At 44.3% G+C, this 144,179-nt stretch overlaps 1 protein-coding gene across 1 annotated transcript; it reads right to left on the reverse strand.

Annotated features, from left to right (window-relative positions):
- Positions 1-36,346: 36,346 nt before the first annotated feature.
- On the reverse strand, positions 36,347-85,901 carry LOC144482122 (NACHT, LRR and PYD domains-containing protein 3-like). The gene is made up of 8 exons (XM_078201352.1): positions 85,224-85,901; positions 79,093-79,179; positions 74,256-74,426; positions 72,445-72,615; positions 59,214-59,384; positions 53,926-54,096; positions 47,787-47,954; positions 36,347-38,319 (listed from the first exon to the last, which is right to left on the reverse strand). Exons 1-8 carry the CDS (start codon positions 85,799-85,801, stop codon positions 38,232-38,234), a joined length of 1,605 nt encoding a protein of 534 aa, XP_078057478.1. The 5' UTR covers positions 85,802-85,901; the 3' UTR covers positions 36,347-38,231.
- Between the last annotated feature and the right edge of the window lie 58,278 nt (positions 85,902-144,179).

A 144,179-nucleotide genomic window follows, 5' to 3' on the forward strand; every position in this document is an offset into this window, starting at 1 on the left:
ATTCCAAATGCGGCCGAACCAACGTTCTATACATCTGCAACATCAGACCCCAACTTTTATACTCTATGCCCCGTCCTATAAAGGCAAGCATGCCATATGCCTTCTTCACCACCTTCTCCACCTGTGACGTCACCTTCAAAGATCTGTGGACTTGCACACCCAGGTCCCTCTGCGTCTCTACACCCTTTATGGTTCTTCCATTTATCGTGTAGCTCCTCCCTACATTATTCCCACCAAAATGCATCACTTCGCATTAATCAGGATTGAACTCCATCTGCCATTTCCTTGCCCAAATTTCCAGCCTATCTATATCCTTCTGTAGCCTCTGACAATGTTCCTCACTATCTGCAAGTCCTGCCAGTTTTGTGTCGTCCGCAAACTTACTGATCACCCCAGTTACTCCTTCTTCCAGATCATTTATATAAATCACAAACAGCAGAGGTCCCAATACAGAGCCCTGCGGTACACCACTAGTCACAGGCCTCCAGCCGGAAAAAGACCCTTCCACTACCACCCTCTGTCTTCTATGACCAAGCCAGTTCTCCACCCATCTAGCCACCTCCCCCTTTATCCCATGGGATCCAACCTTTTTCACTAGCCTACCATGAGGGACTTTGTCAAATGCTTTACTAAAGTCCATATAGACAACATCCACGGCCCTTCCTTCGTCAACCATTTTGGTCACTTCTTCAAAAAACACCACCAGGTTCGTGAGCCATGACCTCCCTCTCACAAAACCATGTTGACTATCGTTAATGAGTTTATTCCTTTCTAAATGCGCATACATCCTATCTTTAAGAATCTTCTCCAACAACTTCCCCACCACGGACGTCAAGCTCACAACCCTCAACTGAAAGTTATTCTCAGTAATGTGGACCATGAACATATCATTGGAGTACAAAAAAACAACCCAGTTTATGAATGCATTTAATGGATTGACTCCTGTCCACTTTGCAAAGCAGGCTTTCATGCGATTCCGGACACTGATTAAACTGGTTGACTCTCAAACTCTCTCTGAAATGGCCAAGCCAGTGTTTCAGATCAGGGCCATTGTTAGGCACCAAATGCTGGCTCCTTCAGCCACGCACACGTCCGATGAAATAGTGAAAATGAAGTTGAAAGAGGGTGAAAATAATTCACAGGTAAACCAGCGGAGGAGATTTACCTTTAACACAGCGAGATATTGCGATCTGGACTTTCTGACTGCAAGGATAGGGGAAGATATCCAATAGTATATTTCTCAATGAGAATTCAACCAACAAATCACAGTGGCTGCAGTCACTTTTACACAGCAATCATCTCGCTGTTGCATGGGGCACCCCGGACCAAACCGAATGGGGAAAGACTTGCTCAAGCACATTCGGCTAAACTGGAAGTCTTCAGGTTAGGCGTGGAATATACTGTTTTCTGAACATACCCTGGAGTTAATTTCAGGAACATCGAGGTAATTATAAAAGGGGCCAAGGCCAAGATCAACGTGAACCCGAATGCTAAACATAGCTATTTCAGAGCCAAACATGGAGAAGGTGAAAACGGAACTACGAAATCTTGAAAAGTTGGTGCAGTCAGTCCTGTGCAATTTGCAGAATGGATTGTGCCCATTGTCTCTGTGCTTCGGCCTGAAAACTCAATCTGTCTGTGTGGTGACATAAACCGACAGTCAACTGGGTCTCCAAACACTATAAATACCCCAGGACCTGGATGAAATGTGTCAACAAGTTAACAGGTGGCAAGATGTTCTCCACATTTGACATGAGTCATGCCCAACTTCACTTGAATTGGACGAGTCCTCCTGGAATGTATGTGACATTCAACAAATATAATGGAGTATTTGAGCATACCTATTTGCACTTCGGGGTCACATCAGCATGGGCCATGGGTATCATCAGTGTATGTCGCCTTGAAAAGAGTTATATCGAACATCCTTCATGGGCTACTCAAGTTAACAGTATTTTTTGCTGACGTCTTGGCTACGGGCATTTTAGAACAGGAACAGCTGGCCAAAAAGGAAGATGCCTTGCAGAGATTTTCCAGAGCAACAGTTTGCTTGCAGAGAGAGGGAGATCCATTTTCCAAGCAGGTGAAGTAACCTAATTAGGCTTCCAAGTAGATGATGAGGGATTACTTGTGCTGTGCATAAAGAAAAGGTCATCAAGGAAGCGCGAACCCCAAGGAACGCATAGAGTTAAAATCCTTCTGGAGCTAATTAGTTATAACAGAAAATTTATTCCGAATGTAGCTTCCATGCTGCCACGTTATATAGTCCAATATGAAAAAGCCTCAGATTTTCCTAGGGAGCTACGCAGAAAGAGAATATTTCTAAAGAAAACCGTCAGTTACTGTCACCAACTTAGTGGCCCGTTTTGACTCTGAAAAATACCTGATTTTAACTGATGATTCTTCGTGCAGTGCTATCAGATTGCTGGCAAGACGGGAGAGAGAATCCGGCCATGTACACCTCCCAGACCCTTGAGGATGCAGAGCGATTATACTTTCAAATTCAGAAGGAAGGATTGGCGGTCACATTTGGTCTGGAGAAATTTCACCAATACATCTACTGTTAATGTTTTTTTTAATAGTTGCCGATCCAATACTGCTCTTCATCAAAGAGGACAAAGCAATCACCACCACTCGGATACAATGCTGCACATTGTTATTGACTGACTACGAATAGATTCTGGAACACCTCCATGGAATCAGGGTAGCTAATGTGGACAGACCGTGTCACAAGCCTGACTCCTTTATCAACACTCGAAGATGTTGTGATGACACTGAACAATATGGAGACCTTGCTAGTGTCAGCAAAGCAGATTAAAGCTCCGATTCAAAAGCACCCAGCCTTATCCAAAATAAGGCACACAATATTACACACTGAATTCTAGCTTGGAAACTCCGAAGAAATTAAACCCTAGCTCATTAAGGAAGCCAAACTTAGTGTTGAGAATGGGATCATTCGTTTGCGGTCCAAGGAAAATGTTCTGACCCGAGGTCAAAGCCAAATATTAATGGAACAACTTAATGGCCGCCCGGGAGTATATAAATGAAAATGCTGACTGGGAGATTCTTCTGGTGGCCCAGTGTCGATTCTGAAATCGCAGACTTCTGGCAGCAAAATCAAAACCTGCCACCTCAAGCCTCCTTAAACCCAAGGGACGCGCCTGGTATGTGCGCGGTTGCATGTGGACTTTGCTCGTCTCTTTGAGGCTTCTCTGCTTTTAATAATGATGGAAGCGCACTCCAAGTCGCAGGAGGTGCATCGGATGGGCTCCACGACATCTCAGGTGATGATCTTGGGCAGGACAAGCAAGACAAGGAACCTGTTAATGAAAGGCAGTGACTACCAAAGATCAGAGGGACCACGGTGTGCGTGTACACAGGTCATTTATGGCTGCAGGGCAGGTAGATGATGTGAATCAAACGGCATGTGTTTTTCTTTCATTAGCCGTTGCACAGAGTTTAAGACCAGGATTGTTATACTGGAACTGTATAAAACGTTGGCGTGGCCACAGCTAGAGTATTGTATGCAGTTCTGGAATCCACATTATAGATGGGATGTGATAACACTGGAAAGGGTTTAAAGGAAATTATCCCGATGTTCCTTTGCCTGAGAAGTATTATTCCTGAGAGATTTGGTAGAATGGTGTTGTTTCAGTTGAAGCAGAGGGTTGCATGGCTGAGATGTAAATAATTATGAGTGACATGGACAGATTAGACAGGAAGAAACTTTTCCCCTCGGTGGAGTGAATCAATGACCAGTGGCCATGGATTTAAGGTAAAGGACAGGAGGATTAGAGCGGACGTGAGGAAAGTCCATTTCACATAGCAGGAGCTGGAAGTCAGTACTCGCTGCCTGAAAGTGTGGTGGTGGCACAAAACCTCGCTACTTTTAAGAACTATTTATACGTAGCCTTGAAATGCCATTGCTTGTAAAACTGTGAGCCATTTGCTGGCGAATCGGTTTAGAATAGTTAGGTGGTTGTTTTTGACCAGCCTAGAAGAGATGGGCCGAAGGGCATTTCCTGTGATGTCGACCTCTATGACTCAATTACACTGATTTGATATCAAACCGAAAAGAGAAAATAATTTGGAAAACAGAAATGGAGTGGGAAAGAAGAAAGAGTAATTGGGAAATTGGGAGAAATCAAGATGAGAGAACTTTTAAGATGCATAAGCACTGAGAAAGGGAATTTGTAAGAGACGGGATGATGCGAGGGAATCCAAAGCAGCGTCCAGTTTACAAATGAAAAATCGGTGTTTTAAGGAAAGTTTTTGAAATGTCCAACATCCTATAGATAAATTAAAATCAGAATATTCGGGTTTCTAACCTAATCCGAAAAGTGTATCTGTTTTGCTACAACCCCGAATGAGATTTACAGTGAGAGAAAGCAGGTGTCAGCAGCTTGTTTCTTCACCAACCTGTGAGTAACATTATTAGGGGTGTAATTGTTTAACATCACTAAGCATCTACTTCAATATAAACAAACCGTTCATTTCTCTTTACTGCCTAAGTGTCCAGGAGGACATTTCTTCTCCAAAACCAGCACGGTTCCTTAAGGCACATCCAATGCGTTGGACAGCAATTTCCCAGACAACAGCTGTGTACTATCCGATACTCGCAGCAGCTGGAGGACCTGGTAAGTTACTTTGATATCTTGAACCTTTGAACTTTCTACTGTTTTGTGTTCTGTACCGGCTTAATGTATTGAACTTGCCTTCAACTCTGTGCGAATAGTGGCGTTCTTGAATTGAATGCAAGCGTATCCATCTGGTCTAGAATGTCTTATCCTTGGAGATTATTTCTTACTGCGACTGACTTTTGTCCTTCTGCTGTTGACTCCCACACTGTGTTACAATTCTGATGTATGTTCCTTCCTTGCAATTTAGTAATAGGGGTTTCTTCTGAATTTTCTATTTTTCGATCTGCTACAACATTTTCTTATCTATTGCCAATTTCTTATCTCAGCCCAGCTTGATTTTAATGATCTGTATTCTTTATGATGCAACGTAGTGTTATCGTTCTGCTCCTTTTACTTCAGTTTCGTACCGTCTTTCCTGGGACACTTACCCTGGTTGTTGCCTCCCTCCTGCTGCATACACCATTGTTGTTTTATTCTCTGGCGATTTGTTCATCATTGATACTGTCTGCTTGCTCAATCCGTTCATCCTGGACATTATCTCCTCTGCTGCACCGGCTTCGTGCTCAATTTAACATTACCAATGTACATAGATAAATAGCCGCATGTAATGGATCGCACATAGCTTTACACCAATAGATGAGACACCATAATGTATCCCAACACCATGCACTAGATATTCAGAAAATACATGTAGATAAGCGGGGATGGGGATTTTAGTTTAGGCAACATCAGATGATTCCAGAAGATGGAATTATGAAGTTGAAATCGCAGAAGGAGGAGTTTCAGAAGAGCAGATTAAGCTGACATGCTACTATTTGTGTGTGTTTATTTTATAGATGGGTGGAGGTGTTACATGGCGGACTAGGTCATTGAGACAGATTGAAAAGACTGAGGTCCATTTGGCTGGAAACATTGCCACAGACGAGAGCAAAATAAATTGACAATGGCTGGAGGATGAACGCATGAAGGAGTTGGAAATGGGGGACGGTGCTGCACTGTCACATTTCAAACTGTGGAGATAGAGCACATAAGTAATCACAAGGACAAAAAGGTGGTGGTGTGGAATGGTGGAAGTTTCCAATACGGGAAATAGATTGCTGAAGATATACACGACTGGCAGGTGGTGAACATCAGGCACGGGATGTTTGACGAGCTTGAAAAGGGGGATCACAGGCGAATGGAAGGGGGATGGAAGTTGGTTAATGAGTAGAATAATGGCAGTGAAGTTATGGAGGTGGCCACGTAGGTTGCAGAGTGAGAGACAGTGGATGATCAAGTCATTGTTTTGGCACCGACACAATGAAGGATGTCGGCGATTTGGTGTGGAATAGAGGGGTTCAAAGATGTGGTGGATTGTGGAGATGCAGCAATGGATGTGACCTGCGTGGCGAGGGGAGGGGTGATGCAAGATCTGATGTGCAGGAATTTTGCAGTTAAGGATATGGACAACAATGTATTCAAGACGTTTTGGAGTGGGATTGTGAACACATGGGATGATAGGTTGACTGCAGGACGTTTTAAATACGTGGGAGTGGGTTGATGTGCCGCTTGATGGAGGGCGATTGAAGTGTAGTTGTGGATCGGTAAGAGAGAAACAATGTGATTTAAGATGTCCTAAATTGACAGCGTTTTTGTAGGGAGGCATGCTTCGATTAAAGAGATTGCACTGGGAATATCTGCATGATAATGGGCTTATGAAGATTGGCAATAAGGTGACGGACTGAATAGGAGTATTGGAGGTGAAATTACAGAGATGGAAGGGAAGTGAGTGAAAATGTTTTGGACCATCAGGCTGCAGGTTGAGACAAGAGTGCTGGGGTGAATTAGATAGTCCTGAAGTTGGGATGGGAGTGGGTAGTGATGCCGGTCTGGAGTAGAGTAGGCTGTGGGCGAGTGAGGAGGCCACAAAGTGGGATGCCGCAGCTAAGGGGACAGGAGCAAAAGTATTTCAAATGCTTGGAAGAGATGCGCTGGACACATGGAGCCGGACAGAGACTGAGTCCAAATTGGGTGAAGTGTGAGGCACAGAAATGAAAGGTGAAGATGAAGAGGTGATGTGATGGGTGCGCGGAAATAGGGAATTGGTCACACAGGCGATTGAGACTTTGGTGCAGGGTGGGACGTTGGAAATGTTTCGGGAAAAGATGCCCTCTTCCAGATGTTTTAGTTGGTCAGTAATATGTGGTGGCGAGTGTCACAAACTGATGGAAAATGGAGAACAGTTCTGAAGGAATTGTTAACATAAATTGAGGATAAGTATTTAAATTGACTGACTGAGGTTTGATTAACTATGGAGTTAATGGTTCTGGGAAACAGGCTGGAAAGTGAAGCTAATGTTACAATCTGATCAGCCATGATGCGATGGAATGATTGAGCTGGTTGGAGCGGCAGGTTGACAGACTCATACTCATATTCCTTGTGACATTGTGACTAGTTGCAACAGCACTGCCTCACAGCACCAGGGACTAGGGTTCAATTGCAGCCTTGAATGACTGTGTGGAGTTTGCACATTCTCCCCGTGTCAGCGTGAGTTTCCTCCAAGTATTCCAGTTGCCTCCCTCAGCCCTAGATGTGCTGGCTAGGTTGATTGGCCATGCAAATGTTCCCCTTCGTGTCAGGGAAATTAGCAAGTTAAAAAGGTGCAATAACGGTGATAGTATATGAGTGGGGTTGCTGTCAGTGCAGGATTGATGAGCCGAGTGACCTCTTTCTGCACTGTCAGGATTCTATTCTATGTTTCTATGAACAAGTATATTGTTTGGCGAATTATACACCCTACGCACAGCAGCTGGTAATTAATATCTTGTTTTAATTACGAATTAATTACCACACATTACACTGGACCTGGTCATAGAGTCACATATCGATGCCAGACTGGGAAATCTGTACTTCAGCGGTGATACAATGCTCCCAATATTTCTACACTTCACACACATTCATTCCTAGGCAGATGACCGACTCGGTCCATTCAATTATCATCCAAAATAATTCACAAATCAAGATTGTGGAAAGGAAATGTTATTGAACAGGGTTACAAAAAATGGAAATCCTAAATATGAAAAATTCACAAGTCCAATGATCTTGTCAAAGCACGTTAAAATAGCTGATTATATTTTATCATTTTTCCTCTGTGCAGATGTTTATTCACAAAATAAACATGAAGCTCCAAGCATATATATCTTCCTGCATTCTCTCACGATATTTAATGCTTCGCATTTCTTCAATTGTTCGCTCTATGAATGCAATACATTATCAAAAATATATCTACATTGTCACGTTGGGTGCAGATTCTCAAGACCTCGCTGAAAGTTCACCTCTTGAAAAGACGTTCCTGAATATGTATTTTAACAGATTCATGTCAATAAATGAAATATGTGAAATGATTTTGCTGTTGAAAGGTTCTGCACGAACAGCTTCTTCCCTGCTGCCATCAGGCCTTTGAATACACCGACCTCGTATTAAGTTGATATTTCTCTACATCCTAGCTTTGACTGTAACACTTTATTCTGCACTCTCTCTTTTCCTTCTCTATGAACGGTATGCTTTGTCTTTATAGCGTGCAAGAAACAACAATTTGCGCTGTATGTTAATACATGTGACAATAATAAATTAAATCAAATCAAAAGATGAAATGTTAAATATACCCCAGCACCAATGACAACTTGACTTATTTTGCCACAGTTCTGCACAAACGAGCTAAGTCACTCTCGCGTTTTCCTCTATCTCGTTAACACGATTGACGACAGGATCATCCTGCAACACCTCCTATTATCATTCCCCTGGGCAGGACCTGTCCTGTCAGATCACATTCATCTTTGTCATTCATTGTTCTAAAGCCCCCATCAATGATTATTCATCCTATCCTGCACAGTTTAGTTTGGTGTGCCCCAGGATCTCCTTTCTGACACTTCTATTATATTTTTGTGCACGTCCTGTGGCGAACAGTGGGGAGAAAAGTGAAATTCTTTATCCTCAATACATCAGAAGCTGTGGGTTCGAGTCGCACCCCGGGGCCTGATGGTCAGTGAAGCTGCTTACATAATGCAGATTCAGTGTCAAGTTGGAAAATCTTTCAAAAAGGCCAGTGTGCGGAGGTAAGAGTGGCATTGGCTTCTGGACAGATAGACTTGATGTGCAGTGACGTTCCTCAATCTGTAACCCTCGGGAGGCAGACGACTGATCTGTGCTAGTAATAACCAGCTCTGGAAATAGGTGTAAGTCTGCCTATCACCGTTCATCACCGCGAAAGGGAAGGGAAAGAGCTTGGAATGCTGTAAGTCACACAGAGCGAACTCTCTTCATCATTTCCTGGAAAGACTAGTCTCTTTCGAAATCAGTCCTCGGGGGGTGGGGCTGCTTTTTTTCTTTACAACCTCACACATATTCACAATAAATGCGGAGGTATTACAACTAGAGATGACATCAATAAAAAGAAACATATGTAAATATTAGCTTGTGTCATTTCCAAAGTCTGAGAGCTCCAGTCCCAGGGAATCTGATGGTCTGGATAAGTTTCTGTCTCGAATCAGCAACTCCTAAATCCTTGAAACGAATGATGAGGCATGGGACTGATGTACTCAGACCGCTTGACAGGAACTGTCAGAGATTGTTAAAATTAAGCAGGATTTAAGGAGTTCACAGAGAGTGTTCGCCACCTTTGTCAGAACCGTGAATTGTTGAAGATCTTTCTAGTTTGTGTTAAATCAGCTCAACTGAGCTTTGGTTTGGAAAAGAAACAAATGGGATTTGTGGACTTTTTCACGCAACCTGTGGTTCAGTCTGGAATGTACTGCCTGGAAATATGTTGGAGGTTGTTTCAATCGAGGCATTCAAAGGAGCATCAGATGTTGATATGAAGAGAAACACCGTGCAGGCGTTCCGGAGAAAGGCAGGGGAATGGCACGAGGTTCTGATGCTCATTTCGAGAGTCGGTGCACCGAATGGTCTCCTTCTGCAGGGTAACAATTCTGTGATTCTGCGATTTAGTTATCCATTCTTACCTGAAAGCTGTTACCACTCAAACTAGTTTCCAACCAAACTATCGTCAAACTAAAGTGAACTTCTGTCGAAACTTCTCAGCACTGATTGCATTGGCATGGATGGTGATCATCTGTCACTTTGGCTCCATTCGAATCTGCAGTGATAACTACGTGCACAACATGGTCACTTCTGGTCAACCAGGTACTTGTATTTTTCTGATAAAAGTCACAATCTTTATGCCACTAATACCTCCTCCACAAGCTCAACTCAAAATCCATTTATTGCATTAACAATCTGATACGGACAGAAGCTGCCATCCTCCCACTCTGCCGTATGTCAAGGTCAAATATTGTTCCAGGAGATGGAAATTCTGTCTCAACATTCCACATCCTGCTCCTGTCAAACCTGGGCTGGAATTCTGCTGTGGCAAAGAAAAAATAAAAAGGGGGCAAAGGTGGAAGAGAAATGTCACATTGTGAAGTTATTGATACCAATGTTGAGTTAACAAGGATGTAACCTACTGAATCGGATGGTGAGATGCTGTTCCTCCAGTTTGCGTTGGACTTCACGGGGACACTGCAGCAGCCGAAGGACAAATATGTGGATGTGAGAGCAAAGTGCTGATTTGCAATGACAGCAACGGGAGGGTCACGGCTATGCTTGCCGACTGAACAAACGTCTGCCACAATGTGGGCACCTAATTTGTGTTTAGTCTCCCCCATGTGAGACCACACTGGGAGCAGCGAATATAGTTGCCTAAAGAGATCCATCCCGCCACAACCCTACAAACAACGCTCACACCCTCCACTGCCTCCGCCACAGGGCCATTGGTTTAAGGTGTGGTTTACACCAACCTTCTCAAGGATAGGGAGGGTTGAAAATAAGTTTCGGCCTCATGATTGGAGCTCACACTCAATAAGGAAAATTGGTCCAAAACTCAGGGAATGTTCCATGGACGCCATGATGCAGGGTCACATCCAAATTTACCTGACCTCATCATTTATACTGGCAGATACAAGAAGATCACTCGCTGCTTCAGTGAGATTAATATCAGTGTTTTCCAATTAAAGTGCAAGAGGAGCGGATAATTAATTGATTGAGAAAATGCTGTTTCAAACAGGATCAGGTAAATTGTTAATCATGCACTCTTATTTTTTTTTACTCAAATGCATTGAAAGTATCACAGTGCGGGGCAGTTTTTAATATGATATCTCACTCCAGTTGCATTCCAGGCTCTGGAGTTTTATCTCTTCATTCTCCCATTTCGACAAGTTGTCTATCTTTGAACAGTTCTGTGCCAAAAGCTGTCAATAACATTTGATCAAACCTACAAAGAACAAAGAACAAAGAAAATTACAACACAGGAAACAGGGCCCTCGGCCCTCCAAGCCTGCACCGATCATGTGTTCCTAACTCGACCTTTCGTTTGTATCCCTCGATTCCCTGTTTGTTCATGTGGCTACCTAGATAAGTCCTAAATGATCCTAGCGTGTCTGCCTCAACCACCTCGCTTGGTAGTGCATTCCAGACCCCCACCACCCTCTGTGTAAAATACATCCCCCGCATGTCTGTATTGAACCTTGCCCCCCTCACCTTGAACTTGTGGTCCCTTATGCTTGTCATTTCTGACTTGGGAAAAAACTTCCAACTGTTCACCCGATCTCTACCCTTCATAATTTTAAAAACTTCTATTAGGTCGCCCCTCAACCTCCGTCTTTCCAGGGAGAACAACCCTAGTTTTGTCAATCTCACCTTATAGCAAATACCCTCCATACCAGGCAACATCCTGGTAAACCTTTTCTGCCCTCTCCCCAAAGCCTCCACGTCCTTCTGGTAGTGTGGCGACCGGAACTGGACGCATTTTTCCAAATGTGGCCTAACCAACGTTCGATATAACTCTACCATCATATGCCAACTTTTATACACTATGCCCCTTCCAATAAAGGCAAGCATGCCATATGCTTTCTTCACCACCTTTTCCACCTGTGCTGCCACCTTTAAGGATCTGTGGACTTGCATACCCAGATCCATCTGTGTGTCTATACTCCTGATGTTTCTGCCATTTATTGTATAGCTTCCCCCTGCATTAGATCGACCAAAATGCATCATTTCGCATTTATCTGGATTAAATTCCATCTGCCATTTCTCTGCCCAATTTCCCAGCCTCTCTGTATCCTGCTGTATTCTCTGACAATGTTCATCACTATCCGCAACTCCAGCAATCTTTGTGTCGTCCGCAAGCTTACTAATCAGACCAGCTACATCTTCTTCCAAATCATTTATATATATCACATACAGCAGAAGTCCCAGTATAGAGCCCTGCGTAACAACACTTGTCACAGACCTCCAATCAGAAAAAGACTCCTCCACTTCTACCCTCTGTCTTCTGTGGGCAAGCCAGTTCTATACCCATCTAGCTAGTTCACCTTTGATCCCGTGAGATTTAACCTTTTGCACCAGCCTGCAATGAGGGACCTTGTCAAATGCTTTACTAAAATCCATGTCGACGACATCCAAGGCCCTTCCCTCGTCAATCATTTTTGTCACCTCCTCAAAAATCTCAACTAAATTTGTGAAGCATGACCTCTCTCGTACAAAACCACGCTGTTTATCGCGAATGAGATTATTCAGTTCTAAATGTGTATAGATCCTATCTCTAAGAATCTCCACCGCTCTACAGCGGTACACACATGGTAAGGGAGGTGGTGGAGCTCTGATATTTAAGGATGACATCAGGGAGGTAATGAGAGGTGATATAGGTTCTACGGAAAAAGGAATTGAATCCAATTGGGTGGAAATTAGAAATAATAAGGAGAAAACGTCACTGATAGGCCTAGTCCATAGGCCACCAAATAATTACATCATGTTGAGGCGAGAATTTTTTTTAAAACTAATGAATGTAAAAATGGTACAGCAGTTATCATGGGGTATTTCAATCTACATATCAATTGGTCAAACCAGGTCGGTCAAGGCAGCCTTGAGGAAGAGTTCATAGAATGTATCCATGTTAGCTTCCTTGAACAGCATGTAATGGAACCGAAAAGGGAGCAAGCTATCCTCGATCTGGTCCTGTGCAATGAGACGGGAATAATTAATGATGTTGCAGTTAGGGATCCTCTTGGATGAAGCTATCACAGTGTGGTTGAATTTAAAAAAGAGATGGAGCGTGAGAAGGTGAAATTCAATACCAGTGTCTTGTGCTTACAGAAAACAGACTACAAAGGGATGAGGGAGGAATTGGCTCAGGGAGACTGGGCGCAAAAACTTTACGGTGGGACAATTGAGGAAAGTGGAAAACTTTCAAAGCGATCTTTCACAGTGCTCAGCAAAAGTATATACCAGTGATAAGGAAGGACTATAGAAAACGAGATAATCAGCCATGGACAGCTAAGGAAATAAAAGAGGGTATCAAAATGAAAGTAAATGCATAGAAAGTGGCAAAGATTAGTGGGAACCTAGAGGATTGTGAAATCTTTAACAGTCACCAGAAAGCCAGGAAAAAAGCTATAAAGAAAAGTAAGATGGATTATGAGAATAAATTAGCTCAGAATATGAAAACGGATAGCAAAAGATTCTACAAATGTATAAAACGAAAAAGAGTGGTTCAAGTAAACATTGGTCCTTCAGAGGATGAGAAGGGTGATGTAATAACTGGAAATGAGAAAATGGCTGAGGCATAGAACAGGTATTTTGTATCGGTCTTCACCGTAGAAGACACGAATATCATGCCAAAAATTGATGTCAGGATGGCGATGGCAGGTGAGAACCGAGGAACTATCATTATCACGGAAGAGGTAGTGTTGGGCAAGTTAATGGGGCTAAAGTTAGACAGGTCTCCTGGTCCTGATGGAATGTATCCCAGCGTAATAAAATTCTTGGCGGGAGAAATAACAAATGCACTCGTGGTAATTTACCAAAATTCGCTGATCTCTGGGGTGGTTCCCAAAGATTGGAAAACAGCAAATGTGACGCCACTGTTTAAAAAAGGAGGTAGACAAAAGGCAGGTAACTTTGGACCTGTTAGCTTAACTTCTGTAGTAGGGAAAATGCCTGAATCTATCATCAAGGAAGAAATAGCGAGACATCTGGATATAAATTTTCCCATTGGTAAGTCGCAGCAAGGGTTAATGAAGGGAAGGACATGTTTGATTAATTTGGTGGTTGTCGTTGTGGAGGAATCTCAAGAAGTTGGTTTGCAGGTGCAGCAGATAATTGAGAAGGCAAATGAAATGTTGTCCTTCATTGCTGGAGGGATGGAGTTTAAAAACAGCGAGGTTATGTTGCAGCTGTATAAGGTACTGGTCAGGCCACACCTGGAGTACTGTGTACAGTTTTGGTCTCCTTACTTGAGAAAATATATACTGGCACTGAAGGGGGTGCAGAGGGGATTCACGAGGTTAATTCCAGAGTTGAGAGGGTTGGTTTATGAGGAGAGACTTTGTAGACTAGGGCAATACTCATTGGAATTCAGAAGAATGAGGGGAGATCTTATAGAAACCTATAAGATTAACAAGGGAATAGATAAGATAGAAGCAGAGAAGTTGTTTCCACTGGCGGGTGAAACTTGAACTAGGGAGCACAGCCTCAAAATAAGGGGGAGCAGATTTAGGACTGAGTTGAAGAGGAGCTTCTCCATACAAAGGGTTGTGAATCTGTGGAATTCCCTGCCAAGAGAAGAAGTTGAGGCGACCTCATTGAATGTTTTTAAGGCAAGGATAGATAACTTTTTGAACAGTAAAGGAATTAAGGGTTATGATGACAGGGCGGGTAAGTGAAGCTGATTCCACAAAAAGATCAGCCATGATCTTATTGAATGGTGGAGCAGGCTCGGGGGGCGAAATGTCCTACTCCTGCTCCTAGTTCTTATCTTCTTGTGTTCTTATACAGAGGAGCAGTCACCTCGATTTCAGCTGTCCCCATTCCTCTCTTTCATCTGCTTTCAGTCCATCAACAGCGCTCTGCACAAATTAATAACTGGTTTCGCAAACAATTGACGCAAATACTACACCTTTCAGGAAAATAGCTATTCATCAAGAAAATTCCAGAGTGGCAGGTAGCTGCTGGCCAGAAGAAACATAGTTGCTGCCGTAAATGTCCTTTAAAAATGTGGCCCAACGGTCTCTAATGTGTTGCTGATTACAGTGAAACACGCTTGGGAAGAAACACAAAACTCCTAAAGGAGGGACTGTCCTTCATTGAGTAGCTACTGAGAGGATAACTATGATGGCCGTGGCTGCAAAGACAAGACTTTCTCCGACAACGTTTGATCATTCCAAATCATTGGGAGAATGTTGTCACAAAATCTGCTTGCAGAGAGGAAACACAAGGTAAATACAACTGAGTTCACCCGAGTGTAACACGGGGCCTGTGAAATGGGGCTTCTCTGTGGCTGGTACAGAAGTAAATGCATCAATCACAAAGCGAGTTCCACTGTGATTTTTTCTTTCTTTCAATAATTTATGACTTGCTCTAACCGGTTAAACAGATCTAGGTTGATGGCCATTCAAGAATATATTTCAGTTCACTGAAGTTGCAACTCCCAGAACCATAGCCCCAAATTTAAAATTCAACAGGCTACAGGTAATTCTGCGCTGAAACACCGGCCATGAGTTTGGAAAACTGAGCGCCTGACCTGCAAATGGTGAAAATGTTCCTCAAAATCCAACACAATAAAGCTGGGAAAGAGTGACATTTTAAAATATTTTGACTGAAAGGTCTGAACAAATCTTGCTTTTTAAGCTGAAAAATAATTTCAAATGGAATTGGGGTGAGCATATCATACAGGTGATGGAAATGTACCCAAACCATATGACAGTAAGTGTTTTTACATGGAATTGCATCAGATTTCCAATGATGAGGAAACTTGCAGTTTGAGATTTGCTTTGTGCAGAACATATTGATCATTGCGACAAAGAGAAACACAGCTGTTGCTGAGCAGGTTTATGAAGATGGAAACATTGAGAACGCTGTGGAGAAAAACAATCCTTACAGCATGCTGAAAAGCTGAAGCTTTGAATTTGCAAATCCAAGAGGATCTGAAATTACCACAATTGTGCGATTCGTCAGCAATAAAGCTATCCACTTAGTGTTACACTGAATATGAAAATCTGCTGCTTGTCTCTTGAACTGCAGTCGTCGGTGGCCGCTTACCTCAGGTGATTAGAGTGTGGTCATAATGTGAGTAGAGATCTCCATGTACACTGTCCCTACCAAACATCCCCAATACTGGCACAGCTCGGGGTTACATAGAGGGTAAAGCTCACTCCCAGGACAGGTACAGAACGGCGTTGGTTACGGAGTAAATCTCCATCGACACTGTCCTCATCAATCATTCCCAGGGCAGGTACAGCACGGGGTTATACAGAATAAAGCTCTGGATCTTAGATGTGTAAGTTCTTTCTGGATATGTGATAAGAGATGCCATGATGAGAAAATCAGCCGACACAGCATTCCATATGAGTTACATTTGCTTATCAGACGCGGTTAGACTTTCATCTTCAGTGTACCTGAAGAGTCCACCTCGAAATAATCCACCAGGGATCACAGACCTAACCCTAAAAGTATAAATGATGAAAACATTATTGGCCTTGCTTCCAATCTAAATTTACTCATGGTGACACCAATCGACACTTACTACTTCAATATAACTGGCAATTGTTCCATACAACATGACTGGTCATTTCTCCATGTTGACAATACAGGTGGCAAAGTGTTGCTACCTTGTTCCCAGGGAAGTCACAATGGTAATGATCTCGACGATGCACATGATTTTGGCCTCCTAGACTATGAACTCCCTGATTGAGGTAATATATTGAGGAGTGTCAGGGCTACTGAGATGCTGTGAAAATTTATACCAAACCAGCAATCTAAAACCACCAATTAAAAAGGAGTCAAGCTTGGGAAGGATCACCCCGTCAGGACCTGGCTTTTAAAAAAATAAAGCAACAGGTGTCATCGTCGAGTGTCATGCAACACTCCAATCCTAGAAAAGAGTTTGGGCTAACCTGTGAAGCATCCCTGTATGGCTTTGGGGTGGTAATAGCACATAGATAGCTCAGTGGAAAGGAACATCCAATTAAAAATGCCTCCAGGACCTTCGCCAGAGCAGAAAGAGCGCACGCCCATATTGATAAAGAAGGGTTGGTGTTAATATTTGGAGCAAAATAAAATCCATCAATACATTTATTGGTGGACATTTGTGATTGTCAACAATCACGAGCCGATTTGCGACTATTCAGAGAGGACAAAGCAGTGCTACCGGTAGCATCAGCCCGTGTTCAGCCGAGGGATATATTATTCTCCCATTACAACTATCAGTTGGAACACCGGCTGGGAGGCCACGTAGCAAACGCATAGGCCATGAGTTGCCTGCTTTCGCAGACACGCCACTGATGGTACCACAAGTAGAAGATACGGTAATGGCCATAAATATTCTGGATGTCCGTCCTATGGCTGCACGTAACAGAACTTTGGATACAAATGCCTGGGTCCTCTCAAAAGGTAAACAGTTAGTGCTGATGGGAGAAATGGAAAGACCAGTACAACCCCAATTCCACCCTTATCAGAGCAGAAGAGAGCAGCTCACTGTAGAGGGTGGAATACTGCTCTGGGTGACACGATGGGTTTCTCCGTGTCAGGACCACTCTTCCATACTGGCTGAACTAAATCACAGGAGTGTCCAGAATGAAGATGCTGGCCAGGAGCTATGCTGAGTGGCTGGGAGTGGACATGGACATTGTGGCGCTTGTGTGTTGTTGCCAACAATGCCAGCTAGGGCAGTGTTGCCACCAGCAGCTCGCCTATACCCGTGCAAATGGTTTGGCTTTGGACTCTGCTCTGCATGGATCATGCAGCCCATTCATCGGTTCGATGTCTCCAGTTATATTGGCGACCGATCCCAAGTGGGTGGACATCCATAGGGTGCACCCGGCGACCACAGCGGTAACTGGAGAGAAACTTCACACCTCCTTTTCCAAGCATAGGATCCCGGAAGTGCTGATCTCTGACAACGGGATATCCTTTTTCCAGCCAGTGGTTCACCAGGTTTATGAAAATGAGTGAGATTCAACATATCAGAATGGCACCACACCATCCATTGTCGAACAGCCTAGTGGAGACAGAGGTCCAGACTTTAAAAGTTGCTGTAAAGAAAGCAGACCGCAGCCTTAATAGACAACAAACTCTCCCAGATGTTACTTGATATAGGGGAAAACCCTCATACCATGATGGGAATAGTGCCTGCGGAATTGCTCATGGGCAGACGACTCCACCTTTGATCTTCCTGAAACTGGTGGTAGAAGAATGGAAACGCAGCAAGAATCTCAAAGCGGAGGCCATGGCACCAGCAGCCATGAGAGGCAATTGGAGGCAGGTGAAAAAGTACTGGCTGATAAATTACGCCAAGGTTCCCGCAGGGCATAGTTGTGTCTAAGGGGGTCCGGCATCCAATAAAATATGCGTGGGTGAGGCCATCCAGTAAACAACGTCTGGACCAAGTGTAGGCCTCCAAAGCCCAGTTCATGCCGAAACCAACTATGCCCAGCCAGCCACCACCCCGGACCGGGCTCTCCATCATTTGTATTTAGGATTTTGCAGCCGGAAAATGAACACGCACATGAAGCCACGGATACTCCTTTGCCTCCTGAGGAATGGAGTGAACCAGCACTCTGGCACTCGCTTCATCAGAGAGGAGTGACTGTTCGATGTACGCCACCCATGTCAGACAGTGTCGGCGGAACCAGGCCGGCGCCGAAACACCACAAGGGAGGCATGCAGGGCGTGAAGCACTGAGGTTCTTTGGACTTAACGTGGGAGGGGTGTAACGACCTCAACGAGGCACATGAGGTTTGTCTCTTGGTGTCTCAGCTCCCTGATTGAGTTGATGATTGTCCGCTCAATCAGGGAGCCTTGTCTGTATATATGTTGAGATGGGGCAGGGCTACTGACGATCTGGATTCTGACTTTGTACCTGAAACACTTTTAAGAGTGGAACTAAGAATGTAAATAAAGGGAATCTGGTGAAGGGACAACAGCCTCTGAGTAATTATTTCAGCAATCTGACCTGACCCGTGTTCCTGAGCAATGTGAGGTTGCAATTTTGCAAAGTGATAGTAGGTGATTCACATGCGCAGGTAAAACATAAATCTGTTCCAGCAGAGAATCCGCCGAGGCCCTATCCCCTTTAGACTCACGTATTTACCCCGATATCTCTGTTTGTCACACCTTGGAACAGACACTAAGGGACAATGTAGAATGGCCAGTTCACCGAACCTGCTCATATTTGGACTCTGGGGGAAAGCTGCAGGAAACCCACACTTACAAATTCCACAGTCACCCAACCCCATATTCGAAACTGGGACCCTGATGCGGTAAGACCGACAATATTAGGGATGAGGTCTCACCAATCACTGTATAATTAAGGCATAACATCCTTATTCGATGTTAAGTTCCTCTGATAATTAAACATATCTCTCCATCAGCCCTTTTACCCACTTTCTGAGCCTGTGTGCTAACGTCTTGCAACTTATGCACTGGAAGACCCAAATCCCTCGACAACTTGGGATTCTGCAGCTGTTCTTCCTCTAAGTAATATTCCCTTTTTGATTTTTCCTTCCAGAGTGAAGAACTTCACACTTTCCTACCTCACTCGCCACCTCCAGATTGTGCACACACACAACTCTTCTAGATCTATATTCAATCTCCTCATGCCCCCCTCACGATATGTAATCTTCCATACCTTTGTGTTAAGTGCGAATCTCGACCTCCTATCTTCACTGACCTCAATTCAATCATCCATATAAGATGGAAAAATGTAACGTGCCAGCACAGACCTCTGACAGAATGCTGGAATCAATCATGCGATTGAAAAACTGAATATTTCTATTATAATATAAGGACGAACAAGAGGCTTACGAAAAAACATAACAGAGGCAGCATCAATTTGTGATGCGGAAATTAGGATTGAGAAATGTCTTGTTGCTCACAGAGGTTGTAAGAATCAACGTGGGCTAAAGGAGAATCACTCAATTATTGTACTTAGTTCATCAATACATGCCATTAAAAAACATGCCAGATAAAAGTTTGCTCACAAGACTGGTAGTAATACATTAGCAGCGAGAGAGGATAAAACATCTACCAGGAAATGGGAAATCTGGATAACTGCTCTCCAATTAGGACGATAAAACTATTATTTTGCCGCTGGGATCAAATAAAGGTTCCCTAAGTATTCAGAAGGTCGATATATGACCAATGTTTTAGATGATGAGGCCGTGTGCATTGCACATAGTTGTGTTCACACTCACAAAGCGAGTAAGGGAAATGTGAGGAGGGCAGATGGGATATTAAAAGTGTCAGGGAATGTGCAGGACATATCATATTGAGTACAATCTGGGACAATTGTTGTTCATACACTTTGTCAGAAGAACAGAAACACGGGCTGTTGTTTAAATGCAGAGGGACTACAGAAAATTACAGTGGAGAAAAGCTTGTTTTTTTCATACATGGATCAGGAAATGTCATCTTACATATACAGCAAAAAATTGAATGTTGACCTTTACTCAAATAGGACTGCAGCTCACATCGAGGGATCTCCTGCGACAACAGGCCAGTGCATTGGCGAGGCCACATCCAGAGTTGTTGCGGACAATTTCTTATATTTACATAGTAATAAACTAGCATTGCAGGCAGTTCACAGAATTTACTCGGCTATTTCCAGGAATGACGGAGTTGTCGTCTGAGAATAAACTGAATAATTTGCGCCCATACCAATGGGAGTTTAGAGGAAAGAGAGCGAATCTTACAGGCACATGTCATATTCTGACCCTTTCAATGTCATCGGATATTGTCATTCATGGGACAACCCAGAATTACGGGAAACCGTTCCAAAATAACATGAGAAAACTTCAGATTCTGTGTGGATAAAAGTATAGAGTCCGAATGTCAATTTACCAATGATGACGAATAACAAATGTTCTTCGAGGAAAGATCAGTAAGGGGGATAAACACACTCTTATGTGGTGCAGGCTGACCAGTGTGTGCTGAATTGGATATGGTGGCTGCGAGAATTCACCCCAAACAACGACAGATGTGCGTCATGTTGCTCATTGGAAAATGGCCATCTTTGAGTGAATGCAGCTTCAACTTAGCACTCATGAGAAATGACGTGGAACTTTATTTCCAACTTAAAAACAGAGCTAAAAATAGGTCAGAACAACAAGGACTTAACACAGGTGCCGTCATCTGTTTGTTCAAAATTTCAAAAAACACTTCTGGGTAATTTCTATACCCAGTGGACATTCCGCAGAGTATAAGTTAAAGACTTTCTGAAAACAACTCAAAGTTTATCTGAGGCAGATTTCCACCAGTATACAGAGAGATAGACCGCTACAGGGAATACAATGCATCGTCCAATGCAATGGGTCAAGAAAGTATTCTATATGGTCCTTGCTGTCGTTGGTGTTCCTGGTAAATCACAAATGCTTTAAAATTGTGTGAATCTATGTGTGAGTCTGTGCCTGCTTTTAATCTGTTCAATGTGCCATATGCTGTTTAATGTGTTCTACGCTGATCTGATGCTGACCATTGTGAAGATGTCTGTGCTACCAAATATGGTATTTGCTACCAAATAAACCTGTTGGACTTTAACATGGTGTTGTAAGGCTTCTTACCGGAAAGTTATAATGCAGGTATCTGTGATTGTATGTTAGATTAGCACTAACTGGAGGGGACACTGACCATGCAAGATTTGGGCTCTGAGTCACGGGGAAATTGTGCTGCTTTTGACTATCAGAACATGGAAGAATGGAACAAGAGTATTGCATTAGTACCTTCCCCACTATTCAATAAGATCACGAATGACATGACTTGTTCTCAATTCGAATTTCCTCCCGTCTGGCACTAACACTTTAGTCGTTTATTGATCAAATAAATCTACTAAAATCAGCATTGAATATATTGAATGTCACAACAGCTACGGCTTTCTGAGGAACAGAGTCGACAGACAACTCACTTTCTGTGATTGATAGAAATAATCTCTAAACATCCCAAAACCAAGAGAGATCTCTTCCATTTGTAGTCTCCCTTCCAAGAGGAGTCACCCACTTGGTACCCATCATTTCCAGAGCCCTCAAGATCTCAAAAACATTAAAGTAAAATACCGCTGATGCTGAAAAACAGGCATTGAAACAGTAAATGTGGAAACATCTCAACCAGTCTGGCAGCGATGGCACATTATCCCATTGTTTGTGGGAGTGTAATGAGATGAGTTTGCTGAGCACAACAGGAGACCTACCGGGGAGAAGAGAAAAGCAGATTCAAGAATGTGGTTTTCCACGACTTGTGGAGAGTGAGGAATGGAGGCGATAACAAGAGCCATGCAAGGATCTATCAGGGACAATATAGATCCAAACCGTGGTTCAGGGCCACTCGTTTACCAGGAAAGAGCAGGAAGAGGGATCCAGGGAAGTTTTGGGAAGTTTGAAATTAAAACAATTCCTGTCATCGCAGGAAAGTTCGCAGTTAAATGTTTGGTGATGGAGTTTACTTAGAGATGGGCCAGAACAGATGGTGAGACTTTCGTGTTATTTAAAGTTTTATTAATCCTACTGAAACTAATTAAAATAGGGAAGTCAATTATTCATATTTCTAACATTATTAATGCAAGACTTCAGGCTATTTATTTGGCAATATGTTTCAATGTTGATGAGGTTGATTAATATTTTTAGAATGTATCAATATTTGTAAGAGTTGTGGTTTATTCATGATGGTATGGTTTGTTGAAACAGTTGCTTTTATTAAAGTAGAAAGGAATAATGGCATTGAAAATTGTATATTGAGTCATTATGTTTACTCGCAGCAGTGTTCAAGTGATCAACTGCAATGAACAGTGAACAGCAGAAGCAGCACCTCTGGAATGGGCGATCATCATCTCAGGGATAATTCGGCCACATTCAACGTATATTCCCAGCAAAGGGAGAGGCAGAGAGAACAATTACAGAGCTCACTGTATACCGAAAAAGACAGGGATTTAATTCAATAATGAAACGTAAGAACAGATCGAGGATGTTAACATGACGAAGGACCAGATTAACTGTAGAAAGGGAAGAGAACTTACAAACAACTCAAATAAGAGAAGCAAAGAGAAAGCAGGATAAAATAATGGCTTCTTGCTGGAAGAGAATATCACAGTTTTAGTTTGAAGAACAGAAAAGTAAGAGGACGATTGGGACGAATGGTGGGGCGGGGGGGGGGGGGGGGGGCGGGGGGAGTGGATGATTTATGATTGGCAATATAGGTCATAGTTACCATCAAATGAAGAGTTAACATTCACTTTTAAGAGACTGCAAGTCTCAAGTACCCAATACCAACCAAGCAATCCACCTATGACACTCATGCGTCCTCAGTTTGAATTCTTATCTGTAACTCTTCCCCTCCTCCATCACCCACCTCACTGTCAGTTCAAGAAGGCCGATCACCTTCTCAAAGGCAACATGGGCTTTCACGAAAAGTGTTGGTCTTCTCAGAGGCGTGCCTACGCCATGAAATAATATGTTGATCAGAGTTGCTGTGTCATTTCCATGTTCTGTTCCCTTCTCTGTCTACAGTTAATTTAATGGCGATTCTGGTGCTGCTCCGGGGGAAGTGTGACCTCTCCAGCTGCACCACTCGCTACCTGGTCGCAATGGCAGCCGGGGATCTGATGGTTATTATCTTTGAGATCATACTGCGGCGGTTCTCTTTGTATTATTACCCATGGTGTTTCCTGGACTTGACCCCCGTGTGCAGCGTTGTCAGTGTCCTTCGCCGTGCGGCCATGGACTGTTCTGTCTGGTTCACCGTCATGTTCACCTTTGATCGATTTATCGCCATTTGTTCCCAGAAGCTGAAAGCTAAATATTGCACCGAAAAAACTGCGGCTGTGGTTCTTGCAACAACAACCATTCTACTCTGTCTAAAAAATGTGCCTCGTTACTTTAGATATGAACCCAAGAAAATAATCAACAATGTATCTTGGTTATGTAAAAATAAGAGAATCTTTTACACTGATCCTAGGTGGCAGGGGTTCACTAACTTTTCAACAGCATTAACTCCAATGATCCCATTCGCAGTAATTCTGATCCTTAACGCTCTGATTTTCCGACGCATTTTAATGGCCAGCCGAGCTCGCAAGTCACTGAAGGATCAGATCAATGGAGACAAACACAGTGACCCAGAGATGGAGAGTAGAAAGAAGTCTATTATTTTACTCTTTGCCATATCCAGCAACTTCATAATTCTGTGGTTATTCTATGTTTTATATATGCTGGATGTGCCAGGACTCTTTTTAGATGACAGTGGTTCTGATATCTTTGGGGACATCACCTATATGCTGCAGAGTTTAAGCTGCTGCACAAACACCTTTATTTATGTGGCCGCTCAGCCCAAATTCAGAACAGAGTTAAAGAAAATGCTGAAATATCCGTTTGTATCGATTGCTCAATACATTGATTGAAACAACAGTTTAAAAAAATCCATCGTGTGAGGGACAGGAACATGGTGGCCCTGTGAGCAGAGATATGACAGATATCCAGCTCAAGAAGAGCAAGATGTGACATGGGGGGAGGAGGTGAAGGGAAGAGTCTGCAGGAATGAACTGCATTGGAGGGATGTGCGTGGCGCAGGGAGAGAGAGAGTGGAAGAACCTGAGCTTGACTTCTCCAAGGAGGTCAGACAGGGCGAGGAAAGGCTGCGGAGGACAAGAGGTGAACGTGACATAACCCAGCATAAAGAGATCAGATACAAAGTATCGCCTGAATGTATTGATTTAAACAGTTCATAAACTTGAAAACAGCGGAAAGGGAGGTTGTTAATTGAACATTTCGGGGTATCTATTGGACCGAGGAGGGTTTTCATCTGTCAGCATGTTGCCGTTTCTGGGATCTTGCTGTGTGAAGAGGGCAAGTGTGTGGCTTTCTACATCATAGTAATGTTGCAGAAACAGATGAAGGGAGAGAGGGAAAGACAAAGAAAAAGAATCAAGGAGAGAGATAGAAGCGGCTGGATGTTGTGTGTTGGAGGCAGAGGGAGCGGTGACAGCTGCTATTGAGGTGCGGGGGTTCTAAATGGGGGAACAGGGTCTCCATTTAATTCTGAGGCTCCCGGGATGTGGATTTCACTGCCCCAGCCTCACTCTGCCTCACTCTGTACCTCTGTATAAAAACTGACCACATTTAAAACGCACTCCACACTGTTGACTGCATCTTGTGGGATCTTGCTGAGCACAAGGGACTTCGTTTTAAAAGCCGTCATGCTTTTCATGAGGGACGTTTATCCTTTCAGGGACAGAAGGGATATATCGAGACTTAAGAAAATGCCCACAGACACAGAGGTGTGTGTGTGCGTGTGTGTGTGTGTGTGTATATATATGTTTGTGCGTCTGTGTTTGTCTGGCCTTGTGTGTCTTGGTGTGTTTTTATGTATGTGTGTGTGTCTGCGTGTGAGAGTGTTTGTGTGTCTGTGTGTGTGCATATGTCTATGTTTGTGGGTGCTGCACGTTGCTGTGTGTTTGCCCCATTGTCAGTGTAAGCATCTGTGTGCGTTTGTGCCTGTGTGTGTGCGTGTGTGCCCGCCTACGTGTATGTCCCAGTATCTGTGTGTGTTCCTCAGTGTTGTGTGTCCATGTGTGTTTGTGTGTGCCTCAGTGCGTGTGTCTCAGTGTTTGTGTCTGTCTGTGTGCGTGTGTCTGTGTGTGTCTGTCTCTATGAGTGTATCTCTGTGCGTGTGCCTGTGTGTGTGTTTTTCTCGGTGTGTGTTTGTGTTTGTGTCTGTGTTCATGTGTTTGTGTGTGTGCATGCGTGTGTGTCTCTGTCTCAGTTTGCGTTTCTGTGTGTGCAGCGTTGTGTGTTCCTTGTGTTTGTGTGTATGTGTGTCTTCTTGTGTGTGCCTATATATATATGTGTGTGTGTATGTGTGCGAGCGTGAGTGTATGTGTGTTAGTTTGTCTCAGTGCGTTTGTGTGTGCATGCATGTGTGCATGTGGGTGTGACGGGAGACAGAGTGAGGGAAGACAGTGAGATGCGACTTTGAGGCATCGCACAGTGCGGGAATAATGCGAAGGGAAAAAGAGTGAGGGGGGAGAGAGTGAGATGGAGAGAGCAAGGCGGAATAGCGCAAGAGGAGGATAGGGCGACGGGTAAAGAGCGTAACGGGAAAAGAGTTCGGGAGAATGTGAGGGAAGAGAAAGTGAGGGGGAGAGTGAGTGAGTGGGAGAAGGGTTTTAGGGTGCGAAGGAATCGTGTGATAGGACAGAGTAAGAGGGGGAAGGAATAAAGGAGTTGAGGGAGTGAGATACTGGGTAAGGGACGAGCAGATGGGAGAGAGATTGTTGAGGTGAGAGGGGAGCTAACAGAAAGCAGAATATACTGGCCAGTTTGAATTTAATCTCAATTCATGAATTCTAACTTTCTATCTGAAGGAATTCACATCTGAGGAGTCCAGTTAAAAATCCCAGTGACTCTCTCACTGTGATGTTGCTGAAGATGCTGTATTTAGTAAGTGGAAATATTATATCTCACAATGAGAAAATTTAATTTAATGCAGATTTCTAGAGCAAGCAAATCCTAATTGAGTTAAGAAGAATAAAACTGTGCACAATGCTCCCGGTCTGGTCTGGCCAAGGTTCTGTGCAATTGCAGCAAGACATCTTTACTGCTTTACACAAATCCCCTTGCGATGAAGGCCAACGGACCATTAACCTTGCTAAGTGATTGCAGTCCCTGCATGCTGGCTTTTAGAGTCCCATGAACAAGGACACCCAGAACTTTCTGGACATCATCTATTTCCAATTTTGCACCATTGCATAATTACCTTGTTTCTCTGTATTTTCTACCAAAATTGGAGAACTAGACACTTATTCCCGTTATATTCCATCTGCCCTGTCCTTGCCCATTTATACAGCCTGTCCAAATCCCGCTGAAGAACCATCACAAGTGAGTGTGTGGGTGGGTGGGTGGGTGTGTGTTTGTGTGGCTTCAAGGTGATTTAAACAAGTTGATTAAGTGGGCAAATACATAGGAAATGCAATGTAACGTAGATAAAAATGGTATAATGTAATTAAATGTCAATTTATCCATTTTGGATGGAGAAACAGAATTGTGTAGTATTCTTTAAATGGTGACATAATAAATTTTAGAAAATTCAGAAATCAAATTCACAACAAAGTGTTGGATTGGACATGTTCAATTATAAACCCAGGATTAAAGTTCACACATACAATATGTTCACTCTTCATTAGTGTCCTCACAGTTAATTCCCTGCCGACCTTAATATCATAAGCAAATTTATAATTGATAGATATCGTTCCTTCATCCAACTTACAGATATAGGAACAGCAGCACAGATCATCGTTACGTATACCGTTAAAAAGTGGATGGAGAAAATCACAAGGAGCACCAATCAGAGCGAGAACAGGATAATAAAAGTACTGAATAACATAAAGTGCGTATTCGATCCGTGTATCCATCCATCTGGCTGTAGTGGCAAGGTGAAGCCACACTGATAAACCCCTTTCCAATGTTGTAACTTTCGAATCTATTGTTCTGAGATCCTGATCCATTGCTGTTTCATCCCAAACTATTGTTCTCAGATTCTCATCCATTGCTGAACCGTTCCAAATTATTGCTGTCAGAATTGGATCAATTGTTGTCATCTTTCAAACTACAGTTCCAATCCCTCCCATAACTCTCACTTGAGCCACCGTTTCCTGTTGCTGCTGTTACCAGTTCATAACTTATCGAGGTGACTCCCTTATTAATGAAACAATGACGCCCTCCCGTGAGGCATATTTGTCACGAATCCATGGAGAATGAAATTAATTTCTGTCACTAAACAAACAGGTTATGTTAACCCGTTTTGATTTTTGGATTCCGGAGCTTCAAAAACAACAATGGTCAGTTGACTGTCGGTGACTAGTTTAACATTATTTAATGTAGTTATTGATAACAAACAGTTTGGCTGCAGCAAATTATCTGCATTGCCGAGACAAATCGACAGTTGACAGCTGATCACTGATCCGAGAGGAGCACCGAGAGAGGAGCAAGGAATGCACTTTGTCTTTCCTGCATTCTCCAGGCACATTATGTGTCACCACTTTGATATTTGAAATCAAAACGGTGTATTCCCTGAGACAGATTGGACAGCCAACCGCATTCAGGATCAGCATATTTGAAACATCGACTCTACCCACCATCATGTGCCCCGCACCCCCCAACGTCCCCTCCCACTCCCCCCCCCACCCCGCCACCCACCCCCCCTCCCCCCCCCCCCCCCCCGAAGAAAAATTGCCATTCACGTTCCCCTTGCCCTATCGTAGTCGCCACTCAGGCTGAATCTGTGTGCCTGGTTTGTCGCAAACCTCAATCCAGACATCCATTCACAAAGGTCACCATAAAATGGGGTGTGGGGTTTCTTTTGGAGGGGGGTCCGAGTGTAAGTGAGTTTATAGAGTGGAAGTAAGATGACAGAGACTGAAAGTGCATGGGCATTAACACAAACTAGCGGAAATCTTCGACGTAGAGGAATATGAGAGGGGCGAGGTGAATTGAGACCAATTGAGACCAGGATCCTTCAGCAAGATAACTGATGAGAGTTCAAACAATTAACAAGAAAAGAAGTGAAATTCAATGATCTTCAATCCCACCAAGGCCCTCTCCCTGTAACCCCATATGTTTACCCTGCGAGTCCCTCTGATATTAAGTGGCAATTGAGCATGGCCAATCATCCTAACTCGCACATCTTTGGCACGTGGGAGGAAACCGGAGCACCCGGAGGTAACCCACGCAGACATGGGGAGAATGTACAGACTCCATACAGACAGTCACCCGAAGCCGATATTGAACACGGGCCCCCGGCGGTGTGAGGCAGCAGTGTTATCCACTCTGCCACCGTGCCGCCCCTGTGAGACTGCAAATCCCAAAATTAACCGGGTGAATGGCTTCCCAAAAGGAAAACCAAATGTGAAACTTCGATTCTGCAAGGACAGAAATATTTTTTTGCAATGTATGATCTGGGACATGTAAGGAATTTAGGGGATGGTTCCGATGAGTCCATGGCATTGTTATGAAAGAAAAAAAACATGACCAGATTCTTACAAGGCAAATTTCAGGCAAAAGTGCTAAACAGAGGAATATCGAAACCAAAAGTAGGAGTACGCCATTCGGCCCCTTGAGCCTGCTCCGCCATTCATTTCGATCATGGCTGATCATCAAATTCAATATCATGATCCCCTCCCCCGCCCTCCCCCCCCTCCCTCCTCCCCCCTCCCCACCTCCCTACTCCCCCCCTCCCTCCTCCCCCCCGCCCCATCAATATACCTTGTCCCCTTCAGCTGCAAGAGCTGCATCTATTTTCTTCTTGAAATCAAACAAAGTTTTGATCTCAATTACAATCGGTTGTACTGAATTCCACATGCTCACCAACTTCTGGGTGAAGAAAATCCTCCTCACCTTAGCTCTGAAAGGTTTAAGCCGTATCCACAAACTATGACCCTAGTTCTGGACTCCCCCCGCCATTACAGAGATTCTTTCGGAATCAACCCTGTCTAACGCTATTTGAATTTTACAAATGTCTCTGAGATCCCCTATCACTCGTTTAAATTCAAGGGAATCTAATCCTAACCGGCTTAATCTCTCGTCATATGGCACACCTGTCATAGAGCCATAGAGGTTTACAGAATCGAGACAGGCCCTTGGGCCCAAATTGTCCATGCCGCCATTTCTTAAACCGCTAAGCTTGTCCCAATTGCCCACATTTGGCCCATATCCCTCTGTACCCATCTTAGCCATGTAACTTCCTAAACGCTTTTTAAAAGACAAAGTTGTACCTGCCTCTACTACTAACTCGGGCAGCTTATTCCAGACACTCACCACCCTCTGTGTCAAAAAAATGTCCATCCGGGCCCTTTTTCATCTCTCCCCTCTCACCTTCAACCTATGCCCTCTAGTTTTAGACTCCCCTACCTTTGGGGAAAGGTATTGACTATCCAGCTGATCTATGCCCCTCATTATGTTATAGACTTCTATTAGATCTCCTCCAAGCCTCCTGCGCTCCAGAGAGAGAAGTCCCAGTCTATCCAGCCTTTTCTTATAACTGGAAACATCAAGTCCCGTCACATCCTAGTGAGGCTTTTCTGCACTCTTTCCAGTTTAATAACATACTTTCTAGATTTGGGTGACCAGACCTGTACACAGTGTTCCAAGTGTGGCCTCACCAATGTCTTGTCCAACTTCAACAATTCGCCCCAACTCCTGTATTCAATGTTCTGACTAATGCATACCCTGTGACTCCGCTGCTACACACACACTCACTCCCTCATTCCCACACACCGTAACGCTCACACACCCACTACAGTATAAACATACACTCTCCAACCACCCCCCCCCCCCACCAAATACAAACTTACCCGTTCACGCACTCTCTCCCTCACTCCCACACACAGCAACACTGACACCCTCACTACAGTATAAATTTACACTCTCCAACTCCCCCTCAAAATACTCACTCATCCGCTCACACATTCGCTCCCTCACTCCCACACACAGCAACACTCACACTCTCACTACAGTATAAATTTACACTCTCCAACTCCCCCATCAAATTCACACTCACCCGCTCACAAACCCAGTCGCTCTCTTACCCCACACGTAATCACTCACTGTCTGACTCAGACAGATGCACACGAACATTCTAGAGACTCACACTCTGTTCCAGTTACAGTCACACTCAAGCTTTCTCTGCAACACACTCACTTCCTCAATGCAACACAACCACAAACCGGATCTCTCATTCCCACACACAAATAGAGACTAACCACCTCACTCACTTACATAGATACACTCAAACAAGCACAGACAAAACACCAAGTCTATATCCCTCTCACATTCATGCATGCACTCCCAATTTCACATGCAAGCCAACATTCACAAACACACACAAACACTCTCTTTGTCTTTTCCCACGCTCACAGACACACACACACATTTGTCTCTTGCACACCTTTCTCTCACACGTACAATCACACTCATTTTCACATCCCCACAATCTCTCACCCACACTCGCACATGTCCTGTCTCTGGTCTTTCTGACAAAACACAGACACACACACATGCACGCACACGGCAGAGTTTATTTTATTTTGTTCAGGTGCAATATTCCCAGGCAACAGTGAATGGAGCAGTAAAGCTGAACATTAAAATAACTTTTTAATTAAAGTGTTTACTTTGTTCTATGTCCATTGTCTATGTGACTGTGTATTTCACTTTCTTGCAACTCACCTATTTACTGGTTTGATACTAACACGTGGAACATGTGGTCTCTCCAAATGTGTCACCTGCTAGTTAGTGGCCATGGCAACAGCAGAACTATTTGTAATTATTTTCGACGTGATAATGAAGCAGATTCCGCATGTTGACCTTTTACATTTTTTATTTTTTGCTGCACTCTCTCAAAGTGTGCAATATCCACAGTACAATTCTTCATACAGCCACGGACTGTTCTGTCTAGTTCACCGTGACTTTCACCTTTGATAGATTTGTGGCCAGATGTTGCGGAAAGCTGAGAGGTAAACACTGCACCGTGAAATCGGCAGCGGTGACTCTGGGAACAGTAACTGGGTTGAGCTGTTTAAAAAACATGTTCTGGTGTTTTACGTTCACAGGTTTAGATGCGTTTATAAAAAGACTATGGCTTTGTAGACTTACAGGCGGCTTTATAAGCTCCCCTATGTGGGCATCAATCGAATTGCTGCAATATATTTTAACACCTTGTATTCCATTTGTCCTGATTATAATGCTCAATCCCTTCACCGTCGGAAACATTTTAGTGACCAGCAGAACCCGCAGGAGACTCCGTGCTCAGAGCATTGAGAAGACTCACCTCGACCCAGAAATGGAGAATAGGAGGAAATCCATCATTTTACTGTTTGCTATATCAGCGAATTGTATTATGTTATGGGCATTGTTGGTCTTTTCTTCTATACAGACACGCATGACATTTCTCCCGATTACGGATATTGCTGTGGGCTATTTTATCATGCAATTGGGCACCATGCTTCAACTTCTTAGTTGCTGCTGAAACACTTGCATCTATGCAATAACACAGACAAAGTTCAGGCAGCAGGTGAAAACTATGCTAATATATCCCTTCAGTAGAATTGTGAAATCTATCCATTGATTCAAATAGATGAATAATTGAAATTTCCCATGAAGTCAAGATCTACTCTTACTTGTAAATGGACCAATTCTTTTAAGTTGTAGACAGCGGGTGGTTGGTTCATGTCACTGTCCATGTGCAGCAACTGTCCTGAACTAATAGAACATGTGGTGCATCTTAATCTAGGATAGGAAAGTTTGGCTGGGGGGCGGGGGGGGGGATGGTAGGGGAATGACAGAGCGGGGGGTGGGCGGTGGGGGAAGTGGGGTGCAGAGCCTGTCATTATGGCAACAGAACTGGCTGAAGAATATCTCTGTTGGAATAGGGATGGAATGCAGGCAAAATGATGGTAGCAGAGCAGGGCGGAGGATTGCCGCTAATCAAACAAAGCATGGAAGGTGCCAGCACTGTGCTGGCAGAGCATGGGTCAGAGCACTATGTGTTTTCACAGAGCAGGGATGGGACCTATAACTAGGGTAACATGTTGATGAGCATCTGTTTTGGGGCACAATTGTAATGATGTTAATCTCTTAGTAACACAATACAAATTGTGCTGCCATTGTGGTGAAACGTGCAGCCGTGGGATATCTCTTTAGTTGCAGCGATGTGGTGTGGCAGTTTTCAGCTGGAATTGGAGGATCTGTTTATGTTAGTATGCGTTAACAATATTTCAGTGTCTATGTTCGATTTTCTGCCCATTAGATTCAGGGCCCCCATTAGTTTCAGGGTCTTTGTCAGTATAAAGGTATCTTTCAGTTGCAGCAACCTTAATTGCAGTCTCACCGAAGAGCCCCCATTCCAGACCCCTCCCCCTTCAATCACTGCAAATCACAAACACTTTTAGAACAGTACAACTGCATCTAATGGGAACTCTCTGCTTGGACATTTTCATGTGAGTGTACATTAAAGCAATGTAAATGCCACCAGCTTACAGCTTCAGTGATGTCATTGGGGGGCTGCAGCTAAGCTGTGGCAGTCGGGTGATAGGGTTCTTTTCCTTTGGGCTTTCAGCTACGTTTTTGGAAGCAGTTTACCTGCAAGCTAAGAAGCAGACTGCTTTTCTCCCTGTTTTTTTTCTCTTTGTTTGGTTCTGCCTTAAAGGATCTGTGTTTTGGAAAAATCGATCCGACGACAACCTCTTCTGACTTTCTTCACAAGGAAAATGTGGCAAATAAGAACAGGAGGAGACCATTCAGCCCATCGAGCCTGCGCCGACAACAGTCCCACCCTATCCCATAACACCTCACACTCACCCTGCTGATCCCACTGAAACTAGGGTCAATTTGTCATGGCCAATTCACCTAACCCTCACATCTTTTGACTGTGGGAGGGAACCGGAGCACCCAGAGGAAACCATGACCAGCCATGATCACAATGGATGGCACAATGCATCACAATGGATCACAGGCTTTGAATTGAGGCCTAGTCACATAGGCCTTGAATTGAGGACTTGTCACATACAACTGGAATTGAGGCCTCGTCACACAGGCCTTGAATTGAGGCCTAGTAACACCCAACTTGAATTGAAGCCTAGTCATACAGGCCTTAAACTGAGGCCTAGTCTGCAGGTTTTGTATTGAGGTCTAGTCACAGAGAACTTGAATTGAGGCCTAGTCACACTGACCTTGAATTGAGAAGGAGACCAAAGAGGTGGATAAGGGTAAAGCAGTTGATGTGGTGTATATGGATTTCAGTAAAACATTTGATGAGGTTCTCCACAGTAAGCCATTGCAGAAGATACGGAGGCATGGGATTGAAGGTGATTTAGCGCTTTGGATCAGGAATTGGCAAGCTGTAAGAAGACAGAGGGTGGTGGTTGATGGGAAATGTTCATCTTGGAGTTCAGTTACTAGTGGTGTCCCGCAAGGATCTGTTTTGGGGTCACTGATGTTTGTCATTTTTAAAAATGACCTGGATGAGGGCGTAGAAGGATGGGTTAATAAATTTGTGGATGACAATAAAGTCGGTGGAGTTGTGGACAGTGCAGAAGGTTGTTGCAGGTTACAGAGGGACATAGATAAGTTGCAGTGCTGGGCCTGAGAGGTGGCAAATGCAGTTCAATGTGGAAAAGTGTGAGGTGATTCACTTTGGAAGGAGTAACAGGATTACAGAGTACTGGGCTAATGGTAAGATCCTTGGTAGTGTGGATGAACAGAGAGATCTCGGTGTCATTATGCTTAGATCCCTGAAAGTTAGCACCCAGGTTGATAGGGTTGTTAAGAAGGCGTACTTAGTGTAGCTTTTATTGGTAGAGGGATTGAGTTTTGGAACCAGGAGGTCATGTTGCAGCTGTACAAAACTCTGGTGCGGCCGCACTTGGAGTATTGTGTACAGTTCTGGTCGCCGCATTATAGGAAGGATGTGGAAGCATTGGAAAGGGTGCAGAGGAGATTGCCTGGTATGGTGGGAAGGTCTTATGAGGAAAGGCTGAGGGACTTGAGGTTGTTTTCGTTGGAGAGAAGGTTAAGAGGTGACTTAATAGACGCATACAAGATGTTCAGAGGATTAGATAGTTTGGATAGTGAGAGCCTTTTTCCTCGGATGGTGATAACTAGCACGAGGGGACATAGCTTCAAATTCAGGGGTGATAGATATAGGACAGATGTGAGAGGTAGGGTCTTCACTCAGAGAGTAGTAAGGGCGTGGAATGCCCTGCCTGGAGTAGTAGTGGACTTGCCAACATTAAGGGCATTTAAATGGTAATTGGATAAACATATGGATGATGTTGGAATAGTGTAGGTTAGATGGGCTTGAGATTGGTTTCACTGGTCGGCACAACATCGAGGGCCGAAGGGCCTGTACTGCGTAGTAATGTTCTATGTTCTATGAGGCCGAGTCACACAGAACTTGAATTGAGAACTAGTCACACAGGCCTTGAATTGAAGCCTCGTCACACTGGCCTTGAATTGAGGCCTCGTAACATAGGACTTGTATTGAGGCCTTGTCACACAGGCCTTGAATTGAGGTCTAGTCACGCAGGCCTTGAATTGAGGCCTAGTCACACAGGCTCGGAATTGAAGCCTAGTCAGAAAAGCTGCATTATACCTCAGGTACAAAGAGCAAGTCCCTGTCCCACCGCAACCCCCCTCCCTCACCCCTAGTGAAACTGAACAACCCTTTCCATCCACAAATCCCACCACCCTGTCTAAAAACACAAGTAGGACTCGGGGATGGAGAACAAGCCTTTCCCCAGGCTCAGAAATGTGAATTTCAGCTCCCTCTCCCTCCCGAGTGAGAGAGGGAGACTGAGAATGTTACAAAGAGAAACTCAGTAAAAGTAGATTGAAGCGCTGCCCTGGGCTCTCACACAGCACCGTGACATTACTGAGAGTAAAACACAGGCACTGTCCAATTGGCCAATTAAACCGGGTCCCAATCGCAGCCTTTTTCATTCCAGGCCCTTGTGAGAACTCGATCGGAACAGCCTCTCTACAGCTCTGCCTTACCCTGTTCCTCTCGATATCCCACCCTCCTTTCCCTCAATCTTTTATGTTTAAAATGTGGACACTGATGCAGTGTGAAGAATATGTGGCGGGGATGAGACACAGAGCATGAACGCACAGCAAGATCCCACACACACACACAGTCTGAACATGTCCAGTAACAACGTGATATTTAAGTGTGGGTTTCGGTAAAGCGAGTGGGCAATGAGGGACCACATCCCTCCCTCTCTCTCCCTCCCTCCACCCCTCCCCAGTTAAAATAATGACAAGTCACTCCAGGTTTGTTGCTGTTTGTACATTTGACATGAACAGGGAACCTTCCACTTTTGGCGCAGTCACTCCTGTTTCCCTCTCTTTGTTACCTCCACCAGCTCTGTCCCTATCCACCCCCCTCCTCTCTCTCTCCTGCACTTGATGATCTATCTCTCTGCTCTCTGCCTGTTTATCTCCACCTATCTCTGTACGTACCCATCGCCCTCCTCCCTCTCTCTCTCTGAGATGAATCTGGATTGAAATGCTCTCTGAAAGGTTTCTATCTGACCATTTTAAATCGTGTCACCCTGTGACCTCTGTTTGTGTTGATCACTGATTCATTGAGAAATGAGGCTGGGGGCAGTGGTGGGAGATGGAAGCATCACAGTCAGTTATCAGTGCACTGAATATGGGGAGCGGAGCCACGGTCTCCCAGCAAGATCGGCTGCAGGGAAAATACACACAGCAAGATCCCACAAGCAAACTACTCTGTTACCCTCCTGTTTCCCCCCTCTCACTGTTACCCTCCATTTGCCATTTCTCTGTCTCTCATATAATAACTCACAATCAAAGGAGAACGATGGGGGGGGGGGGGGGGGGGGGGGGGGAAGAGAGAGAGAGAGAGAGAGCAGGAAAACCCACAATCACATCCTGAATAAAAAGAATTTTTTTTAACCATCGAGTTCTCCCACTTCAGCACTGGGCCCCCTGAGATTAGACGTTGAATTGAGGCCTGAGGTCTTGAGGTCTTTTCAGTTTCACACTCACTGTTAGCTACAGTATTTATACTAGTTCCGCGCTCTTTATTAGCTTGTGTACGTATTAGTTTCAGCATTCCAAAGATTCCCAATTAGCATTTAACTAATTTACCAATAAGCATTTAATTGCAAATAACTAGTTCTACAGATGATAAAATTAGGAATATTCATTACAATTACAGAGCAGCAGCATTAACCCGAAATAACCCTCGACTCAATAACATGGATCATGTCACATACTGAGCAGTATTCAGTTAAAACTAGCACAGACCAGACAACACAATAACGTTAGTTTAAATTGCAATAATAGATGATATGAATAGTTTGTTCTGAAGAAATGATACTAATTTGAAAGTGATTAATTCATAGTCTTTGAAGAATTTCCCCGATTCAATGTGATGCTTTTAATGGTATAGAATATCGACCCACTTTTCAGCACCGGCATCTGCAACTGCAGATGGATGAAAAGCAACAATCTGACAAACACCAGGTAATATCTGTCATGGTAAAATAAACAGTTTGATAAATAATGGTAATATCTGACATCATGCATCTGTCCTGAGATCTTTGGGATAATCCAAAATAAATCATACATTGTGCTTGTGATTGTGTGTTTTTGTGTGGGGATGTCAGTGTCTCTGTGTGATTGAGATTATAAATCAGAAACACATTCCACCTTTGGATTGGAATCACTTTAATCAACCTGTGCATTCGGGATTTTAACAGTTCCAGAAATAATTGAAGTAACATCTACCGTGTGTGTGTTGTGGGTTAAGGAATGTAAACCCTGCTTCACCAGAGTCAACACTGAAACTATCCCAGATAAATATGTGGGAGCTTTTGTTGAGGGTGATAATTGGCAGGGTAAACGGGGGGCGAGAGTGGAATGAGAGCATTTGGATTCCAATGGAGCTGCTCTCTGTATCACCGAAACCTGTGGAATTGTAAAGCAAGAGCTGCAAAAGGGGAATAGTGTGTTTGGAAATTATTTTCTGTTCGAACACGGACAAAATGTGATTAAAGGTTGTAATTGTGTCTCAAAATGTTTGTATTTCCAATTTTCAGAGAATCAGTCTGTGAGATTGAGACAATTATCTTGGAAACATTAATAGAACCGTTAGCAAGATCCCCTGTGTAAGATTAAACACTGACAATGTCTGACACAGGAATTACAGAGTGCAGCACAGTTTACCCACTCCCATTCTGAATGGGATTAGTGTCTGATAACTGCACCAAATGTACACATTACAGTCTGAGATCATCCCCAACTACAATCTCCAGACAATATCTCCCAGAGGGAATGAGGAAACAGAGTTCATGTACAGTGTCTGGTGATAAAAGGGTTAATTCACCAGCCGGGGTTCCTGCTGCAAACTCCAATCCCTGTCAATATTGTTCAATATTCACGCTGCAGAAACCGGGTCCCAGATGCAGACATGGGACTTACTGAACTTGTCTGAGGCTCACAGAGAGCAGCGCCTGCAGTAGCTGTGAGCCGCCAGCAGATGGTGGCATTGTGTCACTTTAATCACCAGATAGTGAAAGAGGTTTTGAGGAGAGGCTGGTGGAGCCTTTAATTCATTCACAGAGACAGAGAGGAAACACTGACAAGATTGACCAATCTGCCCTCTGCTGGGTACTGTCAGAATCACACACACACTGTTCTCTCTCTGGAGAATGATCTCTGCTGCTCCATTTTGAAAGGAGGTCGAAGACTCTGTTGCTGAGAACACTGACAACACATTGCTGCTTAAACAATGGTTTGCAGCAATCTTTCCTTCAATGTGGAGACTAAAACTACAACAGTTTTCCAGCTGGGAAACCAGGTAAGCAGGGAAATCACTGCCAGGCTGGAGGGGCTGATGGAATAGGGAGGGAGAGGGGCAGGAATGAAGGGTTTGGAAGGAGCTGTCGAAGATCTTCACAATTCAGGATTTCACTGTAACCGGTGGAGCAGTAATGTTTATAGATTGAAATGTTCACACGAACACACTCAGTCCCCGTCTGGACCCCCGCAGCGACTCCAGGTGTGTCTCTCCATTTGGACTGAACTGATTTTGCTGCAGCCTGAAACAGTAAAGATGAAACAGGAACTAAACAGATTGAACAACAGAGTAAATAACAGGAGACTGGAGTTAATGGGACAAATCTTCTGGTCTCTGGATCGCCAGAGACCAGACACACATCCGAAGATGAGCATTGGGACCCTGTGGATGTCCTGACGCACTGATCTACCTGGGAATTGTCCCAGAGGTATTAACTACTATTGGGGAACTCCCCTGCTGCAGTTAGAGTCAGATACTTGGGACAGATCCACAAAATTTACCTGGATAGTTACTCAGGTAATGTTAGACAGCTCACCACCTGGGCTAATACCTGAATAGCACAACCGAGTCCCCCAATCACTTCCCACTGATCCCCAAACAACACCTCCCACAATCTGACTAGACCCACTCATAGAGTCACAGAGGTTTACAGCATGGAAACAGGCCCTTTGGCCCAACTTGTCCATGCCACCCTTTTTTTTAAACCCCTAGGCTAATACCAATTGCCCGCATTTGGCCCATATCCCTCTATACCCATCATACCCATGTATCTAAATGTTTTATAAAGATAAAATTGTACCCACCTCTACCACTAACTTTGGCAGCTTGGTCCAGACACTCGCCATCTCTGTGAAAAAAATTGCCCCTCTGGACTCTTTTGTATCTCTCCCCTCTCACCTTAAAGCTATGCCCTCTAGTTTTAGACTCCCTACCTTTGGGAAAAGATATTGACTATCTATCTGATCTAAGCCCCTCATTATTTTATAGACCTCTATAAGGTCACCCCTCAGCCCCTTACGCTCCAAGGAAAAAAGTCCCAATCTATTAGCCTCTCCTTATAACTCAATCCATCAAGTCCCAGTAGTATCCTAGTAAATCTTTTCTGCATTCTTTCTAGTTTAATAATATCCTTTCCATAATAGGGTGACCAGAATTGCACACAGTATTCCAAGTGTGGCCTTGCCAATGTCTTGTACAACTTTAACAAGACGTCCCAACTCCTGCATTCAATGTTCTGACCGATGAAACCAAGCATGCTGAATGCCTTCTTCACCACTCTGTCCACCTGTGACTCCACTTTCAAGGAGCTATGAACATGTACCCCGAGATCTTTTTATTCTGTAACTCTCCCCAACGCCCTACCATTAACTGAGTAAGTCCTGCCCTGGTTCAATCTACCAAAATGCATTACCTCGCATTTGTCTAAATTGAACTCCATCTGCCATTCATCAGCCCACTGGCCCAATTGATCAAGATCCCGTTGCAATTGGAGATAACCTTCCTCACTGTCCACCATGCCACCAATCTTGGTGTCATCTGCAAACTTACTAACCATGCCTCCTATATTCTCATCCAAATGATTAATATAAATGACAAATAACAGTGGGCCCAGCACTGATCCCTGAGGGCACAAAGCTGGTCACAGGCCTCCAGTTTGAAAAACAACTCTCGACAACCACCCTCTGGCTTCTGTCAAGGAGCCAATTTTGTATCCATTTAGATACCTCACCCTGGATTCCGAGAGATTTAACCTTATGCAACAACCTACCATGCGGTACCTTGTCAAAGGCCTTGCTAAAGTCCGTGTAGACAACATCAACTGTACTGCCCTCATGCTATCTTCTTGGTTACTCCTTCAAAAGCTCAATTAAATTTGAGACATGATTTTTCACTCACAAAGCCAAGCTGACTGTCCCTAATCAGTCCTTGCACCTCCAAATGCCTGTAGATCCTGTCCCTCAAAATAATCTTCCAATAATTTACCCACCACAGACCAGTGAGGGCCTGTAGTTTCCAGGCTTTTCCCTGCAGCCTTTTTTAAACAAAGTCACAACATTTACCACTCTCCAATCTTCAGGCAGTTCACCCATGACTATCGATGATTCAAATAACTCGACTAGGGGACCCGCAATTTCCTCCCTAGCCTCCCACAACGTCCTGGGATATATCTCATCAGGTCCCGCAGATTTATCTACCTTGATGCGCTTTAAGGCTTCCAGCACCTCCTTCTCTGTAATATGTACACTGCTCAAGACATCAATATTTATTTCCCCAAGATCCCTAACATCCATGCTTTTCTCAAAAGTAAATACTGATGAGAAATATTCATTTAGGATCTCAACCATCTCTTGTTGATCCTTAAGAGGCCCTACTCTCTCCCTTGTTACTCTTTTGCCCTTTATGTATTTGTAGAAGCACTTTGGATTCTCCTTTGCCTTATCTGCCAAAACAATTTTGTGTCCTCCTGATTTCTCTCTTAACTCTACTCCTACACCCCCGATACTCAAGAGATTCACTTGATCCCAGCTGCCTATGCATGTCATGTACCTCTTTCTTCTTCATCTTGACCAGGGCCTCAATATCCCGAGCCATCCAGAGTTCCTGACTTCTGCCAGCCTTGCCCTTCACTCGAAGAGGAATGTGTTTACCCTGAACCCTGGTTAACACACTTTTGAAAGCGTGCCACTTACCAGACGTCCCTCCTCCTTCCCACAGACTCCCCCAATTAACTTTTGAAAGTTCCTGCCTGATACCATCAAAATTGGCCTTGTCCCAGTTTAGAATATTAACTTTTGGAACAGACCTATAATTCTCCATCGCTATCTTAAAACTAATAGAATTATGGTCACTGGTCCCAAAGTGATCCCTCACTCACACTTCTGTCACCTGCCCTTCTTATTTCCCAAGAGGAGGTCAAGTTTTGCCCCCTCTCTAGTCGGGCCATCCACATACTGAATGAGAAATTCCTCCTGAATACACTCAACAAATTTCTCTCCATCCAACCCTCTAATACTATGGCTGTCCCAGTCAATGTTGGGAAAATTAAAATCTCCGACTATTACCACCCTATTTTTCTTGGAGCTATCTGTCATCTCCTTACATATTTGCTCCTCAATTTCCCGCTGACTATTTGGGGACCTATAGTACAACCCTATCAAAGTGATTTCCCCCTTCTTATTTCTCAGTTCGACCCATATAGACTCAGTGGCCGAACCCTCGGATATATCCCCTCTCAGTACGGCCGTGATGCTTTCCCTAATCAAAAGTGCAACTCCCTCTCCTCTCTTACCTCCTGTTCTATCTTTCCTATAGCATCTGTACCCTGGAACATTGAGCTGCCAGTCCTGTCCCTCCCTTAGCCATATTTCAGTAATTGCTATAATATCCCAGTCCCACGTACCCATCAATGCCCTGAGTTCATCTGCCTTGCCCGTCAGGCCTCTTGCATTGAAATAAATGCAGTTTAATCTGGACTTCCCTTGCTCTGTCTTGCTTCTGTCTGATACGAGGATTACTGACACTGCCTTTACTAATTAATGTGCTCTCTTTAACTTCCGTGCTGTCCTCAAACTTCTCTTCTGTCTCCCTACTGCTTTGGATCCCACCCCCCTGCCAAACTAGTTTAAACGCTCCCGAGCTGCTCGAGCAAATCTCCCCGCCAGGATGTTAGTCCCCTCCAGTTCAAATGTAACCCATCCCTCTTAAACAGATCAGCCCTTCCCCAGAAAAGATCCCAATGATCCAAAAATCTAAATCCCTGCCCCCTGCACCAGCTCTCAAGCCAGTCATTCATCTGCCTAATCCTCCTATTCCTACTCTCACTAGCACGTGGTACCGATAGTAGTCCTGAAATTACTACCTTCGAGGTCCTACACGTTAGCCTTCTGCCTAACTCTCTACATTCACATTTCAGGATCTCATCCCTTTTCCTCCCGATGTCGCTGGTACCAATATGTACAACGACCTCTGGCTGCTCACCCTCCCCCTTCAGAATGTCCTGCAATCGCTCAGAGACGTCCTTGACCCTGGCACCAGGGAGGCAACACACCATCCTGGAGTCTCGATTGCAGCCACAGAAACGCCTGTCTGTGCCTCTAACTAGCGAGTCCCCTATTACTACTGCTCGCTTGCTCTTTGCCCGACCCTGTCCCACAGCAGAACCAGCTGTGGTGTCACAGGCCTGGCTACTGCTGGTATCTCCCCCTGACAGGCTATCACTCCCCTAAATCATCACTACCTCCCCTCCAGCCCGACTACCTCCCACTAGCCCTTGAACAAATCTGACTAAACCTCCCAACTTGGCCTCATCCGTCCCAACCTCTCCTGACCTGACACAGAAACATGGAAGATAGGAGCAGGAGGCGGCCATTTGGCCCTTTAAGCCTACTCCACCATCCATCACAATCATGGCTGATCGTCCAACTCAATAGCCTAATCCTGCTTTCTCCCCATAACCTTTGATCCTGTTCGCCCCAAGTGCTATATGCAGCCGCGTCTTGAATACATTCTTGACTATATCTCTGACTTAAACGGATTGCTCAAGAAGCAACCCCAACCCACTACTCTCCAAAGCTATTAACCAATCCCAACCTCCGACCACGCAACCAAATCTAACGAGACACCCAACATTACCAACTCCCAGCCACCATCCAAACTGCTGATTAACCCTCCAACCCAACACAATACAACTCGACCCCACCCTCCCGACACCCAGAACTAATCCTTGAACCTCTCCTCAGCTCCCTGACGAACCATTCATCCAGCGACACACCAACGCATTCACTCCCCCAATCAACTCACACTTAGTACACCTGTACAAGAGGGAGGGGTCACAACTAAGTTGGAAGGGCACAAATATCCTGGCTGGGAGCTTTGCTAATGCAGTTCGGGGGGGTTTAAACTAGTGTGGCAGGGGGGTGGGGATCAAACTATTAGGTCTATAAGTGTGGTGGCTGGGGACGAGCTTGGGGCTGGGACAAGGCTGGCAAAGAAGAAGAGCACTCTGGGGGAGGATGACCTCACTGAGCCTGGGGGTCTGGAGTGCTTATACTTCAATGCAAGGAGCGTAGCAGGTAAGACAGACGAACTTGGGGCCTTAATGCGCACGAGGAATTTGGATGTGGTTGCGGTGACAGAGACTTGGTTGAAAGAGGGACAGGACTGGCAGCTGAATATTCCAGGGTACAAGTGTTTTAGGCGAGACAGAGGAAGGGCCAAAAGAGGTGGGGGAGTAGCGGTATTGGTTGGAGAGCATATTACAGCGGTGCAGAGGGAGGACAATTCGGAGGAGTCGTGTAGCGAGTCACTCTGGGTGGAGCTCAGAAACAGGAAAGGCGCAGTCACTATGTTGGGGGTGTACTACAGGCCCCCCAACAGCCCAAGGGAAGTGGAAGAATGGATATGTCAGGAGATACTGGATAGGTGCAGGAAATATAGGGTTGTTGTAGTGGGAGACTTCAATTTCCCTGGTATAGACTGGAAATCGCTGAGGGCAGGGACTCTGGATGGGGAGGAATTTGTAAAATGTGTACAGGAGGGTTCGTTGGAACAATATGTGGACAGCCCGACTAGAGAGGGGGCTATACTGGACCTGGTACTGGGGAATGAGCCCGGTCAGGTCTTCAAGGTTTTGGTTGGGGAACATGTGGCAAATAGTGACCACAATTCTGTTAGCTTTAGGATAGTGATGGAAAAGGATGAGTGGTGTCCCAAGGGTAAGGTGTTGGATTGGGGGAAGGCTAACTTTATTGGGATCAGGCAGAAATTGGCAGCTCTTGATTGGGAGAGGCTGATTGAGGGTAAATCCACATCTGGTATGTGGCAGTCTTTTAAGGAACGGTTGTTAGGGCTACAGGACAAGCATGTGCCTGTAAAAAAGAAGGATAGGAAGGGTAGGATTAGAGAACCGTGGATAACCAGGGAAATTGAGGGACTGGTCAAAAGGAAAAGAGAGGCGTATGTTAGGTCCAATCAGCTAAAAACGGAGGGAGCTCTGGAGGAGTACAATGAAAGTAGAAAAATACTCAAACGGGGAATTAGAAGAGCAAAAAGGGGTCACGAAATGTTCTTGGCAGACAGGATTAAGGAGAATCCCAAGGCATTTTATTCATACGTTAGGAACAAAAGAGTTGTTAGGGAAAAAATCGGACCTCTCAGGGACAAAAGTGGGGACTTATGCTTGGAGCCCAAAGAGGTAGGGGAGATCCTAAATGAATACTTTGCGTCGGTATTCACAAAGGAGAGGGATGTGTTGACTGGGAGTGTCTCGGAGGGGAGTGTTGAACCGTTGGAGAAAATCTCCATTACAAAGGAGGAAGTGTTAGGTTTGTTAGAGAATATAAAGACTGACAAATCCCCAGGGCCTGATGGAATCTATCCAAGGCTGCTCAGGGAGACGAGAGGTGAAATCGTTGGGCCTCTGACGCAAATCTTTGTCTCGTCACTGGACACAGGTGAGGTCCCAGAGGATTGGAGGATAGCCAATGTGGTCCCGTTATTTAAGAAGGGTAGGAAGGATAACCCGGGTAATTATAGGCCGGTGAGCTTGACGTCCGTGGTGGGGAAGTTGTTGGAGAAGATTCTTAAAGATAGGATGTGTGCGCATTTAGAAAGGAATAAACTCATTAACGATAGTCAGCATGGTTTTGTGAGAGGGAGGTCATGCCTCACTAACCTGGTGGTGTTTTTTGAAGAAGTGACCAAAATGGTTGACGAAGGAAGGGCCGTGGATGTTGTCTATATGGACTTTAGTAAAGCGTTTGACAAAGTCCCTCATGGTAGGCTAGTGAAAAAGGTTGGATCCCATGGGATAAAGGGGGAGGTGGCTAGATGGGTGGAGAACTGGCTTGGTCATAGAAGACAGAGGGTGGTAGTGGAAGGGTCTTTTTCCGGCTGGAGGCCTGTGACTAGTGGTGTACCGCAGGGCTCTGTATTGGGACCTCTGCTGTTTGTGATTTATATAAATGATCTGGAAGGAGGAGTAACTGGGATGATCAGTAAGTTTGCGGACGACACAAAACTGGCAGGACTTGCAGATAGTGAGGAACATTGTCAGAGGTTACAGAAGGATATAGATAGGCTGGAAATTTGGGCAAGGAAATGGCAGATGGAGTTCAATCCTGATAAATGCGAAGTGGTGCATTTTGGTGGGAATAATGTCGGGAGGAGCTACACGATAAATGGAAGAACCATAAAGGGTGTAGAGACGCAGAGGGACCTGGGTGTGCAAGTCCACAGATCCTTGAAGGTGACGTCACAGGTGGAGAAGGTGGTGAAGAAGGCATATGGCATGCTTGCCTTTATAGGACGGGGCATAGAGTATAAAAGTTGGGGTCTGATGTTGCAGATGTATAGAACGTTGGTTCGGCCGCATTTGGAATACTGCGTCCAGTTCTGGTCGCCACACTACCAGAAGGACGTGGAGGCTTTGGAGAGAGTACAGAGGAGGTTTACCAGGATGTTGCCTGGTATGGAGGGGCTTGGTTATGAGGAGAGATTGGGGAAACTGGGGTTGTTCTCCTTGGAAAGACGGAGGATGAGGGGAGACTTAATAGAGGTGTATAAAATTATGAAAGGCATAGATAGGGTGAACGGTGGGAAGCTTTTCCCCGGGTCGGTGGTGACGTTCACGAGGGGTCATAGGTTCAAGGTGAAGGGGGGGAGGTTTAACACAGATATCAGAAGGACATATTTCACACAGAGGGTCGTGGGGGCCTGGAATGTGTTGCCGGGCAAGGTGGTGGAGGCGGACACACTGGGAACGTTTAAGACTTATCTAGACAGCTATATGAACGGAGTGGGAATGGAGGGATACAAAAGAGTGGTCTAGTTTGGACCAGGGAGCGGCGCGGGCTAATTGTTCCTTGTTTCTCGTTTCAAGGCTTCATTCTATGATCATCTTGCTGGTGCCAGTACAGAGCGAGACTGCGGATAGTTGGGAACCTGTCTCGGGGGCAGGGAATTCATATGGTGTTCGTGGAAGTGGAAATGACTAGGGTTGGGAAGCATTTTCCGATCGGGGCCATTGTGATCTCCTGGACTCGTTTCGATCGCCTCAGGGGGTCGGAGAGGAATTTCCCAGATTTTTTTTTTCCCCATATTGGCCCTGGGGTTTTTAACTCTGGGTTTTTGCCTCTCCCTGGCGATCACATGGTCTGGAATGGGGGGGTGGGGGTGAGTTAATAGGTTGTAATGAACAAAGCATCGTAGCTGTGAGGGACAGCTCGGTGGATAGGATATTGGTATGTAGATAGGCTGGAAAATTGGGCGGGGATCCTGGATTCAATCCTGGACCGGGGAGCGGCGCGGGCTTGGAGGGCCGAAGGGCCTGTTCCTGTGCTGTATTGTTCTTTGTTATGGAGCTCCCCGGGGTCACTGTGCTGTAAATAAGGTGTGCTCGCTCTACCGCAACTCCACTCTGCTCTGCTGGAGCTCCCCGGGGTCACTGTGCTGTAAATAGGGTGTGTGCTCTCTCTCTTCCAGGACTGTGCTCTGATGGAGCTCCCCGGGGTCACTGTGCTGTAAATAGGGTGTGTGCTCTCTCTCTTCCAGGACTGTGCTCTGATGGAGTTCCTTGGAGTCACTGTGCTGTAAATAGGGTGTGTGCTCTCTCTTCCTCGACTCTGCTCTGATGGAGCTCCCCGGGGTCACTGTGCTGTAAATAGGGTGTGTGCTCTCTCTCTTCCCTGACTCTGCTCTGGTGGAGCTCCCCGGGGTCACTGTGCTGTAAACAGGGTGTGTGCTCTCTCTTCCCCGACTCTGCTCTGATGGAGCTCCCCGGGGTCACTGTGCTGTAAATAGGGTGTGTGCTTTCTCTCTTCCCTGACTCTGCTGTGCTGGAGCTCCCCGGGGTCACTGTGCTGTAAATAGGGTGTGTGCTCTCTCTTCCCCGACTCTGCTCTGAGGGAGCTCCCCGGGGTCACTGTGCTGTAAATAGGGTGTGTGCTCTCTCTTCCCCGGCTCTTGTCTGCTCTGATGGAGCTCCCCGGGGTCACTGTGCTGTAAATAGGGTGTGTGCTCTCTCTTCCCCGGCTCTTGTCTGCTCTGATGGAGCTCCCCGGGGTCACTGTGCTGTAAAGAGGGTGTGTGCTTTCTCTCTTCCAGGACTGTGCTCTGGTGGAGCTCCCCGGGGTCACTGTGCTGTAAATAGGGTGTGTGCTCTCTCTTCCCCGACTCTGCTCTGAGGGAGCTCCCCGGGGTCACTGTGCTGTAAATAGGGTGTGTGCTCTCTCTTCCCCGACTCTGCTCTGATGGAGCTCCCCGGGGTCACTGTGCTGTAAATAGGGTGTGTGCTCTCTCTTCCCCGACTCTGCTCTGAGGGAGCTCCCCGGGGTCACTGTGCTGTAAATAGGGTGTGTGCTCTCTCTTCCCCGACTCTGCTCTGATGGAGCTCCCCGGGGTCACTGTGCTGTAAATAGGGTGTGTGCTCTCTCTTCCCCGACTCTGCTCTGATGGAGCTCCCCGGGGTCACTGTGCTGTAAATCGGGTGTGTGCTCTCTCTTCCCCGGCTCTTGTCTGCTCTGATGGAGCTCCCGGTGTCGCAGTGCTGAAGATTCTGGGAGAAATATGCAGCAGTTTCAGGTTGGGGGAATTTTCACACATACCGGCAATCTGCTTACCATTGCTGCTGCTTGGAAGATTCAGGCCCATTTATATTTTAAATCCATTTATATTTTAATTGTTACACTAAAAATTGACACAAATACTCACGAGATCCATTCCAGACGCCTGCAGGTCAGTATGAGGCGGCGGAGAGCAGGGACAGATTGATCTGTGAAGGAGTTTGATCCCAGGTACAGAATCCTCAGTGACTGTTTTGTACAGAGAGCAGAGGCGAGCTCCTCAGCACAAGAATCTGTCAGAGCGTTATCACTGAGACTGGAGACCAGAGAGAGGAATAATAGGAATCAGGCTCAATCCCCAGTGTTTTAAATAATACTGTTAATAACAATAATAATGTATTGTATCAGACATTCCAAAAACACAACCTGCATTTCTGTAGAATGAGGAAATACTCAATGCTGAAAATGAAATATAAATAAACTGGAAATGTTCAGCAGGTTATGTAAATATTTGTAAAGAGACAAACAGGGGTAAAGTTTGAGCTTCCATTGGAACTGGGAACGGGCAGTGAATTGACAGGTTTGAAGTGACAGCGGTGGGTGGCTGGGGAAGAAACAAAGAAAGGACAAACTGGAATTACAGGAGAGATTAAATGATAAAAGTGATGATGGGACAGGACCATAATCACAGGATCCCCATGTCCTTACTCGGAGTGGCTCGGGAGGGACATGGGATGGTCAGTGGTTTGGGAATGCAGTTTGTGGTGAGGTTGAAGAGAATGGCTGTGATTTTACCAGAAGCTCTGAAGTCCCAACATGGGGATTGGAAATGGGTGGTGTGTCCGTGTGGGCAGGATAGGCAGACTTATGAAGGTGATATTGTCAGAGGCGGACAATTAACGGCTGGCAGGCAGGGGGAGCTGCCCACTGAGGCAGCCTGGGCAGGGGGCAGTCCCGGTTCAGGCAATGCTGGCACAATCTCTAAAGGCAGCCAGCAGGACTTTCAAACACAGCAGCTCTGGTGGGAGCAGCGAGGGAGCACTGCTTATTGAATGAAGGACTGAAATGTCAGAAAGCAGAGCAAGGCTTGCCCCCCCCCCCCCTCCCTGGAGGGGCTCCTCCCGGCTGCTCAGGCTCAGAGGGAGGTCCTGTTCCCTCAGGATGGGAGGAAATTATCCCATCGGTACAAGCCAGTCTGGATGGAGATTGCTGGGAGGTGAGCAGGTTTCAGACACGTGGTTACAGAGTGGAAAAGGATCAATGTCCTGATGTGTTCTGCCACAGTGTGTGCAGCACAGCCTGATATGTGAATAAGGATGAGAGAGAAATTGTGGAAAGAACATCTCCACCCAGACACTGGCAAAGGACTTGCAGAATGTCACTGGCTGTCCTGTCTGGAGACAGTACACATCTCTGTAACCTGTGCTTAATGCTCCCTTCTCTCACATTATCTGTCTCTTTAAGACCTGGTTGGCTGTAGGGATTCGCATTCTACTCAGTATTCTGTAACTTGATTTTGTGTCTCGGTGTCCTGTTTGAGAGCAGATTTCCACTCCATCTGACGAAGGAGCAGCGCTCCGAAAGCTAATGGTATTTGCTACCAAATAAACCTGTTGGGCTTTAACCTGGTGTTGTTAAAACTCTTACAATGCAAAGGCAGCAGCATTGACTGTCGGAGACATGTCCGTTAGGCTGGCACCAGCATAGCTCGAGCAGGGTTGACCAACATATTCACTGGGCAAACACACGTCAATGTTTTTCTCACTCAAGGGGCCGATGAGTAAATTTCAGAATGATAAAGTTTGGCACAGCAGAAATTTCAATTAAAGACGAAAATGAGATATCCAAAGAAACAACTTGCTGAGCACAATAATGAGTAATAAATAAAGATGATTATTAGAGTTTAATCCTCATCAATCACAAATTGTTTCTCTCCCACATTTGCTGCAGATTGGCTCGAAAACCTATCAGCAGCAAACATGGGAAAGAAACGGGATGTGATTGGAGGAGCAGCTCCATGCAGATTCTTCCATTCAAACTGAACTGTGTGACTGAGATTCTGGAAACTCGCTCCGGGGGCCGCATTGAGGGGCTTCGAGGGTCACATTCACCCCTTGGTCCACACGTTGGACAACCCTGGGCTACTGCATGTGTTTGATGGGTGAGTAATAATTTATGTGTTTGGAAAGAGAGCAAACATCATCAGGGAACGAGTGAAGAAGAGTGGAGACATCCAGGTCTTGCCATCCTTACACCAATGGACGATGAAGTGCTGGATCAGGAAGGCCTGGGGGCAGAGTGGCTAATTACTGCTGGTGAGATGGGTTGAGTGGGTGGCCTAATGAATGGGCACAGGAGAGCGTCTGGTGAGGACAAAACATAGAGCTTGTTTATCCATCACTGGTCACAGAGAGCAGTCTGAAGGACGTATTGGGATAAGAACAAAATAACTAGGAGCTGCAGAAGGCCATTCAGACCCTCGAGTATACTCCATCACGGCTGATCTAATTATAGTCTCAACTCTTTTCCCCGTAACCCTTGATTCGCTTCTCAATCCAAAATCATTAACTCAGCCTTGAATATATTCAATGACTCTGCCGCCACGACAAGTCTCCAGGGAAGAGAATTCCACTGACCAGCCACCATCTAAAAAAATAAATTTCTCATCATCTCAGTCTTAAGGGACTGACAATTACATTTTAAAATCTGTCCCCTTGTTCTGGTCTCTCTTCCAAGAAGAAACAGCCTCTCAGCAACCACTCTGTCTCATCCCCTCAACGCGATCACCTTTTAATCTTCTGAACTTTCATAGATATTACTCCAATCTGCTCAAATTTTCCTTGTAAAATAAACCTCTCCATCCCAGGAATCAGCCGAGTGAACTTTCTCTGAACTGGTTCCAATACAATTCTATCCTTTTTTAAGTAAAGAGCTCAACATTATACACATTACTCCAGTTGTGATCTAATGAAGGTCATGTAAAGCTGCAGCAAAACCTTCTTACTCTTACCTTCCATTCCTATTGCAGTAAGAACGTTAAGAAACAGGAGCAGGAGTCATCCATTCTGTCCTTCAAATCCACTCCATCATTCAATGTGACCATGGCTGATCCTCTGCTTCAACACCATTTCCAGCATTATCCCTGCATTCCTTGATTCACCAGCATTCTAATGGAAAACAAATACCCCTCATCTCAGCCTAAATAACTGCCCCTTATTCTCAGACTGTCTCCCAGGGTTCAGACCCTCCAGCAAGGGGAAACATCCTTTCTACATCTGGCCTATTGAACCCCGTAAAATAGTGTAGGTTTGAATAAGTTCAGCTATCATTCTTCTAAAGGCCTGAGAATAAAGTGTTTTTGTTCCTCATAGGACAACCCATCTGTTCCTGGACCTATTTTAGTGAACCTTCTTTACATGCCAAGTGCATCTTTGCTTCGGGCAGGTGACCAAAACTGTACACAATACTCCAGGTTGATCTCAGCAAGGCTGTATATAACTGCAGGAAGACATCTTTTTACTCAACTCAAATCCTCTTAGAATAATGGCTAACATACCATTTGTTATCTTAATTGTTCACATCTTAGCTTTCAGTGCCTCATGAACAAGGACATCAAAATATCTTTGGTGTCGTCTTAATGTCTGTTTTCCTACAAAATTAGATAGCCTCATATTTTTCCACCTTGTCGTCCAGCTGGCAATCCTTTGGCCGCTCCCTGAGCCTCTCCACATCCCCTTGAAACATCTTTGCATCCTCCTCATAATTCAGATTTTCACCTAGCTTTCCACTCTTCGCAAATTTGGAAATATTATATTTAATCCCCACATCCATATCATTGATATACATTCTGAATAGCTGAGACCCAAACACTGATCCCTGCCGTACTCCACTAGTTAGAGACTGTCAACCCAAAAATAACCCAATTATTCCAACTCCTTGTTTCTGTCCACTAACCAGTTCTCAATCCATGCTGGTATATTCCTCCCAATCCCACGTGCTCCAATTTTATTTAATAACCTCTTGTGTGTGAATCATGCAACTATAGAATCCCTAGTGTAGGAATCGTCATTCGGCCCATCGAGACACACTGACAGAGTAATTTACCAAGGTCCGCTCCCCATAAACTCACAAATTTACTCGGGCTAATCCACCTAACCGACATATCTTGGGACACTAAGGGCAATTTTACCATGGCCAATCCATCTACCATGCATATCTTTGGAGTGTGGGAGGAAACCGGAGCACCCAGAGGAAACGCACACACACGGGGAGAATGTAGAAACTCCACACAGACAGTCACCCAAGGCTGGAATTGAACCCGGGCCCCTGGCTGGGATGCAACAATGCTAAATAACCACTGTGTCACCGTGCCAGCCTTTCATAAATCCATGTTGGCCCTGTCTAATCCTGCCATTAATTTCTAAGTGTTCTGTTATCACTTCCTTTATTATAGATTATTATAGGATTTCCATACCATCAATGTCAGACTAATAGATCTGCAGTTGCCCGGTTTCCTGTAACCCCACATATTTACGCCGCTAATCCACCTAACCTACACATCTTGGACACTAACGGGCAATTTAGCATGGCCAATCCACCTAACCGACACAGTTTTTTTGGACTATAGGAGGAAACAGGCGCAGACGAAGGAAATCCACACAGACACGGGGAGAACGTGAAAACTCCACAAACAGTCGTCCAAAGCTGGAATGAATCCGGGTCCCTGACGCTGTGAGGCAGCAGTGCCAACCCCGGTGCCACATCTTCGCTTAATCTAATACAGTCCTTGAATTAGCAACGGCTGGAACACTTCTGCTGCTGTTTTTCAACTGAAAGGAATCTATTTTTGTTGGAAGCGCCACACATTTGCACATCACCATGTCTAAAACAGCTTGTTTTGTGTTTGGAACTGGAACGTGCTTCTCCAAGAAATTGCTTGAATAGATTCTGTGAATGAAGCTTCTATTCAACTTTTGACAATCTGAGCGATTTATACAGTAAATGGAAGAATCCACAGGAGCATTGACTTACAGAGGGATCTGTGTGTACAAGTCTATAGATCCCTGAAAGTGGCAACACTGGTGGATGAGGTGGTCAAGAAGGCAGACAACATGCTTGTCTTCATCGACCGGGGCAGAGTATAAAAGTTAGCAAGTTATGTTACAGCTGTATGAAACTTTAGTTGGCCACATTTGAATAATTCTTGCAGTTCTGTTCGCCACACGACCAGAATGATGTGGATGCTTTGGAAAGGGTGTAAAGAAGGTTTACCAGAATGTTGCCTGGTCAAGGAGGGTTAAGTTATGAAGAGAGGTTGTATAAACAGATTGTTTTCACTAAAAAAAGGGAGGCATGCACATTATGAGAGGCATCAATATGGTGGATAGTCAGAGACTTTTCTCCAGGGTGGAGTGATCAACTACAAGAGGGCACAGGATGAAGGTGAGAGGGGCAAAGTTTAGGGGAGACGTGTGGGGAAGATTTTCACACAGCGGGTGGTGGGTGCCTTGAATGCACTGCCAATGGAGGTGGTGGAAGCAGGCATGTTACCAATGTCCAACATGAATCTTTATAGAAAGATAAACAGGAGACGAACAGAGGAATAGAAACTGCAAATGGGCAGTAAGTACTGGGTCTGAATAAGGATTAGGCGTCGCCACAGGCTTGGTGGGCCTGTTACAGTGCTGTATGTTTCTTTGTATATGGAGATTAAAACCACCCGTGATTATTGCAGTATGCTTTTACAAGACCCCATTATTTTTCCTGTGGAGTGTCAGAGATGATGACTATTGTCAGGGGCCAAAAAATGATTCCCACAAGTGACCTTTTAACCTTGTAAATTCTAATCTCTACCCAAGCTGATTCTGCATCTTGATCATTGGAACTACGTTCACCTCTCGCTATTGTACTGACACCTTTTACTAACAGACAGGCTCCACCACGTGTCCTGTCCTCCATTTACTGTCATCCACTCACTCTCCCCCTTTTCACAAATCAATTGATGCTGTGTCTGGGGAGAGCTGTGCACATCTGAGGAGGAGGGGAGAACCTCCAAAGGTGAACCATAACATTATTCCCCCACACTTTCGACAAAGATTTGTGGGACTGTCATCCCATTGCTCAGGGATCAGAGAGAGAAGCAACAGGAGTCAGAAGAAAGGCAATTTTCCTTATTCATAACTGACGCCAATAGTAATGGGCAGTGTTTTTTATACAAATACCAGTGGTGAAATTATATTGTTGAATATTCAGTTATTATAAACACAATCTCACAGTCTGCTACTTACTGCAGTTCCTGTATTTTGCAGTCCGGATTCCTCAGAGCCACAGACAGCAGTTTCACTCCGGAATCTCCCAGTTTATTGTAACCCAGATTCAGATCGATCAGTGAGTGGTTTGTACTGAGAGCAGAGGCCAGGTCCTCGGCACAAGAATCTGAGAGATCGTTACGAAAAAGACTAGAGATCAGAGAGAGGAAAATAACAGAAATCAGGGTAAATCAACAGTGTTTTTAAGAATAAGATCATTAACACTAATAATGTACAGCGCGGGACATTCAGGAAACACAACTTCAGTTCATACAGAAGGCAAAATAGCATTGATGCTGTAAATCTGAAATATGAATAAAATATGTTAGGAATTCTCAGCAGGTCAGGCAATATCTGTGAAAATAGAAACAGATTTAGTTTCAGTTCAATTAGCTAAAATTAGAACTTGGAAGTAGCAGTGAATTAAATTGTTTTAAGTGACAGGGAGCTGGGGATGGGCGGGTGACAAGGAAAGAACAAAATGGAAGTGCCTGACTGATTAAATGACAAAAAGGATGATGGTGAAAGGGAAGAGCACAGGATTCCCATGTCCTTACCCTGAGTCACAGGGAGGGACATGGGATGGTCAGTGGCTCAGGAATGGAGTGTGTGGTGGGGTTGAAGATGATGAGAGATAAACCTTTTTCACGATGCCAGTGGTTCGGGTCTGGAATGTACAGTCTGGAAGTGTGGTTGGGGCAGGCTGATTCGAGGCATAACAGAAGGCAGTCGATGAACATCCGAAGGAAACAATGTGCAAAGATACGAGGAGAAGGCAGTAGAATGAGACAAATTCCTAATCCTAGTTTGGTGAGCCGGTGCAGACACATTTCGCCTCGTGGTGCTCCGCAATAATTCTGTGAAGATAATGGTTGGAAATGTATCGAGATTTTAACTGGAAGCTGGTGATGTTGCAGTGTCAACAGGGTTAGGTAATTTAGGCAGTGTCCACAAAGGGCCATTGGTATCTCTCTCAGATAGAATCAGAGAATTGTTACAGAGCAGAAGGAGACCATTCGGCCCATGCTCTCTGCACTGACTCTCTGAATGAGCAATTTACTAAGTGTCCTTCCCCCAAATTCTCCCCGTAACCCTGCACAATCTTCCTTTTCAGATCATAATCCAATTCCCTTTGGAAATTTTCAACTGAACGTGTCTCCACCACACTCTCAGACAGTGAACTCCAGCCCTTAACCACTTGTTGCAGGGGAAGTCCCGGTTCAGGAAATGCTGGCACGGGCAGCACTTTGATAGGCAGCAGCTCTGGAGAGACCAGTGAGGAAGACCTGGTTAAGAACACAGGGCTGGAATGGGAGGAGAAAGGTTAAACTCAATTCAATGATGCACTTGGCAACACTTGGTACTCTTCCCCAAGGCTACGTGAGTTTGGAGCAAATTTCTGTTCTCTCAGGACTGGACAGTATCTGCCACATCAATCCAAGTATATCGGGATGGAGATTACTGGAGACCTGAGTAGGCGTGGGTTATATGGTTGCATGAGGCAAAAGGATGAATAACATGCCAAGTTCTGACAAGGTGGTGAAGCATTTTATAGCATATAATCTGAGGCATATGGGGTCGAATGAGAATGAAAGTGAAATGGTAGAAAGGCCATCCCCACAGAGACACAGGCAATGCCCAGACAGCAGCATCGACTGTCAGAGACATGTCAGCCTCTCTCTGCAGAGTTCTAGATAGTCAGATAACTCTAGCACTGTGAGAATGGGATGGTCAGAGGCAAGAGGCTTTCCCTGCGTAGACATGGTGGTCAGTCAGGTTCTCACCAGGAGAGGCTTGTGTCTTTGATGGGAGAGTAACAATGGAACTTTATGTGCCTGTAGAAGAGAGCACGAAACGTCAGGGAATGAAGTAAAAATGCTGACAGCGTCCAGATCTTGAAATCCTTACACGTAGAATTAGCAGCGCTGGAGCTGGGAGAACAGCAGATAGTGTGGGAAATCGCTGATTGCGATACTGGTTGTGGAGCTGAGAGTGTGCGGTCGAATGGATGGACACAGGAGACTCTCTGGTGCCTGCAACACATAGAGCTTGTGTACCCATCACCGGTCACATGGAACCGGCTAAAGGACATGTTGGAATGTACATTTTGTCACAAACTATGTCTTGAAGAAATATGCTGAATATTGAAGGATATTGAATTTGATGATCAACCATGAACAAAATGAATGGCGGAGCAGGCTCGAAGGGCCGAATAGCCGACTCCTGCTTCTAGTTTGTATTTTAATCATGTTTCTATGCAGGTTATGTTGTCGGCACCGTGCTATCTGTAGCCGGTTTCCTTTATTGTTACTGAAGCAGTATAATTGACATCATGTTGATTTTAATCTGAACTAATGCAGTGTTCTGTTGTTTCAGTGTTCCCCCTGGGATGGCAGAGTAGAGCTTGATTGCGGGTGATTGACAGGTTATGTCATGTGACTGAGGGACAGCTATTTTTCACAGAACATTCTAGTTTCAATTCTGCTTTCAGAAGCTGCTTGAAGTTAAGACAAACAGCAGTGCTGTTTCCCTCTCTGAAGTTGGAGTTTTTGTTGATTAAGTGTTGCTGTGTTGGAAGCTGTCAGAGACTGGGGTTACCTCTCTGCAGTTTGGCTGTTCGGGGGCGACATCCTTCTCTGAAAACAATTGTCTGTTGGCTCTCCGGAAGTGGTAACACGTGAGCATACTTGTTTTTGTGCAAACTGATGATGGAGAAGGGTGTATGTCTGTGGGTATTGCATTATATTGGAACAACAGAGATAGCTCGCTGTGAAGAGTTATACTGTGTCATGTTTAAGTCTTGCAATTGGTAAAGGTTATGCTAATTCTTGTTGTTATATTCTAACTGCATTCTTAAATAAACTATGTTTGATAAAAGCATCCTCATGGGTCACTTGATTCATAGCTGGAGTGAAACACCTCATGCTCATCAATGCCAAAATCAAATGTAAAACCGAGGGCCCAGGCTAACTTCACAAAACACCTTGGAGTTTCTGGTCTGCATCTTAACAATTGCCTCCATTCACTCTTTACTCTTCCTCACAAATCAAGGGTTGTGTGACTGGGTGACGTGTGTCCCCCTGTCAGCATGTGAACGGGTCCTCATAGAATCACCATCACATTATTCCCCTACACCCAGGGCACAAAAATCAATGTGATTGACATTCCATTGCATTGGGATCACAGAGAGAGAAATCACAGGAATCAGTGAAAATTCAGGTTCTGGTTCATAACTTCCAACCCCTGGGCCTTTATAGAGTTTTTCAGCACAGAAAGAGGCCCTTCGGCCCATCGTGTCTGTGTCACCCATCAAGCAGCAATCTATTCTAATCCATTACCAGCACTTGCTCCATAGCCTTGTCTGCTGCGGCATTTCAAGTGCTTGTCTGAATGCTTCTTAAATGTTGCGAGTGTTCCTGACTCCACCACCCTTTCAGACAGTGAGATCCAGATTCCCACCACCCTCTGGGTGAAAAAACTTCTCCACAGAACCATAGAATCCCCACTGCGCAGAAGGTGCACAATCGCGCCATCGACTCTGCACTGACTGTCCGAAAAGGCCTGGCCCACACAACTGTTTATCACTGGACATTTATTATGGCAAATCCACAAACTACATATCTTTGGACACGAAATGATAATTTAGCATGGTCGATCCACCTAACCTACACATCTTTGGACTGTGGGAGGAAAACAGAGTACCTGACGGAAACACGCACACATGGGGGGAAACATGCAAGCTCCACACAGGCAGTCACCCGAGGCCAGAATTAAACAAAGGTCCCTGACGTTGTGAGGCAGCAATGCTAACCACTGTGCCATCTTCAATTCTCCTCTGAAATCCTCCCAATGCCTTAAATCGATGCCCCTGGTTATTGTCTCCTAAAACCAAGGGGAAAGGTTTATTTCTATAATTTGATACAAGTCCACATGGTCGTCCCCCAGCCTTCCCTGTCTGAAAAAAATAACAGGAGCATTGACATACAGATGGATCTGTGCGTACTTGTCCACTGATCCCTGAAAGTGGTAACACAGGTGGATAACTTGGTCCACAAGGCATGCAGCATGCTTGCTTCATTGGCCAGGGCATCAAGTATAAAAGTTGGCAAGTTATGTTACAGCTGTATTAAACTTTAGTTCGGCTCAACATGGAATATTGCGTGCAATGCTGATCGCCAGACAACCAGAAGGATGTGGCTGCTTTGGAGAAGGTGCAAAGAAGGTTTACAAGGATGTTGCCTGGTCTGGTTAAGGTATGAAGAGAAGTTGAATAAACTCGGATTGTTTTCACTGGAAAGACGGAGGCTGAGGGGTGACCTGATAGAGGCAGATATATGGTTGATAGTTGGAGTCTTTTCCCCAGGGTGGAAAGGTCAACTACAAGACGGGACAGTTTGAAGGCAAGAGTGGAAAAGTTTAGAGGATACGTGCGGGGAAAGTTTTCACAGAGAGTGGTAGAGGCCTCGAATGCACAGCCAGTGAAGTTGACGGAAGCAGGCACGTTCCCAATGTTCAAGGTTTATCTTGATAGAAACATGAACGGGAGATGAACAGAGGAATAGAAACTGCGTATGAGCAATAAATACTGGGTCTGAATAAGAATGAGGAGTCGCTGCAGGCTTGGTGGGCCGAAGGGCCTGTTACGTGCTGCATGACTCTTTGTTCATCTTTGTCCATGAATGTTAAAATCACCCGTGATTATTGCAGAATGTTTCTACAAGACCCCATTATTTTTCCTGTGTACTGTGTCGGAGATTCTGAATATTGTTAGGAGCCTATGAATGATTCCCACAAGTGATCTTTTAACTTTGCTAATTCTTATCTCTACCCAAACTGATTCTGCATCTTGATCATTTGAATCAAGTTCACCTCTCGCTACTGTACTGACATCTGTTACTAACAGCGAGACTCCACCACCATGTCCTGTCCTCCATTTACTGTCATCCACTCACTCTCCCCCTTTTCACAAGTCAATGGATGCTGTGTCCGGGGAGAGCTGTGCACATCTGAGGAGGAGGAGTGGACCTCAGAAGGTGAACCATAACATTATTCCCCCACTCCCTCGACACAAGGATCTGTGGGACTGACATCCCATTGCTCAGGGATCAGAGAGAGAAGCAACAGGAGTCAGAGGAAAAGCAATTTTCCTTATTCATAACTGACGCCAATAGTAATGGGCAGTGTTTTTTATACAAATACCAGTGGTGAAATTATATTGTTGAATATTCAGTTATTATAAACACAATCTCACACAGTCTGCTACTTACTGCAGTTTCTGTATTTTACAGTCCGGATTCCTCAGAGCCACAGACAGCAGTTTCACTCCGGAATCTCCCAGTTTATTGTAACTCAGATTCAGATCTATCAGTGAGCGGTTTGTACTGAGAGCAGAGGCCAGGTCCTCGGCACAAGAATCTGAGAGATCATTAACATTCAGACTGGAGATCAGAGAGAGAAAAATAACAGGAATCAGAGTAAATCCACACTGTTTTTAAGAATAAGATCATTAACAATAATAATGTACAGCGCGGGACATTCAAGAAACACAACTTCAGTTGATACAGAAAGCAAAATTCTATTCATGCTCTAAATCTGAAATATGAATAAAATATGCTGGAGACTCTCATCAGGTCAGGCAATATCTGTGAAGAGAGAAACCGATTTAGTTTCAGTTCAATTAGCGAAACTTAGAAATTGGAAATAGCAGTGAATTAAATTGTTTTAAGTGACGGGAGCTGGGGATGGGCGAGTGACAAGGAAAGAACAAAATGGAAGGGCCGGAGTCATTAAATGACAAAAAGGATGATGGTGAAAGGGAAGACCACAGGATTCCCATGTCCTTACCCTGAGTCACAGGGAGGGACATGGGATGGTCAGTGGCTCAGGAATGGAGTGTGCGGTGGGGTTGAAGATGATGAGAGAGAAACCTTTTTCACACTGCCAGTGGTTCGGGTCTGGAATTCACAGCCGGGAAGTGTGGTGGAGGTCGGCTGCATTGAAGCAGTCAAAAAGGAATTAGATGATTATTTGAATATAAACAATGGGCCAGGATACGAGAAAAACGCTGGAGAATGACACAAATTCCTAATGCTAATTTGGTGAGCTGGTGCAGACACGATGGGCCAAATGGCCCCATTGTGCTCCGTAAGAATTCTGCAAAAATAATGGTTGGAAATGTATCGATATTTCAACTGGAAGTTGGTGATGTTGCAGTGTGGACAGTGTTAGTAGCCATAGTCCTCAATAAAATGTTAATACTGATAGGCAAAGGGATCTGGGTGAACAGGTCCACAGATCACTGAAAGTGGCAATGCAGGTGGAGAAGGTAGTCAAGAAAGCATACGGCATGCTTGCCTTCATCGGCTGGCGCATTGCGTTTTAAAATTGGCAAGTCATGTTGCAGCTTTATAGAACCTTCGTTCGGCTGCACTTAGAATATAGTGTTCAATTCTGGTTGCCACTCTACCAGAAGGATGTGGAGGCTTTGGAGAGGGTACAGAAAAGATTTACCAGGATGTTGCCTGGTATGGAGGGCATTAGCTATGAGGAGAGGTTGGAGAAACTTGGTTTGTTCTCACTGGAGCGACGGAGGTTGAGGGGAGACCTGATAGAGGTCTACAAGATTATGAGAGGCATGGACAGAGTGGATAGTCGGAAGCTTTTTCACAGGGTGGAAGAGTCAATTAGAGGGCATAGGTTTAAGGTGCAAGGGGCAAGATTTAAAGGAGATGTACGAGGCAGATTTTTTACACAGAGTAGTGGGCGCCTGGAACACGTTGCCAGGGGAGGTAGTGGAAGCGGATATGGTGGTGACGTTTCAGGGGCGTCTTGACAAGTACATGAATAGGATGGGAATAGAGGGATATGGTCCCTGGAAGGGTAGGGGGTATTAGTTAAGTCGGGCAGCATGGTCGGTGCAGTCTTGGAGGGCCGAAGGGCCTGTTCCTGTGTTGTAATTTTCTTTGTATTTCTCTCCAATAGAGAGAGACAATTTGTTACATGCAGCTTCAGGGATACAACTTAATAAATGGGAGGAGATGGGATTCCATGAACCCCACAGCCGGTAAGAGGACCAAACCCTCAAATTTAGCATCATTCTACATCACACTCTAAACCAAATGAACTAACCAACTCCACATATAACCAAACAGGCACATTAATATCTGACAGGTGAGGGGAATCCGTGCACTCAGGCAGAATCACAGAATTGTTACAGAGCAGGAGGAGGTCATTCGGCCCATTGTGTCTGCACTGACTCTTCGAATGAGCAACTCACTAAGTGTCATTCCCCCACCTTCCCCCCAAAACACTGTGCATTCCAGAGCTTAACCACTGGCTGCAGGGGAAGACCCCATTCAGGCAAAGCTGGCACCAGATTAAAAGGCAGCCAGCAGCACTTTCAAAGGCTCTGTAGGGAGCAGTGAGGGAGCCCTGGTTAATGAACAAAGGGCTGAAATGGCAGAAGGCAGATTAAACCCAATTCGCTGACATTACCCTGGAAATTCTCAAGGATATATCGGTTTGGAGGGAGGTTCTGTTCCCTCAGGAGTGGAGGAGGAGTCCTGTAACATCAACCCAAGCAAGTCTGGATAGAAACTGCCAAGGGCCTGAGCAGGCAGCACGTGGCTGCCATGAGGCAAAAGGATCAATAACCTGATATGTTCTGACAAGGAGTGTGTTAAACTTACAGGCTGATATGTGAATAAGGATGAAAGAGAAATTGTGGAAAGAACATCTCCACCCAGATACTGGCAATGTCCAAACAGCAGCATCAATCTTCAGGAACATGTCAGCCTCCCTGTGAAGGGTTCCGGTCAGTCAGAGATGATTGCTGCACTGCCGACACTGAGTGACCATCCTGGTGGTCCCATGATGGGCAGTCTGGCAGCATCATAGGCTTGTGTGTGTCTTTGATAGGTGACTATCAATGGAAATTTATGTGCTTGTAAAAGAGGGCACACAGCTTCAGAGAAGGAGCCAAGAGTGACAGTGTCTGGATTGTGTCATCCTTATGCCAATGGAAGATGCAGTCCTGGAGCTGGGAGACCTGGAGGCTGGGTGGGCAATCGCTGATGGTGAGATGGGTTGTGGATCCAGAGAGAGTGAGTGAGTGAATGGATGGGCACAGAAGAGACTCTGCTGCTGAGTCCATAACTTGGAGCTTGTGTGTTCATCATTGGTCACATGGAGCTCTGGGTTAGGAACAGTCAGAAGTTTAACAGCACCAGGTTAAAGTCCAACAGGTTTATTTGGTCGCAAATGCCACTAGCTTTCGGAGCGCTGCCCCTTCGTCAGGTGGAGTGCACAAATGCTCACAAACAGGGCATACAGAGACACAAACTCAATTTACAGAATAATGATTGTAATGCAGTCTCTACAGATAATCAAGTCTTAAAGGTACACACAATGTGAATGGAGGAAGCATTAAGCACAGGTTAAAGAGATGTGTATTGTCTCCAGACAGGACAGCCAGTGAGATTCTGCAAGTCCAGACAAGCTGTGGGAGTTACAAATAGTGTGACATGAACCCAAGATCCCGGTTGAGGCAGTCCTCATGTGTGCGGAACTTGGCTATAAGAACATAAGAAATAGGAGGAGTAGGCCATCTTGCCCCTCGAGCCTGCCCCGCCATTCAATAAGATCATGGCTGATCTGATCGTGGTTTAGTTCCACTTACCCACCCGCTCTCCATAACCCTTAATTCCCTTATTGATCAGAAATCTATCTCCCTGTGACTTAAACATATTTAACGAGGTAGACTCCACTGCTTCAATGGGCAGAGAATTCCAGAGATTCACTACCCTCCGAGAGAAGAGGTTCCTCCTCAACTCTGTCCTAAACTGACTCCCCCTTATTTTGAGGCTGTGTCCTCTAGTTCTTGTTTCCTTTCTAAGTGGAATGAATCTCTCTGCCCCGGCCCCGTCCAGCCCCTTCTTCATCTTATATGTCTCTATAAGATCTCCCCTCAGCCTTCTAAACTCCAACGAGTACAGGCCCAATCTACTCAATTCTCCTCATAAGCTACACCCCTCGTCTCCGGTATCAACCTGGTGAACCTTCTCTGTACTCCCTCCAAGGCCAATACATCCTTCCGCAAATAAGGGGACCAAAATTGCACACAGTACTCCAGTTGCGGCCTCACCAGTACCCTGTACAATTGCAGCAAAACCGCCCTGCTTTTATACTCCATCCCCTTCGCGATAAAGGCCAACATTCCATTTGCCTTCTTGATCACCTGCTGCACCTGCAAACTGAGCTTTTGCGATTCATGCACAAGGTTCTGTTCTCTCAGTTTCTGCTCAGCGACTCTGCGCTCTTGTGTCTTGTGAAGGCCGCCTTGGAGAACACTTGCGCAAATATCAGAGGCCAAATACCCGTGACCGCTGAAGTGCTCCCCAACAGGAAGAGAATAGTCTTGCCTGGTGATTGTCGAGCGCTGTTCATTCATCCGTTGTTGTAGTGTCTGCATGGTTTCCCCAATGTACCATGCCTCGGGACATTGGTACATTGGGGAAACTTTAAACTAGGACTTTAACGTAGTGTTGTTAAACTTCTTACTGCGTTTACCCCAGTCCAACGCCGGCATCTCCACTGGGCCTGGAGGTCTGGAGTGCATCTACTTCAATGCAAGGAGCGTAGCAGGTAAGACAGACGAACTTAGGGCCTTAACGCTTACGAGGAATTTGGATGTGCTTGCGGTGACAGAGACTTGGTTGAAAGAGGGACAGGACTGGCAGCTGAATATTCCGGGGTACAAGTGTTTTAGGCAAGACAGAGGAGGAGCCAAGAGGTGGGGGAGTAGCAGTATTAGTTAGAGAGCATATTACAGCGGTGCAGAGGGAGGACAATTCAGAGGGGTCGTGTAACGAGTCACTGCGGGTGGAGCTCAGAAACAGGAAGGGCACAGTGACTATGTTGGGGGTATACTACAGGCCCCCCAACAGCCCAAGGGAAGTGGAAGAACGGATATGTCAGGAGATAATGGATAGGTGCAGGAAAAATAGGGTTGTTGTGGTGGGAGACTTCAATTTCCCTGGTATAGACTGGAAATCGCGTAGGGCTGGGAGTCTGAATGGGGAGGCATTTGTAAAATGCGTACAGGAAGGTTCTTTGGAACAATATGTAGATAGCCCGACTAGAGAGGGGACTATACTGGACCTGGTACTGGGGAATGAGCCCGGTCAGGTCTTCAAAGTTTTCGTAGGGGAACATGTGGCAAATAGTGACCACAATTCTGTTAGCTTTCGGATAGTGATGGAAAAGGATGAGTGGTGTCCCAAGGGTAAGGTGTTGGATTGGGGGAAGGCTAACTTTAGTGGGATTAGGCAGAATTTGGCAGCTGTTGATTGGGAGAGGCTGTTTGAGGGTAAATACACATCTGGATGTGGGAGTCTTTTAAGGAACAGTTCTTAGGGCTGCAGGATAGGCATGTGCAGGTAAAGAAGGATAGGAAGGGTAGGATTCGAGAACCGTGGATAACCAGGGAAAATGAGCGATTGGTCATAAAGAAAAGAGTGGCGTACGTTAGGTCCAGGCAGCTCAAAACGGAGGGAGCTCTGGAGGAATACAAAGAAAGTAGGAATGAACTCAAACGAGGAATTAGAAGGGCAAAAAGGGGTCACGAAATGTCCTTGGCAGACAGGATTAAGGAGAATCCCAAGGCATTTTATTCATAGGTTAGGAGCAAAAGGGTTGTCAGGGAAAAAAATCAGACATCTCAGGGACAAAAGTTGGGAATTAGGCTTCGAGCCCAAAGAAGTAGGGGAGATCCTAAATGAATACTTTGCGTCGGTATTCACAAAGGAGAGGGATGTGTTGACTGGGAGTGGCTCGGAGGGGAGTGTTGACTCGTTAGAGAAAATCTCCATTACAAGGGAGGAAGTGTTAGGTTTTTTAGGGAATATAAAGACTGACAAATCCCCAGGGCCTGATGGAATCTATCCAAGGCTGCTCGGGGAGACGAGAGATGAAATCGCTGGGCCTCTGACGCAAATCTTTGTCTCGTCACTGGACACAGGTGAGGTCCCAGAGGAATGGAGGATAGCTAATGTGGTCCCGTTATTTAAGAAGGGTAGGAAGGATAACCCGGGAAATTATAGGCCGGTGAGCTTGACGTCAGTGGTCGGGAAGTTGTTGGAGAGGATTCTTAGAGATAGGATGTATGCGCATTTAGAAAGAAATAAACTCATTAACGACAGTCAGCATGGTTTTGTGAGAGGGAGGTCATGCCTCTCTAAACTGGTGGAATTTTTTGAAGAAGTGACTAGAATGGTTGACGAGGGAAGGGCCGTGGATGTCGTCTATATGGACTTTAGTAAAGCGTTTGACAAAGTCACTCATGGTAGGTTGGTGCAAAAGGTTGGATCTCATGGGATAAAGGGGGAGGTGGTTAGATGGGTGGAGAACTGGCTTGGTCACAGAAGACAGAGGGTGGTAGTGGAAGGGTCTTTTTCTGGCTGGATGCCTGTGACTAGTGGTGTTGATGTGGAGATGCCGGCGTTGGACTGGTATGCGTGGACCTGCAGAGTTTCACTGGCTGTCTTGTCTGGAGACAATACACATCTTTTTAGCCTGTCTTGATGCTCTCTCCACTCCCATTGTTTTGTTTCTTAAAGACTTGATTAGTTGTAGGTATTCGCATTCCAACCATTATTCATGTAAATTGAGTCTGTGTCTTTATAAGCTCTGTTTGTGAACAGAATTCCCACTCACCTGAAGAAGGGGCTTAGAGCTTCGAAAGCTTGTGTGGCTTTTGCTCCCAAATAAACCTGTTGGACTTTAACCTGGTGTTGTTAAACTTCTTACTAGTGCTGTTCCGCAGGGCTCTGTATTGGGACCTCTGCTGTTTGTGATTTATATAAACGATCTGGAAGAAGGTGTAACTGGGATGATCAGTAAGTTTGCAGACGACACAAAAATGGCTGGACTTGCAGATAGTGAGGAACATTGTCAGAGGCTACAGAAGGATATAGATAGGCTGGAAATTTGGGCAAAGAAATGGAAGATGGAGTTCAATCCAGATAAATGCGAAGTGATGCATTTTGGTAGAACGAACGTAGGGGGGAGCTATACGATAAATGGCAGAACCATAAAGGGTGTAGATACGCACAGGGACTTGGGTGTGCAAGTCCACAGATCCTTGTAGGTGACGTCTCAGGTGGAGAAGGTAGTGAAGAAGGCATATGGCATGCTTGCCTTTATAGAACGGGGCATTGAGTATAAAAGTTGGGGTCTGATGTTGCAGATGTATAGAACGTTGGTTCGGCCGCATTTGGAATATTGCGTCCAGTTCTGGTCGCCACCCTACCAGAAGGACGTGGAGGCTTTAGAGAGAGTGCAGAGGAGGTTTACCAGGATGTTGCCTGGTATGGAAGGGCTTAGTTATGAGGAGAGATTGGGTAAACTGGGGCTGTTCTCACTGGAAAGACGGAGGATGAGGGGTGACCTAATAGAGGTGTATAAAATTATGAAAGGCATAGATAGGGTGAACGGGGGAAGCTTTTTCCCAGGTCGGTGGTGACGTTCACGAGGGGTCATAGGTTCGGGGGAGGGGTGGGGGCCGGGAGGTTTAACACGGATATCAGAAGGATGTATTTTACACAGAGGGTGGTGGGGGCCTGGAATGCGCTGCCGGGCAAGGTGGTGGAGGCGGGCACACTGGGAACATTTAAGACTTATCTAGATAGCCACATGAATGGAGTGGGAATGGAGGGATACAAAAGAATGGTCTAGTTTGGACCAGGGAGCGGCACGGGCTTGGAGGGCCGAAGGGCCTGTTCCTGTGCTGTATTGTTCTTTATTAGGAACAGTCTGTAGGACATGCTGAAATGTGCATTACCCTCTAACATTCTTCACTCTCTCATACAAAACAACAGCTGCGGTGAGCGGGAGACAGGCGTGCAGCTCTGAAGATGAGGAGGGTACGTCAGAGGATGGACTGTCATATTATTCCCCATGACCTCCACCAGAGCAGATACTGTCTCACACGAGTAGCAAAGGGGTCACAATCTGGCAGCACAGGAGAGCACACACAAACCCGAACAGCTGATGGAGGAAGGAATAGCTGAGTTCACTCACACTCGAGAGAACAGGTCATTGGCAGCTTCAGGAAGATGAAATGTGACTGTACAGCAGATACTGGAGCTGCAGCGCAAGGTATTTTAACATCTGGTGGAGTTTCCAAAGGCTGTGTGTATCCATACACAAAGGATGGAGGAGTCAGTCCAGGCCAGCAGTGTTACCATGTCTCAGGTATGAGCACAAATAGCATCATCCACAGAGAGATTGGTGACCTTCATGGAGAGTCACATCCAGCCTATCACCCACAGGAAATACACATGAACCTGCATGTTCTCACCAACTCCATGAGCTCTGTGGAACACGGGCTGCAGGAGGGGTGGGAAAATGTGCCTGGAGTAACTGTCAAGACGTCCCAGCTGAGCAGGGAGGGTCCAGTTTGCCCTGAATGGATAGAGGAGCGGCTGCCTGCAACATTTGGGAGCTCATCTCAGGATGCCCCTGGTGTGAGCAGTGGGTCCTCTTCTGCTCCGACTGTGGCACAAGCACCTCACGAAGCTATGATGACAGAGACAACTCCAGCATCTGTGCAGACGACCCGCAGTTGGCCGGATCCTTCCAGGACTCAGGAAATCCGAGGACAAAAGCCATGGTCATCAAAATTCTCACAGGAGAGGTAAAGATCCTGCCTGCAGCTCGGCGGAAAATGCGGGGATGGGGGTGGTTGTCATGGTGGGGTTGCTTCCTTGGGCTTCACAGGGTTATACTTTGTTGTTACTGGTCACTTTGTTATGTATGTATTTTCAATAAATTCAGAGATGGAGCATCACTAAAAAAATCCTTCACCATATTACTGGGTCTTTAACAGTTCACTGGGAATGTGAGATAGGAAATACAGCACTGAATGAGGTCAATACAATTCCAATGCCTTTGTTTCATGTAGTGACGGCTCCAGGGAAATTATAAAACATTCACAGAAACAGCAACAGTGCTGGAGATGGTGGAAGATTTATTACACTGAATGGCTGTGTGGGAGACTCATGCAAAACATGTCTGTATCACTGAATCTCTATCCTCCCTGACACATATCCCATGTCCCTGGCCTGTGGTCCATGGGGTTCCTCATCATGAAGCATCTGGTCAACATTGTATTGCATCACACTTTCTTCAAAGCTTCTCCATTCTAGATCCAGGTTGTGTGGAACACAGCACAACACCTGGACATTTGAGACCCTTGCTGGGTATATTGAAGGGCTCCATCAGATCTATCTTTAGAAACCTTATGGCCTGCTCAATGGTCACTCCAATTGCCCTGTAGCAGCTGTGTGTCTCTCATCTGTAACTATGTTTGGGCACAATTACCCATCCCTTCAGTGGGTAGCACTGGTCTTTCTTAATTCATGGGATGATGGTGTCACTGGCAATGCCAACACTTGTTCCCATCCACAACTGTCCTTGAGAAGGGGATGGTGAACCATCTTGTTAAATTCTGAAGACCCTCTGGTACAATGCCTTTAGGAAGGGACATTCAGGATTATGATCCCACATCAGTGATGGAAAAGCAATATATTCCAAGTCAGGTTGGTGTCTGGCTTGGGAGGGAATCTGAAGGTTGTTGGTGTTCCATTCTTCTGATATTCTTGCCCATCTAGGGGATAGAAAAGTCTTCCTATTTTCTATCACCTAACCAGCATAGGCTTGTGTCTTTGATGGGAGAGTAACAATGGAACTTCATGTGCCTGTAGAAGAGAGCACGAAACGTCAGGAAATGAACTACAAATGGTGGCAGCGTCCAGATCTTGCCATCCTTACTTGGCTTGGGTCACTGTCTGTGTGGAGTTTGCACATTCTCCTCGTGTCTGCGTGGGTTTCCTCCGGGTGCTCCGGTTTCCTCCCACAGTCCAAAGATGTGCGGGTTAGGTTGATTGACCATTCTAAATTGCCCCTTAGTATCCTGAGATGCGTAGGTTAGAGGGATTAGCAGGGTAAATGTATGGGCTTGTAGGGATAGGGCCTGGGGTGGGATTGTGGTCGGTGCAGACTCGATGGGCCGAATGGCCTCTTTCTGTGCTGTAGGGTTTCTATGATTCTATGATTCTTACACCGAGTAGCAGCAGCACTGGAGCTGGGAGATCAACAGGCAGGGTGGGAAATCGCTGATTGTGATACTGGTTGTGGAGCGGAGAGCGAGCGGTCGAATGGATGGGCACAGGAGACCCTCCGGCACCTGCAACACATAGAGCTTGTGTACCCATCACCGGTCACATGGAACCGGCTAAAGGACATGTTGGAATGTACATTTTGTTACAAACTATGTCTTGAAGAAATATACTGAATATTGAAGGATATTGAATTTGATGATCAGCCATGAACAAAAAGAATGGTGGATCAGGCTCGAAGGGCCGAATGGCCGACTCCTGCTTCTAGTTTCTATTTTAATCATGTTTCTCTGCAGGTTATGTTGTCGGCACCGTGCTATCTGTAGCCGGTTTCCTTTATTGTTACTGGAGCAGTATAATTGACATCATGTTGATTTTACTCTGAACTAATGCAGTGTTCTGTTGTTTCAGTGTTTTCCCTGGGATGGCAGAGTAGAGCTTGATTGCGGGTGATTGACAGGTTATGTCATGTGACTGAGGGACAGCTATTTTTCACAGAGCATTCTAGTTTCAATTCTGCTTTCAGAAGCTGCTTGAAGTTAAGACAAACAGCAGTGCTGTTTCCCTCTCTGAAGTTGGAGTTTTTTCTGTTTAAGTGTTGCTGTGTTGGAAGCTGTCAGAGACTGGGGTTACCTCTCTGCAGTTCGGCTGTTCGGAGGCGACATTCTTCTCTGAAAACAATTGTCTGTTGGCTCTCCGCAAGTGTTTAAAATCTGGAAATCGGCAACACATGAGCATACTTGTTTTTTGTGCTAACTAATGTTGGAAAAGGCTGTATGTCTGTGGGTATTGCATTATATTGGAACAACAGAGATAGCTAGCTGTTAAGAGTTACACTGTGTCATGTTTAAGTCTTGCAATTGGGAAAGGTTATGCTAATTCTTGTTGTTATATTCTAACTGCATTCTTAAATAAACTGTGTTTGATAAAAGCATCCTAGTGTGTCACTTGATTCATACCTGGAGTGAAACACCTCATGCTCATCAATGCCAAAATCAAATGTAAAACCGAGGGCCCAGGCTAACTTCACAAAACACCTTGGAGTTTCTGGTCTGCATCTTAACAATTGCCTCCATTCACTCTTTACTCTTCCTCACAAATCAAGGGCTGTGTGACTGGGTGACGTGTGCCCCCTGTCAGCATGTGAACGGGTCCTCAGAGTCACCATCACATTATTCCCCTACACCCAGGGCACAAAAATCAATGTGATTGACATTCCACTGCATTGGGATCAGAGAGAGAGAAATCACAGGAATCAGTGAAAATTCAGGTTCTGGTTCATAACTTCCAACCCCTGGGCCTTTATAGTGTTTTTCAGCACAGAAAGAGGCCCTTCGGCCCATCGTGTCTGTGTCACCCATCAAGCAGCAATCTATTCTAATCCATTTCCAGCACTTGCTCCATAGCCTTGTCTGCTGCGGCATTTCAAGTGCTTGTCTGAATGCTTCTTAAATGTTGCGAGTGTTCCTGACTCCACCACCCTTTCAGACAGTGAGATCCAGATTCCCACCACCCTCTGGGTGAAAAAACTTCTCCACAGAACCATAGAATCCCCACTGTGCAGAAGGTGCCCAATCGCCTCATCGACTCTGCACTGACTCTCCGAAAAAGCCAGGCCCACACAACTGCTTATCACTGGACATTTACCATGGCAAATCCACAAACTACATATCTTTAGACATGAAATGATAATTTAGCATGGTCGATCCACCTAACCTACACATCTTTGGACTGTGGGAGGAAACCAGAGTACCTGACGGAAACACGCACACATGGGGGGAACATGCAAGCTCCACACAGGCAGTCACCCGAGGCCAGAATTAAACAAAGGTCCCTGACGTTGTGAGGCAGCAATGCTAACCACTGTGCCATCTTCAATTCTCCTCTGAAACTCCTCCCCAATGCCTTAAATCTATGACCCTGATTATTGACTCCTATAACCAAGAGGAAAGGTTTATTTCTATAATTTGATACAAGTCCACATGGTCGTCCCCCAGCCTTCCCTGTCTGAAAAAAATAACAGGAGCATTGACATACAGATGGATCTGTGCGTACTTGTCCACTGATCCCTGAAAGTGGTAACACAGGTGGATAACTTGGTCCACAAGGCATGCAGCATGCTTGCTTCATTGGCCAGGGCATCAAGTATAAAAGTTGGCAAGTTATGTTACAGCTGTATTAAACTTTAGTTAGGCCCAACATGGAATATTGCGTGCCGTGCTGATCATCAGACAACCAGAAGGATGTGGCTGCTTTGGAGAAGGTACAAAGAAGGTTTACAAGGATGTTGCCTGGTCTGGTTAAGGTATGAAGAGAAGTTGAATAAACTCGGATTGTTTTCACTAGAAAGACGGAGGCTGAGGGGTGACCTGATAGAGGCAGATATATGGTTGATAGTTGGAGTCTTTTCCCCAGGGTGGAAAGATCAAGTGTAAGACAGGACAGTTTCAAGGCAAGAGGGGAAAAGTTTAGAGGATACGTGCGGGGAAAGTTTTCACACAGAGAGTGGTGAGTGCCTCGAATGCACAGCCAGTGAAGTTGACGGAAGCAGGCACGTTCCCAATGTTCAAGGTTTATCTTGATAGAAACATGAACGCGAGATGAACAGAGGAATAGAAACTGCGTATGAGCAATAAGTACTGGGTCTGAATAAGAATGAGTCGTCGCCGCAGGCTTGGTGGGCCGAAGGGCCTGTTCCTGTGCTGCATGGCTCTTTGTTCTTCTTTGTACATGAATGTTAAAATCACCCGTGATTATTGCAGTATGTTTTTACAAGACCCCATTAATATTCCTGTGTACTGTGTCGGAGATTCTGAATACTGTTCGGGGCCTATAAATGATTCCCACAAGTGATCTTTTAACTTTGTTAATTCTTATCTCTACCCAAACTGATTCTGCATCTTGATCATTTGAATCAAGTTCACCTCTCGCTACTGTACTGACATCTGTTACTAACAGTGAGACTCCACCACCATGTCCTGTCCTCCATTTACTGTCATCCACTCACTCTCCCCCTTTTCACAAATCAATGGATGTTGTGTCCGGGGAGAGCTGTGCGCATCTGAGGAGGAGGAGAGGACCTCAGAGGGTGAACCATAACATTATTCCCCCAGTCCCTCAACATAAGGATTTGTGGGACTGATATCCCATTGCTCAGGGATCAGAGAGAGAAACAACAGGAGTCAGAGGAAAAGCAGTTTTCCTTATACATAACTGACGCCAATAGTAATGGGCAGTGTTTTTTATACAAATACCAGTGGTGAAATTATATTATTGAATATTCAGTTATTATAAACACAATCTCACACAGTCTGCTACTTACTGCAGTTCCTGTATTTTACAGTCCGGATTCCTCAGAGCCACAGACAGCAGTTTCACTCCTGAATCTCCCAGTTTATTGTCACCCAGATTCAGATCTATCAGTGAGCGGTTTGTACTGAGAGCAGAGGCCAGGTCCTTGGCACAAGAATCAGTGAGCGTGTTACGATAGAGACTGGAGATCAGAGAGAGAAAAATAACAGGAATCAGGGTAAATCCACAGTGTTTTTAAGAATAAGATCATTAACAATAATAATGTACAGCGCGGGACATTCAAGAAACACAACTTCAGTTGATACAGAAGGCAAAATTCTATTGATGCTGTAAATCTGAAATATGAATAAAATATGTTGGAGACTCTCATCAGGTCAGGCAATATCTGTGAAGATAAAAACAGATTTAGTTGCAGTTCAATTAGCGAAACTTAGAAATTGGAAGTAGCAGTGAATTAAATTGTTTTAAGTGACAGGGAGCTGGGGATGGATGGGTGACAAGGAAAGAACAAAATGGAAGTGCCGGACTGATAGAGGCAGATATATGGTTGATAGTTGGAGTCTTTTCCCCAGGGTGGAAAGGTCAAATACAAGACGGGACAGTTTGAAGGCAAGAGGGGAAATGTTTAGAGGATACGTGCGGGGAAAGTTTTCACATAGAGAGTGGTTGGTGCCTCGAATGCACAGCCAGTGAAGTTGACGGAAGCAGGCACGTTCCCAATGTTCAAGGTTTATCTTGATAGAAACATGAACGGGAGATGAACAGAGGAATAGAAACCGCGTATGAGCAATAAGTACTGTGTCTGAATAAGAATGAAGAGTCGCTGCAGGCTTGGTGGGCCGAAGGGCCTGTTACTGTGCTGCATGGGTCTTTGTTCTTCTTTGTACATGAATGTTAAAATCACCCGTGATTATTGCAGAATGTTTTTACAAGACCCCATTAATATTCCTGTGTACTGTGTCGAAGATTCTGAATACTGTTCGGGGCCTATAAAAGATTCCCACAAGTGATCTTTTAACTCTGTTAATTCTTATCTCTACCCAAACTGATTCTGCATCTTGATCATTGGAACTAAGTTCACCTCTCGCTGCTGTACTGACATCTGTTACTAACAGCGAGACTCCACCACCATGTCCTGTCCTCCATTTACTGTTATCTATTCACTCTCCCCCCTTTCACTAATCAATGGATGTTGTGTCGGGGCAGAGCTGTGCACATCTGAGGAGGAGGAGAGAACCTCAGAGGGTGAACCATAACATTATTCCCCCACACCCTCAACATAAGGATTTGTGGGACTGACATCCCATTGCTCAGGGATCAGAGAGAAACATAGAAACCCTACACTGCAGAAGGAGGCCATTCGGCCCATCGAGTCTGCACCGACCACAATCCCACCCAGGCCCTACCCCCACATATTTTACCCGCTAATCCCTCTAACCTACGCATCCCAGGACTCTAAGGGACAATTTTTAACCTGGCCAATCAACCTAACCCGCACATCTTTGGACTGTGGGAGGAAACCGGAGCACCCGGAGGAAACCCACGCAGACACGAGGAGAATGTGCAAACTCCACACAGACAGTGACCCGAGCCGGGAATCGAACCCGGGACCCTGGAGCTGTGAAGCAGCAGTGCTAACCACTGTGCTACCATGCCGCCCATAAGAGAGAAGCAACAGGAGTCAGAGGAAAAGCAGTTTTCCTTATTCATAACTGACGCCAATAGTAATGGGCAGTGTTTTTTATACAAATACCAGTGGTGAAATTATATTGTTGAATATTCAGTTATTATAAACACAATCTCACACAGTCTGCTACTTACTGCAGTTTCTGTATTTTACAGTCCGGATTCCTCAGAGCCACAGACAGCAGTTTCACCCCTGAATCTCCCAGTTTATTGTCACCCAGATTCAGATCTATCAGTGAGCGGTTTGTACTGAGAGCAGAGGCCAGGTCCTCGGCACAAGCATCTGAGAGATCATTAACATTCAGACTGGAGATCAGAGAGAGAAAAATAACAGGAATCAGGGTAAATCCACAGTGTTTTTAAGAATAAGATCATTAACAATAATAATGTAAAGCGCGGGACATTCAAGAAACACAACTTCACTTCATACAGAAGGAAAAATTCTGTTGATGCTGTAAATCTGAAATATGAATAAATATGTAGGAAATTCTCATCAGGTCAGGCAATATCTGTGAAGATAGGAACAGATTTAGTTTCAGTTCAATTAGCTAAAATTAGAAATTGGAAATAGCGGTGAATTCAATTGTTTTAAGTGACAGGGAGCTGGGGATGGGCGAGTGACAAGGAAAGAACAAAATGGAAGTGTCGGAGTGATTAAATGTCAAAAAGGATGATGGTGAAAGGGAAGAGCACAGGATTCCCATGTCCTTACCCTGAGTCACAGGGAGGGACATGGGATGGTCAGTGGCTCAGGAATGGAGTGTGTGGTGGGGTTGAAGATGATGAGAGAGAAACCTTTTTCACACGGCCAGTGGTTCGGGACTGGAATTCACAGCCGGGGAGTGTGGTGGAGGTCGGCTGCATTGAAGCAGTCAAAAAGGAATTAGATGATTATTTGAATATAAACAATGGGCCAGGATACGAGAAAAACGCTGGGGAATGACACAAATTCCTAATGCTAATTTGGTGAGCTGGTGCAGACACGATGGGCCAAATGGCCTCATTGCGCTCCGTAAGAATTCTGTGAAGATATTGGTTGGAAATGTATCGATATTTCAACTGGAAGTTGGTGATGTTGCAGTGTGGACAGTGTTAGTAGCCATAGCGCTCAATGAAATATTAATATTTCTCTCCAATGGAGAGAGACAATTAGTTACATGTAGCTTCAGGGACACAACTTAGTAAATGTGGGGCAATGGGAGGAGGTGGGACTCCATGAACCCCACAGCCAGTACGAGGACCAAACCCTCAACATTAGCGTCATTCTACATGACACTCGAGACACCGAGACAACTGAACTAACCAACTCCACACTATTGCCAAAATGGGCACATAAATATCTGACAGGTTCGGGAAATCCGTGCACTCAGGCAGCACAGGCAGAATCACTGAATTGTTAAAGGAGGCCATTCGGCCCAGTGTCTGCACTGACTCTCCGATTGAGAAAAGCACTAAGTGGCATTCCCCCAAAACCCTGTGCATTCCAGAGCTTAACCACTCGCTGCAGGGGAAGACCCCATTCAGGCAATGCTGGCACCAGATTTAAAGGCAGCCAGCAGCACTTTTAAAGGCTCTGAAGGTTAATGAACAAAGGGCTGAAATGGCAGATTAAACTCAATTCCCTGACACTACCCTGGAAATTCTCAAGGCTATATCGGTTTGGAGGGAGGTTTTGTTCCCTCCGGACTGGAGGACGAGTCCTGTCACATCAACCGAAACAAGTCTGGATAGAAACTGCCGAGGGCCAGAGCAGGCAGCACGTGGCTGCAGTGAGGCAGAAGGATCAATAACCTGATATGTTCTGACAACGTGAGCGTTAAACTTACAGACTGATATGTGAATAAGGATGAAAGAGAAATTGTGGAAAGAACATCTCCACCCAGACACTGGCAATGCCCAGACAGCAGCATCAATCTTCAGAAACATGTCAGCCTCTCTGTGAAGGGTTCCGGTCAGTCAGAGATGACTGCTGCACTGCCGACACTGAGTGACCATCCCGGTGGTCCCATGATGGGCACTCTGGCAGCACCATAGGCTTGTGTGTGTCTTTGATAGGTGAGTAACAATGGAAATTTATGTGCTTGTAGAAGATGGCACACAATGTCAGAGAAGGAGCTAAGAGTGACAGTGTCTGGATTGTGTCATCCTTATGCCAATGGAAGATGCAGTGCTGGAGCTGGGAGACCTGGATGCTGGGTGGGCAATCGCTGATGGTGAGATGGGCTGTGGATCCAGAGAGAGTGAGTGAGTGAATGGATTGGCATAGGAGAGACTCTGCTGCTGAGTCCAAAACCGGGTGCTTGTGTGTCCTCCATTGGACACATGGAGCTCTGGATTAGGAACAGTCTCCAGGACATGTTGGAATGTGCATTACCCTCTAACATTCTTCACTCTCTCACAAATCAACAGCTGCTTCGAGAGGGAGACAAGTGTCTACCTCGGAAGAGGAGGAGGGGTTCACAGAGGGTGCTCTGTCACATTATTCCCCATATCCTCCACCAGAGCAGATACTGCCTCACACGATTCGCAAAGGGGTTACAATCTGGCAGCACAGAGCAGCACACACAAATCCGAGCAGCTGACGGAGGCAGGAATAGCTGAGTTCACTCACACTCGCGAGGGGACAGGTCATTGTCAGCTTCAGGAAGATGAAATGTGACTGGAGTCTTTAACAATGCAGCAGATACTGGAGCTGCAGTGAAAGGTATTTTAACATCCGGTGGAGTTTCCAAAGGCTCTGTGTATCCATACTCAAAGGATGGAGGAGGCCAGCAGTGTTACCATGTCTTAGGTATGAGCACAAATAGCATCCTCCACAGAGAGATTGGTGACCTTCATGGAGAGTCACATCCAGCCTCTCACCCACAGGAAATACACATGAACCTGTATGTTCTCACCACCTCCATGAGCTCTGTGGAACACGGGCTGCGGGAGGGGTGGGAAAATGTGCCTGGAGTCACTGTCAGGACCTCCCCAGCTGAGCAGGGAGGGTCCAGTTTGCCCTGAATGGATAGAGGAGCGGCTGCCTGCAGCATTTGGGAGCTCCTCTCAGGATGCCCCTGGTGTGAGCAGTGGGTCCTCTTCTGCTCCGACTGTGACACAAGCACCTCATGAAGCTATGATGACAGAGACAACGCCAGCATCTGTGCAGAGGACCCGCAGTTGGCCGGATCCTTCCAGGATCCAGGAAATCCGAGCACAAAGGCCACGGTCATCGAAATTCTCAGAGGAGAGGAGAGGAGTAAGATGCTGCCTGCAGCTCAGTGGAAAGTGCAGGGATGGGAGTGGTTGCCATGGTGGGGTTGCTTCCTTGGGTTTCACAGGGTTATACTTTGTTGTTACTGGTCACTTTGTTCTGTATGTATTTTCAAGAAATTCAGAGATTGAGCACCACTAAAAAACTCCTTCACCATATTACTGGGTCTTTAACAGTTCACTGGGAATGTGAGATGGGAAATACAGCACTGAATGAGGTCAATACAATTCCAATACCTTTGTTTCATGTAGTGACGGCTCCAGGGAAATTATAAAACATTCACAGAAACAGCAACAGCGCTGGAGATGGTGAAGATTTATTACACTGAATGGCTGTGTGAGTTAAGCTTCATGGAAAATATGTCTGCATTAAGAGGAGGCCGAGATTAATCATTCTACTCAGCACTTCTGGCTGAAGATGGCACTGATGCTCTGGGTTCCCTCATCAGTAATGATGGAATTTTTGTGGCATGTTTATAGAATCATAGAATTCCCACAGTGTAGAAGGAGGCCCTTTGGTCCATCGAGTCTTCACCAATTCTTTGAAAGAATATCATAACCAGGCCCTATCTCTGGAACTCCACATATATGGCCCACTAATCCCCGTAACCTACACACCGAGACACCTCGGGACAAATTAGCATAGCCAATCAACCGAACCTGCAGGTCTTTGGAGTGTGGGAGAAAATTGGAGTACCCAGGGGAAACCCACACAGACACTGGGAGAATGTGCAAACTCTACACAAAGTCACCCAAGGCCGGAATTGAACCCTGGTACCAGGCGCTGTGAGGCAGCAGTGCTAACCACTGTGCCACCGTGTCGCCTAATGTAACCGGCATGTCCAACATTTTGTGGCATGTCCAGCATTTTTTATGACTGTATATGGCAAGAGAGCAGATCTCTGATTGATCCATTGGTTTTGGTGTGATTGAGCTCCGTCTATCATATGGTCCGCTCTGTGTTCTGGTGGCCGTGTGCTGGAGCTTCACCAGGTTCACATCTCATTTTTAGGTAAACCCAAGTCTCATTTGGTAGTATATGCAAAGAAAATGAGTCGTTATAACACAGCACTGGTTGCTGGGGAAAGCCACTGTCAGCTTCCTATAAATGAAAGGTACAGTCCTATGCATTCTATTTTAAGATGCTCCTTAAGCGCCGTTTAACATAAATTTGAGAGTGGATCCCTCAGGATAAAACTCATCAGAATTCCATGTAATTTGTAATCTCCCTTACCAATACACAGCAGTTTCCTACATTTAATCAAACTGAGAAGCCGACAAACATAAACATCTATAATCTGAATGACAAATTAAACTAAACTGAACATGTGACCAGCCATATTTGATAATTCTATAAACATTTAATTGATTTGTCCATCTTTTTTATTCTCATGAACGGTTTTGAAAATAATTATAAATGATTAGTTAATTCTTTCACTCCTGAATCTCGCAGTTTATTGGAACTCAGGTTCAGACACGTCACTGACTGGTTTGTACTGAGAGCAGAGGTGAGAATATCTGAGGCTGTTACTCTCCAAACTGGAGATCAGAGAGAGAAAGATTTCAGGAATCAGAGTGAATCCGTGGTGTTTGACACGAATACTAACAGGAATGATGTGGAATGGTTATTAATGACACTATTACTGACACTGATAATAATTTACAGTGTCAGACATCCACTGATTATTAACACAATCTCACATAGTCTGATACTTACTCCAGTATCTGTATTTTACATTCTGGATTCCTCAGAGCCGCAGACAATAGTTTCACTCCTGAATCTCCCACTTGATTGCGACCCAGACTAAATGGAAAAAGTGAGAAACACATTAAATTTAGATTAATGTTCAGCAGAAAAATAGCTCAATCTATTTTTGTGTCAGAAACTTAGCACCAGTGGTGACCTGATTCAAGTTACGATACTATACCTCACCCAAGTTGATCTTTCTCTACACCCTAGCTGTGACTGTAACACTGAATTCTGGACTCTTTCCTTTCCTATGTACGTTACGCTTTGGCACTAATAAATGTGACAATATTAAATCAGATAATATCAAATCCTTTCTGTTGAATGGAAAAGGCAATAGTCAGCATTGAAACAATTGAACAATTAACTCCCACTGGTTTGCCTACTGGGGGAAACCACTTTTACACCTCTCAAAAAGTATATTTTGTTTAATTGTCCATGGGATATGGCTGTCGCTGGCTAGACCAGCATTTATTTCCCACTGCTAATGGCCCCTAGATGAGGTGATACCCACATCCTGTGAACAAGCAAGTAATTTTTAAACATGTTCCACATTCTGGTCTCATTTCTTGATCATCAGAATTACCCTCCTGAATCTCACTGACCCTGCTAAGTTTCTGGAAATTCAAATCATTTCTGCTGTTACATAAATCCAGGATTTTCTGAGAATTGTACATTTTACTGGGAGTTAAATGATAAAGCTGTGAGAGTGGATCGCTCGGGATTCCCTGTGCTTCTTAACTATTATGATGTGGAGATGCCGGCGTTGGACTGGGGTGAACACACTAAGAGTTTTAACAACACCAGGTTAAAGTCCAACAGGTTTATTCAGAAGACAAACACGGGACATGGTGGACAGAGTACCCTTCGTCGTCCAGTACTTCCCCGGAGCGGAGAAGATATGGCATCTCCTCCAGAGCCTTCAACATGTCATTGATGAAGACGAACATCTCGCCAAGGCCATCCCCACACCCCCACTTCTTGCCTTCAAACAACCGCGCAACCTCAACCAGACCATTGTCCGCAGCAAACTATCCAGCCTTCAGGAGAACAGTGACCACGACACCACACAACCCTGCCACAGCAACCTCTGCAAGACGTGCCGGATCATCGACACGGATGCCATCATCTCACGTGAGAACACCATCTACCAGGTACACGGTACCTACTCTTGCAACTCGGCCAACATTGTCTATCTGATACGCTGCAGGAAAGAATGTCCCGAGGCATGGTACATTGGGGAAACCATGCAGACGCTACGACAACGGATGAATGAACACTGCTCGACCATCACCAGGCAAGACTGTTCTCTTCCTGTGGGGGAGCACTTCAGCAGTCACGGGCATTCAGCCTCTGTTCTCCAGGTAAGCATTCTCCAAGGCGGCCTTCACGACACACGACAGCGCAGAGTCGCTGAGCAGAAACTGATAGCCAAGTTCCGCACACATGAGGACGGCCTAAACCGGGATGTTGGATTTATGTCACATCATCAGTAACCCCCACAGCTTGCTTCCTGGACTTGCAGGCTGTCCTGTCTGGAGACAATACACATCTCTTTAACCTGTGCTTAATGCTCCCTCCACCCACACTGTCTGTATCTTTAAGATCTGGTTGGCTGTAGGGATTCGCATTCTAATCAGTATTCTGTAACTTGATTTTGTGTCTCTGTGCCCTGTTTGAGAGCACATTTCCACTCCATCTGATGAAGGAGCAGCGCTCCGAAAGCTAATGGTATTTGCTACCAAATAAACCTGTTGCACTTTAGCCTGGTGTCGTTAAAACTCTTAACTATTGACATTGTATCATCTGTATAATATCTCAGGGTGAGTTAAAGTGTGAAACTGTGCTAACTGTTGCATTAAGGTCCATCCCCTAGATTTTACAAAAGGAAAGATTATTCTCCCATTAGAAAGCTGAAATGTTTCTGTTTGATTAGTTTATAGGGGAGGGGTGTCTCCCGCTACATTCCACAGTAAACAGGCTCTACATTTTCTGCAGGTACATAGAACAGTACAGCTCAGAACAGCCTCTTCGGCCCATGATGTTGTGCCGAGCTTTATCTGAAACCAAGATCAAGCTATCCCACTCTCTATCATCCTGGTGTGTGGCTAGTGTTCTATCTCCGGGAATTACCGGGAGTTCCCTCTTCCTGGTAGATCCTCACATAGGAAAAGGATTATCCGAAAATCCTGTTTCATATCACTGACAGTTTGACTGGGGATTTTCCAGCAGCAGGTTTCCTCATTCAGGAAATTCTGGTTTCCTTGGCTCAGATGTAAGCTCTGCAGTCCTGCCACATTTAGCTGTGAATGGAGTGCATAATGAAAGAACAGAAGGAGGAGGATCCAAAAATATCCCATCCTCATGATGGAGGAGACTCGCACATCAGTACAAGATATGGCTCAAATATTAGTAACTAACTTCAGTGGCTGAACCATCCAGAGGGCCCCAACATCACAGATATCAGCTCATTCCATTCACTCCACATGATGTCAAGAAATAGTTAAAGTTAATGGATACTGCAAAGACCACAGATCTTGACAATATTCCAGTAACTGTACTGAAGATTACTGCTCCAGAAGTTGCTCTGTTCCTCGCCAAGTTGTTCCAGTGAAGCTACAACACTGATGTTTACCCAAAATAGTGGGACATTGTCCAGATATGACCGTAAACAAAAAGGAGAGAACAAATCCAATCTGTCCATTTACCACCCCATCAGTCTACTCTCGATCATCAGCACAGTAATGGAAGGCTAACAAGACTAACAAGTGACACTTAATTAGCAATGACCTGCTATCTGACTTGAAGCTTGTTTTTACTCAGGGACACTCAGCCCCCGACCTCATTACAGCCTTGATGCCAACACGGACAACAGAGCTGAACTCAGGATGAGAGGGGAGACTGTCTGCCCTTGACATCAAGGCAGCATATGGCTACATGTAGCAAAAAGGGAGCCAGAGAAAAACTGAAGTCAATGGAAATTAGTGAAAAAAACCTCTCTGCCGGTTGGAGCAACGATGTGGAGATGCCGGCGTTGGACTGGGGTAAACACAGTAAGAAGTTTAACAACACCAGGTTAAAGTCCAACAGATTTATTTGGTAGCAAAAGCCACACAAACTTTCCAAGCCCCTTCTTCAGGTGAGTGGGAATTCTGTTCACAAACAGAGCTTATAAAGACCACAGACTCAATTTACATGAATAATGGTTGGAATGCGAATACTTACAACTAATCAAGTCTTTAAGAAACAAAACAATGGGAGTGGAGAGAGCATCAAGACAGGCTAAAAAGATGTGTATTGTCTCCAGGCAAGACAGCCAGTGAAAGTCTGGAGCAACACCAGCACAAAGGAAGATAGTTACGGTTGTTGGACCATCTACAAGATGCAGTGCAACAACTCACCATGGCTCCTTACTCAGCACTGTCCAGTCTTGTGATTTCTATCCCTGGAAGGACAAGGGCAGCAGATGAATGGAAACATCACCACCTGGAAGTTCCCTTCCAAGATACACACCATCCTGACTTGGAAATATATCATCGTTCCTTCACAGTGACTGGGTCAAAATCCTGGAACTCTCTCTCTCACAGCTCTGTGGGTGCACCTACACCACAGGAGTCCCGAAATGCAATTCCAGTGATATAATTGTAAGCATAGTTGCTTTCCAAGTAGTTGATACGGTTTAATTCCCAGCTATCTCAGTTTGTCGGAGTGGGTGAAGAGAGGGTCATCTCATGTCCAGGAAATCACAGCAGGAATTTCTCAGGGCAGTGTCCTCGGCCCAACCATCTTCAGCTGCTTCATCAATTACACTTCCTCCATCATCAGGTCAGAAGTGCAGATGTTTGCTGAAGTCTGCACAACGTTCAGCACCATTCTCAACTCCGCAAGACAGTGATGCAGGACCTGTCCATATTTAGCAAGGCTTGAACAATATTCAAAGGAGATGACCATCTCCACCAAGAATGAATACAATCATCTCACTTTACATTCAATGGGATTATCATCACCTGAATCCTGACTACCAGCACCTTCGATGCTACCACTGGCCAGAAACAGACTAGACATATCATTACTGTGGCTTTTAGAGAAGATTAAAGGCCAGGAACTCTGCGCAGAGTAACTCACCTCCTGACTTCCAAATACATTTCCACCTTCTACAAGACACATGTCAGGAATTTGATTGAATACCATCCACTTGTCTGCATGAGTGCAGCTCAAGATTCAGGAAGGTCACCACCATCCAGGATAACTCTGCTTGTTGACTGGTTCTCCACCCATCACCTTCAACACTCATTCCATCCACCACAGAGATAGAGCGAGCAGTGTGTACCATCGACAAGATGCAGTGCAACAACTCCCAATGACCCGTTACACAGCACCTTCCAAACTTGTGATTTCTATCCCTTGAAAGACCAGATAAATGGAAACATCACCATCTGGAAGTTTCCTTCAAAAATACACACCATCCTGACTTGGAAATATATTGCCGTCCCTTCACAGTGACTGGGTCAAATGTCCTGGGACACTCTTTCGCACAGCACTGTGCGCACCAACACAACGAGTCCCTAAATGCAATGATGGTGATATAATAGTGAGCATCGTTGCTTTCCAAGCAGTTGATACGGGTTCAATTCCCAGCTATCTCAGTTTGTTGGAGTGGATGAAGAGGGGGCCAGGAACCAGTAACCACAACCTAAATTCATTTTAGTCAAGTCTGCGGCTCCAGGCTGGAGCAGTAGTGTTAAACTTAGCCGAGGGTCGGAGGGGAGTTGATCATTCAGCTACTCTGAGCCAGTCCACGTTTAGTTCAAAAGGGAAATGGTAAATCTAATAGCGACACGGAGGAAACTAAATTAATTGGTTGGTAAAAATAAATGCCGCTTGCGATTGGATTTATACTTTTGTGAATTGGAAGATGCAACCGAAAGGGTCAATGGTGGTTCTGCTGTTGATGTGGTGGACATGGATATTCAAAAATCATCAGATGAAATCTGAGTCATATGAATAAGCAATATAAAATAATCGGTAGAATTGTTCACGGATTGCAGGATCAGAGGGACTGGATGTATATGTGCATCGATCATTGCCGTTAGCAGGGCAAGTGTAGGTAGCAATTAATAAAGAACACAGCATCTTGGGCTTTACTGTTATATAATAATTTATGTTTGTGGGCAGTGGACAATAATTCATGAGTTTAAGTTTAATTTGTGTTTCTGTGCTTGTGAGCTCAGAAAGGGCCAAAACTTTAATTTCACTTCATGTTAAACAAAGCTGCCTGCCTGCGGGTTTTTGGTTTCAGTTTAAACTGTCCCTACATTTTAATTTAAGGTTTACGACGTTGTAAGAGTTATGGAGGTTTAAAAGAATGGTTGCTTCTATTCAGAGGCCCACAATGAATGATAGAAGCACTGAGTTTCAGTTACAACCAGTTAATCCAGGAAGCAAGACGGACTTCACAGAGGCTGCCAGTAGAGGCAGCGCAACGCAGACATTCAGAAAGCAACCCGAACTGATGATGTCACCAGTGGTCACGTGATTTATAAAAGGGACATTGTCCCAATATAACACACACCGACTGTAATACATAACAGAGGTAGAGCGCAGTAAAATAATCCTGATCATAATTAAAACACAAACTAAGCTGTACCGAACAAGAGAAACTAATTTCTGTATAGCATCGTACAGAATCAGATGGTTTCTGTTGGGAGAGGGAATGATCCTTTTTCAGATTTGAGGGAGGGAGGCCTTTACAGCAATAATTATTTAAAATTCATCCCAATAATGTTTTTATTCATTCAAGGAATGTGGGCATCGCTGGTTTTGCCAACATTTATTGCCCACGAAAATCTGCCTTCTCGAAACGATGTAGTTTTATCAGAGAATCGAGATTTATTACAGGTTCAGAAGGAGGCCAATCGGCCCATCATATCTGCATCTGCTCCCAAACGAGTATTATTACTTTGTGCCATTCTCCCACACTTTGTGACCATTGGACATTGTTTCTCTCTTTACGTCCTCGAATGAACATGCCTCTGTTTTATTAGAACAAAGGAAATGGCTTCTCGACAATGAAAATATCCGCTATGAGACCAAACAGTTACCTCAACTCCTGACATTTGTGCAGACCGAGTCCCAGCCGCTGGAACCCTTCACACTGAATGTAGCATCGCTCCAGATCGAGGTGTTTTATTGTGTCACAGAGTCCAATGACATGAGACAGGACCGCACAGTCAATCGGGGTCAGTCGCAATCCGCTAAATGAAAGTTTTTCCACAGATCCCACTGTGTTCCGAGCCAGTGCTTTATTCTGAGACTCAAACAGGTAGTGGAATGTGTTCAGGAGCTTCCTCTTCCCAGTTTCAGTCTCTGTGTCTCCAATCTGCCCTTCAACCTTCTCCTTCACCCAGTCAATCACTCGACAGGTTGTTTGATGAAGAAATGGACCCAGAAACTCCACCAGGGGTCGAGCTGACTGTGGGGAGGACAGACCAGCAACAAAACGGAGAAATATCTCAAATCGCCCATCTTCCTTGCTGTGGGCTTCATTGAGGAGTTTCACGATCTCCCCGGGATCTGGAGTAAGGAATTGTGTGAGTGCAGCTGCAAACTCTTGGATGGTGAGGTGTGGGAATGTGTAAACCACACTCTGGGCAGAAACATCTCTCTCCAAAAGTTCCATCAGGAACCCAGACAGGAACTGGGAAGGTTGTAGATTGTACTCAATCAAATCTTCATTTCGAAACACAATCTTCTTCTTGGAGACTCCTGTCTAGGCCATCTCACCAAGCTTCAGTAACACATCACGAGGGTTTTCAATCTCTCGGCCATGGTTTTTCAGAATGTTGTAAATATAGTAGGAATATAGTTGGGTGATGGTCTTGGGAACTTGCTGCCGTTTCCTGTCTCTTTGTGTAAAGAAGGGACCCAGTGACAGACCGAGGATCCAGCAGTAGGAAGGGTTGTAACACATGGTGTACAGGATCTCGTTCTCCTCCACGTGTTTGAAAACAGCTGCTGCCACCGTCTGATCTTCAAAAAACTTGTTGAAATATTCCTTCCGTTCATCACCAACAAATGCCAGGATTTCAGCCCAGACACTGATGTCAGCCTTTTCCAATAAATGTAATGCAGTGGGGCGGCTGGTCACTAGCACTGAACATCCTGGGAGCAGCTTGTGCTGTATTAAACTGTACACAATATCAGACACTTCACACCGGATTTCAGGATCTGTGCACATGGACTGAGGTTCTGTATTTCTCCGATTGTCGGCAAAATCAATCCTGTCCTTGAATTCATCCAAACCATCGAATATAAACAGCAATCCCTCTGGGTTCTTCCAGAGCTCTCCCAGAATATCCCCAAAGTAAGGATACTGATCCAATATCAGATTCCTCAGGTTTATTCTACAGTTAATAGTGTTCAAATCCCGGAATTTAAAACTGAAAACAAATTGAAAGTGTGGGTATATTTTCCCAGTGGCCCTGTCATAAACAATCTTTTGTACCATTGTTGTTTTTCCAATTCCCGGCACTCCGCTCACTGCTGCTGAACTCCCAGATTTGGATCTTGAATGGGATTGGTGGAATAATCTCCTAATTTTTTGCAGCAAACTGCCCGTCTGGGAAAAGCTGCTCTGGAACAATTGATCAGTTCGGATTTTTTCCAGTTCTCTCCGGAGATCTTTCTCTCTCCATTCTTCATGGTCTTGGCCTCTTGCCAGCAGTTCATGTTCGACAAGTGCCCGATCTCGAACAGTAGAAATAACCATTAGCTCAGCGTATCGATCAACCAGCTGGAAAATCTTAACCTTCTCCTTTATGAGGATAGTGTTCACTGTCAGTGTTCCAGCTTGTACCCGGAGTGTCTCCTTGTGTTTCTGTTGGAGATCTTCAATGAGAACAGAGAGAATTGTTAGTTGCATTAAAATACCATCTTTTCTGAATTGTTAGACTTACTTTACAGTGTCAGTCAAGGTTTGTGCAGGAATTGAAATTAAGTTATTGGAAACCTCGCTTCACAAGCACCAATTTTCAATTAAAGTTTCAGATCGTGACTTAACTCTAATATTTCCATAAATTTCCATTTTATGAAGGTGATGTTTCCTCTCTGATGGTTAATGCTTTCCAACCTGCCCTTAATACAGACACCTCACTGGGAGTCTGCAAGGATCATGGTTACATGACAGACGATTTTCGGGTCCATTCGTCTGCGAACTAGTCAGTGTTCCCAATGTGCTGCAGAAACGGTAAATGGGATATTGGATATGAATGGGAGATGGAGATTGTAATTGTTCAGGAGTCTCACTGTGACTGCATCCCTCCTTCAACAGGTTCCCTTTCATACTGTGTGAGCATTGGAATACCAACAGTTTTGAACATGGAAAGTTCTCCTATTCTATCAGGCTGTTGCCTGGTCACCCATGTTACTGGGGAGCCGGTTGGCTCAGTTGGTCAGATTGTGGGTCATATTGTGTCAGCAGCATGGGGTCCGATCCCCGTTGTATCTGGGGCAAAATCGGAACCTCACTCCTTGCCTTACCCGTGCCGGAGATCATTCAGCCGTGGTTCAAACCTGCCTTCAGACAGAGAATTCAAAGAATACCCATCCCTTTGTTGTAGTGTATTTCAGTAATCAATAACTATGTTTCAGCAGTTGTACGTGTAGATACATTAACTGTGTTTTGATAACCATTCTGCCATGATGGCAACAAGAAAAAGAACAAGGAGCTACTTTACTAAGTGTAATAGGAAACATTCACAGCTCATTTGAACTGTTTAACAATAATTATAATTCATGGTTAATTATGTTTCTTGTTTCCTCTCACCTAATTTTGGGAAATGGAAAAGGTATTTATCTTCGTTCTTACATTGGGTTTGAAGGAAACCCCTGAATTAAGGGATTATCCTTTCAGTAGAGTAATGTGCTCTCTTTAACTACCATTAGGAAACTAACCAGTAATTTTGTATTAAGCCTAAATATTCCCTTTTCCTCAGAGACATTCTTCAGGTTAATGTTCAATTGTGTGAACACTTGTAGTATCATCATGAAAGAAAATGCATGCAAAGTGGCAAAGAGTATTGGGAAATTAGAGGATTGGGAAATCTTTAACGGTTAACAGAAAGCCATGAAAAAAGCTATAAAGAAAAATAATATGAATTATGAGAGTAAACTAGCTCAGAATATAAAAACGGATCGCAAGCATTTTCACAAATGTACAAAACGAAAAAGAGCAGCTCAAGTAAACATTGGTTCTTTATAGGATGAGAAGGGGGATTGTGATAACTGGAAATGAGAAAATGGCTGAGGCATTGAACAGGTATTTTGTGTCGGTCTTCGCAGTGGAAGACACAAATAACATGCCGAAAATTGATGACAGGAAGTCTCTGGCAAGTGAGGACCGAGAAACTACCATTATCATGAAAGAGATAGTGTTGGACACGTTAATGGGGCTAATTGTAGAAAAGTCTCCTGGTCCTGATGGAATGCATGCCAGGGTAATAAAGGAAATGGCGGGAGAAATAGCAAATGCACCAATTTACCAAAATGTGCTGGACTCTGGGGTTGTTCCCGCAGATTGGAAAACAGCAACACTGACGCCACTCTTTCAAGAAGAAGGTAGACAAAAGGCATGTAACTATAGGCCGGTTAGCTTAACGTCTGCAGTAGGGAAAATGCTTGAATCTATCACCAAGGAAGAAATAGCGAGACAGCTGGATATAAATTGTCCCATTGGTAAGACGCAGCATGGGTTCATGAAGGGAAGGTTATATTTTACTGAATGACTGAGCGAGTAATGCAGACTGAGTGAAGAGTGGCCGACTGACGAACTGGTCGAGTGAAGCTTACTGGGTGGCACGGTGGCAAAGTGTTCAGCACTGCTGCATCACAGAGCCAGGGACCCGGGATCGAATCCCGGCTTGGGTCACAGTCTGTGTGGAGTTTGCACGTTCTCCTCGTGTCTGTGTGGGTTTTCTCGGAGTGCTCCTGTTTCCTCTCACATTCTGAGAGACGTGCTGGTTCGGTGCATTGACCCCAACAGGCGCCGGACTGCGGTGACTCGGGGAATTTCACAGTAACTTCATTGCAGTGTTAATGTGACTTGTGACTAAAAAACAAATAAACAAATGACCAAGCAAGCCAGTGAGGCAGAATGACCGACCAAATGAGTGAGGCTGAATGCTGAGACCGATACATATACCAAGTGAGCGAGGGCGACTGACTGACCGAGCAAGTGAGGCCGACTTTCCGATCGATTGAATAAGGCAGACAGGCCAAAAGATAAATGAAGACTGACCAAGCTATTGAGGCTAACTGAGCAAGCAAGGCCGCCTGACCGACTGAGTGAATAAGTCAGAATGACAAAGCAAGTGAGGCCGATCTCCCTCGGCAGTTATATGAGAACAGCTGTTGGAAAAATGCAATGTGCATCTATATCGAGCACGATATAAAAAAAAACAGGAACATGGACCCCAGGCAATAATATCAAGCTCAATAACGCAATTAATTGCTAAAACATACTCATGTACCTTATCAATAATGCACGCTGCAGCAATATCCTGAAAGTTTATTCAACTCTGTGTGCTTAGACAGATTTACATATCCTGATAACTATAATTTCATTTTGCGACTTAGAATTTCGTTTCTCGATTGGAACACAGATTTCTTCTCCTGTATATTGGCTATCAAGCTGCTTCGAAATTCAATGCAACAAAAGAAAATTAATGGAGTGTTAACAGGTCGAATGTAAAATGATAGATAATCTCATACAGCCTGCACCTGTTACACTGTCCAATGTTACAATTAATTGTGAATTAATCATCGAATTTGTTGTCACAGGGATACATCAAATAACAGAATCTATGTCTGAAAGAGACCATCACCCTCCACCAACTTCAGCCTTCTGAGTTATGAAGGTACACATCAGTGGGTTCTTGCTTATGGATTCTGGGCTCACAAGAAGGCTATAACCATTATGTTTTTTGTTATTGTGCTCTTGCTGTGTACAACTTTATTTCCGTTATCCATCTTTGTTTGTTTCAATGCAAAAAAATACCACGAGTTGTGAAAACTCTTATTCTGTTTGCTGCATATGGAAAATAACCAAAGCCTCTTATCTTTCCTGGTCCCGGTTTTACTGCCGGAATTTCCATGTAGAATTAGATCACTGCAAATTGATGGTTTGTGGAAAACACACGACCACATACAAAAGATGAATTCAGAAATGAAAAACCGCTTTCTTTAATGGGTACGTGTTGCGGGTTGGGGGGAGGGGTAGGGGGTGGTGGCTGGAATCACAGTTGTTCAAATTAAACCCGCTCTCTGCCCCTCTTACTTGTCACACAGTTCACCGTGAGGAAATGGAATGTACGAACTGATTAACACTTGAATTGGTTGTCACACCCGAATCAAACAACTGCATCCTTTCGGCAATTCAGCTGGTCAATGGCAGGCTATCATAATCCCAAAGGGAAACTTGAATCAGCTGCCATAAAAGGTGTGCACTCTGTATGAAACGTGATTCATAGAAAATCGCAATAAATAGATCTTAAAACAATTATGATGATGGTTTGATTTGATTTGATTTGATTTATTGCTCACATCTATTATCATACACTGAAAAAATATTGTTTCTTGAGCTATAAACACAAAACATGCAGCTCATAGGGAAGGAAATGAGAGAGTGCAGAGTGTAGAGTTGCAGTCATAGCTAGGATGCAGAGAAAGATCAACTAAATGCAAGGTAAGTCCATTCCAAAGTCTGACGGCAGCAGGGAAGAAGCTGTCCTTGAGTCGATTAGTATGCGACCTCAGACTTTTGTATCTTTTTCCCGACGGAATAACGTGGAAGAGAGAATGGCCGGGGTGCTTGGGGTCCTTAATTATGTTGGCTAATTTGCCGAGGCAACGGGAAGGGTAGACAGAGTCAATGGATGTGAGACTGCATGATGGATTGGGTTACATTGACCACCTTTTGTACTTCCTCGCGGTCTTGGGCAGAGCAGGAGCCAGACCAAGCTGTGATACAAGCAGAAAGAATGTTTTTTATGCTGCATCTGTAAATGATGGTGAGAGTCGTGGCTGATATGCCAAATTTCCATCATCTTCAGACAAAACAGAGGCGTTGGTGGGCATTCTTAACTATAGTTTCGGCATGGGGAGACCAGGATAGGTTATTGGTGTTCTGGACACTAAAAACATGAAGCTCTCGACCCTTTCTACTTCGTCCCCGTTGATGTAGACAGGGGCATGTTCTCCTTTACACTTCCTAACGTCGATGACAATCTGTTGTATATTAAAGGTCACAGGTTAATAAAAAAGTAAAACTTATAACACTTCAAACACTAAACACCTTTAGCCAGTTGACATAATGTTCTAAACGTTTCCTGAAGGCTTTTGATTATTTAAGCTCAGACCTTAAATCCTCTTGATGGCCTATTAGTGGGGTAGCCGAGTTGACCAGTCCTGTCAGGAAATCTCAGACCATAGAACATTCACGAAGCCAGTGTTTCTGTAACAATGACCTAACTTTATTTAAGCAGCAGCTGCCAAGTGATCATCAAAGGTTCGAGTCAGCTCTCAAATGGAGAAGCCGGACCACCCTGAATAGATCTGATGTTTACAATTCAAAACAGATTAAAAATAGTTTTCTCACCAATCATTCCTGCCTTATATGAGCTTAACAACAATCATTTTACGAGATACGTATCAACAATAATCCCTGACATGCACTTCAGCCAATTCTAGTTTCCCATCCAGCATAATGAGGTCTTATTCGTCCATGAAATCCGGTTAGAAAAATAGGGTGGGAATCGTCGGAGATTTTAACTTTCCCAGCATGAATGGGACAGCCAAAGTATTCGAGGTTTGGATGGAGTGAAATTTGTTGAGTGCATTCAGGAGGAATTTCTCATTCGGTTTGTGGTGACAGAAGTGTTAGTGAGGGATCACTTTGGGACCAGTGACCATAATTCTATTATTTTTAAGAGAGCTATGGAGAATGATGGGTCTGGCCCAGAAGTTAAAATTCTAAATTAAGGCAAGGCCAATTTTGATGGTATCAGGCAGGAACATTCAAAAGTTAATTGAGGAGTCTGTGGGAAGGCAAAGGGACGACTGGTAAGTGGCACGCTTTCAAAAGTGTGTTAATCAGGGTTCAGGACAAACACATTCCTCTTAGAGTGAAGGGCAAGGCTGGCAGAAGTAGGGAGCCCTGGATGACTCGGGATATTGAGGCCCTCGTCAAGAAGAAGAAAGAGGCACATGACATGCATATGCAGTTGGAATCAAGTGAATCCCTTGAAGAGCATAGGGGGTGTAGGTGTACAGTTAAGAGAGAAATCAGGAGGGCAAAAATGGGACACGAAATTGTTTTGGCAGATAAGGCAAAGGAGAATCCAAAGAGCATCTACAAATATATAAACGGCAAAAGAGTAACAAGTGGGAGAGTAGGGCCTCTTAAGGATCAACAATGTCATCTATGTGCGGATCCACAAGAGACGGGTGAGATCCTAAATGAAGAATTCTCATCAGTATTTGCTGTTGAGAAAAGCATGGATGCCAGGGAACTTGGGGAAATAAATAGTGATGTCTTGAGGAGTGTGCATGTTACAGCGAAGGAGGTGCTGGAAGTCTTAAAGCGACCAAGGTAGTTAAATCCCCGGGACCTGATGAAGTGTATCCCAGGACATTTTGCGAGGCTAGGGAGGAAATTGCGGGTCCCCGAGCCGAGATATTTGAATCATCGATAGTCACGGGTGAGGTGCCTGAAGATTGAAGAGTGGCAATTGTTGTACCTTTGTTCAAAAAGGGCTACAGGGAAAAGCCTTGGGAACTACAGGCCAGCGAGCTCAGATCTGTGGTCGGTAAATTGTTGGAAGGTATTTTGAGAGATAGGATCTACAGGCATTTAAAGATGCAAGTACTGATTCGGGACAGTCGGCATGGCTTTGTGAGTGGAAAATCACGTCTCACAAATTTCATTGAATTTTTTGAAGGGGTAGCCACGAAGGTCGATGAGGGCAGTGCAGCTGATGTTGTCAATATGGATTTTAGTAAGGCATTTGACAGGGTACCGCATGTTAGAATGTTGCATGAGGTTGAATCTCACGGGATCCAGGGTGAGGTATCTGAATGGATACCAAATTGGCTTTTTGACAGAAGCCAGAGGGTGGTTGTAGAGAGTTGTTTTTCAAACTGGAGGCCTGTGTCCAGCGGTGTGCCTCAGGGATCAGTGCTGGGTCCACTGTTATTTGTCAGTTATATTAATGATTTGGATGAGAATATAGGGGGCATAGTTAGTAAGTTTGCAGATTGCACTAAATTGGTGGCATCGTGGAAGTGAAGAAAGTTATCTTCAATTGCAACGGGATCTTGATCAATTGGGCCAGTGGGCTGAGGAATGGTAGATGGAGTTAAATTAAGACAAATACGAGGTGCTGCATTTTGGTAGATTGAACGAGGGCAGGAAATACTCAGTTAATTTTAGGGCGTCGGGGAGCGTTACAGAACAAAGAGACCGAGGGGTACATGTTCATAGCTCCTTGAATGTGGAGTCACAGGTGGACAGAATGGTGAAGACGGCATTCGGCATGCTTGGTTTCATCGGTCAGAACATTGAATACAGTAGAACATAGAACATAGAACAGTACAGCACAGAGCAGGCCCTTCGGCCCACGATGTTGTGCCGACCTTCATCTGAAACCAAGATCAAGCTATCCCACTCCCTACCATCCTGGTGTGCTCCATGTGCCTATCCAATAACCGCTTAAATGTTCCTAAAGTGTCTGACTCCACTATCACTGCAGGCAGTCCATTCCACACCCCAACCAGTCTCTGCGTGAAGAACCTACCTCTGATATCCTTCCTATATCTCCCACCATGAACCCTATAGTTATGCCCCCTTGTAATAGCTCCATCCACCCGAGAAAATAGTCTTTGAACGTTCACTCGATCTATCCCCTTCATCATTTTATAAACCTCTATTAAGTCTCCCCTCAATCTCCTCCGCTCCAGAGAGAACAGCCCCAGCTCCCTCAACCTTTCCTCATAAGACCGACACTCCAAACCAGGCAGCATCCTGGTAAATCTCCTCTGCACTCTTTCCAGCGCTTCCACATCCTTCTTATAGTGAGGTGACCAGAACTGCACGCAATATTCCAAATGCGGTCTCACCAAGGTCCTGTACAGTCGCAGCATAACCCCACGGCTCTTAAACTCCAACCCCCTGTTAATAAAAGCTAACACACTATATGCCTTCTTCACAGCTCTATCCACTTGAGTGGCAACCTTTAGAGATCTGTGGATATGGACCCCAAGATCTCTCTGTTCCTCCACAGTCTTCAGAACCCTACCTTTGACCCTGTAATCCACATTTAAATTTGTCCTACCGAAATGAATCACCTCACATTTATCAGGGTTAAACTCCATTTGCCATTTTTCAGCCCAGCTTTGCATCCTATCTATGTCTCTTTGCAGCCTACAACACCCCTCCACCTCATCCACTACTCCACCAATCTTGGTGTCATCAGCAAATTTACTGATCCACCCTTCAGCCCCCTCCTCTAGGTCATTAATAAAAATCACAAAGAGCAGAGGACCAAGCACCGATCCCTGCGGCACTCCGCTAGCAACCTGCCTCCAGTCCGAAAATTTCCCATCCACCACCACCCTCTGTCTTCGATCAGATAGCCAGTTACCTATCCAATCGGCCAACTTTCCCTCTATCCCACACCTCCTTACTTTCATCATAAGCCGACCATGGGGGACCTTATCAAACGCCTTACTAAAATCCATGTATATGACATCAACCGCCCTACCTTTATCAACACACCTAGTTACCTCCTCAAAAAATTCTATCAAATTTGTGAGGCACGACTTGCCCTTCACAAATCCGTGCTGACTATCCCGGATTAATCCGCATCTTTCTAAATGGTCGTAAATCCCATCCCTAAGGACCTTTTCCATCAATTTACCAACCACCGAAGTAAGACTAACCGGTCTATAATTACCAGGGTCATTTCTATTCCCTTTCTTAAACAGGGGAACAACATTTGCCACTCTCCAGTCCTCTGGCACCATCCCCGTGGACAGTGAGGACCCAAAGATCAAAGCCAAAGGCTCTGCAATCTCATCCCTCGCCTCCCAAAGAATCCTAGGATACATTTCATCAGGCCCAGGGGACTTATCGACCTTCAGTTTATTCAAAACTGCCAATACATCCTCCCTCCGAACATCTATTTCCTCCAGCCTATTAGCCTGTAACACCTTCTCTTCCTGAAAAACATGGCCCCTCTCCTTGGTGAACACTGAAGAAAAGTATTCATTCATCACCTCGCCTATCTCTACTGATTCCATACACAAGTTCCCACCACTGTCCTTGACCGGCCCTAACCTCACCCTGGTCATTCTTTTATTCCTCACATAAGAGTAAAAAGCCTTGGGGTTTTCCTTGATCCGACCCGCCAAGGACTTCTCATGTCCCCTCCTAGCTCTCCTCAGCCCCTTTTTCAGCTCATTCCTTGCTAACTTGTAACCCTCAATCGAGCCATCTGAACCTTGTTTCCTCATCCCTACATAAGCTTCCCTCTTCCTTTTCACAAGACATTCCACCTCTTTCGTGAACCACGGTTCCCTCACTCGGCCATTTCCTCCCTGCCTGACAGGGACATACCTATCAAGGACACCCAGTATTTGTTCCTTGAAAAAATTCCACTTTTCATCAGTGCTTTTCCCTGACAGTTTCTGTTCCCATCTTATGCCCCCTAATAGTAGTTGGAATGTCTTGTTGAAGTTGGACAAGATATTGGTCAGGCCACACTTGGAATACTGTGTGCAATTCTGGTGACCCTATTATAGAAATGATATTATTAAACTAGGAAGAGTGCAACAAAGATTTACCAGGATACTACCGGGGCTTGATTGATTGAGTTATAAGGAGAGGCTGGATCGGCTGGGACTTTTTTCTGCGGAGCGTCGGAGGCTGAGGGCTGATCGTATACAGGTCTATGAAATAATGAGGGGCACAGATCAGCTTGATGATCAATATATTTCACCAAAGGCAGGGGAGCCTAAAACGAGAGGGCATAGGTTTAAAATGAGATGGGCGAGACACAAAATTGTTCAGAAGGGAATTTTTTTCACACAGAGGGTGGTAGGTGTCTGGAGCAAGCTGTCAGAGGAAGTAGTAGAGGCGGGTACAATGTTGTCTTTTAAAAAGCATTTAGATAGTTACATGGGTACGATGGGTATAGAGGGATATGGGCCAAATGCGGGCAATTGGGATTAGCTTAGGGGTTTAAAAAAATGAGCGGCATGGACAAGTTGGGCGGAAGAGCCTGTTTCAATGCTGTCAACCTCTATGACTCTATGACTAATACTGGGAAGGGGGTGCGGGGATAATATAGCCAGAGTGTGGATGTTTGCTCATGAAGACTGCTCAGATGGATGGGATATAAACGGTGGTGGGGGGTGCTGTTTAGATGGACAGCGTTTGGACAATCTGGATTTCCAAAGGGAGAATGGTTACATGTCAGTGGGACTTTTCTGAAGGATGAAGTTCTCGGAGTACATGGTGGGGATGGCGAAAACCTGCATGACTTAAATGGGATTTTAAGATGTCGAGCGGTTTCCTCATGGTCAGTGTTCATTTACACGGAGGATCACGAAGATATAGAAGTCATGAGTATTCAGCAAAAAGTTATAGATGAAGCGTGTTATTGCAGCAGACTGGAGCGATGGAGATAATGAATTTGTCTGCAGAAAGAAAAAACTGCTGGTATTGTGTGGGGATCTATTAAAAAGGCGCTGTTCAAGGCACATTGAATAAGAACGAAGACCAACATTTCGGGAACCACACGCAGGCAGTTATATTTGGTTGTCAGCAAGTAACTTGGAAGTGGAATAATTATTTCGATGGGGTTTTTAGCATCTTCTCCTAATTGCGGGCACCCACACGTTTTCCAGTATTCGGGACATATGATTATTATGGGGACATTATTTTGTTGGCTGCAGTTGACGTTATTTTTTTCTGGAGGCATTATCTGGTGATAGAGAAATACATAATTGTTTGGAGATGCATATTTATTTCGAGGGCTGAAGTGGGCTCCATCATTTTCTGTGCGCTATGTAACTTCCAATATTTACTCCCAGGCACATCACAGGCAAACTTTAGACATTTGGGCCTTTATTTATGAGAACATAAATGAGTGACTGGTGATCATTTTCAAACATATAAGATCCCGAGGCAGCTTCACAGGGTGAATAGTGGAATCCGTTTTCTACTTGTGCAAGAAAATCGGGCCAGTGTGGCACTGTTCAACTTGGAGATGGGAAAATTTCTTTTCTCTGTTCTCGGAGAATGGTGGTGGCTGGGCCAGTGAATATCATTGAGTTAATATAGTTAAATAGTTAATTGCCTAACACGGGACTCAAAAGGTTATAGGGGATGGGCAGAATGTCGATTTGGACACAAACAGATCAGTCATGATCTTATGGACTAATGGATCCGGCGTGAGTGATCTACTCCTCATCTCAATTGCCATGTTTTGACAGAGAAATGCTGTTGCTTTTTTATGTCAATTTCCCTGCCGTCATCGAATCAAAATAAAAATGTGGGTTTTATTTTGAAATCACGACCTGCAATTCTATGAATGTCCGTTCGCGTTCATTTATTTCCCATCCCTATTTGCTCTTGACATATGTCTCGTGCTTGGCCTTTTCAGAGAGTATTTAAGAGTCAACAAGGTTGCTGAGCTTGTGAAGTCAAGTGCGACGGACAAGGTAAGATTTCTGCCTGTAACTGTTGTCAAGGGTTATTGTCAATTGACAGTGATTCATGGACATCATTGGTGTTTATTGCCTGATATTTATTCCATTCACTTTTCAACTTCTGCCGTGTTGGGATTTGAATCCTGTTTCCTTCTTGAGATATGGCCTGGTTTTCTGTCATGACTAGTCAAGCGATAATACCACAATGCCACCCACTTCCCCACATTCGTGAGCTAAAATCTGTCTGATCCCGGGACAAATATAAAATTTGACATGATTATATTTGCCCAATATATATATGGTACCAATAATGTTGCAAGCAGTTAATGTGAAATGTGAATGATCGCGTGAATGTCGAGTGAAATTACTGCAGAGAGAATGCTTTTGTTTTTGGTCAGTTTAGACGTTAAAGTGTACATGTGAAGTGTACCCCAGTGTCTCCAGCAACTCAGCTGAAGCTTTTGAAGTAGGGTGCTGGCTGTTGCGATTTTCTTGTCTGTTTGCGAAGGACGCTCTAACTCTGCTCAGGTTCATCTCTCCATCTTTTTCTCCTACATCTCTGGCTGCCGCCATGTTGGTAAGACAACCGTGCCAAGATATTTTAATGCAAAAGGCGAAAGTAAGAAGCGAATCTTTCAGAATCAAGAAGAAACTGAACTGCGGAGCTACGAGAATGTGAATAATCAAGAAAAATAAATAAGATGCAGTGTCAGTTCAAAAGGTTGAGAAGGTACGCTTGTGGGGACTGATCCCTCTCTTCTGTTTCCACATGGCGCATGAGTGATAGAGGCTCTTCCCAACCGCAAGTGGTTGTGGAAAACTTGACCAGTATTGCGCCATTAATCACTGGGTCAATTTACTCAATGTTTTTCTCCTATTTAATACCCTGTTATTTTCTGTTGAAAAATAAAGAAATTGATATCACCACAGCACTAAAATATCCCATTCATAGTATTGCCTTTCCAGTGGTGCCCCCCTGCATAGTTCAATTGCAAGGGGTTTGCAAGTTCAATTACACTAATGCGAATGGTTGTCTGAACTTAATTGGCTGCTTGGTTTGTTTCAAGGACAGAAAAAAACAACGACTTGGGATCTCTATTGCAGCGCCACAAGCTTCAGAGGTGCGTGTGACATCGCAGTCTTGTGAATCCTGGGCAGAGAGCAGCAAGAAGTTTAACAACACCAGGTTAAAGTCCAACAGGTTTATTTGGTAGCAAAAGCCACACAAGCTTTCAGAGCTCCAAGCCCCTTCTTCAGTTGAGTGGGAATTCTGTTCACAAACAGGGCATATAAAGACACAGTCTCAATTTACATGAATAGTGGTTGGAATGCGAATACTTACAGCTAATCAAGTCTTTAAGAAACAAAACAACGTGAGTGGAGAGAGCATCAAGACAGGCTAAAAAGATGTGTATTGTCTCCAGGCAAGACAGCCAGTGAAATTCTGCAGGTCCAGGCAACTATGGGGGTTACAGATAGTGTGACATGAATCCAATATCCCGGTTGAGGCTGTCCTCGTGTGTGCGGAACTTGGCGATCAGTTTCTACTCAGCGCCTCTGCGCCATCGTGTGTCGCGAAGGCCACCTTGGAGAACGCTTACCCGAATATCAGAGGCCGAATGCCCGTGACCGCTGACGTGCTCCCCAACAGGAAGAGAACAGTCTTGCCTGGTGATTGTCGAGCGGTGTTCATTCATCCGTTGTCGCAGCGTCTGCATAGTTTCCCCAATGTACCATGCCTCGGGACCCTTTCCTGCAGCGTATCAGGTAGACAACGTTGGCCAAGTTGCAAGAGTAGGTACCGTGTAACTGGTGGATGGTGGATGGTGTTCTCACGTGGGAACACCATCCACCAGGTACACGGTACATACTCTTGCAACTTGGCCAACGTTGTCTACCTGAAACGCTGCAGGAAAGGGTGTCCCGAGGCATGGTACATTGGGGAAACTATGCAGACGGTGCGACAAGGGATGAATGAACACCGCTCGACAATCACCAGTCAAGACTGTTCTCTTCCTGTTGGGGAGCACTTCAGCGGTCACGGGCATTCGGCCCCTGATATTCGGGTAAGCGTTCTCCAAGGCGGCCTTCACGACACACGACGGCGCAGAGTCGCTGAGCAGAAACTGATAGCCAAGTTCCGCACACACGAGGACGGACTCAACGGGGATATTGGGTTCATGTCACACTATCTGTAACCCCCACAGTTGCTTGGACCTGCAGAGTTTCACTGGCTCTCCTGTCTGGAGACAATACACATCTTTTTAGCCTGTCTTGATGCTCTCTCCACTCACGTTGTTTTGTTTCTTAAAGACTTGGTTAGCTGTAAGTATTCGCATTCCAACCATTATTCATGTAAATTGAGTCTGTGTCTTTATATGCCCTGTTTGTGAACAGAATTCCCACTCACCTGAAGAAGGGCTTGGAGCTCGGAAAGCTTGTGTGGCTTTTTCTACCAAATAAACCTGTTGGACTTTAACCTGGTGTTGTTAAACTTCTTACTGTGTTTACCCCAGTCAAACGCCGGCATCTCCACATCAAAGACCAGCAGCCAACTTTTCAAGAAATATGGCTTTACGAACCCTGCGCTCACACTGTTAATTATGCACACATTGAGCCATAAAACAGGGACTCACTGGAAAGCTGGAACTCTTACCCTGGCCTGCAAAACGTTCTGTTAACTATTACTGCCCTCAGGGACAGTGTGTCCACTCCAAGGATTTTGGGTGAGCGGAAAGACATTTCGAACCAAAGATTATTTAAAAAATTTTCATGCTGGAATCTAATGAATGGATTCGCTGGGAGGTTTGCCTTCAAAACACAAGTTATCTGCGGTTGAATTACAGATGTGAATGTATTGAAGTCCGCACGGTTTTCTGTAATGTCTGGGAGTAAATTAAAGACTTGAGTCTAGTCGCGGGCTTTTGTTGTTGGAGACATATTGCAAAATAGGTTACTGGGTCTATTTGAATGCTGGAATATGATTGTAGGCCTTCAATGGTTCACGTGATCCATTTCATACGTATCTAACATCACAATTATCTGAACGTCTTTCTGATTTCATCATACCGGTAAAGTTCTGTTATTTCAGAATTGCACTGACATTGATTTGACAAACACCAAGTCAAAACTTTTAACATCGCCATCAGAATCGAGATAATATCGTCATAAATCATGTTTTGGGTTCCTTTGTACTTTTGTTTGCGGATTCAACTTAAAAAAACAGTGCTCCATTTAGCTCCACTGTCATAGAGTCATAGTCATAGAGGTTTACAGCATGGAAACAGGCCCTTCGGCCCAACTTGTCCATACTTCCCATTTTTTTAAACCCTAAGCTAATTCCAATTGCCCGGATTTTGACCCATTTCCCTCTATGCCTATCGTACCCATGTAACTATCTAAATGCTTTTTAAAATAAAAAACTGTACCCGCATCTCCTACTACCTCTGGCAGCTTGCTCCAGACACCTACCACCCTCTGCATGCACAGAATTGCCCCTCTGGACACTGTTGTGTCTCTCCCCTCTCACCCTAAAACTATGCATTCTAATTTCCCCTACCTTTGGGAAAATATATTGACTATCCAGCTGATCTGTGCCCCTCATTATTTTATAGACCTCTATAAGATCACCCATCAGCCTCCTATGCTCCAGAGAAAAAAAGTCCCAGTCTAGCCAGCCTCTCCTTATAACTCAATCCATCAAGTCCCGGTGGCATCCTCGTAAATCTTTTCTGCACGCTTTCTAGTTTAATAATATCCTTTCTAGTTACATTTTTGTTGCTTTGAGGGATAGTTCAATATTCAAGCCCACTTTCCAAGCTTACAGGAGTCCAATTTTCATTTTGATTTATCGGAATCAAATCTCTTTCTTGTGAGTTAACAGCCCGCATCTTTTGTTGTAAACGGTTTTGCAGTTGTTTGAAGGATATTAAGATGCTTGCTTGTTTCACACAAAGTGGTTCGTATTCTTCCTTTGTGCTTCAGTTTTTGTGTTTTTCTCGCTTCTTGCAGTCCCTTTTCAAATGAGTTATTTTAAATTCGTTTTTAGCCATGTCCATCACTTCTTCTGGAATTCCATAGCTCTTTTTAGCACTGTACATTTTTTGCACAATAAATGAATAAATTCAATACAGTTCGTAATGCGTTATGAATGGTCTTTAGTTAACTGTTCACTCGTCGTTATGTCCTTTAAATCTGTTTGAGTATCACTAAAGATCACGTTTAAACCAATATCTCTGGTCATTGCCAAGAAAAGAGCAATCTGCAAATTCAGTGATTTTACATGACAAGTCTTAATTTCGAAGTTTGCAGGTACTTCAGTTATTTTTCATTATGAATTGTTATCTTAGATGCATAGATGCAGCAGTAATAAAACTTGGATCTGTATTTCTTCAAGTGGTCGACAAAGACGTTTCATTCATTGGAATGAATTTAAAAATGTGAAATTCCGTAGCATCCATCATCTCATTCAAGTTCCTTTCCTGACAACGATACATGCAGCTCACCAGTCTTCCTTTTAACCAGATTCTTCAATTTTAAGTTGACTATTTAAATCATAGAATCCCTACAGTGCAGAAGGAGGCCACTCGGCCCATCGAGTCCGCACCGACAACAATCCCACCCAGGCCACATCCCCGTCCTCCCACACATTTGCCCCACCATTCCCTCTCACCTCCACACCTTGGGACCCTAAGGGGCAATTTAGCATGGCCAATCAACCTAACCGCACATCGTTAGAGTGTGGGAGGAAACCCAAACACCAGGAGGAAACCCACGCAGATACGGGGGAGAATGTGCAAACTCCACACAGACAGTGACCCGAGCCTGGAATCGAACCCAGGTCACTGGAGCTGTGCGGCAATCGTGCTAACCACTGTGCCACCGTGCCGCCTCAATTTAGTTGTTTAGCAACGTCTTGACATGAAATAAAGAATGCTGTCACATCCTTTGCATACTTAATTCGAATAACTTGTACAAACATAACCATTTCCACATTAAATTCCCATCCAGAACTACTTCCTTCCTCAGCATTTTCTCGTGCCTCTGCTATAATCATCGGTTGTTCAGCTGAAACTTTCCATCTCTCTCCCTCTTCATTTCTCGCTCTCTTTCTTCCTTTTCAAACTTTGCCCTTTCTAATTCATGGTTTCATCGCAATTTCCCTTTGAAAAGCTGCACTTGGTCTTCTTTCATTTTCCTGAATTTCAAGTTTCTAAATTTTCTTTTGGGAATCGCTCTCGGCCTGAAATGCCGGTGCTTGCTTGTGGAGCGCCGGACATGAGGGTGGGACGTCCCAGAATTCCCGGCGCATGAGCATTTGCGCTCAAAGCGCACTTTTCAAGAACCTGCGCTGTGGGTGCTGATGGGCCATCGTTGCTTTGAGGCAGCACAGTATAACTGAACGAGACAGCGCGAACGTGGTCTGCTTCCCGGGATATTACTTCAGGTATTACGGTAAAAGAAATATACCTATTTTCCTGATCTACAACCAGAGAGCAGCGAAGCAGGAGATCTCTGTGCGAAGAGTTTTGAGCTTGGGATGTTTGAAAACATGTTATCTTAAGTGCTGAACTTTACCTTAATCCTTTCAAACCTCAGTAGTAATGAAAATTAATTCATTCTAAGTTCCGTTGTGTGACCTTACGAGACTCAGTAACGAAATCCATAAGGAATCTAATAATGTAGTTTATGTTCATTCTTACAAACCTAAATTAAGAAATGCCGAAATAATTTAATCAGGTAGTTTATGTTGATGCTGACACATATAAGTAATGATTTTAAAAGCCTTAGGGAAGGTTAATGCCTTAGTTGATGTATTCAAGCCTCCTGTAAGCTGATGTGAATTATCTCCCTGATAGTTATTTAGAATCCTGTCCAGATGGGAAAATGCTCACTGCTGTTGTAGACTTTAAAACTGGAGTCATGCCCCACAAGTGTTGAGAACTCCCGCTATTAGCAATGAGTTTGACAATCTGGGCGGCACGGTAGCACAGTGGTTAGCAGTGCTGCGTCGCAGCTCCAGGGATCTGGGTTAGATTCCCGGCTTGGGTCACTGTCTGTGTGGAGTTTGCACGTTCTCCCCGTGTCTGCGTGGGTTTCCTCCGGGTGCTCCGGTTTCCTCGCACAGTCCAAAGATGTGCGGGTTAGGTTGATTGGCCATGCTAAAATTGCCCATTAGTGTCCTAAGATGCGTAGGTTAGAGGGATTAGTGGGTGAAATATGTCGGGATTTGGGGGTAGGGCCTGGGTGGGATTGTGGTCGGTGCAGACTTGGTGGGCCGAATGGCCTAATTCTGCACTGTAGGGTTTCAATGATTCTATTCTATGATTCTTTCTATGATTCTAATCACGAGGAGTCGTTTGCGGCTTCAGTGTAGGTGCCGATATCATGACCGACGAGTCAGGCTCCATCTTGGCCCGACGAGAAGGCAAATCAATTACCCACCCGTTAGAATGTACAGGCAAAGGACATCATATGAAATGATATCAGGGGAGATGTGTGCCAGGAGACTGCCCTTCAGCAAGGAAGCAATGGGATGCCTTTTTGAAATGTTGACTGATGACCAGAAACCCAACTCTAACTGCCACACTGCCTAAACAGTGGAGATTAAATTCACAACAGCAGTGAGGATTTTCCCATCTGTGTCCTTTCAACATGGCATCAGTGACATTTCTAACATTTCACAAAATGACAAAGATTCTAGTAGTGTGTTTTGTTATGCACAACTTTGTCCTCAAGCATGGACTGAACATTCATCCAGAACTTCAATTGCCTTCGGAGATGGAGGAGCTGGATGAAGGCAATATGGAGCCTGATGGAGAAGCCGGAGCTACAGGTGACGCAAGAGCAATTCGAGATCGCCTGGCATTACTGCTTTTGGACAATGAACTTTTAAAATGTTTATTTCGTCTGTCCAAACAATCCCCTTCACTCCCTTGCATCCATTCCTCCCTTCACTCTCCATTCCCCTGACCACCTTGTCTACAGAAAGGAAGAAACCGTTATGTTAAAGAAGAAAAACAATATTGCCCATGGTGTTAAAGTTATAAAATATAGTTTAGTGCATTTCTTTTAAGTTGAGGTCGTTACGTTCAGTTAAATATCAGCATGAATAAAGTTAATTGATTATAAAATTATTTTTCTCATTTGTTTAATAATTTTTCTATTAATCATGACAAAATCGTACAAATTATTTATTCAAATATCAAAATGCAACATTCAAATATGAGGATAACTGAGCAATTGAAATAAACGAGGCGGAAATATCAACCATTAACCAATTGGAGTAAACAACTCAAAATGGAATATTCATAAGAGGTGAGGAATGTTGAGGTACAGGTAGCAGTGTTGGAGGGAGAGGAGTGGGACTCTCATTCTTCCTGCGTCTTCCCCAGGCCGTTTGCCGTCCACATCGCGTATCCCCCTGTATCCCTGATGGAGCCGGGTCCTACCCAGCGGCAACTGTCACTGAATAGGGTGGCTCCTGCTCAGAGGCTGCAGCAGCAGGTGTCACCACTTCATTTATTATCTGCAGACGGAACTCATTTTCCTGTTTCAGTCGCTCATTCTGCTGCACTCAACTCTTGCACCGAACTCTGTCTCAGCAGCTCAGTCTGCTGCACTGAATTCTGTCTCAGCAACTCATTCTGCTGCACTGAATTCTGTCTCAGCAACTCATTCTGCTGCACTGAACTCTGTCTCAGCGGCTCATTCTGCTGCACTGAATTCTGTCTCAGCAACTCATTCTGCTGCACTGAATTCTGTCTCAGCAATTCATTCTGCTACACTGAACTCTGTCTCAGTAGCTCATTCTGCTGCAACGAAGTCTCATGATCCTGTGTCAGTAGTTCTTTTGCACTTTTGAGCTCCTGGGAGACATCACTCAGGGCTCAAACCTGTCTCCTTCCAGTTTCAGCATAACCTTCAGCCAACACCATTGGAAGCTCATACAGTTTAGTAATAATCATTTGCTCACTGCCATTGACTGTAAGAAGTTCAGGTTCACGAGCTGCCTGAGGCTTCTCCAGCAACGAAGCCTCCTCACCTCTTGATGATTCTGGGTGATCCTCCTCCTTAACAACAGCCGTGTCATCAGTGGCTTCCCCCTTCTAAGCACTTGACCACGCAGAACGTCAGTATCAATGTCAAATAACTCATCAGGCTGCAAGGCATCCCCCTCGCCTGCTACAGATTCAGTGCTGCACTTCTGTGATGTACCAGCTTCTCCTGCATCATCAGCAGGTGGTGTGGCCTGACTCTCGGCCATGTTCCGCTCTGCTGTCACCATGGCATCAGTGAAAGTTGAAAAAAGTGCAATTATTTTTCCATCATAATAACAGTCTGGTGTGTATATATATATTTCTATATATATTACCTTGACCAAACCCAACATCCCATTATCCAGGGATGGAGAAACGCAGCAGGTCCCGAGCAAGTTCTGCCTGTTGAGCGAGACGCTTAATGTCTGCATCCAGGGCAATATGTGACCTTTCTGCCTTCAGAAAGAAATTGAAATGTCTTTAAAAATCTTGCTCTCAAATTGTTGGTCAGCAATAGATGAAGCTAATTAGGCCTGGGGCCAAATTCACAACCCGCAAGGTTGTAAGGAGACTGTACTGCTTACACAGCTTCAGAGATCCCCAGTGTTCTTCAATTTTACGACTCCGATGCAAATCTGTAAGAAGACAGAGCTTTTACCATCCCGAAAGCAGAAAAAATCCTGACTTTCAGAACGATTTTGTTGCAGTTCTAATTTTTCATCAAAAAATCCTGCACAACCCAGCTGAACGCACCAAATCATTATGTTTCTTGTGACACTGATTCGCGGTCCTCGGCATTTCACTATCTGCATACACGAAGGTTCCAATTTCCTTCCAAGCCATAGCTTAAATTTTCCTTGATCGCTTTGATTTTCCTTTGCCCAAAATTTGAACTTTCATCTATTCCACTTCATGTATTAAGTTTTCCAAATCATGGTCACAGAAATTCTGAGTTCTCTTTTTACCAGGAAACTTTTCAGTTGCCATATTCTAAATTAAAACACACAAATACTTACAAGCATGGCACGCATATTAAAAAGTTACAGAATAATAATACAATGCAGACCTAAGGCGACACGGTGCCACAGTGGTTAGCAGTACTGCCTCACAGCCACAGGGACCCGGGTTCAAATCTGGCCTTGGGTCACTGTCTGTGTGGAGTTTGCACGTTCTCCCCGTGTCTGTGTGGGTTTCGTCCGAATACTCCGTTTTCCTCCCACACTCCAAAAATGTGGGATTTAGATTAATTGGCCATGCAAAATTGCCACTTACTGTCAAGGGATTACCAACATAAATTCATGAGGTTCCAGGGATACGGCCTAGGTGGGATTGTTGTCGATGCAGTGGCAATGGCCTGCACTGTCGAGATTCTACGGACGGGATGTTCACGCCGTGTTTGCCCCAAAACTGGAAAATCCCGCCTGAGGTCAACAGACCTCTCCATGGTCCAACATTACGTTTCCCATGGCGGTGGGTGGGAAAATGTACCCATTCTATGACTTTAACTCATAGTTTCTCAAATTTGTAAGAAATGAAACAATTATTTATTCATACAATTTTAATAATACTCACGTTCAATAATTAAAATGAATTTGAAAATTACAATTTGAGTGAACCATGAAGTATTAACTACTTAAAAACAGCAAAAACAATGAAATACAAAAACAAATACATACCTTGAGGTCCCGTTTTCAATGCAAAACTGCCTTTTGGAACCTGGAGTTCAATGGGCGTCCCCAGGATTGCCGCGTCGTTTGCAATCTCTTGTGACGCGCTAAGGGCTGGTGAAATGGCTTCGCTGTGTGTCCGAGGCTGCTGCAGTCATAGATAGTTTCTGCGAAACAGCTCAGGAAATGTAAACATGCAATTCTTTTCTCCTCGTTCTGGCGCTCCATGCCTTTGACAAGGTACCACGTGGTAGTTTGTGCATCAGGTTAAATCCCATGGGATACAGGGTGAGGTTGCCAAATGGACACAAAATTTGCTGATGACAGAAGACAGGGTAGATGTGGTGGGTTGTTTTTCAAACTGGAGGCCTGTGACAAGCGATGCTCCTCAGGGATTTGTGCTGGGTCCACTGTTATATATCATTTATGTTAATGGCTTGGATGAGAATATAGGAGGCATAGTTCGGAAAATTGCAGTGACACCAAGATTGGTTGCATAGTGGACAGTGTGAAAGGTTATCTCGGATTGCAATGGGATCTTGATCAATTGGGCCAGTGGGCTGACAAATGGCAAATGGAGTTTAATTTCGATAAATGCGAGGTGATGCATTGTGGTTGTTTGAAGTAGGGCAGGACTTATTCAGTTAATGGTAGGGCGTTGGGGAGAGATATAGAAGAAAGAGATTTAGAGGTTCATAGCTCCTTGAAAGTGGCGTGACAGGTGGACAGAGTGGTGAAGAAGGCATTCAGCATGCTTGGTTTCATTAGTCAGAACATTGAATACAGGAGTTGGGACGTCTTGTTGAAGTTGTACAAGAAATTGATAAGGCCACACGTGGAATATCGTGTACAGTTCTGGTCACCCTATTATAGATAGAATATTATAAAACTTGAAAGGGTGCAGAAAAAATGCTAGGATGCTCCTGGGACATGAAGGTTTAGGTTATAAGGAGAGGCTTTATAGACTGACACTTTTTTCCCTGGAGCATAGAAGGCTGAGGGATGAACTTATAGAGGTCTATAAAATAATGAGGGGCATTGATCAGCCAGATAGTCAATATCTTTTCTCAAAGGTTGGGGAGCCTAAAACTAGAGGGCATAGGTATAATGTGAGAGGGGAAATATACAAAAGGCTCCAGAGGGGCAATTTTGTCGCACAGAGGTTGGTGAGTGTCTGGGACAATCTGCCAGAGGTAGTGATAGAGGCGGGTACAATTTTGTATTTGTAAAAAAAAACATTTAGACAGTTTCTTGGGTAAGATGGGTATCGACGGAGGTGGGCCAAAGGCGGGCCATTGGGACTAGCTTAATGGTAGAAACTGAGCGGCATGACAAGTTGGGCTGAAGGGCCTGTTTCCATGCTGTAAACCGCTGTGACTCTATGAGAGTATTGCAATTTTACACGGCCTTGTTGAGATCACAACTGCAGTGATACGTGCAGCTTTGGTCTCCCTACCTTGGAAATAATATACTTGCCATTGAGGGACTGCATCAAAGGTTCACTAGTCTGCTGCTAGGTTTGACGGAATTGTCCAATGAGGTGAGACTGTTTCGACCGTGTCTTTGTTCGCACTAGTTCAGAGAGGTGAGAAGAGATTTAATTGATTGTACTGGACAGACGAGACGCAGGGTGGATGTTTTCCCTGGTTATGGAAACTAGTTCCAGGCCACGAAATATCAGGATATGGGATTGAGCATTTCGGACGGGCATGAGAAACGAAAATCACTCGTAGGGTAGTGATCCATTGGAATTCTGTACCACAGAGGGAGGTGGAGGCCATATCATTAATGCATGCAAGAAAAATATGATTCTTTATTTCGATTTTAATTTCACCTCGTTACCTGAGGGCTGAGGCATATATGGCACTGAGATCGACGGTCAACCATGAATCATATTGAATGGCAGAGCAAGCTCGAAGTGCCGAAGACCAACTCCAAGGTTATATATTTCACTCTCATTCTTGACAATGTTCCATAGTGACTCCAGCCACTTCTCCATATGCAAATCGTGACATTTGAGTCACTGCAGCTGGAGACACTCCCTAAACAGATGGTGCCACTTGCCTCTAGAAGTGTCACTGACTTGATAAATGACGTGGAATGTTCTTTTGAAGTGGCAGAGCTACCTGCTATGAGTTTCCCTTGAATTACTGCCTATAGTGTGTTTGTGTGACTATGAGCATAATGTTACATTTAACTTTGCGCCTAAATTAGTGTTTCAGGGAAGTGTGAGTTGTTGCATTTTGGTAGCTCGAACCACGGCAGGTCTTACCCTGTTAACGGTAGGTCGTTGGGGAGAGTTATAGAACACAGAAATCTAGGGGTACAGGTTCATAGCTCCTTGAAAGTGGAGTCACCGGTGGATATTTTGGTGAAGAAGATATTCAGCATGCCTGATTTCATTGGTCAGAACATTGAATACAGGAGTTAGGATGTCTTGTTGAAGTTTGTGCAAGACATTACTAAGGCTACACATGGAACACTGTGTATAGTTCTGGTCACCCTATTATAGAAATAATATTATTAAACTCGAAAGAGAGCAGAAAAAATAATTGGATGCCACCGGGACTTGATAGTTTGATTGATAAGGAGAGGCTCGATAGACTGAGATTTTTTTTTCCCCTGGAGCGTAGAAGGCTCAGGGGTGATCTCATAGAGGTCCATAAAATAGTGATGGGAATAAATCAGCTAGATAGTCAACATCTTTTCTGAAAGGTAGGTGAGTTTAAAGCGAGAGGGTGTAGGATTAAAGTGAGAGGTGAGAGATACAAACGGGTCCAGAGGGGCAATTTTGTCATACAGAGGGTCGTGGGTGCCTGGAACAAGCTGGCAGAGGTAGTGATAGTGGCAGGTAAAATTTTGCATTTAAAAAAAAAGATTTAGACGCTAGCATGGACAAACTGGGCATAGCGAGATGTGGGCCAAATGCGGGCAAGTGGGACTCGTCAAATGGTGAACACTGGGCAGCAGGGACAAGTTGGATCGAAGGGTCTGTTTCTATGCTGTAAACAGCTATGACTCTATTGCAGTTTTACAGGGCCTTTTGGAGATTACAACTGCAATACTACGTGCAGCTCTGGTCTCCCGACCCAAGAAATAATACACTTACCATTGAGGGACTGCAGCAGAGGTTCACTCGGCTGTTACTAAGTTTGGCAGGATTATCCTGTGAGGAGAGATTGGTTCGCCTGTGTCTGTGTTTACGCTCGTTCAGAAAGATGAGAAGAAATTGTATGGAATGTACTGGTCTGACTAGATCTGGGCCACATAGTATCACGATATAGAAACATAGAAACATAGAAAACTACAGCCCAAAACAGGCCCTCCGGCCCCACAATTGTGCCGAACAGATCCCTACCTTCCAGGCCTACTTATAAACCTCCATCCTATTAATTCCCATGTACTCATCCAGGGGTCTCTTAAAAGACCCTATTGAGTTCGCCTCCACCACCACTGACGGCAACCGATTCCACTCGCCCGCCACCCTCTGTGTGAAAAACTTCCCCCAAACGTTTCCCCTGTTCCGACACCCCCAGCACCTTAAACCTGTGTCCTCTCGTAGCAGCCATTTCCACCCTGGGAAACAGCCTCTGAGAGTCCACCCGATCTATGCCTCTCAACATCGTATATAACTCTCTTAGATCTCCTCTCATCCTATGTCTCTCCAAGGAGAAAAGACCGAGCTTCCTCAGCCTATCCTCATAAGGCATGCCACTCAATCCAGGCAACATCCTTGTGAACCTCCTCTGCACCCTTTCAGTCTTTTCCACATCCTTCCTGTAATGAGGCGACCAGAACTGAGCCCAGTACTCCAAGTGGTGTCTGGCGAGGGTCTTATATAGCTGCATCATTATCCCCGGACTCCTAAACTCAATCCCTCGATTGAGGCCACATAGTATCAGGATATGGGATACAACATTTCAGACTGAGATGGTAAAATAAAATCACTCATAGGGAAATGATCCATTGGAGTTCTGTACCATAGAGAGTGGTGGAGGCACATCAGTTAATGTATACAAGGAAAATATAGTTCTTTATTTAGATTTTAATTTCACCACGTGAAGGCAGAGGAATATAGGCATTGAGATCGAGGATCCACAATTAATCATATTCAATGGCAGAACAGGCTCAAAGTGCCGAATGACCTACTCCAAGGTTCTATAATTCTCTCTCATTCTTATCTATATTCCATCGTGACTCCAGATACTTCTCCATATGCAAAACTTGGAATTTTAGTTACTGCAGCTGGAGACACTTGCTAAACAGATGGTCTCCCTGGCCCCCAGAAGTGCCCCGACTTGATAAACACATGGTAGGTGTTTTTGAAGTGAAATGCCATCCTGCTATGACGTTCCCTTAAATTACTGCCTGTAATGTGTTTGTGTGACTATGAGTGTCAGGTTACATTTATGCTTCGCGCCAATATTCGTGCTTCAATTAGCAGGTAAGTTTAGTTTTCGGATTACTGTTAGGCATCGGATCAGTGTTACATTTGCCATGACTGTTAGGGGTGCAGTTTGTGATAGAGTTAGCGTTAGGTTTATGGTTGTGTCTGGAGAATGGTTTGATCCTTCATTCCTTTTCAGGGATTATTTTTATGTTTACACTGAGATACAGGGTTCTATTTCGTTTCAGTGTTAGTATTTGCGTTCCATTAGGTTTGTGGTGAAGATTACTATTTGTGTTAACGAGCTATCTTTGGGATTGGGTTCATGGTTAGAGTGGAATTTCGTCATCACTGATTGTTCAGATCATAAAGTGTGAGTTTCAGCTCTGGTAATTGCGTTGCCATTTACTTGTGGTTCGTCTGCCTTTTCTACTTAGGAACAGAGTAACACGAATGATTACAGTGGATTTAGTGTTAAGCTTAGGTTCAGTTTTGCGTTTGGGTTTTGTTTACGTTTCAGTTTCACTTTGGGTGAGAATATATTTATGGCAGATAATAAGAAAGAGAAAGACAATTAGGGACGGAAAGGAGAGAGAGCGACAGAGAAAGAGAAGGCGGGAGAGAGAGAGACAGAGACAGACAGAAAGAGAGAGAGAGATAGTTAAAGAAAGAGGGAGAGACAGAGAGGGAGAGAGAGGGGGAGATTTATAGAAGCCAAATTCCACATGGAGTTCAGGAAAATGAAGGCACATCCTTCATACTTGGGCAATGTTGAAGTCGGGCCTGGCAAATAGGGTATAGAAGCAGTTCACAAATCATAGAATCATACAAACCCTACAGTGCAGAAAGAGGCCTTTTGGTCCATCGAGTCTGCGCCGACCACAATCCCACCCAGGCCCTACCCCCATATCCCTACATATTTACCCGCAAATCCCTCTAACCTACACATCTCAGGACTCGAAGGGGAAATTTTAGCATGGCCAATCAACCGAACCCGCAAATCTTTGTGGGTTTTCGAGACAGATGGAATGGGTGCGATACAAGTTTGTGGATTTTTTAAAAAAGGATGCATTATATGACTGGGAGCCAAATTTGGTCAGGCAAAGGTTAACCCGCGCTTGATCAGAGTAATCTTGATTTCACAGAGGTCGAGTTGGCTGACGTGACGGAAGTGGAAATTGTCCACTTCCTGATTTCAACGTTTTGCGATGAAATGGGCTGGGAGTGCAACGGGAGTTCTCTTTGCAGCTGATACTTTAGTTTGAATTATTAAATAGAAAAAAGGGAGGAAACTCTCTCAACTAGTGGAGAAGTGGAGAATGAAGAAGCTGTAGTTAAATATTCCAAGGAGTGGGGACTGGAGGGGAACGAATAATGAGTAGCACTTACCCTTAACCTTCGGCATGAAGGATGTAACTTCCAACTGTGATGAGAACCGGTCTGGCATTGTGGTAAGGAAGCAATCTGATTGGCAAGACTCAAAGACAAAATTCAGGGAAGCACAAGAACCAATTTCGAAGGAGGAAACATGCTCAAAGACTCTGGAGATGGAAGTGGCGATGAGGTGGGACGATAGTTTGCAAGGTCAAAGGTGACCTTTTAGTGTATGCTATTGCAAACGTGTGCGAGATATAAAAAATAAACCCGAGGAGAGAAGACATTAGCTGATATTGCACAATGGAAGGTAATCGGCCCCATCCATTCTGGTTGCCATCCATTTGAGGCGTTGGTCAGCCCTGCAGTATTCCCTCTCCTGGTCCATTTCTCCTCGCTTAAGTACTCTGGTTGGGTTTGTTGACAACGAAAACCAAGCTTCCAAAAATTGTATGCCTTAGAGGGAGCAGAGGGATGAAAGTGAGAGGGAAGAAGGGAGTGAGAGCGAGAGAGAGAGATAGAGAACGACTGCACTGGCCATGTGGAAAGAGTGGACGAGAAACAGATGTAAATAAAGTGTGTCAAAGAAAATGTAATACTCAGGCAAATATACTATTTTAGATAATTGCCGATGATCTTTCTGAGCAGGTGTAAGACAATAAGATTTGGACGAATGGAAGTGGAGGAGACACTGTGGGTGATTTTATTTCATATCCTGTATGCTGAAGAAGAGCGATCACAATCCTAATATTCCCTTCTATCGCACCAATCGCAGCCAGCCTCCTCTCCCCTTTTCTGACCACTGCTTGTATTTGGCGAACCATTTCGATTGATTCTGTCAGTTAATTGATGGAGAATGGTGGGTAAATATCCAAAAGATGAACTGATAACACTGGGAATCACAACAGAAATCTTTGCAGATATTTTGCTTATTAATCCGATGTTTATTTCATCTATACAGAATTCTCGTCACGCTCTTTAAATGCCCTCTGAAATTGGCCCGAATCATCCGTTAATAATTGTGTTCACAAAACAATTTATATTTTGCAGCAAACTGAAAACGTTTCCAAATCTAAATTCTGAACACCTGAAATGTATGGATTTGTTCCCCCATTTTTATCAAATAAGAACGATATCCCAGCCTGCCTTTTTCTTTCTCTCCATTACAATAATCATTCTGAACCACATTTGGCAGTTTTCACATTTCACCATCTGCGTTTCAATTTAGTGAAAGGCCCCATTGCTCCATAAGGAAACTGAGAGCGTGTAAGTTTCCATTTCTGCCCCCATCTATCGGCTCAGATGCGCTATAATGCTTGAATCTGACAGTCACGTTTCTTGATTGATGTAAGTTTCGTTCACAGGCTTCAGTTTTTTTGGAAACATCAACAAAAACAGTCGCAAAATGCAATGCTTTTCTGTTTCACGCTTTATATTTTACTCTGGTCATCTTTCTATATCTTCAGCACATGCTATCGACAACTATTTTAACTCATGTCCATGGGACTTCCATTGGCCAAACATTAAAGCATCAAAGACACGAGAAATACTAACCTGCTAAGTGCTTCAGAGAGAGTATACAATCTGATCTACTTTCACCACTAACACAGTGAAAATCCATTTGATGATTGTCAAAGCATTGGATTCCTCTGTAGGAGGGACATAATCGTTGGTTATGTTTTTGTTAATTTAGAAATAAGTGTGAAGGGATATTTCACCATATTTTTGATCTGTGTTCTGAATTTAGTCTGTGTCACGACATAAATACAGGTGTTTGTGCAGCCATCTATGAGCTGCAGCATAAATCCGATGTACAGTACATAATATGGGATGTAAACACGTGTATATCCTAAATAATAAATGCGATACCATGTAAAATAAATCATATACACTGCCCATAACAGGATAAAATTACCAGAAATAGAAAAGAGTAAAATTATTGATTTCCTTCTGCTCTCCATCTCTGGGTCTCGGGGGCTGTCCGTATGGCTCTGATGGCAAAGTCTCCTTCTTGCTCTGCTGGCAGCTAAGATGCATCTGACGGTTAACACATTTAGAAGTAGAATGAGAAAAAATGTCAACTCTGGCGTGAGAAGATAATGGATTCCCTCGATTGTCGACCATAGTATTGAATAGCTGACATATAGATGGGCATGACAAAACCAGGGATTGTGATTTAATGAATATTCATCCAATAACATGAAGTACCAGAATATATTTTTCAAACAGCTCAGCACAGTCACTGTTCCCAGAATCACTGCAGCATTTCTCTCAGTGCAATAGTCGGTTTTCAGCTTGGGGCAGCAAATGGCAACATATCGATCAAAGGTGAATGTGACAGTGAACCAGACGGAACAATCAGTTGCTGCATAAAGCAACATGGCGTGGATGTTACACACGGGAATGGATGTCAAGAAAATGAACTCTGTCCAATACAAAATCGGTATCTGCCTCCATATCAGATCCAGGATGACAACCAATAGATCGGCTGTTGCCATTGCGACAAGATAGCGAGTCACACTTTTGGAAAGGCCACATTTACCACGAGATAGAATCACAATTGTGATTAAGTTAACTGAGTGATTGGACAAAAACAGCAATAATACATATTAGTATATTTTTTAAAACTAATACATTGATGAAGGTTCAGTTGAATGTATTACTATCACACTCATGCAATTATTGAATTGAATCAGTGTCTTATGTTGGTAAATGCCCTTTCGCTGAAAACGTGTGGATTTATCCAATAGGACATTTACCAACACAAGACACTGATTCAATTCAAATCCGAATTATGCCAAAGTGTTTAGGCTGCAGCAGCAACTTGACAAATATCTGTGCTTTTGCCAAGAATGAGGGTATGAAATTCCATTTTGGAGTTGCATTAGATACATATTTAGAATGTATACAGCGAAATAGCACTGCTGAGCTAACCTAACATTTCCCCATGCCTCGTGAAATGCAAAGTTCGATATTACAGCAAAGAATAAAGGCCATTTGAAATATACTTGACTTGAGGGGTCGAAAACATACCGCAGTGATCGTGTGGACATGCTTACGTTGGACTCGGGTAAGCACAGTAAGAAATCTCCCAACACCAGGTTAAAGTCCAACAGGTTTATTTGGAATCTTGAGCATTCTAAGCGCTGCTCAATCATCAAGTGAGTGGAGGTAGATTCACAAAGACTGCATATAGAGGCAAACACACAATGGCAAGATAATTCCAATTGGGAATGCGAAGAATGGTTGGAATGCGATTTTTTACAGGTAATAATCATCACAGTGAAAACACCACCTCCCAGGGACACAGTACACGTTCGTGCAACGCAGCCAACATTGTCTGCCTCATACGCTGCAGGAAAGGATCTCCAGAGGTGTGGTACATCAGCGAAAATTTGCAGATGAATGGAAGCCACGCGACAATCGCCAGGGAGGAGTGTTCCCTTCCAGTCGGGGAACGCTTCAGTATTCAAGGACATTCGCCCTCTGGTCTTTGGGTAAACATCATCCAAGGCGGCTTTCAAGACACACAACAAAGCAGAATTGACGAGCAGAAACGGATAGACATGTTCTGCATGGATAAGGATGGCCTCAGCCTGGATCTGTGGTTCATGCAACACTGAATGTAACCCCACTATTCCGAGTTTCCAATATCCTACGAACTATCCTGGCTTGAAACAATTGACACCTTTTTAACCTATGATTATCCCTCTGTCCATTCACACTGCTTGAACCTGTAAAGAGCTGAATACATGTAAAGACTCACATTCCAGCAATTCTTCACATTCCAAACTGTAATTATCTTGCAATTGTGCCTTTCCTGCGTATGCTGTGTTTGTGGACCTATTTACACTCACCTGATGATTGAAACGCGCTCCGAAAGCTCGTGATTCCAAATAAACTTCCTGGACTTGAACACTGTGAGACTTCTTACTGTTACCTCAGTGAAGCAGCTTAGGGGAACACATTCCAACTTACTGAAAACGCTCTGGTTTAATATGAGGATGTTAGTATAGGTTCCTAATGTTCATGGTTACCAGCCATTTCCATTTTGTGTACAGTCAAATATTATCCCAATTATTTAGGAAGCATCCCTTGCACAGTCCTGTATACACGATGTTGTTGCACGAGGTATATCTTAACATTTCGTATTTTTTTCACAGCATCCATGCATGCAATTTCTTATAAGTCTGAATAATTAGTTTAACATTAGCTTCCATTCCCTGCGCTGCTGCAATATAAACAGTTGACTGGGAACTCCAAGCTAGGGAGCCTCAGATCTGTGGTGGGTAAATTGTTGGAAGGTATTTTGAGAGACAGGATCTACAGGCATTTAGAGATGCACGGACTGATTAAGGACAATCAGCATGGCTTTGTGAGTGGAAAATCATGTCTCACAAATTTGATTGAGTTTTTTGAAGGGTTAACCAAGAATGTTGATGAGGGCAGTGCAGTTGATGTTGTCCACATGGAATTTAGCAAGGCCTTTGACAAGGTACCGCATGGTAGGTTGTTGCATAAAGTTAAATTTTACGGGATCCAGGGTGAGGTATCTCAATGGATACAAAATTGACTTCTTGACAGAAGCCAGAGAGTGATTGGAGAGAGTTATTTTTCAAACTGGAGGCCTGTGACCAGTGGTGTGCCTCAGGGATCAATGCTGGGCCCACTGTTATTTGTCATTTATATTAATGATTTGGATGAGAATATAGGAGGCATGTTAGTAAGTTTGCAGATGACACCAAGATTGGTGGCAGAGTGGAGAGTGAAGAACGTTACCTCCAATTGCAACGGGATCTTGATCAATTGGGCCAGTGGGCTGACGAATGGCAGATGGAGTTTAATTTAGACAAATGCGAGGTGATGCATTTTGGTAGATTGAACCAGGGTAGGATTTACTCAGCCAACGGTAGGGCGTTGGGGAGAGTTACAGAACAAAGAGATCGAGGGGTACATGTTCATAGCTCCTTGAAAGTGGAGTCAGAGGTGGACAGAGTGGTGAAAAAGGCATTCGGCATGCTTGGGTTCATCGGTCAGAATATTGAATGCAGGAGTTGGAACGTCTTGTTAAAGTTGTGCAAGACATTGGTCAGGCCACACTTGGAATACTGTGTACAATTCTGGTCACCCTATTATAGAAAGGATATTATTAAACTAGAAAGAGTGCAGAAAAGATTTACCAGGATGCTACCGGGACATGATGGATTTAGTTATAGAGAGAGGCTGAAATACTGTGACTTTTTTCTCTGGGGCGTAGGAGGCTGACGGGTGACCTTATAGAGGTCCATACGCAAATGAGGGGCATAGATCGGCTAAATAGCCAATATTTTTCCCAAAGGTAGGGGAGTCTAAAACTGGAGGGCATAGGTTTAAGGTGAGAGGGGAGAGATACAAAAGTGTCCAGTGGGGCAATTTGTTTCACACAGAGGGTGGTAAGTGGCTGGAACAAGCTGCCAAAGGTATTAGTATAGTCAGGTACAATTTTATCTTTTAAAAAGCATTTAGATAGTTACATGGGTACGATGGGTATCGAGGGATATGGGCCAAATGCGAGCAATTGGGATTAGCTTGGGGGTGTTAAAAAAAAGGGCGGCATGGACAAGTTGGGCCGAGGGGCCTGTTTCCATGCTGTAAACCTCTACGACTCTATTACTCGATGCTTCTCGAATTTTCTCTTTTTATTTCAGATCCACAATATCGTGGAATTCGGTTGATCATTGATACTTTCATTGTGTAAATCATCCTCGGTTCCAACTGTTGGTAATTATCCAATGACTCTTCGCCAATGGGTGAGTTCACACCGATCAGTCTACCAATCGACTCTCCATGACAGAGGTTTGCAAAGGGGAGATTGAACCTGAATTCCTTGCCCAATTATTATGAATTTCAACTCGTGTTCATTTGATGAAGTGACTCTGGTCAAAATTCTGAACAATACCCTATTACTAAGTGTGTCAATGGAGCAATCGCCATGAATTCCTACTCCTAAACATTTCACGAAGACGAGGAAGTAGGGCGCACATCTGCTCTTAATCATACCGAGTGACACTTGATTAGCAAGGAACGCTTGTTCTTCAACCTCACATTGCACTATTTCTCCCAGTTAGGACTGGGGAGTGAGAGTAGTTTCCAGTTATTGCTCATCACGTCGCCATCCACGGTTAGAATTGAGAAAAAAACCTTTTTAGGCTTTGAGGACACACTGTCATGTTCAGAGACTCGGACTGCGATTCAGGTTCTTATCTTTAGTCATCGAAATGAAATTCTTCACATTGCCCTCTGAGAGTGCCTTATCTTAAGATATCAGCCCAGATTTCTGCGCCTGATCTTTATGCATTGTGGAAGACATGCATTCTTGTCCGTGATCATCAGCTGGAGATGTGGTGGTAGTTTGAGGGGAATCATTTCATACTCCTGAATCTTAATCTTTCCCTGTGCCACTTCTGTGGCATTATTCCGATTTAGGGTCAATATATACAGAAGTTGGCCGGTGGATTAAATGGAAACAGTATCCAATTTCGAATAAATGCTCAATTGGAAAGAAAATAGGAAGTGAATTATGTCCAGAGTTTAACTGTTAGTCCTTGGTCGAATTCTGCACCGACAAATACATTTTTCAGTGTTTAGTTCAAGTCGGGTGATGGAACAGTAAAACTCAAATTCCAGCACTGAAAAAAAGAGTTTCATAAACCATCAGCAATCGACAACTTTACCGGCCAATATCAAAAAGAATTACAAGTCCAAGACATCTGTGGAATCTGTTGGCGAATGGAATAGTAAAACTGAAGTGTGTCTGGGGCAAGGTCATGTCTGATGGATATTGTGAATAGCAGAATACCCCACCGGACCAGAACAGAGAAGAAGATCACCCTTGAAAATGAGAGAAGTAACTTTGAAAGCAGATTAAAATGACGAACTGATGACATTTAGCTTCTTAAGATTTTCTTCATTTTGCGATCAATTGACTGCAAATAGTATTGTGAAATATTTATTTGGTCGAACATTCTGTCAATAAGGCGAAATGGATATTCAACTTTCTGTTGATATTCTTGTAGTAATGGTGATTAATAATTTTGTGGTCCTCCATTGCGATGTCGTTGTACCAATGGCGACAACAGAATAGACTGTCAATGGGTGCAGATGGCAGACATCCACAATGCATGAGTGAAGTCGAACATCACAGGTAGTGGAGCAAAAGCATAGAATCAAAAGTATAATGATGAAAGCACAGAAGTGACTCGTTGGCCCATTGAACATGTTGATTGTTTACTGAACAGAAATATATGGAGTTGCACTCTGCAGTCCCTTCGTAAATTCCCTATTTTCCTACTTAAGCCTTTTCTCTCAATTCCATGTGCATGTGGCACGCAAAGTTGTTGTCTTATTTTTTGGCACCTTTGGTTCTTTCGTCAATAACATTAAACCCATTTCTTCCTGGTCTCCATCTTTCATTCATGTCTCAATTTACACTGTTGCTTTTTTTCATGAGAAGTGTACATTCATGGCAAGACCAGAATCGTTTGGACATTCATTTTTGCAATTGACGAGACGGTGGTGAGCAAGTTTCGTGAAGTCTTGATATCCATGTGGCACAGTAATACTCAGAGTGATTTTCAGAACTGTGTGCCCATGCACAGCAACGGAAAGACAAAATGATTCCCGGACAAGGGTTGTTTGTCAATTAGAGGAAATGTTACCGGAAAGGGCGTTTCCGTGAATCTTTTCCATTTGTGCTTCACAGCCAGAGGCCGAGAATGTGCAACGGGAGAAGTCTTCCGACGGTGATCTGGTGCATCTTACATTTTACATCAGGTGCTACAGCGGGGAGTGACATTTTAATCTCTTGACTGGCATATTGCTTAGGCAGATTGCTTAGCTCTGTAATGTTGCCGTCGTATTATGGGCTGTTGGAGCTTTAAAGTCCTGAAATTCATTTTAGTTCAAATATCCAATTAGAATTTCCGACCTCTATGAAGAAGAACACGTGTTTTTTTTCCAGTCCATGCTCGTAACGGTTTCCCATGATCCATTGCTATAAAGCAGAGGTACATCCCCTCCCGCCTCCCACCCCACCCGCCCCCCCACCCCCCCCCCCACCCCGGCCTTTGAGAACTAAGCACTCAAAAAGGAGTTCCTCGCTCTATGATCTGTAAAAATGTGAATGTGAATTGGTACGATCTGCTCTTCAGCAACTTTTCGTTGTCAAATCAAAATAACTCCCTGACATTGCCTCTAAACTCAACAATAAAACGTCTCACAACTCCTGGTTAAAGTCCAAAAGGTTTATTTGCAATCACGAGCTTTTGGAATTCTGGACGAATACTTCCCCGGAACAGATTACTTCATCCAATAATTCCCTGGACGCAGGAACTACGACATCTTTTTCAAAACCTTCAACATGTCATTGAAAACGATGTACATCTCGCCAAGGCCAACCCCACAACCCCACTACTTGCTTTCAAACAACCGCCCAAACTCAAATAGGCCATTGTTCTCAGCAAACTACCCAGTCATCTGGAGAACAGCGACCATGACACCACACAACGGTTCCACGGAAACATCTGCAAGTTGTCCGGTTCATCGACATGTATACCACCATCCCACGTGAGAAGAACACCCACCAAGTATACGGTACATGTTCATGTGACTCGGCCAACTTTGGCGACGTCATATGCTGCAGGAAAGGATGTCCTGAGGCGTGGTCCATCGGTGATACCATGCTGACGCCACGACAACGGATGAACGGACACCGTGCAACAATCGCTAGACAGGAGTGTTCCCTTCCAAGCGGAGAGGGCTACAGCAGTCAAGGGCATTCAGCCTCCGATCTCAGGATAAGCGTTCTCCAGTGCGGCTGCCAAAGCACAGGGCAACACAAAATCAGCGTGCAGAAATTAATAGCTACGTTCTGCACACATAAGGGCAGCCCCAACCGGAATCTTGTGTTCCTGTCAAACTACTTGTAACCTCCACCACACTGTCTGGATTTGCAAAATCCTCCTAACTGCCCTGGCTTGCGACAATTCGCACGTCTTTAACCTGTGATTATCCCTCTGTCCAGGCGCACTGTTTGTAAAGAATTGATTACCTGTCAAGACTCGCATTCCAACCATTCTTCACATTCTCACCTGTAATTATCTTTCAATTCTCTTTTTGCGTATATATGCTATGTTAGTGAACGAATCTCCGCTCACCTGATGAAGGAGCTGCACTCCGAAAGCTCGTGATTCCAACAAAACCTGTTGGAATTTAGCCTGGTGTTGTGTAACTTCTTAGTGTGCCCATCCCTGTCAAACGCTGGCATCTCCACATCATAAAATCAACAGGTGACAATTTATTTATCTAACCAAGAGTGAACACTAAATTATTAAGAAATCGAAAAATAACAGGACTCGAATTGTATCCTGTTCCAACAAATATAATTCCCACTCATTAAAAAATAAATACAATTTTAGTCGCTCCCTAAATTACAACCGGGTATTGTATTCTTGTAATATAAACAACAAAGAACAAAGAACAGTACAGCACAGGAAACAAGCCCTTCGGCCCTCCAAGCCTGTGCTGCTCCTTGGTCCAACTAGGCAAATCGTTTGTATCCCTCCATTCCCAGGCTGCTCATGTGACTATCCAGGTAAGTCTTAAACAATGTCAGCGTGTTTGCCTCCACCACCCTACTTGGCAGCGCATTCCAGGCCCCCACCACCCTCTGTGTAAAAAACATCCCTCTGAATCTGAGTTATACTTCGCCCCTCTCACCTTGAGCCCGTGACCCCTCGTGATCGTCATTTCTGATCTGGGAAAAAGCTTCCCACCGTTCACCCTATCTATCCCCTTCATAATCTTGTACACCTCTATTAGATCTCCCCTCATTCTCCATCTTTCCAGGGAGAACAAGCCCAGTTTACCCAATCTCTCCCCATAGCTAAGACCCTACATACCAGGCAACATCCTGGGAAAGCATCTCTGCACTCTCTCTAATGCCTCCACGTCCTTCTGGTAGTGCGGCGACCAGAACTGGACGCTGTAGTCCAAATGTGGCCTCACCAGCGTTCTATACAGCTGCATCATCAGACTCCAGCTTTTATACTCTGTACCCCATCCTATAAAGGCAAGCATACCATATGCCTTCTTCACCACCTTCTCCACCTGTGTTGCCACCTTCAAGGATTTGTGGACTTGCACACCTAGTGTGTATTTCTATACTCTTGATGACTCTGCCATTTATTGCATAACTCCCTCCCTACATTATTTCTTCCAAAATGCATCACTTCGCATTTATCCGGATTAAATTCCATCTGCCACCTTTCCACCCAATTTTCCAGCCTATCTATATCCTGCTGTATTGCCCGACAATGCTCATCGCTATCCGCAAGTCCAGCCATCTTCGTGTCATCCGCAAACTTGCTGATAGCACCAGTGACACCTTCTTCCAAATCATTTATATATATCACAAATAGCAGAGGTCCCAGTACAGAGCCCTGCGGAACACCACTGCTCACAGACCTCCAGCCAGAAAAAGACCCTTCGACCACCACCCTCTGTCTCCTATGGCCAAGCCAGTTCTCCACCCATCTAGCCACTTCTCCTTGTATCCCATGAGCCTTAACCTTCTTAACCAACGTGCCATGTGGGACTTTGTTAAATGCCTTACGGAAAACCATATAGACGACATCCACGGCCCTTCCTTCGTCAACCGTGTTTGTCACTTCCTCAAGAAACTCCACCAAATTTGTAAGGCACGACCTCCCTCTTTCAAAACCATGCTGCCTGTCACTAACGAGATGGTTCCGTTCTAAATGCACATACATCCTGTCTCTAAGAATCCTCTCCAACAACTTCCTTACCACGGACATCAAGCTCACCGGCCTATAATTTACCGGATTATCCCTGCTACCCTTCTTAAACAACGGGACCACATTCGCTATCCTCCAATCTTCAGGGACCTCACCTGTGTCCAAAGAAGCGACAAACATTTCCGTAAGAGGTCCAGCAATTTCATCTCTTGTCTCCCTGAGCAGTGTAGGATAGATGCCATCAGGCCCTGGGGCTTTGTCAGTTTTAATGTTCCCTAAAAAACCTAACACTTCCTCCCTTGTAATGGAGATTTTCTCTAACGGGTCAACACCTCCCTCCGAGACAATCCCGGTTAACACGTCCTTCTCCTTCGTGAATACCGATGCAAACTATTCATTTGGGATCTCCCCTACTCCCTAGGATTCTAAGCATAATTCCCCTCCTTTGTCCCTGAGGGGTCCGACTTTCTCCCTGACAACTCTTTTGTTCCTAACGTATGAATAGAATGCTTTTGGATTCTCCTTAATCCTGCCTGCCAAGAAAATCTCGTGACCTCTTTTTGCCCTTCTAACTCCCCGTTTGAGTTCTTTACTACTCTCTCTGTATTCCTCCAGAGCTCCATCTGTCTTCTGTTACGTGGATTTAACGTACGCCTCCCTTTTCATTTTAATCAGATCCTCAATTTCCCTGGTTATCCACGGCTCTCGAATCCTACCTTTCCTATCTTTCCTTTTTGCAGGCACATGCCTATCCTGCAGCCGTATCAATTTTTCCTCAAAAGACTCCCACATGCCAGACGCGGAATTACCCTCGAACATCCTCTCCCAATCAACGTCCACCAATTCCTGCCGAATCCGGCTATAGTTAGCCTTCCCCCAATTTAGCACCCTGCCCGTAGGACAGCACTCATCCTTTTCCATTACTATCCTAAAGTTAACAGAGGTTGTGGTCACTATTTGCCACATGTTCCCCGACTGAAACTTTGACGACCTGACCGGGCTCATTTCCTAGAACGAGGTCCAGTATAGCCCCCTCTCTAGTCGGGCTATCTACATACTGTTCCAAAGAACCTTGCAGTATGCATTTTTCAAATGCCTCTCCGTCCGGAACCCCAGTTCGAAGCACTTTCCAGTCTATACCAGGGAAATTAAAGTCCCCCACTACAACAGCCCTATGTTTTCTGCACGTATCCAGAATCTCCTGACATATCCTTTCCTCCACTTCCCGTGGGCTGTTGGGTGGTCTGTCGTACACCCCCAGCATAGTGACTGCACCCTTCCTGTTTCTGAGTTCCACCCACAGTGACTCAGTACATGACCCCTCTAAGTTGTCTAACGTCTGCACCGCGGTAATATGCTCTCTAACTAATATCGCGACTCCCCCACCTTTTTGAGCCCCTCCTCTGTCTCGCCTAAAACACTTATACCCCGGAATATTCAGCTGCCAGTCCTGTCCTTCTCTTAACCAAGTCTCCGTCACCGCAAACACATCCAAATTCCGCGTAAGCATTAAGGCCCTACGTTCGTCTGTCATACCCATTACGCTCCTCGCATTGAAGCAGATGCACTCCAGACCTCCAGGCCCACTCAGGTCATCCTGCTCCAGATTGCTCCTCTTCTTCGTTAGCCTTGCTCTGGCCCCAAGCTCTACCCCAGCCTCAGTACTTACTGACGTACTGTTTTGTTCCCCACCCACCTGCCACACTAGTTTAAATCCTCCTGAAACACTCTAGCAAAACTCCCAGCCAGGATATTTGCTCCCTTCCAGTTAAGGTGTAAGCCATCTTTTCTGTACAGTTGCCATCCTGACTTGAAGAATTCCCAGTTATCTTTGAATTTAAAGCCCTCCCTCTTGCACCAGTCCTTTAGCCATGCGTTCAACTGTCGAATCTTCCTGTTCCTCGCTTCACTTGCACGAGACACCGGGAGCAGTCCAGAGATGGCGACCCTGGAGGCCTTACGTTTTAGCCGAGCACCCATCTCCCTGAATTTCTCTCGTATGACCCCCCTGCTCTTCCTACCAACATCATTTTCGCCAATGTGTATGATTACGTCCGTTTGACCTCCTTCCTTTTTTAATATGCTTCTTACCCTCTCGGAGACATCGAATGTCCTGGGCGTTCTCTGCTGATTATTCTTTCTTCTCTTCCCTTCCTTACTGGGTACCTTTGCTTTTAAGGTGGGGCTTTGTGCTAAGAACTGTGAGCTGTGGCAGGTGGCAGTTGCTCTCTCTCCTTGTTCCACTGCCCCCTTTCTTTTATAACCCTGATGTCATATCATTATCCCCCACTCTCATACTGTTGCTAGGTTGCCAAAACCATCAGAGCTAAATTTAGTACGTTGTTGGTATTTAAGTGACTGATTGAAACTTATTGGCTGAATTCAAAAGCCTGTTCTGATGCTAATTGATTGGCTAAATTCAAAAGCCTGTTCTCTTGGTTTTTCGAAATAATGTTTCAGTTTGAGCACTCTATGTGCTTACAATTTTAAACTCTAAGCACAAAAGAAAACACTACCTTTTAACAGAACCATGCAATGTTTTTTCACCTTTCGCATTTTACAATTTTACAAATTCCAAGTTGAAAGTCTTACTTTTCAATATACAATTAGACTAATCAACTTTGCAACTCCCCCAAGAAAAAAATGAACGATCATCATAAAAAGATGGCTTCACTTTTTTTTAAACCTTAAGTTCATTATGTTGCTAGATCCATAGTTCATTAATCCAGAGTTTCATATTTCATAATAATTCTATTTATATATAACATTGAACACTAGCATTTCTATCGTATTTAATCATTTTTCATTGCAGCTCGTGATAAAGCATCCACGTTTATATTCTCACGACCTACAGCATGTACAATCTGTAAAATAAATGGGTGGTACGGTGGCACAGTAGTTACCACTGCTGCCTCACAGCACCCGGGACCCGGGTTCAATTCCAGCCTTGGGTCACTGTCTGTGTAGAGTTTGTGCGTTCTCCCCGTATCTGCGTGGGTTTCCTCCCACACTTCAATGATTTGCGGGGTAGGCTGATTGGCCATGATAAATTGCCACCTTAGTGTCCAGCAGACTAACAGGGCAAATTTGTGAGGTTACTGGAATGTGGCCTGGGTGGGATCGCTGTCGCTGCAGGCTCTATGGACTGAATGGCCTCCTTCTATGATTCTAAATGCTTGTAACGTTAGACTTCAACAAAATTATCGAGTGTTACTTTTCTCAAATCTTTCCAGAAATATCAAACGGTGGTGTACATCGTCTCCGATGCATTGTTTGCAAGGTAAACATTAAAATGTTTTAAGGCTCTGACCAAACTCAATAACACTTTTTCAATGGTTGAATATTTTTTTCTGGTGGACTTTGAGGTTTTCTTTTTGAAAAATAACCGGTTGGTCTTTCAATTCCACAATCATCCTCCTGTCACAGCACAGCTCCAACACCTACATCGCTGGCATCGACGGCGACTTTGAAGGGTTCCTAAATGTTTGGCGTGACTACAACGGGTGTTGGAGTTAACATTGCTTTAAGTTCTCAAATGCCTCCTGGCATTGGTCTGTCCAACTCAATTTCATATATATTTTTAAGATATCCGTCAAAGATCTCACTACACTACAAAAGCTTGGTTCAACTTTCCTGTCGAATCCTTTCAAAGCGAAAATTCGTAGCACTTCCTTCTTCGAAGTTGGTCTTGGAAATACCTCGATGGCATTAATCTTCACGTTTCTCCATGACATCCGTCCGTATTCAATGTTTTCTCCTAAGAATGTCACTTCCACATTCGTAAATTTGGTTTTTGCCAAGTTTATGACTGACTTTGCCTCCCGCAGTTTCCTGAACAACTCCGCCAGATGCTTCATGTGTTCTCGTATGAATGGCTAAAGGTCACTGAGTCATCTATATAGGCAGCACAATTCGTCAACCCTGTAACAACTTTGTTCATGAGCCTTTGAAAAGTGACTGGTGCGTTTTCCATGACAAAGGACATTACTTTAAATTGATGTAGCCCATTTGGGATTTCAAAAGCAGAAACATCTTTTGCTCTCTCTGACAAAGGTAGTTGACAATAACCACTAAGTACGTTTAACGTTGTGATATGAGAGTCTTGCCCTCCTTTTCTCACCCGATCCTCCAGCCTTGGAATTGGTATGAATCAGATTTGGTTCAAACGTTTGCATTCCGATAAGTTGCGCACAATTGTTGAGTGCAATCAAATTTGGGAACCAACACAATGGGCTTTGACTCGGCTCTACAATTTCTTCTTCTCGCATCGCTTCCACTTCCTTCTAAACTTTGTGCTGCTTTGAGCAGATTAAACCGATAGGGGTATTGTTTTATCGGAACAGCATGACCTATGTCAACGTCATGCACTGTGGCATTAGTCTTTCCCGTTGTATTTCGACATAGTTCTTCAGAGCACTGCAACCAGTGGTTCAATTAAATTACCTGTTCCTGGGGCAGATCGCTCACTACCCTATTCCGTTCCTTTTTCATTATTCAATTTATGCTGAGGCACATCAAAATTCAAATCGTCTGGATGTGATTTCTTACTCTTATTGGCAGTAACAAATAACTGTTTCTGCAGTTCCCTTTCACTGTCATAGTTCAGTTTCAGTATGTTCACATGACACACCCTGTCTTTTTTGTCCTATGTGGCATCTTTACCAGAAATTAGCCTGACTTAACTTCTTGTCAACCTGATAAAGACAACTAAACCTCCTTTTGAAGGGATCTCCTACCACTGTTAATTGCGCCAAAACTTTCTCCCCACAGGCAAACGTACGAATTTTATTTTTCGTATCTGCTTCTTGCTTCATTCGGTGTTGTGCCACCTTCAAATTCTGTCTACCTGATTCACCTACTTTGTTCAATCCTTCTCTCACTTCAGATACACAATCCAACTGTGTGATCCCTGACTTATGACCTACCAACTTTTCCCTAATTAATTTTAAAGACCCTCTTAGTTCGTGTCCAAATATCAATTGAAATGTAGTAAACTGAGTCGATTCATTTGGCGCATCTCTAACAGCAAATAATATAAATGTGATACCTTTATCCCAGTCATTTGCGTAATCCTGGCATTCTGCCTTTCAGCTGGTGTTTAGGTTCTTCTGCCGCCTTTCCAATGTTCCTTGCAGTTCAGGATGTTACGCACTCGATGTAAAGTGTCTGATACCTAAACTATCCATGGCTTACTAAAGTAATTTGGCAGTACGTTTGGACCCTTGGTTTGACTGAATCGCACTGAGTAAACAATAATGTGTACAGAAAAGCAAGCTTTCCTTGACACTCCGTAATGGAATTGCGTCTGGAAACCAATACGGTTTGGAAATACTGGTCCGCATTTTTCGTTTTAGGGAGAGGACCTTCAAAATCCATTGTAACTCGTTTAAATGTTTCTTCAAATGTGGGAATTTGCATAAATGCCCTAGTTTTATCACTGCTTGTGGCTTTCCTACCTTTTGACACATATAACAGATAGGGCAAAATTCAACTACATCTTTATTTAATCCACGCCAGAAAAAAATGCTTCTCTATCTTCGGCTGAGTGTTCCTCACTCCTGGATGACCTCCTTCAGGTAACTCCTATGCTACCCGCAATACTTCGTTTTTGCATTCTAAAGGCAACACAATCTAGAGAATTTCCGCCGATTTCTCAAATGTGCTAACCTGCCAAAATGTCCATTTCCAATTTAAGATTTTTTCCTTAAGGTAATAGCGTTCTGGAATGCACTCCGGTTGCTTTTCCATGTAGGCGACATGATATCAATCATTTATCGTCTCATTTTTTTGTTGCAACACCATTAATCTTTCAGATCTGAACACCTTTGTCTGATCCTCTACCTGCTTAGGTTTTTGCCGTTACCATTTTATCAAACGGAGTGTCAGCGAACTGGACCTGAACTTTTTCATCGTTTTCTTGTGTTCTGTCTTCCTGTTTTAATTTATGGCAGTGGAATTTTTTCGCCACACTGTCCGAAAGAAAATCCAAGATTTTTTTATTTTAACTCCTCTGTTCCCTGGTTTACATTTCCACGCCAACCACTCCCACAATATCGTTTCCAAGAGCAAACTGTATTCCTGGAATAGCAGAGTTTTACATCATTTCCACGATCACTTTGCCGGCATTGATTGGACTTTCTAGTATTAAATTACACAGGGGTGCCGTCGTCCTCTCTCTATTTAATCCCCAGATTATTATTCCCTCAGGCAATATTTCAGAAGGAGTGCAAATATTTTCATATCTTACTATGAGAGACAGACTAGCTCCCGTATCTCTCAAGAAAGTTTTAAACTACTTTTTAACTATTTAAAAAAGTTTTAAACTACTTTTCCTACTCCACCTGCTCTGTCTGAGTAGATCCTACGGACAAAGCTGAAATCTGATCAAGAAAATAAAATCACATGGGAACCAGGGTGGGCTGGCTCGATGAATACAGAAGTGGGTTGGCCCTAAAAGACAGAGAGTAGTGATTGAAGCGTCTTTTTCACAATGGAGATCTGTAACGCCTGGTATGGCGCAGAGATCAGGGCCTCTGTTCCTTTAATATAAATAGATGATCTGCAGGAAAACGTGGGTGGTCTGATTAGTACGTTTCTGGATGAAACGAAGATTGGTGGAATTGCTGATATTTCTGGGGATTGTCAAAGGATACAACAGGATATAGATAGACTCGAGACTTGGGCACAGAAATTGCAGATGGAGTTTAATCCGGAGAAATGCGAAGTGTGCATTTTGGAGGTTCAAATTCAGGTGTGAATTATGCGATAAATGCCAGAACCCTCAGATTATAAACATACAGAAGGATCTGGACGTGCAGGTCCACAGTTCCCGAAAAGTTCAAACACAAATAGTCGAGTTGATTGAAAGGGTATGTGGCATGCTTGCCTTCATCATCCAGGACATTGAGTGCAAGAGTTGGAATATCATGTTACAGCTGTATTAAAACTTGGCGAGTCCGCATTTGCATTACTGCCTGCAGTTCCAGTCACCACACTACCAGAAGAACGTTAAACCTTTCGAGAGAGTGCCACGAATGTTCCCCAGGATGTTGCCTGGTTTCGGAGGGAGGTTGAATAAACAACAAATGTTTTCACTGGAGAGATGGAGGCTGAGGGGAGACCCGATGAAAGTCATAGACTGTTGTGCTAATCAGTGACGTATTCGCAGGGTGGAGGTGTCAATTACAACGGGGGACAGGTTCAAGGTGAGGGGGAAATTGTGCGGGGAAGTTTTTCATGCAGAGTGTGGTGGGTGCCTGGAACACGCTGCCGGGGAGGCGGTGGAAGCCGGCATGTTATCAACATTTAAGAGGCATCTGGAGGGTACATCGATAGGAACGGAATAAAGGGATAAGGAGTGAAGGATCAAAAAAAATCTTCCTTCAGTTTGCGTTTCGCTTCAATGGAATATTGCAGTAGGCCAAGGACAGACACGTGGGCATCGGAGAAGCATCGTGTCTTAAACTGGCAAACAACTGAAAGTTCAGGGTCCTGATTGTCTTACAGATGCTGCCAGACTTGTTGAGATTTTCCACCATTTTCTCGTCGGATAAAGGGATACGGATCAAGAAAGGGCAAAACGTTACTTTTAGTTATTTGGGGTATCATGGTCGGCACAGGGCCGAAGGGCCACTTCCTATGCTGTACTTTTTTTGTTCTTTGTTCGCATCTTGGACAGTATTACATCGGCTTTGTACTTGCTGGAAACCCTGCCTGTCTCTGCCGCCTACATTAAGTTGTGGACAGATGGAGATGTATGCCTATCGAAGGTCAAGAAAATAATGCTGACAGGGTGGCACTAAGAAAGGGCAGCGCAAACGCAATCATATTTCCAAGCAGCGAGGAGAGAACCTGCGAAGCTGGGGTGCTATGAAGTGTGGGCCGTCTCATAGCACAATGGTGGTGGTGACTGTAATTGTTTCAATAGGTACATGATGTCCACCCAGCTGAGAGCGGAATAACGATGATGGTGTGAGGCATGAATCGACCATGATAACCTGAAAATATTACTGAAAGTAAAGACAGTGGACAGGCAATGGCAGGCATTTACAAACGAATAGATCCAAAAGTTGTGTATTCCTGTTTGGTGCAAGAGTGCGAAGGGAATTGTGGACAACTATGGCTTACAAGGGGAATTATGATTGTATCAGATTCAAGGAAGAAGCATACATATTGGAAAGAAAATGAAATAGGCCTGGAGCAGTGCAAAATTCAGCAAAGGAGGACCAAGGGATTGATTGAAAATGGAAAATAGAATGTGAAAATTAACTAGCGAGGAACATCAAAACTGACTGTAAAAGTTTCTATGTATGTAAAAAAAAAAGATTAACAAAAAACAATATAGACCCCTTACATTCCGAAATGGGAAAATTGATAATCGGGAATAAAGAAATGGCTGTGAAATTAAATTTGTACTTTCATTTCGTCTTCACAAAGGAAAATCTGAATAATATGGCAGAAGAACTGAGAGAAACGTGTTTTCGTCAGGATGTGAAGGAAATCAACATGAGTAGAGAAATGGTTTTGGGGAAATTGATGGGATTTAAGGTGGATAAATCTCCAGATGCTGATAATATTTACCCCAGAGTACTTAAGGACGTGGCCCTGGAAATAATGGTTCCATTGAAGTTTATTTTCCGAGATTCTTTGTGCTCTTGAATGGTTCCTACAGATTGGAGGCTAGCTAATATAAGCCGACTATTCAGAAAGAGATATAGAGAGAAAACATGGAACTATAGACGAGTGAGCCGAACGTCGGTACTGGGAAACATACTGGAGTTTGTTATCAACGACTTCATAACTCCATTTGGTGAAATCAGAGAAAGTCAGCATGGATTTACCAAAGGAAAATCATGCTTGACGCATCTATTGTTTTTTTTTAAGGATGTTATCAGTCGAGATGACCGAGAAGAGCCAGGGGGTGTGTTATTTTAAACTTTCAGAAGGCTAATGATAAGATCTCACATAGCCGACTACTATGTAAAGTTAAAGCACATGGTAATGGAGCCAAGTCCCTTAGATACAGTATGATGTGGACAACATTGGCTTGGCAAGGGAATTGTGTGGCGGACCAGGCCCGGTAGCAGGTAGATTTGTGGAGATGACACAGCTGTCCTCGCTGTGCCGTCGACTCAAGAGGCATGTTGATTCCTTACACAAGAGAGTGGAACCAAGCCCCTGGAGACAAACAAATAGGTCCCAGGTTCAGTTTGTATGTATGAGCAACTGCAACACATATTCTACAGCCTGTGATGGGGCTCCGGCCACACCTGGCTTTGGTTGCTGAGGGAGAGGATGGCGTGGGCAAGAGCCTAGTTCCTGTGGTGTTAGCACATCTCTTCCATCAGTGCATCCTGTGCCGTTGGCTCTTGTTGGAAGAAACCCCTACACAATTCTGACATGCAACAAATGTCCAGGAGTCTCTGAACTGGCTGATGTTATGAACTTTCTTTCCCTGCTGGCCCTCCTGCAATGTTGTTGTTCAACTGCCTATGTATTAGGTGTTTTACTTTGCGTTTTACCATAGATAGTCGAAGGGATTAGTCAGAACGGAGTGTGGCAGTGTTAACCGTTTAAGGGGCGATGCTTCGTGGGCCTCTTGAATGGTCTGGAATCAATGGTGCGAGCGCATGAACTTTGCAGTATCAGGAGCGAGGACGCACATCCTCAGTTCTGCAAGGCCTGTTAGGAGCAGACCTATAAAGATGTGCTGTTGAACACGTGGTTGCATACTTTTTTTTCTCAGTCAATAAATCATTTAGTTTGTTACTTGCGACATTGTGTTGTTTCCAATTATTATCGTAATTCATAACCGTGAAGATTCTTGCCAGTGAAATCAAGAAACAGATATTCTCTTCAATAATTGGTTTTATTACTGTTGCCAAAACATGTTTTCAATGTCCTGCGGCATTATTAGTCCATTTTTGTCCAATGTAACATATGGCTGTTTAACTTAAATCGTTTGGAAATAAAGGCCGGCAGAATTTCATCTGTTTTACCTTCTACTCCCTTTGTCCCAGCTCATTGTATAATCCGGGAGCATTGCTTTTTCCAAATACAGTTTGGGTCAATAAAACAATGTTGGCCCTCTCTTTGTATCCGTTATTATTCTAGCTGCCACGATCTATTCTTCTGCAGTTTTTTTTCTCATACAGTAAATTCCTGTCTCCTGCGCCATTATTGTACAATATCTGACATTTTTTAATCCAGCAGTCATTCGGAACATGTTGCATTCAGTCAAAACTAAAAGATTGTGGACAGGATACTAGTCACCCCTTTCGCAACAGAGAATCCCCCTCCACCCACCCCCCCCCCCCCCCCCCCCCCCACCGCCTCCAACCGCCAACCCTTCCAACTTGTTGTCGTTTGAAAGGTCTGGCTTTTTAACGTAGTTATGCTTTCATCTCTTGCACTGTTCTGACAAAGTCGTTTATTCCGTCCCATTGTAAATAAGTACTTCCAGAACACGCACGCAAACTACCCTGTTTACTCGTTGGTCATACATTTTACCTCAACCAATGGCTCTTTCAATCTTTCAATCCTTTTCCACCTCTCCACACCTGCCACATAACTTCCATGTTAACAAGCTTAAAGGTGGCATTTAGCTTCCATTTTACAATTACATTTTACCTACCCTGCAATTATTTTCTTCACTGCTCTTTGTTTAACATTCAGCATCGTGTTGCGTTGTGTGAACGAACTGACACATGACACGTGATCTCTTTCTTTGATATTTACTGTTCTCTAACTCTTTTGTCAACAAGGGAACGCCTGCTGCTGCGAGCGCCACCTATTCCTTCCTCCTCGTCCGTGGCCAAATAAGATAGAGATGCCTCAATGGAGATGCTTATTAGAAAAGACAGTTGGAAATGGAAGAATTCTGTTTCTTCGACAAACTTAGATATTCAATCCGTCATGCCAGACGACCCTGTAATCTGATCATTTTTCAAAGAAAACGCGATAATATGGTAGAATTCAGTCTGCAATTTGGAAGAAGGAAGGCAGAATCAGATGTGAAGTTTCTACAGTTAAATAAAGGTAATTACAGGCGCATGAGGGAGGAACTGACAAAAATCGACTGGAAGCAGAGCCTAGTGGGAAAGACAGTAGAACAGCAATGGCAGGAGTTTCTGGGAGTAATTGAGGACACAGTGCAGAGGTTCATCCCAAACAAAAGAAAGGTTATCAGAGGGGGGATTAGGCAGCCATGGCTGACAAAGGAAGTCAGGGAATGCATCAAGGCAAAAGAGAGAGCCTATAATGTGGCAAAGAGTAGTGGGAAGTCAGAAGATTGGGAAGGCTATAAAAACAAACAGAGGATAACAAAGAGAGAAATAAGGAGGGAGAGGATCAAATATGAAGGTAGGCTTGCCAGTAACATTAGGAATGATAGTAAAAGTTTCTTTAAATACATTAAAAACAAACGGGAGGCAAAAGTAGACATTGGGCCGCTCCAAAATGACGCTGGTAATCTAGTGATGGGAGACAAGGAAATAGCTGAGGAACTTAATAAGTACTTTGCGTCAGTCTTCACAGCAGAATACATGAGTAATATCCCAACAATTCAGGAAAGTCAGGGGGCAGAGTTGAATATGGTTGCCATCACAAAGGAGAAAGTGCGAGAGAAACTAAAAGGTCTGAAAATTGATAAATCTCCGGGCCCAGATGGGCTACATCCTAGAGTTCTAAAGGAGATAGCTGAAGAAATAGTGGAGGCGTTAGTTATGATCTTTCAAAATTCACTGGAGTCAGGGAAAGTCCCAGAGGATTGGAAAATCGCTGTTGTAACCCCACTGTTCAAGAAGGGAACAAGAAAAAAGATGGAAAATTATAGGCCAATTAGACTAACCTCAGTTGTTGGCAAAATTCTAGAATCCATCGTTAAGGATGAGATTTCTAAATTCTTGGAAGTGCAGGGTCGGATTAAGACAAGTCAGCATGGATTTAGTAAGGGGAGGTCGTGCCTGACAAACCTGTTAGAGTTCTTTGAAGAGATAATAAATAGGTTAGACCAAGGAGAGCCAATGGATGTTATCTATCTTGACTTCCAAAAGGCCTTTGACAAGGTGCCTCACGGGAGACTGCTGAGTAAAATAAGGGCCCATGGTATTCGAGGCAAGGTACTAACATGGATTGACGATTGGCTGTCAGACAGAAGGCAGAGCGTTGGGATAAAAGGTTCTTTCTCAGAATGGCAACCGGTGACAAGTGGTGTCCCGCAGGGTTCAGTGTTGGGGCCACAGCTGTTCTCTTTATATATTAACGATCTAGATGACGGGACTGGGAGCATTCTGGCCAAGTTTGCCGATGATACAAAGATAGGTGGAGGGGCAGGTAGTATTGAGGAGGTGGGGAGGCTGCAGAAAGATTTAGACAGTTTAGGAGAGTGGTCCAAGAAGTGGCTGATGAAATTCAACGTGGGCAAGTGCGAGGTCGTACACTTTGGAAAAAAGAATAGAGGCATGGACTATTTTCTAAACGGTGACAAAATTCATAATGCTAAAGTGCAAAGGGACTTGGGAGTCCTAGTCCAGGATTCTCTAAAGGTAAACTTGCAGGTTGAGTCCGTAATTAAGAAAGCAAATGTAATGTTGTCATTTACCTCAAGAGGCTTGGAATACAAAAGCAGGGATGTACTTCTGAGGCTTTATAAAGCACTGGTTAGGCCCCATTTGGAGTACTGTGAGCAATTTTGGGCCCCACACCTCAGGAAGGACATACTGGCACTGGTGCGGGTCCAGCGGAGATTCACACGGATGATCCCAGGAATGGTAGGCCTGACATACGATGAACGTCTGAGGATCGTGGGATTATATTCATTGGAGTTTAGGAGGTTGAGGGGAGATCTGATAGAAACTTACAAGATAATGAACGGCTTAGATAGGATGGACGTAGGGAAGTTGTTTCCATTAACAGGGGAGACTAGGACGCGGGGGCACAGCCTTAGAATAAAAGTGAGTCACTTTAGAACAGAGATGAGGAGAAATGTCTTCAGCCAGAGAGTGGTGGGTCTGTGGAATTCATTGCCACAGAGGGCTGTGGAGGCCGAGACGTTGAGCGTCTTCAAGACAGAAATTGATAAATTCTTGATTTCTCGAGGAATTAAGGGCTATGGGGAGAGAGCGGGTAAATGGAGTTGAAATCAACCATGATTGAATGGTGGAGTGGACTCGATGGGCCGAATGGCCTTACTTCCGCTCCTATGTCTTATGGTCTGATGGTCTTATCATAGTACGCTGAATATTGAGGCATAAACGAAGCTTCCACTTCAGACCATTAAGATTGCAGTTTCATCAAACAACGTGAAAAGGAACATTCGTGTCATTTGAGAAATACGGAGATTGAACGTTAAATCTGCATTTGGGTCTGAGCCACATCAAATCAGATTCGATACAAGGCAAAATTGTCAGTTATATACCATTAATAATAGTTTGAGAAAGATATACGTAGTGTAGATAGACAGACCGGCGGACGGACAGACAGACAGTCTGATGGAAGGACACACGGGCGGACGAACAGACAGAGGGACAGATCGATAGATAGATAGATAGATAGATAGATAGATAGATAGATAGATAGATAGATAGATAGATAGATAGATAGATAGATAGATAGATAGATAGATAGATAGATAGATAGATAGATAGATAGATAGATAGATAGATAGGCAGGTATATAGGCAGTTAGGCAGGCAGGCAGACAGACAGACAGAGAGATAGGCAGACAGACATGCAGTAAGGTAGACGGACACATACAAAATTCAAGAAATATGCATATGGTCTTTATAACTACATTTAAACGTCCCAAACCAAGAACATCATCAATACAGATAAATTTATTTGATGTGACACAACGGCAGGGGAAAAATGGGAAGTGTTCTCAATGAGCTCGGCATAGAGCCAAATGTTAAATGTAGCAGTGGATGTAGGAAGGGGGAGCGCTTTGGAGGGCACCGCGCCAAGGCAGCTGAACGTGCGTCTGCAAATGGTGGATCAATTAAAATCCCGGAAGCACATGCGATCACTGTTGCAGCACAATAAATGTCTTCACTGCACTATTATTGTTGGTTGTTCCACAGATGGACCGGAGCCATGCCTGTGGGATTGAGGAGCAATAATGGGGATGTTTAAATTTCTGTCATGCAGGGTATGTGTGTCACCATGAAAAACAGTGATGAGTGAACGGAATGTGCAGCAACTGACAATACTGTTTTTAGAAGAACACAAACTGTTCTTCAGGAGGATTCAGTTCAGTCAGCAGAGCATAGGGATGTCCTCACTGGGAACAGAATTATGGATGGACCTTTCTGGCAGATGTCGGTTGCTGCTGGGTTGCGAAAGTGTGTTCCTGCCAAGGTTGTTGTTCGAGGTTTTTGCATATTTGAATTGGTATTAGTGGCACAGCAAAGGGTAAAGTACAAATCTGATGTTGTGGGGCATCAGTTTCATCCTTAATCTATGACTATGGACATCGATGTCGCCTCTGGCTAAGGATTCAACCGGATCCATGTATTAGCTTTCAGTTTTGTGATCCTTCCCCATACTTAATCAATAGCAGGAGTCGCCCGATTATGGACCCCAGTCAGAAACATCACAGAACTTGGAACATGTTGTGATGATTCGTGTACTTTCGGCAGCCTTGGGCAATTGGAGCGAACGGAAGGCAGAAACCTTCTGTTGTGCACAAGGGATAATTTGGCAAGTCTGAATGTATATTAATTAAATATAATTTAAACACTTTGCAGAGAGTAAAACCATTCAGCCGAATGCATGCAATAGCTTGATGTTCATGATGTATATACCAACTGTTATAATGGAGCAAAACACGATTCAAAATGTTATTAATTGAACGAGGAAACTCACCAGGTACAGCAACAGCAGCGAGAACTGGACAGTAGATTTTTTGTATGTCCAGAATATAATAATGTATCCTTGCCTCTGATTGATAATCTATTGCCATTATTGTAGTCTCTTTCGCACTCTCTGTTCATCAGGTTAATCCAGTTCATGTATGAACGTTCTCGTTGACTCTATGGAACATCACAGTCAGCTGATTCCTTTAATATACGTTGTGCGATGTCTCTCCAGACACATCTTGACTCCATGGATACATTGATTAATTACAGCCACTGAGCAAACAGGCGGTGTTAACTCATCCTTCAAACAAGACTGCTGACATTAGAGATCAAAATTGCACGCAAATTAAATAGGCATGAATGAAGATAACAGAACTCTGAATATTATCGACAAAGATCTAAGCAAGCATAAATAAAATGTTAAGAGTGGTGTGACGTACAGATCAGATATTTTCGTACAATTTCACGAAGACACGGTTCTTCACGCCAGAGTCAGAAAATACATTTTTATGTCCTAAAAATGAAAATAAATGAAAAGCTTGGGACAGTTCGTACTCAGAATGACACCTGAGTAAGATTCATCGTTCGGTTCTGCACACGCAGATTGAATGTCAATATATTCTTCGCATGACAAGTGAAATAGTGGTACAGATGTCACTGACATTGCAGCCCTGGATTCACATGTTTGCTCTTCACATGTATTTCCTCGCATTGACTGCATGGAAGAATCATGGAGTGTTTATATAATAATGGGTCGTGTCACCGAATGGAAATGTTGTTTCAGAGTCTCAAAGTTGGTGGTTGGTAACTGACAGAGCATTCATGGATGGAGACACATAGAGAATCTTTGCTTTCAGAAACAACACAAAAGCCATAAATGTCGTCTTTTCCATTAACCAGGGCACGGGTTAGGGGCAAGCTACTACATGGTGATTGGATGTTGCCATTTAGATGCATAGAAGGGAAATTATTTTCCGGGATGACATATTTAAAGGAGCTACTTTCAGTATCAATGAAAAATAAATTACCTGTGCAGAACACCGCAAACATGCAGTCATTGAGCAGGGAGTAAATAATCCCCATAAAGGGAAGGTACGTTTGGTGGCAACGTTACTAAAACCAGGAACTGTTCCTTGTTGCTTGCTGGTTTTGTGGTTCTTTGCAGATAGTTATTCAAGGATCCAGTAAGATGACTGCGTCTTTGATCACTTTCCGGCAGCACAATGCTGATACAGTGATTCTCGTGAACACAAGGACTGCAAATTTCGTCAAGCATTCGAAACTAAATATAATGAAACGTTCCAAGCGAGATCAAGCCAGGAGGAGACACAATCCATCCCTGGCCTTCTCAGTGGCAGCTGCAATATCTAAGTGACACGATTGCCTTTCAGAAATGCAAATACTTCAGTGAATATGCATCAGAGAAGAATGCACATTTAACATTATTCACTGGTTCAAACAACTGACGAGTCAAATGTTGGAGTGGGGGTCAGTTTCTTATTGAAACCCACATTCTGACTGGAGAGCCTAATTAATATTCCCACAAGGGAAAGTTGCAAATTTACTTCATTTCTGGCAGGCAAAATACAATATTTTTCCATGCAGTGATAGAGAAGGAGAATCGCTGAATAGAAAAAAAAGACATTTTTCAACGCGAAGTACTCAGAACTCAAAGTTCGATCCTTTGTTCGAGTAATAAGATGCAAACAAATATTTAAACGATGGATGCAGTGGCATATCAGTGTTGCCACTAGAATAGCCATCAAGAGATCCAGGCTATCTTCGAAGAAATCTTAGAACCCTTACAGCACAGAAAGAGGCCATTCGGCCCATCGAGTCTGCACCGACCACAATCCCACCCAGACCCTACCCCCATATCCCTACATATTTTACCCACTAATCCCTCTAACCTACGCATCCCAGGACACTGAGGGCAATTTCAGCATGGCCAATCAACCTAACCCGCACATCTTTGGACTGTGGGTGGAAACCGGAGAAACTGGAGCAAACTCACGCAGACGCCAGGGGAATGTACAAACTCCACATAGACAGTAATCCAAGACGGGAATCGAACCAAGGTCCCCGGAGCTGTGAAGCAGCAGTGCTACCCACTGTGCTGCCGTGCCACCCTGGGAGGGTCTGGGACAGTAATGCTCTGGGAACCGGTTTTCCAATCCCACCATGGTAAATGATGACATTTGAATTAAATAATAATCTGGAATTAAAAATCATTTTAGGACCATGAAAGCAATGTGTTTCAACAGTACCCTTTCGGTAAGTAAGGAAACATGCTGTCCTTACCAAGTCTCCAGCAATGTTGTTGACCTTTAAATGTTGTAATGGACGCCAACATTCCATGAAGGAATAAAGGAGAATAATGAAGAAAAAAGTAGCATCTGGCGAACTTACTAAATCTAGTTTGTATCTGCCGATATGAATGGTTTCAGTGATCAAGAAAAATACACGCCCACAACTCTGAATTAGTGCAGCATTTGTGCCATGGGGAAGTCTTCAGATCGTCGTTTGTCCAAATTTTCCTTACAAACTACTTATCTATTTACAATGTGTGTTTTCTGAAAAGTTGCAGATCACACACACCGTTCAGTGTTTCCAATTGTTTCCTACATCACCAGTGAACAAAGGCAAAAGAAAGAAATCCGGCACGGAGGCGATTCAAAGTTGCTTCAATTTCCCTCCGAACTCGTTTTTCCACATGTTGGGATTTGTACCAGAAGAATGACCTTTATTAAATAGTTCTCCCCCTTTTTGGTGCCTGGAATGGACTGATTCTGGAATAGATCAAATTGTTGAACAACAGGAATCGCTGAGTGATTTGTTGTGCAGTTGCTTTATATATATATATATATATATATATAAATATATATACATACACACACACACACACACACACACACACATATATATATATATATATATATATATATATATATATATATATATATATATCATTCTGTGTCTCAATATGTGTCCAAATTAATCGTGCCCCAGTAAAGTTAAAAATGGCAACGGTTACAGCCAACACGAACAATGGGCAAAAGAGACCCGTCACCTGCAGCAAGTGTTATGCCTGTTGATCTTACTAATTGTTGAAATTATACATTGGTTTACCACGTTGGAAACGTGTTAAAATAATACCACTGAAAAATTAAAAATATTTTACTGGCCTCGTAATTAAAATTCAAGTAAACATTCAGAACAAAGGAACATTGAAGCTGAAGCAAGGAATTCGGCAGTCGAGATTTAGCTCACACTCAGGGAGGTCGTGGCAGATCATGCACTACATCTTCGACATTTCCTCACTCATTCCATATTCAGAGATGTCCATTTGATTTAGATATCTAACCTTTTTATAATTTGAATAGGGCGTTTGAATGACGCACCATTATCTCAGCGAAAAATAAACATTGTCTGTACCACATTCTTAAATGGCCTGACCCTTATTCTGAGACTCTGACAGATTATTTTGGACTCATGAACAAGGGGACGCTCTGTATGCATCCAGCATACATAGCAAAAATGTCATAAGTTTCAATCGGATCACTTCACATTGTTTAGAAAACGAAAGAGTGTTGTCCGATTTTCCTGGACCAGAGCACGAAGCGGTTACACAAGATTTCGAATTCGTGACAGGTCTACATGTGTAAGATCCATTTTGCACAGAAGCTGTACCCCCCGCTCCCACCTCCCGCCCCCCCCCCCCCCGCCCACCGCCCCCCCCCCCCACCCCCCAACCGCCACCAACATTTTTACTCGTAAGACCTATAATTGGTTCAATGTAGCTTGCTTTTCCAGTTAATACTATGGACATGACACCCATGTAATGAACTGCATTCTTCACCAGGAATAATAGCAACCAGCGAACATGAAATATGAATCACGGAACCACACACAAAACGCACCTTTGTTACACGGGGTTTCCGAAATAAATTGTAAAATAAATGTTCAGTGGGTTTGTGGGTTCAAGATTAATTTTCGTTCCATCTAAGTATTACAAATTATTATTTTGAATCTGGTGGATACAATTATCCTTTGATGGTGAGGAGTGCTTCAGAAAAAAATCTTTATTTCTTTGAAATTAAGAATGTCATCAAGCTTATTACTATCTATAATGGGAGCGTGAAAGACTGGAGAAAGAACAGCATCTGCGGCAACATCTGTGAGAAGAGATACATGGTTAAAGTTTCGAGATAATTTTCCTCTTCTTCAAAGCTGAGGAGAGGGGGGACTGCGATCGGTTGCATGCAGTTCAACAATGTTGCGTTTTCTGGAGTTCCACGCTGATATGTTGCATACTCTTGAAATATGATGTGCTGTATGCAACTGAAATGTGATGTGTTGAATGCAGGTGGATTGTAAAGGGTTGTATGCGTTTGAACTTTGAGATTAGATCAAAATAGTTTGAGTACTTGAATCGACTGCAACCCATGTTCACCTGAGCTGAACGTTCTGATCTGAATCTCGCAATGAAAATATCTGCCTCGCCAGATCACTTGAAATGTTCGCTGGGTGAACATTTTCACTGTACTCCATTGATGCTGCTCGGATACAACATAAAGTAAAACACAGAAACAGCAGTATGCCTGTTGTGAAAACGATGGTAGTCATGATGTAGAGATGCCGGCGCTGGACTGGGGCAAACACAGTAAGAGTTTTCACAACACCATGTTAAAGTCCAAAAGGTTCATTTGGTAGCAAATGTCATTCGCTTTCGGAGCGCTGCTCCTCCGTCAGATGGAATAGAAATCTGCTCTCAAACAGGGCACAGATACACAAAATCAAGTAACAGAATACTGATTGGAATCCGAATCTCGAGAGCCAACCAGGTCTTAAAGATACAGACAATGTGAGTGGAGGGAGCATTAAGCACAGGTTAAAGAGATGTGTATTGTCTCCAGACAGGACAGGCAGTGAGATTCTGCAAGTCCAGGAGGCAAGCTGTGGGGGTTACAGATAGTGTGACATAAACCCAACATCCCAGTTTAGGCCGTCCTCATGTGTGCGGAACTTGGCTATCAGTTTCTGCTCAGTGACTCTGCGCTGTTGTGTGTCGTGAAGGCCACCTTGGAGAACGCTTACCAGAAGATCAGAGGCTGAATGCCCGTGACCGCTGAAGTGCTTCCTCACAGGAAGAAGACAGTCTTGCCTGGTGATTGTCGA

Source organism: Mustelus asterias, assembly GCF_964213995.1.
Source record: "Mustelus asterias chromosome 26 unlocalized genomic scaffold, sMusAst1.hap1.1 SUPER_26_unloc_2, whole genome shotgun sequence".
Lineage (NCBI taxonomy): Eukaryota > Metazoa > Chordata > Chondrichthyes > Carcharhiniformes > Triakidae > Mustelus > Mustelus asterias.

Bases quoted from the DNA above. Each gene is read 5' to 3' on its own strand.
- LOC144482122 (XM_078201352.1), bottom strand. From the start codon at position 85,801: ATGGAACTTTTGGAGAGAGATGTTTCTGCCCAGAGTGTGGTTTACACA. The intron at 74,427-79,092 runs GTAAGTATCAGA...TCTGATCTCCAG, and splicing joins TGTAAAATACAGATACTGGA to TCTGAATGTTAATGATCTCT. The intron at 38,320-47,786 runs GTGAGTATTTGT...TTACTGTTTCAG, and splicing joins AGGCGTCTGGAATGGATCTC to GCTGCAGCAAAATCAGTTCA.